The sequence below is a fragment of the Mustela putorius genome, unplaced genomic scaffold, assembly GCF_011764305.1.
Source record: "Mustela putorius furo isolate JIRA1106 unplaced genomic scaffold, ASM1176430v1.1 tig00003909_pilon_pilon_pilon, whole genome shotgun sequence".
Classification (NCBI taxonomy): Eukaryota; Metazoa; Chordata; class Mammalia; order Carnivora; family Mustelidae; genus Mustela; species Mustela putorius.
Window position 1 is genome coordinate 10,293,243 of NW_025422057.1, and position 109,258 is coordinate 10,402,500.

Here is a 109,258-nt window from a genome sequence, read left to right on the forward strand (position 1 = left end):
AAAAAATAAAAAACGCAAGTCCATGGTGCTTAGGAGGGACACTCCTTCAACATAAAACTCTCCGGGCTCGGGGGACACGAAAAGCAATGCGGTCGTACTCACCACCAGCACAGGGGACCCGTAGAGCAAGAAGCGAAGGGGCCCAGAACCGTAGGCTATGGACCCAACAGCCTGTCATGGCAGGAACCTCGCCCTCTGGTAACACATGGCCCGTGGCCGGCCCGGACCCCGACCCATCACGTGTATGGACACCTGTAGCAAATGCTAGAGATGCCGTCTGGAGGAGACCCGCCTTGCCCTCCTGGGGCCTCCAGCCCGGGAGAGGAGACCGACTGAAGAACGGGGCATTACGGAGCTGAGCGGGAGATCTTGCGGTACGCTCAGAGGCGTGAGATGGGGAGGGGGCGGCTGCGGCAGGGGGCGTGGGAGACGGCAAGAGCGACGCCGTGGTGGCAGAAATGACCAGTATGTCGGCCGGTTGGTTAAGTCACAGGGTGCAAATGGCAGGTGCTGAGTGGGAGAGGCTCACTGAGGACCTTTTGTGTCATTTGAAAGGGAACTGTTTGCAGGGAGAGACTTGGCGAAGGGTTCCCAGCTGGAAAATGGCATTGTCCACTCACTTATGGGGCAGGCTGGAGGAGCGGGGGTGGGGGGTTGTTTGTTTTTGTTTTTTTGTTTTGGTTTGGTTTTTTTGCACTTGGAAGAGAAAGCCTTGGCAGGAAGGCAGGGAGGGGGGAGGTCCGCACTGCCCAAGTGCAGAAGAGCGCGCTCAGGCAGGAGCGGGCAGAACGCGGTAAGGACTGTGATCAAATAGCTCTAGGAATCTTAAATTCCATAATCCTTGGCTTAGAGGGTACAACATGTATCTGGCATATTAAAGGCCTTGAAGGTCTACAATAAAAAAGAACTTATTTAACTGTATTTATTTTGGCATTTCCCAAACTTACTTGATTATGATGCTTTAAAAATGTTTATTAATATTTTGCAGGACATTATGGTTCCAAGGAACACAGATTGCGATATATTGGGGGAAAAAAAAAAACTCTTGGCTTCAGAAGCCTGGAAAAGTAAAACCACCAGAGTCCCACCTCTGGAATCTTCCCCAAGCCACAGTCATGGGTCTGGATGGTTTTGACGGCCACACAGGACTTTCCTGGGCTGTGGGCTTAGGAAATGTTGGAACTGTAGTTCCCTCCGATCAGCAGCAGGCAGCGGAAAGACGAGCCAGCAACGTGTGGTGAGAGCTGCTGAGACCAGGGGCAGAACACAGAAGGCAGAGAGCTTGGCTCGGTAAAGTTGCTTAAAAAGGAACTTTCTGGGTCCAGAGGTACAACTGGGAAAGCAGGCCCGAGAAAAACAAATGCAAGCCAAAGGCCCTCTCCACCAGGGGAGTGGAGTTGGAACTCCTACTATTCTGGGAGGAGAGGAGGAGTACAGGCCCTGCCACGGGGAGGACCTGAGGAATTCTGGGTCCTCGGTTTTGGTCAGTGGCAGCATGTTCGGGGCCTAGGACCACTGTAACAGATCACCTCACACCTGGGGGCCGAAAGCAGCAGAAATGTATTCTCTCAGCTCTGGAGGCTGGCTGCCTGGCTTCCGGAGGCTTCCAGCCCTCCTTGGTGTTCCGAGGCTGTCTGTTGCATCCATCTAATCTCTTCTCAGGGCCACCTTCTCTGTGTGTCTCTGTGTCCTCTCCTCTTAGGGACACCAGACGTGGCTTGATCATCTAATCATCAAGGTCTACGCACACCCTATTTCCACATAAGGACAGGTTCTGAGATTCCAGGGGGACGGACATGCCTCTCCCAGAATTCAGCCACTCACCATTCAGCCCCTACAGGAGAGCCAGCAGTCCCCTCTGCGGGCTCTGTGCGTGTCTCAGCCGTAGGCTCTCTCTCTGCCGGGATCCACTGGGTTCAATCCCGGTCCGAGGGTCCAGAGCTCAGGGGCTGGGCTGCCCACGCAGCCCCGAGACTCTCCAAGCATGGCTACTACTCTGTAAAAAGCCACCGGCTGCTCACCTCCCAAACATGGCCCTTCCACTTCCCTCCACTGCATCCGTGGTGTAAGGATCAAGTTGCCACAACCATTGACAGTTCAAGGCCAAAAGACTGAGAGGTCAGTGTCATGATCAAAGGGACAAAGCAGCAAATGCTTGGACCAGACCCAGGCTCACAGAGGGAGGTTTTCCCTGGCCCCCCATCTGGCCACTGGTTCTCCAAGGGCAGAAGTGAGCTGCTCCCGCCCTGTGTCTTCGGATGGGAACTGGGTCTTCATGGACGATCAAACTAGCCTTTGCCCTGCTCTGGGAACGGGGCAGTGAGCTCCAGTCACTCTGCCTCAGTAGGGACCTGCTTCTCTGTTCAGTGTCCTAGTGGCGTCCAGCAGCTTCCTAAGGCTCAATTCTCACCTAAAAGGGCCAGCTGCCAAGTTACTGGGACCGGGGAGGAGGGGAAGGAGGAAGGTGTGCAGGCAAATGCCAGTGAAAGGGACAATGTCTGTGGAATGGTCTCCGGGGTCTCCTCTCCCTCTGCAAATGCACACTGCGGCCCCACCACTCATCAGAAGCCCTGCCTGGTTTTAGTCTTTGTTCAGAACACATGGGCCCACAAGGTTGTTGACTTGAATCCCACCAGGACTCCCAAGCAGACCAAGCAGTGGGAGCTGGCCTGAACAGGAGAATCACCGAGACCAGGGTTCCAAGGACCAGCCATCCCAGGTCCTGCCCTGCCAGGACAAGGAGCAAACGCTGTCCCCTGCCTGCATCATACCTGGAAACAGAGCCACCTCCGAGGTGGCAGAAGGAAGCCACGTCTGTCCCAAAGCCCGTGACGGACGGAGCGGGTTTTTGCACATGGATGTTTAGATTCAGCCGACAGGTGAGGTTTCAGTTCCCCCAGAGGACCTCCTATTCCTTAAAAAAAAAAAAAAAAAAAAGGACAGAAAATAGAGCAATAGCATCCTTTGGCAGTTTCCTTACGAAAGGAGAGTGTCCCCAGCCCAAACGGTATAACCTCTTTCAAACCGATAAAGCAACTCGGAGCATCCAAACATTCAACAGGTTTTTAAAATAATGTTTTGTAAATCACATTCTTTCGAGTACCCGATGGCTAAGAAGACAGCTCTTTAAATCCTGGCCCCGCTGACGGCCGGGCCTTGCTGCACCTAGCTTGCGGACTGAGGCCGGCCTCACCCCAGATGAGGAGGGCGCTCAGGCCTGCAGCTCAGCTGCAGAGGGAAATGTCCCCGATTGCACGTTTACACGGCCGGTGGAGGCCATGCAGGCTGAGGCGTCAGGCAGGCCTGTGTCTTACCTCCCGGGTCTGTCACTTACGAGGACCCGTGTCGCCTGACACCATTCTGGCTTTCACATCCCAAATCCAGAGTCGCAGGAAATTCCTCATTTGGGGACAGTCCAAGACAGAGGGTCACCCCAGTTGTCCCCAACATCTCTGAACCTTAGTTTCCTCTTCTGTGAGCGGGGGCAAGACTGTCAGCCACGAAGCCGTAAAAATCGAGCGACACCCGGTGTGGCAGGGCGTGTGGATGCGCAAGTGGCTTCTGGGAGCCGAGACGCGTGGGCTCCCAGGACGGGGCTCACTCACCAGAGCAGCCGCACCAGGGCCGCCCAGGTATTCCCATCCCCGACTCACGCCTGCCTCCTCCGTTCCTCCCTCACTCCCAGGTCTCAGCAAGCAGCACTTTGCCAGTTTCCTCCCGAGCTCTTCCATGCGATCATACACTCAGACTCGTCCATCCTTCACTTCCGGTCTCTGTTCCACTTCCTGGGTCCTCCAGCTGGATTCCGTGCATCAGACCGAGCTCCCCGGCCCAGGATTCTCTCCCCAGTGTGGTCCTACGGATTCACATCAGCGACGGCAGGGCCCACCACTGGCTTAGGACATTAGTATTCTGAGGCTTCTACCTGCCTGAAGTAGGAGGGCTTAAAGATGCTGCTCAGAGGTCAGAAGACTGGAACACAACGAGGGTTTTATCACAGCAGAACGGGTTAGGAGGTGTCTGGAATAAAACTGACATTTGCTTTAACGTGTTAATATGAAACAGCTCTTGGATTTAAGTTTTTCTATCATCTACTAGTGCCTTTTATCTCAGAATTGTCAGGAATACAATTAAGGTCACCCCGGGTGGTTCACGTTATACGTAGTTTCCTAGACCCAGCGCCATGGGAAATTGGGCCTCCACAGGGAGCCAGGTGGCACTGAAACAACCTCTTTCTGGAAAGAGGCTGGTCCAAGTGCACCTGCTTACAGGCAAACCGCAAAGGGCTCCGTACCGATCTGCACCCAACAGGGCAGCCGGACATGTGAAATTTCATCCCAAGCAAGCACGTGGGACCTTGAGCAGGAGTGTGTAAACCTTCCTGTAAGAGCCAGACATTTAAGTATTTTAGGCTTTTCAGGCCATATGGTCTCTGCTGCATCTACTTGTCCCTGCTGAATGAAAACAGCCACAAAGAACAGATGGGCATGACTGTGTTTCAGTAAAACTTTATTTAGAAAATGGGCAGTGAGCTGGGATTCGCTCCCCAGGTCTGTCTGCAGACCCTTAACCTAGAGGGATGGTCACAGTGAAGAGGCCCCTTCCTGCGCCACTATGCGTCCCCCCTCTGCCTCCACATCAGCCCACTTCACTTCAGCTTTAAAAATACCGTTTAACTGCGGAGAAAATGGACTACATTTTAGAGGCAGTGATGAGGAATGTCTTTTTATCTGATCTTAAATTTTCAACTACCTGTTCTGGCCCAGTCTTTCTTAAGTAGTGCATCTCAGGGTCTGGAACAGCCCTCTTCCCTAACTGCGCTTGGTTGTGCTACATATAAACACGCAAGAAGGGAGGGTGCCCGGGTGGCTCAGGCCAGCCTGCTCCTCCTCCTCCTCCTCCTGTCGCTCCCCCTGTCGCTCCCCCTGCTCGTGCTCTCTCTCTCTGTCAAATAAATATGGAAGAAGGGAAAGCTAAAACCACCCAAATTGCCTATGGAACCCAGAATGTCTCTCCTTCTCTGGTATTTAGAACAGTTAGCTTGACTCTGTCTTTCTTCTCAGTGTCCCCCCAAAAGTAAAGGGTGGTAGAAGTGTTTATTTGGACTTTTTATGGAAGAGAGCCAAACGCTAGAAAATACTTGAAACTGCCTGAAGGGACTCATGTGAGAGCTTCAGAATCACGGGACATCCTGAGTGAGAGAAAAGAGGGGCTTTCCGGGGTTGTTTTCGGTGGGTCCTGCACAGCTGGAAAAGCAAACACACAGAAGGATCCTTTAAGGACAGGAAAGACAACAGGACGATCTGCTTCCCCAAGTTCCCTCCGGCCCGCCCAGCTGGTCTGATTCCCGCAGGTCTCAGACGTGAGTCCCAGAGCCCAGCTTCTTCCCTTCCTTTCTTTTAAAACAGTAACTAACACCTTCAAGTGTCATCAACTCAAAATGCTTTTTCCTTTGAATGGCAAGGGTTCTCTCTTGCACGTATTGTTTAGGACCAGTCACCTTGACTGCACGCAGAACGGGAACTGGAGGCCTGCTGGCTGCTACAATATGCTCCCGGAGCACCTAGGCCTGCCAGAGCTTCACTGCTGCACAAGCTACGAGTTTGCGCCTCCACACTCCCCTTCCATCCTGCCCCACTGCTGAGGAGAAGGTGATGCGGGGGGTAATCACCGGCACCGAACACTGTCCTCGTGCCAGGTGACGTCTCCAGGCAGCAAACAGCTGAGAGGGGAACTGCTTTGGTACCAGGGTCTGTTCCATGGACAAGCTGATCGGGAGAAGCAGCGCGGGATTGGCTTGTACAGACGCTGCTCTGATTTGCTCTATTTTAGAACAGAAGGTCCTGCTACCACTTTCAAAGCAATGAAAATACTTAAAGCGAGACCAGCGAGGAGGAGGGGGTCACCCAGCAACCCCCCTCCACACCACGTCTTCAAGATCCGCTAGACTGGCTGCCAAGGGAGGGCCCAGGACCCTGACAGCACTCCCATGGGTACGGCCACAGAGGGGGCCATGCTGCTCCAAAGTCACTGTCACTCTCATCCCAGTTTTGGCTGTGGGTTTCACCCTGGGAAGCCTTCTTTGCTCATGCACTAATAACACGAGGTTCCTAACGATCCTTCATGAAAAGACCGGCTGAGGCGCAGCCGGGAATGTGGTTCATCCTCGTTAGCCTCTGTCCCTGCACGCTCAGCTTCCGGCCCACAAGGTCACCAGGGAGAGGGGCTCCCAGGTTGTCTGGATGGGACTTCCAGTTGTACTTTGACAGACCGGGTCTCTGTCTTGTGGTGACGAGCAGTGACCACTGTCCTACCCAGCTGGGCTGTGACACACTTAAGGGCCTTGGCGTCAGGCATGGAGCAGGTTCCCACCTCCAACCCCAGCAGGCGGTGCCTCACTGCTTAGTTGTTGGCCTCGAATCCAAACATATTTAATTTTCAAAATACTCCACTCTAGAGTAAGATTTCTTTTTTCCTCTCTGCTTACTAAGGCCGACATTCTTTTTCCCTTTAGGTAGCTGATGGCTGCATAAACAAAATATACATGAGCAATCATTTAACCACAAGCAATACAGAGGGCTGTGTTTGTCCGTGGCCCTCAGAATTCCACGGTAACCCGCCCAGGCACAGAAAGGACAAGAAAAGTGAGCCAGTTACAGGACTAATGAATGCATCCTGGATTTCTTCTACAACTTCAGCCAAAGTGCCAGCCTCGGAACAGGCCTTCTAGAGTAAGCCCATCCCCTCCGTGGATCTCAGTTCTTTGTCAGAGTGGATGATTGATGCCTAAGGGCAGAGGCCATGACTCTATTCAAAAATCCTAGCTCCTGGTGGGTGTGAGGAGATGCACCACCCTGGACATCCCGGAGGGGAGACCGGAATGCCACTCCCTCACCTCCCTCCAAGAGCCCTGCTCCCTTGGGAACTGAGGCAGATCTGCCCACGGTGGGGGCGTTTGGTCCAATCCTGGGACTCCTTCTGAGGGTAAGAAGCTGGAATGACTCCTGAGAAGCCAGCATGGCTCCTGACTGACTTCCTGCACAGCAGCTTGTGGAACACAAATGCCTGGCTGGAATTTCCTTTTTATTTATCATTTTGGTAAGTTATAGACAGGAATAATTTATAATAGTCACATCTCAGATACTTCAGTTGTTGGACAAACACAAAGACAGAAAATTAAAGCACAGAGAATTCAAAAAGATGGTTACTATAATACATCAAGAGTTAAAATTCAAAATACCCAAGACCCCACATATTAGAACAAAACATAAAGTTTAAAATTTCCCTATGAGCCTACGAGCCTGAAATTACAAAATTTAGCAACTGCCTAAAACAGAGAATCATGAGTTCTATGTTCTCAAGGTAAGAAACAAGGAATGCTTTGGTAAATCATCTTTACTACTGAAATATGTCTGTGACCTTTTGAATGATTGTATATAACACAGGCACAGCACAGATTTGAGAGTAAATCTCACAAACTTCTCTCACTATTCGATTTTTCAAATATCTTTTCAGTCAGTCAATGAGAAAAAAATTCAGTCACCTGAATTTTGTTTAAAAAAATTAAAAGTATTTCCAGGGACTCTTAAAGCTGTCTCCAAAAGTATAAAATGTTCTACCCTTTCAAAATCCGAAACATTCGTGTTTTTTCCGGAGATAGACACAGGACATGGGACTTGCTCCTAACTCTGTAAATGCTCGTTTGCTGCTGTCCATAGCAGCCTCAGAAAAGTGGGGAGCAGCTCACGGGGACCCTGGCAGGGACGGCATCTTCAGCAGCCCACACCATGACCTTGACCACCGCCAGACTGGCCCCCGTCCTGCTTGCAAGGCCAGGTTCCCCAGCACATATTGACCTGTCACTCTTCGGTCCGTTTTTGCTTGGGGGACTCCAGCTCACTCAATAAATCTCTGCCGGCTGCTCCAGCTTTTGAAGCAAAAAGAACCGCTCCCTGTTTAAAACCGAGGTTCTTCAAACTTCGGGCATAATCTGCGTATATAGCAGAGATGAGTTTCTGTAAGCCACAGTTAAGGAAAAGAAGGCCAGAGAGAGATGTGATTACATGCCACCACGTTCCCACAGGCAGGAAAAAACCAGCTCTGTGGGGCTACTCTGAGGGACAAGGGGGCCCACAGGAAGGCAGCAGGAGACGAGCACAACACAGCTGAGCACGGGCACCCTTCCTGGGGGAGGGTGATTCCTGGTTGGGGGAGGCGAGGTCTCAGTCTGCAGTGTCACCCACTACACTTTGCAGAAGCTGAGTACAAAGCACCTCCTTCTAGAAAATCCAGCTAACATCCTCCTAGACTACCTCAAAGCCTAACACAACTAAAGACTACACAAAGAAAGAGGACTCACGTGCACACCGTCTGGCATGGGAAAGGCTGAGCGGTGGGTGGTCTGGGGGCAGACACTGCTCAGCGCTCAGCGAGAGGTTCTGAAGACAAAGCCTGCCTGGAGGCATGGAGTTTCGGGCAGCCCTGTTTCCCCGAGGTTCCAAGCAGCCCCTTCCAACTAGAGGCAGCTCCACCAGTGCCTACATATGGGACACTGACGAAATTCAAGTTGTTTCATTTTCTATAACAAACAAAACAACATACACACAGAAAAGCAAGTATCTGACCTGTGGAAATGAAGATGTGATGTGAACAAGCGAGACTCAGCAAACTCAAGCGACTGGGGGCTGCGTCCTCAAGCCCGACCCTTTCAAAGAGAATGTGGGACTCAAGAGGTGCTGGCAGCCAGCCACCGGGACCTGCCTGCGTGACACGTATCTTTGAAGTGCTGCGTCTGGTCCCACATTAGACTGTCACTGTGGATAACAATGGCCTTTTTATTTATTCCAGAATGTATATTCCAGATAAATATATAAATTTTTATATATTGTATTATATATATTTATATACATTTTATATATTTTATTCCATGGAGTGCATTCTCTTAAATAGTACTGTTTTGAAGTATCAGGCTCCTACACCTTTCCTAAATTATTTCCTTTATCTTTTTTGACATTCAAACAAACCTTCACAAAATTCAGAGTCCCATTCCTTTACAGCCTCTGCTGCCTCCCCATCCGTCTTAGACCTGAGGCCAGCAACGCACTCATTTTCTTCCTGATTCTCGGTCATTTCTCGCTCTTCAGTGACTTTGGCAAATCTGAGTGTGGCTCGTCCCTGATATGACACAGTTCTTGCCCAGGCAGTACGACTAAGAGGAACCCACGGTGCCATCTGTCTCCTCCTTGGCATAAACATCCCAACAAAGGATATCCGTGTCCTCAGTGACCCCGACCGCGCCGTACTTGAGACAGGCCTCCACAAACAAGGCAGCTCTATCGAAGTATCTCATGCTGCTCAAGAGAACACAGGGAGTCAGGCTTCGTGATTTACCGCGTTTGGGGGAAGACCCACCCGAGGGCGTATCTCCAAATAAAGAGTGGTACCCATTCTCCCTGGAAACCTGAGTGCCAGTAAGTTACACGAGCACCTTTCCAAGCCCTGGCTCACAGAAGAAAGCAGGGGACAATACTCATGTCCCTAACCCCAGGCTCTTTCTTCTTTTTTAAAGATTTTATTTTTTATTTATCTGAGAGAGAGCTGGGGAAGGAGCAGAGGGAGAGGGACAACCAGACTCCATGCTGAGTGCAGAGCCTGATGCGGGGCTCGATCTCACCACCCTGAGACCATGACCTGAGCTGAAATTAAGAGTCCTATGCTTAATTGACTGAGCCACCTGGTACCCCAGCCCCAGGCTCTTTCTAACTAATATTTACAAAAACTGTAACATACTTAAATATACACAAATCCAGAGATAGGACAAGTATCCACATACCCACTGTCCACATTTAACACAGAGTCTTTCGCCATATGCCTCAACATCCCTTAGTTTTAGAAAAATAAAATAAAATATCCCCTCGGTTCTAGGTATGACTTTCAGAGGGGACGTCTCCCACCGGCAGCACTCCACCATCCTTCCCACTGCTCTCTCCCCTTCCTCGCAACTGCTCCTGAAGTCTTCGTTTACATTCTTTTTAAATAGACACCTGTTAGTTTTGGTGAATATACTGGTAGGAAAACAGAGCTCCTAGGCCCAATGAAGACGACTTAACCTGGACTATGACTGTTCCATTCTCTGTAGAGGTATTTTTTTTGTTTTGTTTTGTTTTGAAATAACCCTAAAAGGTAAGTTTTCCATTCGCTCTACACAGAGTGCTCCATCCACCCAGCAGAGACTACTCAAGAGAGCACGAAGCAGTCCGTCCCCCGACCAAGGCGCGGAGCACTCTGGGTGTACCTGTGAAGTGTCTCGGCCACCGTGAAAAAGCAGCCCAGGGAGAGGAGGACCAGGAGGGCCTTTGACTTCTGGTTGACTTGTGGAGAGCAAAGGTGGTCCACCCAGCGCTTTAAAACATCGGCGCACTCTTCAGAGCTTAAACGGACCTGAGAGAGATGCCCACATCAAAAACAAAGACGTCCTGCACTACGTAAAGAAAACCGTAATGGGATCAACATGGGCTCTGCGCCTGTGCGACCAAGGCCAGAGTCTGGGCTCACATCCCAGCACCCCAGAAGGGAAAGGGGCCAGCTGCTTTCACTTACTTGTTACCAAAGACATCCGACACTCCATAAGAAGAAATGTAATTTCTTCATAAAGAACGGGAGCCTTAGAGTTGCAAGAAAGTATCTGCATAGCAGCTTTGCAGCCAAAAAACACGCTTCTCAATCACAAGTCCAAGCTCAAGACTGAACTCTACCCCACATGCTCAAGGAGCCTCAGGAAATCACCTACCTTCGCCAGCCAAGCGGCCCGGTTCCACTCGCCGTACGTCTGCAGGTAGCGGCAGGCATCCGCGGCCTTGTCTATCAGGCAGAGCAGCTGCACTCCCTCTGGAAGACAGAACGATAGCCTGTCACCACGGCCAGGTGACACCACGGCCCCGCGGAGTCAGGAGTGGAGGCGGCACCGCCTCAGCCCAACAACAAAGTGGGAGAGCGTGGGCTCAGTGCTCTCGCCGTGTCAGCCAGCCTGGCTGCGTCCCCTCGGGCCTGTGCTCTTGGACAGTGTGACAACGGGTTCATACAGAAAAAAAGGAACAACTACTATATAATCAAATGCTTTGCTGGGAACAGGCCTGATTGTCCAGAGGACGCACAAACTTACCACAAAGTGTGCCTCACCTGCCAGCTTGCCATTGGCGATCATGTTAGTGGCCACCAGCTTAATGGTGCTCTGGGAGGGGCCCGAGGAGGTGACAGTTGTGACCAAACAGGCTTTCAGGGAGTCACAATAATAATGCTGGTTATCCGCACTTGTTTCCAACAGCAACTGCACAGCTCTGTCTGTCTAATGAGAAAGAGTTTTTCTAATTATGAGACCATTTTCTTCCACCATAATCTTAGTGAATTTATGATTTGTACACTGAAATTAATAGCTTAGAGAAGACTTTCACTTTCAAAATTTGCTTGTCGATGCTTTGCTTATATATAGTGACCACAGCGTGTCTGCCTGCTTCTTTGAAATAAAGGTAAAACCACAGTCTGGTTAACACAGACACTCAAGAAACTGCTTACTCTAGCTCTGCATCAATTCAGAGACACAAAACTACAACAAACCAAACTAGTCAGGTCTCATCTGACATTACGCAAGCCAAAATTCTAATCTAGTCAACCATAGATTTTTGTTTTCTCACAAGATTTGTTGGTCTTTTGAAATAAAGCTGAAATTTACATGTATTCATTCAGGGAAATACTATGATCTACTATCTGTGCAAGCATGTGTATATGTGTGTGTGTGCGCGTGTGTGTGCATAATGTACATGATGCTCTGAAACACTCATCAGCTAGCGATTCCGGGAAACGTGAATGGAATTGTAAAGACTGGCATACTTGACCCAAGAGAAGTAGTTGGTCTGTGCATTTCCTTGTATGATCATAAGTTGACCGCTTTACTTCCTGTAGATTCACCCTTTCCAGCTGAAATTTCTAGAGTAGGAAAAGAAAAAAAGAAAAAATTGAGTCAATCTAAGACTTGAGTTAAATTTTACTATAATAAAATCCTTTTATAAATATTATTTTGCCTTCTGAAGTTATTAGCTAATCAACTTCACAACATAATAAGAGTTTGATTAGAGAAATGTTGAAACGAACTCTCATCTGTGTGCGAGTCTGCCCGCTTACAGAAGCCGGCCCTCCACATACTGAAGGACTCTCCTGCAGTGAAAACATGGTGAAAGTACCTTTTCAGAATAACAAATTCAAATTGAGTGAAAGAAATGTTTGTTATTTATAGAAAATAAAATTAGAGAATAATAGTGAATCTTCTAAGTTAACAATTTTAAGACAAAGAAAAAAATAAGGACTTAATAGTAAAATTCTAATGTGTATTAAAAAACTCAATGAGCATTTGTGAGCTTTTCAAGTCCCGAGTCAGGCCTTTTTTAATGCAGTGGCGCCAACAGACTTATTTCTATTATGTGCACCTTCATTTAGCTGGAAAGTTTCCCAAATTTAAGATACTTCTTACAAAGACGTAAGTCAACAAGATGGGAGCTTTAAAGAGTTTAATATATGCAACACAGTACCTGGAAATAGGCATTTTCACAGAGAATATCATAACATATATCCAGCGGGTTATTCACTTTGTCCCGAGGCACAGTTTCTTTAGAGGCTGGGGTGCCTGCTGGCTTTTCGTGGGACAAGCTGTGCAGGTAGTGGGCAGCAACAGTCCAGAAGTGTAGCTCTGACTCATCGCCATAAAGCCTGAGAAGGGTGACACCAGAGTCCCACTGAGCGCACACAGCAGACTTGGGCGTGGACAGGGGCTCTCCACGAAAGCCTCAGGGACCAGGAGCATAGCATCTGGGATGCTGGCCTGTGCCTGGCAGGGTGACAGAGGAAGCAGCCCATTCTCCAGCCCTAAGTGGGTTGTCTCAGACAACCCAAGAGCCTGAGGGCACAGCCCCTTCATACCCAAACCCCCCTGTGCTGTGTTAAGAGCAGCATGATGGTTCCAAGGCCTGGGCTCTGATTCACCGGCTTTGTCAGGAGCACACACACCTTTTAATCTGGACCACAGCTTCACATTAAGGAAGAAGTTCCTCTGGGAAAATTGGCTAAATAAGGTATAGAAATATCTGCAATTTATTCTTTGGGGCATAATGGATGGAAATTTCTTTTTGGTAAGTGACTTGACCATTCAAAGAGGAAGTACAGATTATTGCCTCTAAATATAATTTACTGGTATAACTAAGGACATGCTCTTTGTAACTGATATTTTGAAACACAAATTTTAAAAAGTTGTCTGTAGAAGGTAGCCTTTTCAATAGAGAAGGCCTAGATCTCACATTAAAAATGTGAATTTTTTTTCCTATTTGTATTACTAGTTTCAAAATTAACTGTAAAGCAAATATAAAGGATGAACTGATACGTTGTTCTAAAATCTAAAAGGGTTTGTTTGGTGTTAACTGAGAACCCTCAATAAGAGAAATGAGTTCATCTGAAATTCTGTCTCTTACACAGAACACTGACTGTTACCTTGAAACCAGCAGGCATCTCTGCAGGAGAGTGAATTCTGGATCAAGCAAGAGCTTCTTGATGTCACTGTAAACAGGAATCCAGACAAAGGGAAGGCAAAATTTTTAATCAAACATAAAGGAGATAAATCAGTATACTCTTGAAAGGGGAAATCCACTCAAAATTGTTAATCTACTTAAAGTTTTGCTATTCTTTTTTTTTTTTAAGGATTTTATTTCTTATTTGACAGAGACACAGACACAGACAGAAGGAACACAAGCAGGGGAGAATGGGAGAGGGAGGAGCAGGCTTCCTGCGGAGCAAGGAGGAGGGAGCCTGATGAAGGGCTCAATCCCAGGACCCTGGGATCATGACCCGAGCCGAAGGTCATGACCAAGCCGAAGGTGGCTTAATAACTGAGCCACCTAGGCGCCCAAGTTTTGCTATTCCTGAAATATTTTGTTCTTTTTGAACTAGTTAGTATGCTTAGAACTGACAAAGGAAGTTACTTTGCCGTGACCCTGAAATGACAAATGTTTTAAAAGGCTCACAGTGGGTCTAGGCCTGGAGAACTGGTACCTGTCAACCATCACAGGGGGTGAGGGCTCTGATTCTGGCTTATAGTCCTGCAAGAGTTTAACTCATGGTTTTGAAAACATGAACAGCTATCTCACTATAGGAATTACAATGTCACTGTTGGCAAAATGACTTTGCTACTCATCAGAAACACTATGTACTTTAGAAAAGAGAGAGATTCAGAAACTATTCCAAAAACTATTTAAGGAAGAAAGACACGATTTTATAAACTGGTATTCCTAAAATAGCCACATACAGAATATTCATAAATCGGGAGGGGGAAAGATGCTCTTTAAATATTTTCTCCTTAAATACAAATGTTACTTTTTGGATACAGAAAACAATAATTATTTTGAATTTGGCATCAATAAAACATGGAAAATGTATTAAATATTGTGGTTACATGTGATAGATTCTAAGATTGCAAAAATGTATTCTATTTAACCAAGAACTGATGGACCCATATGTTTCTACTTCCTTTGCAATATTATTCCCAATATATCCTTTTAAATGCTGTTGGCTCAAGGGAACATATTAATTTCTTAGAACTGTGCACACATAGCACCTGATGCGAAGAATTTATTTTAGAAAAGGCAGCTGCCACAGAAGAACCGTGCTGTGAATGGCCTCTAACCTGAGGAGCTTCGTGGGGCATCTGTGGTCGAGGCGGGCTGAGCTACGATGAAGCTCACACCACAGCTTCCATTCCTGCACTGATACGGGACCACAGCCGTCTATCACTTATTAGGATCTTGGTGAAGGTAGATGCTGTCACCGTAACTACTAAATAATTATGTTTTCTACAACAGAAAGATTCTCAAGGGAAATAAGCTTCCAAACAGAATGGTTCTGAATAGAACCTTTCTCCTTGGGCTACTAACATTTTCTGAAACAAAACCTACTCTAATTTCAAAAAGCCTAAATGACTTTATTTTCTTTTTCATAGTCATACCCTTTATTAAAACATAGCTGGGATGCTTACTTTGATAATGAATTCAGCTGCTCTTGAAGGAGATTCTTTATTTCTTCATTTTCTGGATAATCACTGTGCAGAAAAGATTTTGAATAAGCTCATTCTCTTTCACTTACAACCACATTTCTTCACCAGAAAAAAAGTTGTACCAATAGAGAAATAACCTCTCTGCAGTCCCTGGTTTAAAAAGCTGGTTATAGACCAAACAGCAATTACTCAAGAACCCACCAACCACCTTTCATGTCTGCTTTCACCTCCTTTAGGTAAAACAAAGGAATGAGTAATGAACGTCTCTCTGGCTTTCAAGAAACCAGAAAATTTATCAGCGGGCTCTAAAAACCATCATGCTTAGATTCACGTTAATAAGAAACCCAGCAATGACTGAAGGGATGTGCTCTTCTGCTCTGCAAAATGGACGTACCTTTCTCTAAGTAGATACTTCCTGAAGTATCCAGATACTCACCCCATTATTTGTTGTATTCCCCTAACCCATGCCTATCTGTGCTCTCCACATGGCCTAAGTTCAGTAACGCTTGTCGGTTTAACTAATAACTACTAATAATAGTTACTGTGAATATATTTTTGTAATGAGGCAGGCAGTAAGATTCATAAAACAGAAAATATCTCTGTAATAAGCTCATTCTTGCTGCTTTTCTCTTCTATATATTTTATTTATTTGAGAGAAAGAGAGCGTGGGAGGAAGGCACACAGGTAGAGGGACAAGCAGACTCCATGGAGCCTGAAATGGGGCTCCATCCCAGGACCCGGAGATCATAGTTTGAGCCGAAATCAAGAGCTGGTTCCTTAACCGACTGAGCCATCTGGGTACCCCTCTTACTGCTTTTAAAAAGAATCTGAAGCCTGGCCTAAACTTCCTCTTGGCCTAACTGGCTCTCTTCGCGCTCACTGTGGCATCCCCATGTTCTGACTACAACTGCTGAGAGCAGCTCACGAACCCCAGCCCCACACCTGCCCGCTCCCAAAGACCCCAGCAAGGCAGGATGAAGGATCTTTCAGTGCATCTACTATTTCTGCCTCAGCTTGTTTTTTTTTTCCAATCCTTTTAAATCCCAGAATACAGGGGCCTGCTGGTTTTCGTGGGTGCCCTTTAACCCCAAGCAAATTAAGAAAGGAAAATAAAAATGGTAAAAACTTACACCTGAGAAATGTCCAAAGAATACTGTCCATTCCACGGCTGGTGTAGTAAGAAAGCTTTCAAGGCAAGGGAGGCCCTTGGAACAAGGAGATAGGGGCACCACACAGGCTCTGGATAAAAATTAGAAAAAAAAAATTAAGTAAGTTTTTTCTTTTAATAAAATAGAATTTTATTGTTTTGCTGTGAAGCTTCAGCTATAGCAGTTTACGGAAAAGTCAACAGACAGCGAGGCATAAATCTGGTGGCAGCAGAGAGTATATTCAATGTCATCGCTGCTTAAAGACAAACGGGCTAAGAGTGCAGAGATTCTCTTCATTCAAACTGATGAATAGCTCTTTCTTCCCCTTCTTAAAATTTAAGTGTTCTGTATGGTATAAAAACACTGATCCTACGTGAAAAGGTTTAATGCAATGACTCAACAGACACTAATAAAGCTCATTATTTTAAAATACTAAAAATAATATTTACTTGTATCCTCTTATACCATTTGATGTCTTTGCTTTTCTGAGACTATTCAACTAACACAGCCCAACAACCCTGAGCTTGTCACTAGAGGTATCAGGTCACCCTGCTCAGCAAAGGCATCCTAGGTCTTACTCACAAGGGCAGCTCCTATCCCCCGAGACCATGGGCCCTAGCATCCCCTACATGCAGCAGTGGGCTTACTTAGGACATAATAAACAAGATTTGCTTCTTCTTTTTTTTTTTTTAATAACATATTCTAATTCAAGGAAGCCGAAGGCCCAAAGGTCCCAGTGCCCAGGCAACCGTGTCGTGACTACCTAACACAGCCCGACCTGGTCAAACGCTCAACCAGTAGAGTTCTTCAGGACTTCATTAATTAATTTTAACTAATTAACCTTAATTAATTTTAACTAACTCAAATTTGAAAATACTTGATTCAGTCATTGGATAACTTTTATATCTACTCAGGGATACATAACTGTTTTTTCAGTTGTCAATTTTATAAAATATAAATGCAGCTTAAGTATTTCTGTTGAAAAAAATGCATCCCCTAAATTGATCCTTTTTTTTTTTTAAAGATTTCATTTATTTATCTGACAGAGAGAGAGAGAGAGCAGAAGCAGGGGAAGCAGCAGGCAGAGGGAGAGGGGGAAGCAGGCACCCCATTGAGCAGGACGCCTGACACAGGGCTCAATCCCAGGACCCTGGGATCATGACCCCAGATGAAGGAAGCCACCTAACAACTGAGCCACCCCGGCGCCCCATGATCCATGTTCCAATGTTAAGTACACCCTGGGTTCTGAAAACTGAGCATGCAAAACTGAAATTTCTCATCAGTAATGTTTAATACTGACTACAGGTTGAAAATGATAAAACTCTGGATATACTGGGTTAAATAAAATTTCTATTAAAATTAATTTCATCCATTTTTCACTTTTTAACACTGAGTACCAGAAAATGTAAACATATGTGGCTTACATTACGTTTCTGTTAGAGACTACTGCTTTAGAAACTATCATTGTATGTAGTTAGCTAAGTATTACATCTTAGATAAAATATCTTATGTGGACTTTTCAGAGTCATAAAATGGCCAGAAATATTTCCAATATTATTTTTTTTCTGCACCCAAGAGTTTTAAGACTGATTCATTAAAATCACTTAAACTGCAGTCCACTTTCAGAGGTCCTCTGTTACTCCCTATCCTGAGGGCTATATTCTGCCTGCACTGGCTTCTCATGTCTCCTGAGTCTCCCTTAATTTAGAACAGTCCTCTCATCTTTTTATCTTTCAGTGTCGTAGGAAATGATCTCCACTGAGCATCAGACTCAGGCTAAACATTCTGGGCAAGAAGCGGACACAAGGGATGTTGCGTACTTCCTACTGCATCCGGGCAGAGGGGGCATGTTAGCTAGCCTCCGGGTAACACGAAATGTGGTCATCTGGTTAAGATGAACTCATGGGCTCTCTCAAAGTCAAGGCACCTTTCTCCCCTTCACAATTACGGCGAGATACTGTGAGGCTGAATTTCCTATTCGTCAACGCCCTTCCACCCAGTGATCTAACACCCACCAGTGATCCTGGCTTGAATAAACTCTTACATTAGGAATGGGAATTGGTGATTCTCTAATTCTATCACTCTGTCTACATTTATCAACTGGCATTCTTCTGTAAACATGAGCTTTCCCTTCCTGCCCAGGCCCCTTCCTCTTTCGCTGGGAATATTACTACGGAATAATGGATTAAAAAAAAAAAGAAGTCCAACACTGCTATCGATACAAATGTTATTCTTGACGATGCTCAGACTGCCCCAGCTTTGGCAGCAGAAGCTTCTAAATGCTCATTTCTGTATGTTTGTGACGGGCCCTCACTGGTTTTTCAACTCCTTCCTTAGTTGCCGGCACCACAAAACGCCCCAAACTCATCTTGCAGCTTTCTTGCCTCTGTCCTGGAGCAAACTGCCCAAGGAGCCCTGGTTCTTTTAGGTCAAGAAACAGAATTTATAAACCAAATCTGGGTGCTAAGAGAGTTTCCTGCCACTGAAATGTCATTGCTTCTATGCCTGAAATTAGTACACACAGCCAGGAAATAAATAACATTTAAAGTCAAATTCAGACCCACCCTGAAGAGCTCTTCCTCCCCACACCCCTCACCCCCACATCTGTGTCTCCCGCTTCCCTCAGTAGGAACTCTGGTTCCCCTAAATTGTAATTTATTTACTAGTTTGTTCCAGTCAACAATATGCACAAAACCGTTTCACAACGACTACTGCCAACTACTGAAGCTGAAAACCGCAGACAGCTTTTTTTCATCCTCAAAGTATGAACCACTAAGGGGCACTGTGGGAATCCTGCATTTCAGTTATGAGAACGCTTCTTACCAATTTGTTAATACGGTGAGGTTCAATGGTCTCTTTGTCCAATTTTAGGGTTTATTTTTTCTTTGATCCTTCTTATTTTCATTATACAGTTGACCCTTGAACAATATGGGTTTGAACTATACAGGTCCACTTACAGACAATTTTTTTTCAATAAATACAGCGCAGTACTATAAATGTATTTTGTTATAATTTCAAATTATGATGATTTTATGAAAACCCCTTATGATTTTAATAACATTTTCTTTTCTCTACCTTACTTTCTAAGAATACAGCATGTAATACATGTAACATACAAAATATGTATTCGTCAGCTATATACATCATCGGTAAGGCTTCCGGCAATGGTAGGCCATCAGGAGCAGTAGTAGCCTGATGTAACCTCATCAGCTGTAACCCCCATGTTGTTCAAGTCTGTATTTTTTTTAATATGTGCAACATTTAAATGACTAAAAGCTGAAACTATATATTAGTGTATTCATTGAAGTTTCACCTCATCTTCATTCTTTTAATCTGTCTACCTTTTATAAATAATCATTTTCCTTAGTTCTTGGATTATTCTGGGTTTTTTAAATTGTCTTGTTTTGTAAAATAAGCAAACACCTTTGCAGACTATACACACTTGAACACTTGCATTTCTCACCTATTCATACCCTAGCATTCCACGGTTCACAGAGACATTCCTCATTCTATTTAAGTGCTGCAGACTACTCCATTGTGTGGATGTTTCCAGATTTATTCTTTCCCCAATTTTGCTATGGTCACATATATGGATGCCCAAGTTAATGTAAATTCTTGGTATTGGAATCGATTAATATAAAAGGTAAATATACAGACTGCTTTGCTAAGTAATGCCAGATTCCTTCCTACAGGAACTCCTTCATGAACACTGGATGTTTTCTTAGACTTGCAAGAGCATGTTTTCAAGCTCCTGAATTTTTATTAATCTGATAGTTGAGAAGCAGTTTCCTAGTGTAGTTTTCATTTGTATTTTTCTTATTATGAATAAAGTTGAGCATCTTTTCATATGTTTAAGGGCCATTTGTATGTATTTTTTTCTTCTCTGTGGACAATCTACTAAAGACTTACAAATACCTTCTCCCAGGTTATCATATGTATTTTGCTTTGCTTATAGTTTCTGTGCTATGAAAGGTTTTTTGGTTTGTTGGTTGTTTGCTGTTTTTTTTTTTTTTCCATTTTCTATTCAGTCAAATTTATCTTTTACATTCAGGTTATAAAGGGAAGAATATACCTGGTAAGAATGAGACTCACCTACATACCTACAGAACCATTAAAACCAGCACTGGAAAGGATAAAGGCAGGTTTACTTAGCACTTTCTCTCTAGTCATCCTTACTAGATGAGAACCAAGGAGCTCTCCAGCTCTCAAGATGACAGTGGCTGCTAGCGTTAGCTTACAAAATGTTTGGAAATAGTATGAGGGGACAAAAACTTAATGGTACAAATTAAGCTTGGAAACAGAGAAAGTTTCTGTGCTATGTGTAGTTTCTTAATCAACAGACAGTGAAAAGACACAAGAATGTTCTTAGAAAGCAGCACTCCAGAGTTTTTACATAACATGAGCAAGACAGCAATGACCAAGCCAGGGTAAACTAAGGGAAACATCTGATCCTTTAAAAACAAATGTGTTATTTCTCCAAAACAAAACATTGCTGATAGCACCCCAATGAGCATGAACAAACTGAGAGTGAACCCTATTCCCTCCTACCTTCAAATGAATTTAGATCTTTCTCCTCAAAGGCAAAGATCAGCCATGAAAAAATAATAGGTGATCATCTTCCAGTTGGAGAAACTCACCTACAAACGCTCATTCACTTCTGGACATTACAATTCGAATAAAAAGGCAGTTGGCATCACTGTTACTTCTCTCCCACAGACTCTGCTTAGTCTGGGCTACAGCTCTCTGAGGTGTTAAGCAGAAACACACCCAGACTGTTGGCTGCCTATGTGATAGCCATGCAGAAAATCAGGAACCGAACAGCCAAGAAGAACAGTAGGAAAACTGCTCCTCCAGCACCTGGAGGTGGCCCACGGCACGGTAAGCAGGCAGTCTGGGAAGGAGAGGACCCTGCTTGGGTAATTTCGTCGCTGTGGTACAATGTGGGTGGCGGGAGGGAGGAGGGGAGATAAGGTACACACCTGATGTTTTGGGCAAGACCATTTCTCATTGTTCAGGTTGTTCCCTGCACTGCACTCGGCTTAGTAACCCCAGATGTCCCCCCGCCCCAACACCTGTACATCCTGACACATCTCCAGACAGCCCAGATGAAAACCAGTGGAAATGAGTGGAAAGCAGAGGCAGACGAAGAGGCAAGCTGTGCATATAAACCGGACTGTAGAAAGCTTCTTTCTGTGGGGGCGTGTTGTTAGGCAATGGCCCGAGCAGCTGCGAGGAAGCTGCACCGGACAGTGTCTAACACCCTGTGGATACGATGTAAAGTGTGTGGAAACTGCAACTTGAATGCTATTAAACAAGTCTCACCCTCTCGGATTCCTTCCAGAGGCTGCTACAAAAAAAAAGTATTATGATTTTTTTATGCTGTTTTATGACCCTGATAAATAAGGTAGCAGACAAGAAGGGTTCTCCAACTCAAAAACAGGGATCCTCATCTACATGTGTCTGACCTTCCCGGTTACTGGAGCTGGAGGAGGGTTGAGACAGATGTCAACACAGGGCAGAGGGGGAGGAACAGGACATCTAAGCTGTTCTAAGAAAACTGACAGACTTGACCCAGTATTTTAGGATATTTTCTACTTGTTATTAAGGAGAATTAAAGAAAATTTATTAAATGTATCACTGCATATGACCTAAAATGATTTTTACTCCATATGTGATAAGTTTAGTAAGTCTAAACTCTATTTCTAATTCCCCAGAATAAAAATATATTGAACATATCTTTCTAAGATCAAGTCAGCATGTAACTGAACACAGAGACATCTGTATGCTAACTCCGTAGTTACACATACCACCAGTTTTTATTCTTTCATATGTATCAAATGTTATTCTGAGTTGAAAGGTCAATATGGAACTTCCCTGTTACTATTTCAAAAATTTTCCCTTTCTGGATGAGGCTGCAGCACTACAGACTGGGTAGGAATGATTTTTTTTTAAAGGTGAAAAGAAAATGTAATCTAAAATCCATCTGCAGGTCAGATGTTCAAGTATGGTGTTAATGATGGGCTCCAATTCTGTAGTCACTTTAAGAAAAAGCTACCCTGGCCTTGGTAGATTGAAATTTTAAATTAAAAGGGGTAGAAAAACTTTCCAAACATTTTGATTACATTCACACACCTCTTTAACCCTGAACCAGTAGCTAATTTAAAAGGAAAACCACCCTTGAAGTTCCCTCCATTTCCTTAATAACTAAGTGTGCTTCAGAAGGAGGAGATGCTGCCACTTCCACAGCACCTTTGAGCATCTCGGGCACAGACACAGGAAAGCATCACACAGCTTCTGGCTTCGGCGAGTGGTGGTCAAGGTCACAGAGGGGGAAGTGGCGGTCCCAAAGCTGCCAGCAGAGCTGGGACAACGACAAAAACAAACGCGTATCTACCACAGCTTCAAGTGACTTGGGAATGCCTTGAATACAAACACAAGGGGAAACACGGGTTTCTAAAATGTTACTGCCCCTGAAGGTGCCAAAGACCAATCCAACAAAGGTACACACAGTTCCAGAGAGGAAAGCTCTATACTGAAACCCAGTAAGTGACTAAACAAGTTTCTTCTGAAAATTTTCAGCAGGCTGGTGTGTACCCCCAAAGGGATGCCTGGAGAATACTTAATAAAGGAAGTTTCTTGCTTCACTCCCATGAGGGTCAGAATGTCTGTCTCTACCCAAAAGGATCTTGCAAGGATGGACACTGCATTTCATCAGACAAAAGCTGACTTTCAAAATGACTGATGGGTGCGTTCACAATCCTATTCTTTTTTTTTTTTAAGTCACATACAAGGTTACATTTACTAAAATGTTCTTCATTCTGGTAAAAAATCTCAAAACAACCTTACAAAAAAGGTACAATAGCACAATCATCTAATTTTATTTTGATGGGGCCATTTAACAAGTCTTAAGATAGGCATCAACATTCACGATACTGAGAACACTTTCCAAAGTGACTTTTCAGTGACAGATGCTTGCCCTTTTCTTTTTTTAATTTAAGTAATCCTACTGCCAATGTGGGGCTCCAACACACAACCCTGAAAGGAAGAGTTGCACACTCTTCTGACTGAGCCAGCCGGGTGAACCCAGCGGCTTGCAAAAGATAGAAAGCACATTATTAAAATAAGAGTGGCACCTTATCACTAGATTCATGTCCTCTGATATCAGAGTTCTCCTAAATCCTGTTTTTTAAGAATTTAAAAAAAAAGAAAAGATTTTATTTATTTGAGAGACAGAGAATGTGCATGAGCTGGAGGGGGAGGGGCAGAGGAAGGCCAAGAAGCAGACTCCCTACTGTGCAAGGAGCCCAATGTGGGCCTTGATCCAGGACCCTGGGATGATGACCTGAGCTGAAGGCAGGCACTTAACCAACTGAGCCACCCAGGCAGCCCTGAGTTCTCCTTAAATTCTAAGTGAATCGTTTTTATGTAAACACCTCTGATCTTTGACAAAGCACTCCTCAAGGAGCACTTGCCAACCTGGAGACGGAGAATGACAGACATCTGCAGTTACAGAGTCCAGCATCTCAGCGGTTAAAAAACCTCAAGCTTGAAGTTAATCTATTTCCTTAAACTCAGATTGTTAGAAAGTAAGACTAAAATGAAACAGAAGAGAGCAGTCTGTGCAAAATAAAGAAGGCGTCACTGAGCCTTTCATTGGCACTCCGTACCGGTTAACTCTTGTTCATCCATTCTAAAGCAAGTGGACTTCATGGACATCTCCAGGACTCTGATACACCCATCATCTGACGCCAAGATCACTTTATCTGATGTACACCAGTCCACATCCAATATCCGAAAGGTCACATTTCTTCCGCTTCTTAAACTGCTCACCATCTGAACCTTCAAGAGTGAATTTGGTGGTCATTTTCAGAAAGAAAAGGAAGATGTTTATCACAGACAATGCCATTGGCAAAGACCCAGTGCCAGTTAAACCTGAACAGCCTTTGGCAATCTCTCTTCCACATGCAGACTGCATTCTGAAGATCCCAAAGACAGTGAGACCATTAAAAGCCAGAAAATCATTTTAAGAAGTTTGACAAGCCCATTTCATAGGCTTCATTTCTAAATCAGAAGGAAGAAAAGAATTACAGCTCCTGTGACCAGCAGCTCGGTTTGAGTGTCCCCTCAGGGAGCTGGGCCTACCTCTTTAGTATCCCACACTTCAGCGCCATCGTTGTACATGGCTATTAATTTCTGGTTTCCTTTACCGGGAGCAAAACGAATCTTCCTCACCCAGCTTCGGTGTGTAGGTATTCCTCTGAAAACAGACAAACAAAAACAAGATGCCAATATGACATAGAGTAATACCTGGTCACTGGAAACGATGTCCGATGACTTTTTCTAGGTCTGCTTTTGACAAGGTCTGGTGACGTGAGAACCATTTTGCTTTCAGGGAGAGGGGTCCAATATGACAGAAAGGGTCAGCCTTTTAATGATGAGGGAATAATGCCCCAACACTTCTGCATGAGCCACTTGCAGGGAAGTGTCTCTTATGAATGACCCAGAGCCTGGCTCAAGGCTCTTCCTCCCAAGTTGAGGGACAAGAGACCCAGGGTCTGAGCTATACTTGGTCATGTTTAATGATCCTACTTTAGCAGGGTCATGAGCCTCCAATGCAACCATATCAAGAAGTTCCTTTTTTTTTTTTAAACAAATAATATTGCATCTTTTTAAAAGATTTTATTTATTTTATTTAGAGAGTGAGAGAGAGAGAACAAGCAGGAGCACGGGTAGGGGCAGAGGGAGAGGGAGAGAAGCAGACACCTCGCTGAGCAGAAAGCCTGACAAAGAGCTTGATCTCAGGACCCTGAGATCATGACCTGAGCTAAAACCAAGAGTCAGAGGCTTAAACAACGGAGACACCCAGGTGCCCCAAATAATACTGCATTCTTCTTCTTTTTTTTTTTAAGATCTTATTTATTTATTTGACAGAGAGAGATCACAAGTAGGCAGAGAAGCCTGCAGAGAGAGAGGGGGAAGCAGGCTCCTTGCTGAGAGCAGAGAGCCCGATGTGAGGTTCTATCCCAGGACCCTGCGATCATGACCTGAGCCGAAGGCAGAGGTTTAACTCGCTGAGCCACCCAGGTGCCCCCAAATAATACTGAATTCTTAATTCATACCTGGATACTCTGCCTTTCAAATCCCAAAAATTTAAATTTCCATCCATATCTCCAAGAACTAATGTGTCACCCTTCCAAGCGATGCAGGTAATACTACCCATACTTCCCTAGAAAACAAAAGCAATAGATACACATAGTTTTCACCACTTATAAGTCATCATAGCAGAGTAATGTTTTTACTTAATAAATGTGATAAAATAATAAAGATATTTTAATAAAACTTAATTATAAATGGTTTTTCTTTGGTATGTATGCCATAAAATACTAACAGACTTGGGACACTAAAAGAGCTACCTAGCTTATCAATTTCAACCATAAAGAAACCGGAGATTTCAGTTTGATGGCCATTAAGTTATCTGAACTAAATTTGTAGAGAAGAGGTGCTTTTTGAGGAAGAAATACCTTAAAGAAAGCAAATTAAAAGCAATAAAGAGAAGAAAAGAAAACCCTTTCTAAAGGGCCCTTGTCTCTAACTTCTCACTCACTGCAAAAGGATAAATCAGTCTGTTCCAGAAGAAACTCAGAGCTGTTCCATAATTAACTGTGCAGCAGTTTTTCTACTGAAAAGAGGATCCAAAGCTTCCCTGATACCTTCTGGAATAATGACAGTAAAAAGATACTGTAGATTAAAGGCATCTGCACAATCTGAATGCACAGAAGACGCTGCAAAGACATACGGAAACCGGAGTATAAGAATGAAACAGTACTGAGGTAAGTCCAAGGGGAGGAGGGGGGGTAAGGAGGGGAGAAAGGAGCTTGCAGCTCTATCTAACAAATGCACAGAGATAGCGTGACGAAGACCTTAAGAGCCTGGGCTCTATAGTCAGCTACTGGGGCTCAGATCTGGACTTCATCCTGTATATTTGTTGTGTGGCTTGGGGCACATTTACTTAATCTTTCTGAGTCTTAGACTTGTTATCAATAAAGAAAGTTAAGCTCATGAAACTTGGGGAGTTCCTATTAGTATTAATACATTTATACAGGAAAGGGCTCAAAACAATGCGTGCTACACAGCAGTCAATAAATTGCTCATTATTAAATAATATTGCTCAATTACTTTTTTACTTATTAACAGAAATCTTGTTTGTTGCATTTATAAAACAAAATAAAAATAAAAATCCACATGCTCAGTTCATAGTGGGAAAGCTCCAGGATGGCCAAACAGACTGTTCATAGACCGGTCCATGCATCAAATATTACACAAATCCTCGTGGTAGTCAAGAAATTAAAGAAAAAAACTGGATTAAAAATGAGTATTTTAAAGAACTCAATAATAAAAAACTTAGAAAATTATGTTAAATAGAGTTCTATATAATATGAAGCCACACTTCAAGATGTTATTTCCATTTTCCTGACCACATTAACAGAATGTTTAATTCAGAATTGGCCTTTCAGTTTACTTTTTTTAGCCTTGAAAACTTCCACATTTTATAATCTTACTTCCTAACCTCTAAAACTAAAAACTAAAGCTTAAATAAGCTCAGAAGTCAGCTTGTAAGTGACATATTAATAAGACTTATATAATTAAACAATCCAGACCTTTCTACCTGAGGGTTTGTTGATAGGATACAAACCATATGCAGACACCAAGGAGCTTTCAGAGGATGTGGCATAAAGTCGCTTTGTGGCTCCAAATAATCCCAAGAGAATCAATTTAAGATTAAAACTCAGCAGAGTATTATTAGCTGACACTGTTATGTTTCTGTATATAAAATGTGATGTTCAAAAGATCAGAAGGCTGACAGCAACATCGAGATACTCATTCCCTCCTACTGTTTCAGTTTTCTGAATAAAGACAGTCAACTACAGATGCTCCAAAATTTAAAATATGCCAAGTTTTCCTTTTCTTTTTATCATTTTTATATACTCTATAGCTCTGGGGCCATAATGCAGAGGGAGTCAAGTCAAAGCAAATGTTTAATACTTTATGTTTGGGAGGAGAGTAAGATAAATACTGGATTAAAATGATCAAACAAAACCTCTGCCCAAATTCTATATGACAGTCCCTAGGAAATATTTAAATTACAGAAAATAAAAATAATGAACCAAAGCCAATTTCTCGTGTATTATTCAGTAGCTGTTCAAACACCTTTCCCTAAAAGCAACCTAGCTGGTTTTAGGGGAAGGAATTTTCCCTATGCACTACTTTCACTGGAGACTGCATCTATATTAGGCTGCTCATTCCCTGAGAAAGGAAAGCTGTTTCCAGCTGTGGAATAAAAGGCTCTGGCAGGCAGCTAGAGACCTGCTATACCCTGACTTTGGACCTCCACAAAAAGAGACAGAATCTTAAAGGCTGTGAGGCACAATTACCATCCCGAAAGAAACTTCTATAAAAAGGAAAAGTAGGATCTACGGTCTAAAAGCTTTAAACTTTTTCTGGGATAAGGAGGAATTGGCATCTCAAAAAATTACTAGATTTGTTTCTACATCCTAATCGCAAGTGTAAAGTGATCAGAAACAGACAGAGCTGCCTGTGCGAGGTGCTGGAAGACTTCAGGTAAGGCCTTCTCCGCTGTTCTAGAGCAGGAACTCTCTATATTCCCAAGACAGCAAATCGTATTTCAAAGGACAGCTACACTAACACTGCAACTCACAGGTCTGCTCTCCTTAGCAGTTTTTCTTCCGATACACTTAAAGTAAGTTCCTTTTCCTATTATGACCAAATACCAACCTTTCATATTTGCATTACTACTTTCACCTTTCAAACTAATGACATTAGAGAAAGTTCAAAACAGACATTACTAAGTCTCAGGTATGAGTTGTTCTATATAATGGTAAAAAAAAAAAATAGTAAAAATGAAACTTTCACATGTTAATTTCCATTTTTAGTAGAGAAGGTGGTTTGGATGGCCTCAACTCTTCTCATGTTGTTTTTAAGGACGATGTGGCAGCAGCCTCTAACAGACCCCCCACTGATCCTGCCTTGTGATATTCATGTCCCTTGGCATCACCTCCCAAATGAACAGGACTGACCCGTGAACCAGCAGCACTGAGGGAACGACAAAGTGTGATTTCTCAGACTGGGTTCTAAAAGACACTGCAGCTTTCTCTGTGTTCTCCTGGATGACTCACTGTGGGGGAAGCCAGCTGCCATGTGGTGACGACACTCAGACAGCCCTATGGAGACTGTCCCTGCGAGGAAGAACTGAGGCCACCCACCAAGAGCCAGCATTACTTATGGCCAGGTGAGTCAGCCGCCCTGGAAGTGGACCCTCCCACCCCAGCCACCGTCCTGAGCCACCTGCAAGATTCAGGGGTTAGCATTCAACTAAAACTGTCTATTTTTAGATGACATTTTAAATAAATACATTTATGAGATCATCTCATGCCTCCACTTAACCATTATAACAGTACTAGTTAACAAAAACATCTTCTCTATCCATTAGAAACAACCTATAAGATACATGTGTACACAAATTACGAACTAGAGAACCTCAATCAGAGGACTTCACAAGGTCCTAGAAGGACTTGTGCTACGGCACCTACAACCCGATTACTATTACCCCAAAATGATGCTAGACTGTAAGTCAAATCCTCCAAGGTAATGCCTGAAGTGGAAAGAGGAGAGACCATGGAATCCAACAGCCAGACCTCAGTTTAAAACTGTCGTGTCACTAAGCTGGGTAACACCGAGAGAGTTACTGATTCTCCCTTGATTCTCTCATGGTTGAAACGGAAAGAATTCCTCATGGATTATTAAGGGGATAAAAAATAAGTAGCACATGGTAAGTATTTAATCTAAGTAGTCACAATGTTATTCTCTAACAGTTTAATCAATGATAATATCTCCTTAAATAATCAAGTTTATTATTTACATTAAACCTTCCTGGAATCGCTTCACAACTTAACTATGGCTTCACTGGAAATGGAATCAACAAAATCTTGGATAAGAACCCTTCATGAAGATGTAATCAAGAGTTGGACTCACATCTGGTGGAATCCGAGCACTATCTTTCACCGAGTTTCCTTCCACTGTGAGATGATAGACTTGGCCGTCATTATCAGTAAACACAAAATGCTCCCGGGCAGAGATGTTCTGACTGAGTTCAGATTTACTTTCTGCTTCCTGCAACAAGCTTCGGAATAGAGAGGAATAAGATAAAGATATTTCTTTTCCCTAGAGCGACACACACATTAATTAACTTGCCCAAAATACAGATGAATTAACAAAAGGTCCAAAACTATTTGCCTAAAAAGAGAAAAAAAAAAAGCACTGACACTAATCTTTGCCCAACTAATAATAGGAAAGCACAAACTACACCCAACAGGTCATATACCCCAGACAGAGAGATGTAGTCATCTAGACTTCACACAAGAAACTTGTTCACTGTTTCTGCTGCAGAAAGAGAGGCCTTACCTTTACCCATCATTCTCGCTGAGGTTTATTTATAACACTGGTGGGGATAGAAATGAGGACAGTCCATGTAAATCTAGCTTTTGCTACACATTTGCTTTTGTGTCTAAATGACAATATGATCTACCTGGATGTTCACGCAACATTCATTTGAATTCCAGAAGCTGAAGTTTAGGGAACAGAAGGGTAGTAAGAATAGTCATGCTTGTTAATGGACGCTGACATGAGGTTATTACTGTACACATTACTGACTGCGCTAAGCAGTGAAATAATAAAATTAGCTCTTCAGTTGTCCAGGTATGGACTGAAATACAAGGTACTACTGATGCCTTTGGATGGCACTTGGCAAGTTCCCCACAAGGACACTGGTATCACGAATGAGAGAGGCAGGAACCAGCACACCGCACCTGATTACGGAGGACTCCACGATGCTCAGCTCTGTGTCTGACACCACAGTCTGGCGGGCCATGGCCTCTCGGGTGGCCAATTGTTTCTTTCTCAGGCTCTTCAAGTTGTGAGATGGGGACCACTCCTGAGAAGCAAAGATAGGCACACCTACAAGTGCTCAGTTTACTCCTGTCCAACAGTCTTTCCAGAACAGCTGGGCATTCTCGCCACTGCTTGGCATCACTTATTACTGCACAAGAATTTATAATTTGTTCTTAGGTTTTATCTATTTATAGAAAGGCTGCACAAATGCATTTTAATTAGTGCTTAAGGCAGATTTTAATACTCTACCCTCCACCTCCTTCTACTTCTAATCTTTAATGAGAGCTTAAGGTAGAAGAGTTTAATGACAAACTTCCAAAAGCTCTAACTTTTTGATGCCTTGTTTTTTGGTTTCTTTTTTACAAAACAAAAATAATAAATGCAATTATGGTATCTTCTCTTCCCTATCTCTAGCCGTCCCCCATAGGTGCACAGGGTGAGATGATCACATTCCTCCAACCACGGCTCACTGTCCTCCAGAGGCATCTCATATCTCTCACTTGATTGATTTATTCTTTTATCTTCCCTCCCATTCTAATGCATTCAATCTAACATCCTCTCATATGCATCAACTCTTCCCAGTAGTTATTTTACATGCCTGTATTCGTAACTTACATAAATAAGGCTTCCTCATATCCCACCGTCTCTAACTCTTTTCATTCAGCACAGGGGCAGGCCCATCTCTGTTGCTTGTGTCTGCTACCGAACACTGCAAGAGCATCCACCAGCCTGTAGTCTACCTGTTCTCCCAGCAGAGAACACCTTGATCGCCTCCAAACTCTTGGACAAACAACACTGCAGTCAATAGCCCCTTGGAAGCTCCTTTGGGACCAGGGGCTAAAGAGCTGGCGCCCAGGGGATGTCTGTTTGCCCAGGCGCTGTCAGTCTGCTCTGCAGAGCACCTCACCAGTCTGTATTCCTCCCCGCAGTGCATAACGATTCCTGCAGCCTGCACTACACCCTCTACTACCTCATCTACCTGCACTAAACCCTCATCTGATGCTATCTGGCTTCCCAGTTTCTGTTAGTTTCAAAGTTACATCCTAGTTATTTTATGGTTATTTTATTTTGCCCATCTCTAAAAACTGCTGAGTTTGACTATTTCTTCATATCCTTGTTGGCCTTTTAGGTTTCTCCACCATTCGCGAACTGTTCGTGTACTTGGGCCCTCTTTCTACTGGGGTTGGTCTTTTCACTGTGTATGTGCAGGAGTTCCCATAATCCTAACTCCCTATAGGGATTAGTCCTTTGCTGGTTTCAGATATTGGCAAATTTCTTTTTCCAACTTGTCTTCTCTCTCTTTTTTAAAAGAGACTGAATTAATTAATTAATTAATTTGATAGCGTGCACAAGTAGGCAGAACAGCAGGCAGTGGGAGAAGGAGAAGCAGGTTCCCCGCTGAGCAGGGACTGTGATGTGGGACTTGATCCCATGACTGTGGCATCATGACCTGAGCCAAAGGCAGGCGCTTAACTGACTGAATCATCCAGGTGTCCTCAACTTGTCTTCTCTATTTAACTTTGACATTGGGGTCCTTCATTGAATAGAAAGCATCAATATTGATTAATCAAATATATATTTTCTTTTTTTGCCATTTGGTTTGAGCTTCTAATGTCCTTTCCTGCTCCAGAACAGAAAAATATCTCCTATTTTTTACTATATTAATTATATAGCTTTATATTTTTACATTTAGGTCTTTAATCCCATGGAGCCCACTTCTGAATATGGTATTAGGTAGAGATCCAGTATTTTTCTCCATAAAGTGAGACCATTTTCTCAGTATTGTCCTCTCCTTTTTTTTAAGGTTGAGGTAGCTCTTATGACCTTTATTCTTTCACAAATCTTTTTATGATTATCATGTTTAAACATGCATATGTTTATCATGTTCCTTAAAATATCGAAGTAAAAGCTTAACTGGAATCGCACTAATGCAATATTTGCTTAACCCATCCAAGAAAATAAGGGTTATCACCAGGTACTTAGATCATCTTCTTTCTCTCAACACACATTTTTAGCAAGGAAATAAATGATAATAATGATTTCAACTCAAGCTAAAGAAAAATATTCACCACATACCGAACATGCCTAGATACACTAGTTGTTCAGTTGTAACTTACCAAAGCAGTTACTGCAGGGAAGTTTTTGGACATTTCTCTAAGAATGGTACAAGTCCTCACATCCCATAACTCCAGGGGTTTATCTTTGAATACAACTGCCAAATACTGCCTAAAATAAACAACATTATTAAATACACCCCCTTTTGCAAAATTTTTGCCATAAGTAATATAAATAAACAGTTAAGTAAATCAGAAAAGTCACATGATTTATTCTAAACACAGACCATATAAATTAATATTTAGTTCTCATTATTAATAGTCATTAAGAAGGTAAAACCCTAAGACGACCTTTGAGAGCCATAGAGCCACAATTAAGCAAGGAGCCAGGTAAGAAAAATGAGAAAAGGCACAAGTCCACATTTCACTGTAAATTTATCAATTTACAGTAACTGTCCCAGGGCTTCATTTTCTCATACATGACATGAGAACACCACTATCTATCCCAATGGATTGGTGTGCAGGTTCTGGTAAAAATTAAATGAGAAGATAAAGGTTTTCACAAAGTTCCTATCATGCTGACACCAAGGAAATGTGACTGAGCAGGAAGATCCCTATATCCTCAGTGTACCAAAAGCCTTAGGTTCTCTCACTCAGGACAAAGTCTGCCACTTGATAATTATGTGGCCTCAGATAAACCACGTAATCTTTTTGAGTTTTATTCTACTTATTTTTATAATGGTGTTCATAACATCTGTCTTACTCCCTCACTAAATGCTCTAAGAATAAAAAAAGGGAGGGAATAGCACACATGAAAGAATTTTATTCTATCATTATGGATTATACAAAGGCAGTATGTTACATTTTTTATTAAAGCTAACATAAAGGAATCTAATGGCTTATACGTAAATAACTAATGTAAGACAGAATCCGGTAAATGCTACAAAGATTCACTACGAAAGAGGAGATTTATTTTGACAACTGGGCAATGGCATTCTAGGCAGAGTTACAAATGTGACAAATGGCCAAGACAAGAAAGGACACAGAGTGGGGGAACCTGCTACCTGAAAATGTAGAGCATGTAAGAGCATTCACCATGAGAAAGAAGATCGAAGTGTGAATTTGGGATCGCATTATGAATATGCCATGCTAGGTTGTGCAGAGATTCACTCTGCAGAGAACAGTGGATCACTGAAGGTTGTAAAGTAGGCGGGATAAAGTGCTCAGTTGCTTTCGAGGTATTAACATAGCAGGTGTGTGTAAAGTCAAGACTGACTGGAAACAGAAGAGACTGGAATCCAAATGATTTGAGCAACTCTCAAACCCTGTAATCTCAAGACTCTTTCACATTTTTAAAAATTACTGAGGACCTCCCCCAAAGAACTTTTGTTTATGTGGTTTATAACAACTGACATTTTGCATATTAGAAATTAAGTCTAATAAATTAAAAACTATGCTTATTAATTCATTTTAAATTAAAGAAAATAACTAGCAAGATGGTAGATTTAAATATAAGCCACACTGATAATTATACTCACCATGAATAGTTTAAACACTACAATTTGAAACACAGATGACCAAATAGGAAAACAAGCCCCAACTACATGCCTTCTAGAAGATACCAACTTTAAATGTGAAGACATAGATCAGACACAAGTAAAAGGTAAGAAAAAGATGTACTATGCAAACACTAATCCAAAGAAAGCTGAATGGCTATACAAATTAGACAAATCCAACTTACTCCTGAATAAAGAACAGTACCAAAAATAAAGAGGATATTTCACAATGATAAAGAAGTCAATCTAAAGGACATAACAATACCAGATATGTACATACCTAATAAAAGAGCTTTAAAATACCCAAAGCAAGAACATGAGCTCTTCAAATGAAGCCCAGAATAAAGTTAATTTCAACACTCATCATTCAGTAATAGACAGGAAAGCAGGCAGAAAATCAGTATGAATATGAGATCTGAATAACTACCAACCGATCTGAACTGACAATTATGAAATATTCTAATCACTAACAGCAGAATACACAATCTTTACCAGTGCATATGGAACATTCACTAAGACTACAGTCTGGGCCATATAACAATCACTTTAAATTTAAAAGGACAAAAATAACATAAAATATGCTCTCTGACTCTAATGGAAACCATAAATTAACAGAAAGGTATCTGGAAAACCCCTAAACATTTTGAAATTAAACAAAGTATCTATAAATATTTCATGAAAATTTAAAATTATTATAAAGTGAATTAAAATGAAAACTCACCATATCAAAACATGTAGGTACAAAGAGTAGTGCTTATGTGACATTAAGTGCTTATATTAAATTTTAAAGAAAAGCCTAATTCAATCATCTAAAGTTCTATCTTAAGAAACTAGAAAAAGAAAAACATATTAAACCAGAAGTAAGCAAGAAAAAGAAAAAAAGACACCTATGGCATTCAATGAAAAGAAAATAGAAAACCATAAAGAAAAATGAGAGAAACTAAAAGAGTTTCTTTGAAAAAATCAACAAAACTGACCAATATAATTTACTGATATGAGAAATAAAAAATATAATAAGGTCAGATGAAACTGACCTTAAAAGATTAAGAGAATACCATGAACAAGTTTTTAATCAATAAATTCAACAATTCTGATGAAATGGACAGATTACTTGAAAGACACTAACGAAACTCAGTGAAACCAACCAACCAAACCTTAATAGTCCTGCAGCTATGAAAGAACTGAGTACGCACTTAAAAACTGTTCCACAAAGCAAGTTCTAGGCCCAGGTAGGTTCACTGGTGAATTCTTCCTATTTCAATAAGGTATAATACCAATTCTACACAAACTCCTCCATAAAAAAAAAGAAGAGGAGGGAATATTTCACAACTCATTTTACAAAGTCAACATTACTCTGATTCCAAAGCCAGACAAGGATATTACATGAAAACTGGATCAATATGCTTAATGAGCACAGATCTAATAAAATATCAGCAAATCATATCTAGTAATATATCATCACCAAGAAGAACTTATGCAAGGGATGGAAAGCTGGTTTAACATACAAAAAATCGGTCAATGTAATTCACCCCATTAGGCAACCTTAAACAAAAATCCATCATTATGAGGATGTCCCTAAATGCAGAAAAAGCATCTGACAAAATCTATCAGCTATTCAACGATACAAAGTTTCAGTGAACTAGGTATAGAAAACTTCCTCAACGTAATAAAAAGTCACCTACAAAAAAATCTACGGACATATTTAATGTTCAAAGACTCAACACTTTTGCAGTAAGATCCAGGAATAGAACAAAGATGTCAGTTCTCATCAGCTCTATTCAACATTGTACTGGTGATCCTACTCAGTATAGCACAGCAAGGGGAAAAAGGCCTACTGTCTAGAAAACAGAGATGTAGAAGAGTCTTTACTGGCAGACAACATGGTATGTCTATAGAGAAGATACTAAAAAATCAAGAAAAATGCAATTAGAAATAATAATTAAGTTAGCATGGTCATGAGGTCAATACCGAAAAATTAACTATTTCAGTATACCAGTAATGAGTAATTGGTAATTGAAATTTTAAAAAGGAAAAAATACATGTATAATAGCACTGAAGAAAAAAAAAACAAAAAATAATTACCAAATGACAATGAAGAAATAATTACTGAAAGGCATTAAATCCCTAAATAGGTGGAACAATACACCATGTTCACAAATCACAACACTTGTTAAGGCATCAATTCTTTCCCACATTGGTCTATGGATTCAAAACCCCAGGAAGCTTTTTTGGTAAAACTGATAAACTAATTCTAAAATTTATATGGAAATGCAAAGATCCTAGAAAAGCTAAAGCAATTGTGAAAACTCTTTTAGAGCTTACTCCTTCCTTCTTTGTTCTTCCAATTGGTTTTCATCCAGTCTCTGTTTAATAATCGTGCTTTACATGTATTTTCCCTTGGAATGAAAAACTCAGAAACTTACTGAAATTAAAATAGGTCTAAATTATAAACAAAGAAAATCAGTTCCTTGATTCAACAAACCCATGTTGAGATAGAAATGCATATGAATTTCACTAGATAACAAATCTTCTTGGTGACAGGCATTTATATTCCTACTGCTATAGCAGAATGAAACAGCATTACTGGTTTTACCAATATAATGAAATTTTTTTTTTTCATTTTATTTTGTTTCTTTTCAGGGTTCCAAAATTCACTGTTTATGCACCACACCCAGTATAATATTAAGATTCATACTAAAGTTATCTCATCTTTCTAAAAAGTAGTAATTAAAAGCAATAGCAGTTTAATTTTGTGATCAAAGTATTTTCTTGGGAATGGCTGCAAAGCACCATTTACTGTCACTAAGAAATTCTATATGCATTCTAGCACAGTCTTACTTTCTTAAAGATTAAAAAATATCCTTAAGGTTCTATTGTGGTAACACCACAGATTTCTTTTTGGTTCACACTTACTTCAAATGAGATACTTTAATCATTTCGATGGGTGATTCATCATTGCCTCGTTCACCGCGAAAAGCAATGCTCCTACCTTTAATTGCAAATATTAAAGAAAATGTAAAATATCAGATGAAACATCTAAGACACAAAAAGCTATACACACCAAAGGAATCTGACCAGTGCTGCCTCTACTCTCCCATTCATTCTTCTACTTGCTTCTAAGCTCTTTCAAGTTATCTAAATTCAAAACGTATTCTCAAAAGCATCATCCTTGAAGACCAATAATATACTACTTGTATTCAAATATCTCTTATAAAATGCTATCTTCCTTTGTTACAGAGTTTCTTGAATATTTTCAGTGGTTTCTTTCAAATAGTTATATTTTAGAAATTCAAAAACACCAATTTCCAGAGTTTCAATACATCTATGGTAAAGAAATGGTCTACTGGGAAATGACTGCTATATTTAAAGTGACAGAAACACTCTCATGCTCATAAATACTAACCAGCAGGGAAAACACTCTTTAAACAGATATTTTTTTTTTAAATATTTATTTATTTATTTGACAGACAGAGATTACAAGTAGGCAGAGAGAGAGAGGAGGAAGCAGGCTCCCTGCTGAGCAGAGAGCCGATGCGGGGCTCGATCCCAGGACCCTGGGATCATGACCCAAGCCAAAGGCAGAGGCTTTAACCCACTGAGCCACCCAGGTGCCCCACTTTAAACAGATATTTAAGATTTTCTCTCCCAGGTACAAATTGCTCAACTGAAATACTTTTGACCTGTTCCTATCAAAAGGTCTCCACAGACTGAAACTAGGGAATGATAAGAATTAGCTAACTACCAAAGAAGCTAAACGGTCTTCTCTAATTAAAAAAGGCAAATTCTACTTTACGTCTGAACAAATACATTTTTGTAACTTTTCCCGCATTTTTATTTACATGATGCAAAAGAAAGCACGTTCAGTTCAGTGGGGTTGAGTCACGCCTCCCCACTCCACAGTGCTGTCGAATGGGGCCTTGCCAAACACCCGCATCCTTTCCTGAACATCCTTGTAAGACAGGCTAGAAAAGTCTATAACCTATGAACTCAAATATTAAGCAAGTTAATTTAACTTAAGTTAAGCAAGTTAATAACTATGGTTTACAAATTTGTTGCTCAAAAATAAATCTGTTAAAGAAAGATTTTAAGTTATCTAACAGGTCTGAGCTGATTGGAAAAAATAAAAAGGATTTTTTTTTTTTTTTTAAATTTTGAAGTGAATGATACTAGAAAACAGCAGTTTGCCCCTGGGCTACCATGTCATCAGAGAGACCCCAATACAGGGCAGGTCACTTCCAATGAGACCAGAACAACACTGGACTGATTTCAGTGGGGTTAATTCTTGAGGTTTAGTGACATACTCAGTAAATAAGAACAACCATATATTGGAAATACATATTGAGAAAATAATTTGATTTACTACACACACGTGCACACACACATATATCCTAGGATTCAAACTATCTACATATATTCTTATTGCTACACCATTTTAAAGAAACTCACTACAATTTTGTTACAAATTCTATTTGAAGTCATGTAGGTGTCATAAAATAATTTGAAACTCTCACCTTATTCTATCTCAAAGTTCGTTTTGAAATTCATTGAGTTGTAGGTTTTTAAACAATTCTGAACAAGTTACTTTACTGGAATGCCTCCTCCTGGAAAGTCTCTAAGCTCTTTCCCTCTTTAGACAGAGACTATCAAAAGTTTTAAGAGCTCTTAAAGACAGTCCTTACTTAAAAATTTATAAAGGTTTTCCTAACAAAGGCCAAAAGTTTTAGAAGAGAAATCTAACAAAGCCTACCACAAAGATTTGTGTAAAAACCATGCTTCTGGTTATCTGTAACAATGTACTTAGAAGTGATACCCTACGTACTTATGAATCTGTCTGTTGAGGCTTATGGTACTCGACTTGCCACGCACTCGGGTTTACATAATGTGCATACAAACCACCACCAGGATCCTTTTCAGGGCAAATATTTCAGAAAAACAACAACAAAATGAATATACAAAGAAGATCTAAAAAAAACCTTCCAAGTTGAAAGAAAGTTTTCTGGAATACATTCTATACATAGCAACATCTTTGACCAATATGGCAAACCCTTTCCAATCTTTTAGTAGCCTAAATACACAAACCTGTGGGAAGATCCACCAGCTGAAGTTCATTTCTCACTAATCCCATATTGTTCGGTGTTGAAGTAGCAAAGGAAAGAAAACCAGTCAAACTTGTCCATTCGATACCCCTAAAGTGAGAAATTAAGTAGAGTTCAGTCAAATACCCTTTTTTTCTGAGCAACTTATTTGAAAAATAAGTTTTCCCTACGATCTAAATTCTATTATACAAGTTAATTAAGAATATCAATATGACCTTTCATTTGAGACTAAATTACCATATGTTTCCAATATATACATGAAATTATTTCTAATTCAAACCACTTTATCTCCACATGTAATGGGGGGCGAGAGAGTTTAGTTGCCAGGCTTCACAGCAGCATTAACATGACGATCAAAATCTGGCAGAGAAGAGAGTCACATGTTGCAGTAGTGTTCAAGAATTCCATTCCTTAAGAAAAAGTGGTATTAAAATATTCTGAGCCCGACTGCTTAAAGATGGGTACACTGAGGAATTTATCAAATTTCCTATTTGGTTAGGAGGGAGAAATTCCTGAAGTAAACAATTCAAACTGAGCAATGAGATTTGGAAGTGGCTGACCATTCAAAATGGTGTCTTAATTAGAGAAAAGCACAAAAGAAAAATCTCAAAGAAATGATGACAAGACAGCAAGCAACCTATCAGCCGGATGCGAGTCTCCTTCATGAGGACTGATAGCAAGTCAGTCTGCAGTTTCTCCCGCTGACGTTAACTACGTGCTACCACCATGGCTTGTGGAGAACGGAGGCCGGGGGCGGTGGGTGGGGGCAGAGAAAGAGACACAGGATAAACCGACCATCAGTTTGATCAGAGTCAAAACAAAAAGGAGAACACTGTACAAAATCATTCTGCACTGTGCTCTCTATGTAAGTCTGGCAGCGTCAGTCAGATCTGTGTACCCACAGAAACCCAAGACATACTCTCCAAGACTTATAGCTGCTGATCTGCACACCTATGCTCTACACAGTGACGCCAGGATCTCTGGACACTAAGAATCCCCGCCACCCATTCTTCATTATTTTTAAAAATCTATCTGGGGGGGCGCCTGGGTGGCTCAGTGGGTTAAGCCTCTGCCTTCGGCTCAGGTCATGGTCTCGGAGTCCTGGGATCGAGTCCCGCATCCGGCTCTCTGCTCGGCAAGGAGCCTGCTTCCCTCTCTCTGCCTGCCTCTCTGCCTACTTGTGATCTCAGTCAAATAGATGAATAAAATCTTTAAAAAAAAAAAAATCTGTCTGGGAAGTACCTACTGTATACCCATGACTGCGCAAGGCTCCAGGACTACCACTGTGAACAATTTGACTGCTATCCTTCTGCAGCTTATGATCTAGCAGAAAAAAGGCATTACACCAGTGCGTCCTGGACTCCCTATTACAAAAGCACTGGTACAGAGTTCAATCAGGACTTGTAAGAGTAGCACAAAATCTGGCCTCTGAGGCCCACTGAGACCCAAAGGGCAAGCAGGGTGTTGCCTAAAAAGCATGCGGAAATAGTGTGGCTGAGAAACACTACACTGGGCTGCATTCTCTTTGAAGGAAGGTACCACATCATGCTTCTCCAGCACGTGAAAGGCACTTAATAAACTCGGTTGGATTTAATGAATGATGTCCGAGCAAAGCCTTGCACTCCTCCTTATGATTTCTAGTGTCGCACATACTCAGCCTGCTTTCCCCCTGCCTGTAAGACAAAGGCATCCCCGTTGCTAAGGTCAGAGCACAGAACAGAACGTGGAGTGGCTTTTATGTGTAGTGCGGCACTATTAGCATGCCGTCTTCGAGCAGATTCCAGCAGCGGTTTCCCTATCTGAGTCCTACTGATCGACTTGAAGAAAATAAAAGTCAAGTCGGACTTCAAAGAAGATTAAATAAGGGTGGGATTATCCCTCTATAGAAAAGAATGAAAACTCTCATCAAACACAGCACTCACCCAGGGCTCTCAGAATTAGAAAGCTATTGTCTGGGTTTACCTACACACTGAGATCTATCAAAAAACTTGTGATCACAGCAGCTCATTTTAGGACTCGATATAGGATCGCTCTGCTGGATTCTTAACTAGTGAACAACCATAAGCGTAGACTGTCAGCAGGCATTTGTGGTTCTGACTCCTACAGGTTCCCAGGCTGGCCCTGCTGATTTCTCCTGGGGCTGCTGTAGATGCTACTTCTCCACCCTGGGGGGCTGCAGGAAGCACCCACCTCTGGAAGGCCTTGAAGTTCTATAATTCTATGAAAATAACCTCGGCAAATTTATAGACAAAACCGAGATTATTATACTTTGCACAAATCAATTTACTAAAAGCAATACTGAGTCAGTCAATGTTCTGATAGCCCTGAAAACTGCTATTTTAGTAAGTTTGACACTGAAAAGAACATTGTGCTTTATTATTGTAAATTTAGCCTACTGAACAAGACATAAACTAATAATCTAAAAAAGTCTAATAATCTAAGAAAACCTCCACATACCATTTATTTATTCCTTGGTATCTTCCACTGGATTATAAGCATCAAAGGTTTTGTTTACAGGAATACAGAAGCTGCTCAGTATGTATTTGTAACATCAAACTGGCTAAAGCACCATGATTCTGAAAACAACCCACAGCAAAACCAGCTGCAGTTAGGCAGTCCCTGCCCATGTATACGCATAAGATTCAAGTATGTAAGTGATCTTTAAAAAACATGTTTAGTACAAAGTAAAAGCAACTTTTTAAAAAGTTGACCTTAAATTTGTGTATGAAAATCTAGAATATGTTGGGTTTATTGCTAATAAGTTCAGCAATTTTTATGACACATCTGTGAAATTTTCGTAATGGCTTTTAATTGTAATATTATAATCACATTAATTGAAACACAAAGACGGCAGGATTTTAACATCCTCTTGGGCATCATCTCTGAATATAAAATGTGAATTATCTTCAAAATGGTAATTAAGAAGGGAAAATTCACATAAAAAAATGGAGCACATTTGTGTGATCATTCACAACATCAGCCTTTGTAGTATATCCATTATTTCGTATCCCAAGTAACACTATAATTTCAAGTATTACTCAATAACAAATATTATCACAGCATGTGTAAGTCATGTATTTAGTGACATCTACCATCTGAATGTTCCAGGAAAACAAATCTTATTTAAAACTAATAGCTTGCTGATAAACTCGCTATTGAGTCTTTATTAAAGACTTCAGTGTTCAGAAAAAAATGAAAATGTACTTGATTTTCCAGAAGCAGGTATAAATTTCTAGCATGAATCCTGGCTCAATCAACATTTTCATTTTATTGCCAAAATGTGCCTGAGGTGCATTTTTTTAGCTGGAGATAGAGCACATGCACTTTAAGTAGAAAGGTCAGTTCTGATGCCTGAAAGGCCCAGATTAAATTTCACAGATTACAATACTGAGTTTCTTCTATAAATTGGGAATAAAAATAGTGCCTACCACATAGAGAAGTGGGGAGTCAAAGAAATGGTCATGTAAAGTATTAACACTTAACACGTCCCTGGAATAAGTACTGACTAAATGAAGAATTTGACTGGTGGGTGTTGGCCACAAAAGCAAACACTATACACTAAGCCAAGGGTGAGAGGAAATGTTAAGAAAAGCAATGTAGAGGACCTGGGTGGCTCAGTGGGTTAAGCCTCTGTCTTCGGCTCAAGATCCCAGAATCCTGGAATGAGCCCTATATCAGGCTCTCTGCTCAGCAGGGAGCCTGCTTCCCCTCTCTCTGCCTGCCTCTCTGCCTAATCATGACCTCTCTCTCTCTCTGCATCAAATAAATAAATAAATCTTAAAAAAAAAAAAAAAAAAGAAAAGAAAAGCAATGTAGACAGGAAAGAAAGGGAGACAGCAGGTAGCAGCAGTGGCAGAAGGGTCTCATGGAGGAAGAGAAAGATGAACAGTCTGAGATGGCCCAAACAGACCTCTGTCACTGCACCCAGGGGACTAGTGACTAGTGACTCTGAAGACATTAGGACATTAGGACGCCACGCAGAAGTACTCAGAGAGCTACTGGAGGGCTCAGCAGGAGGTGGAGACCAACAGCTACCTGGGCTGCACCACAAACAATGTAGACTCTTCTGGAAATTCCATCACAATCAGTTGTCATACTTAAAGGGTTAACCTTTCCCCATCCAGAAAATACAATTACTCAGAATAAAGTATGTAGGAAGGATTAACTACGAATTTTAACATGTGCATAGACCTGTGATTATATAACGTTCAGAGGAGAGAAAATGGCCTTTCTTGTACATTTGTTAAAAGATCATCCAAAAATATGGGAGATGTAATAAATTTGTGTTATCACATGTAACTTCACAATCAACCATGACTAGAACAAAGGAAGGGGGGGGGCAGCCCCGCCATGAACAAAATAATGCTGTGGAGACGCATGTGCTTCAAAACCAAGCAACTTTTTCCCTCAGCTCCCTCTGATCGCACAGCACTCATCAAACACAACACCTCAAAATGAAACTAGAAATGCTATCCAGTTGGGTTCTTTTCTCATGGTGCTTAAACAAAAAACAAATGAGATTAGTTAATAATTAACATGACTTCATTCAAATTTGTCAGGAATAGTCCTACCAATGGATCTTTATAGAAATGAAAAACAAGCTACATCCATCTGAACAAAGGAACGCAGGGACAGCCAGTGAGAAAATATCCTCCACAATCAGATGCCGCAACAGAAGTCAGACAAAATTTTCCACTGCACGATATCCTTTTACAAAGCAAACAATTAGTGTTCAGCCTTCAATAACATAACCATTACTTAAATGTGAATATTTATTATTCAAAACTTTGAGGCAAATAATCACCACTGCATAATATTCAATGTAGAAAAGTGTCCCGAACTTCTTTTCAGTATGCTTTGTTTGTGATCTCAACGTCACAATGCATACTCACTTGACTTCACAGGAGTGGACACTTAACTCCTTATGCAGCAGCCCACTGGTGAGGTGGTACACCAGGACAGAACCGTTACTTGTACCTATCGAAACGATGTGAGAGAATAGAATTACTCAAGCCGTAGTTCCAGATCTTTCCAAAAAGTCTTTTCTCAGGATTTTAATAATTTTATAAATGTATCTTTTACAAAAGGGACTCAAGCTATGTGTTAAGAGTCAATTTCTCTGGTCTACTCTCTTTTCAAAAATGGGCCTAATCTCATGTGCTCTGAGATCTTCCTAAATCCAGGGATAGATTTTTATGAAAGACTTCAACATCTAACTCAATACACATAAAATCTGAAGAAGCACTTTGCTAATAAGCTTTTTCACACATGGGAACTTCTACTTTTTCAGATTTTGAATGTTTACAACAGCAAGTCCTCAGTCCTCAGCAGAACTCAGAAACCAGATCTTTTCTGTTTTTCTTTCCAAAGATTTTTGTTTTGTCTTCATATTCTAGAAATCATAGAGATGGACAAGTGTGGTGGTTAGCTATGGATTTTGCAGTTAAACTAGCCTGAGTTTAAGCTCTAGCTCTGTCTTACACTCGTACAAATTACTTGCCAACACTAAATCTGTGTTTTTAATTCCTTTAACATGGGAATAATAGAAAATCTACTTGCTGAAGAGTAAATGAGAAGACACAGTTCAAACATTTACTATAGTACCTGGCACAAACTAAGCACATTTTTATCACTATTTCTATTATTGTTGTAATTCAGTTTGTAGTTATTTTATGTCTAAAGCTTTTCATGGCCTCAGGTAGAGTGTGTGTCTATAATTTAATCTGGAGGAACACGGCCATTCTTGGAAAAGTAATGTTTTAGTCTTCAAAATGTTTTTATAAGTTAAGCAAGAAAGGGAACGATATAATTGCTTGGACAATCACTTTCTCACTGCACATGACTTTAAAAAAATGAATGGATTCACGCAGAATGACAGAATGTAGAAATGATAGAATAGTAATAGAAATAAAAACACTAGGCAAGTTTCAATTTTAGCGTACCTGCTGCTAAATGCTTTATTAAATATTTTACAGAACTATTCTAGAAAAATACAGTATTAGACTTGTTTACATTTATCATCTATTCCACAGTAATACCTTCTATTACTGAGACAATATCTAAAGAATTACTAAAACTTTTCAATTAACAGATCATCATAATAAAATGATTTTTGCATTCTGCAAGCTTTTTGCTTTTTGAGGGGGTTGGTTTTTGGGAGTTTTTTTTGAAAGACAGCATGCGTGCATGTTCGCACACTTGCACAACTGGGGGGGGGCTGGAAGGAAGGGGTAGAGGGAGAAGGAGAGAGAAGTTTTTTCAGTATTTTATTATTTGACAGAGAGAGTGAGAGAGCACAAGCAGAGGTAGAGGGAGAAGCAGGCTCCCCGCTGAGCAGGGATTCCCAATGCAGTCTCGATCTCAGGAACCATGACCCCAGCTGAAGGAAGATGCTTAACCAACTGAGCCATCCAGGTGCCCCAAGTAAAGAGAATCTTAAGCAGGTTTTATGAACAGCACAGAGCTCTATGCAGGGCTCGATTCCATGACAGTGAGATCATGACTTAACCTAAAATCAAGAGTCAGATGCTTAAACAACTGAGCCACCCAAGTGCCCCTACATTCTGTAGGTTTTAATGATGCTGAACCTATGATCTAATATTCTAGGGGCTCTAAAAGGAGCAGTAATTCCATAGTGGAACTCTGACTCTTTGCCCTAGTGAGTGCAAAAATTTAGGAACTAATTTTATATTTTTTCTTTTTACTTTGTGATTATACTAAATTCAATAAATGACTTGATCATCATACAAGTAAAATACAGCTTATTCTACAACAGAAATCTCTGACCCTGACTTAGCTCTCAATTATCTAGCTATGGCAAGAAGTACTTTTCTCCAAGAAACTGACAAAATCCTAACTGACAATTTATGTATACGGACACTGTATATACATGTACTATAATGTACATTAGCAAATTTCAATTAAAATTTCTCTAAGAGGTTTAATATAAGTCAATAGTTTCTAAAGCAAAAACTAAATATTTATCTGCTTTTATATAAATCTGGACACATGTACACACAGACTACCAAACTTTAAAATGCAAACTACATTCAGAAGACAGTAATGGAAAAACTGGGAAAATCAGAATATTGCCAAAACCGATTAGTCAAATGAGCCTTTAGTACTCATGAGTAGGCCGTTAGCTAACTAAGACCTACTAGCAACAAAATAAATGTGGATGAGGCTTTCATTTTAGGAAAAAAAAAACAAAACAAAACAAAACAAAAACCATGTTATAGACCTAGAGAGAAAGCCAGAAGCCAACGAACAGCATCTTAAGAAAAAATGTTGACAATTTCAAATGAATATACTACTTTTTGAAATTTTTGAGAAATCCATTTTAACCTTCTGTACATAATAGCAAATAAAATTTGTTTTTTTATCTATGAAGGAGATAAGATTACTCACATTATTATGAAATTAATGTGACAGGAGGTTGAAACCAAGACCAATTTTCTATCAAAAATATAAAACTATGTAATTTCAACCCAAAAGGCAAATCTTAAAGAGACCATAGCCATTTTAAACAACGTTCAATATACAATTCTTGGCAAATGAAGAACATTGCTCTTACTAAACTACTAACTAGGACTAAAAAACACAAGGAATCTGGATTTAGCATCACACAGAGATTATTGTCCTAACATTTCAGAAAGGTACCCATTGTGTGGTGTCTCTATCACCCAGTGTCAGGTGGATGAGTTAATACTGTGATGAGTGAAGTCAGTCAAGCAGAGAGAGTCAATTATCCTATGGTTTCACTTACTTGTGGAGCATAAGGAATAACACGGAGGACATGGGGAGATGGAGAGGAGAAGTGAGTTGGGGGAAATCGGAGGGGGAGACGAACCATGAGAGACTGTGGACTCTGAGAAACAAACTGAGGGTTTTGGAGGGGAGGGAGGTGGGGGGTTGGGTGAGCCTGGTGGTGGGAATTAAGGAGAGCACATATTGCATGGAGCACTGGGTGTGATGCATAAACAATGAATTTTGGAACACACACGAAAAGATTAAATTAAATTAAATTTTAAAAATTTTAAAAAATAAATAAAAAGATGGATGGATTAAAAGGACAGAAAAACAAAAGAAGAAAAATATTTTCAGATGAGTATATATATATGATTTCATGGGGCCTCTTCCTCCTTCTCCTCAAATAAAGGATTTTCTAATCACTACCACACTTAAATGTCTTCTAAAACATAAAACAGGCACGAAGGATTAAGAATAGATCCAATGCTTACCAACGGCGAGCAGTGGCTGATACACCTTGATGTTTTTGGTGGTCAGTGGCGGGCACATACGGATGGCAAACTGCGGGGAGGGCAGTCCTGAAAGCAGCCCCGTCAGCAGGAAGCGGAGGTGTACCTCCTGCAGAATGGGGCCTTTGGGATGCTCCTCCCCAGCAATGGCACTTTGTCCTGAGGGGTAAGCAAAAGTACAAATACACTCATTACAATGTATTCTGAAATGTAAAGAAAATTGCAGCGGCAACCCTTTTCAGGTCTACAAGGTATCCGGTGGCACTCCATGGGCCGCAGCTGAAGAATGGCTCTGTACTTGGCTCTCGGACGGAAACTGCACTGTCTGCCACCTCAAACCACAGATTACTCTGGAGGACTGCTGTCCAGAACTCAGGGACTTTTGTCAGCCGAAGTTCCCAGTATGAGGCACCAAACAAGGCGCATCAGGGGACCCAGGTCAGAGACCAGCTTCTGGGGAGTGGGACGCTGCAGCTCATTCCCAACTTAACACCCACCTTTCTAAAGGGTCGCTTTTCAATCTAATGCACTTTCTAAACCATACATAACACTGGTGATCACCAACTGTAGGTTCAAGGAACTCATTTAGGTTTCTAATCAGAAATCTTTTCAATGTGTCAATGTAATTACAAAATCTAAGCTTTATAATTAAATACTTCATAGATAAATAATATAACAACATACAAAATGATATAACATACAAAATAATGTATGTAACATAAATTACACATAAAAAAGAATATACAAATACATAATATAAAGAATATATAAGTTCACTGCTGATAGTTAAATCTTAAATGGGCATTATTTTCAGATACAGCGATTATACTCAGGTTATTAAGTTTCAAACTAAAAGGCTTCAGTAAAACCATTCTAACAAAATGTGAACATGTGGGTACAACAAAACCCAGACCGTTCACTAAAAAGGGTACACAAATTTCCTGCCTATAAACCATTTTTGAATACTGGGATATAGTCGTCAAAAATACATAATAAAGGATACCTGAGTGTGTACGTACCCACAACACACACACACCCGTGAAAGGGAAAAATGTCAGTAATTACCATAAGCAAGTGATGGGGTTGTGAATACTGTAACCTTCTGAGGCTATAAAGTTGTTTTAATACTGCGGCAAACTGCGGGTATTTTGAAATTCGTAAGATGTACAGAAAAAAATGGCCATCAATTTAATCCAAATAAAAAGATCCCATGATATCATACGATTGCTGTCAATCTTTGATAACAGAAGATGGGAGTCTAAAGGAACATGGAGTTCAACAGAGAAGTACCACATTTACAAACCCTCCACAGCTTGGAATGGACTCCCGGGAATGGCCATCATTTTTCTTCAAACTTCTTCCATAACAGGCAATTCACAAGGTAGGGCAGATTAGGCCTTAAAAAGCAGTAGGCTGTACCCAATGAATATAAATCAGGCCTCTATATTTAGCTGAATTGCTTTCAACTATCACTAAGGACATCGTGAATATCAAATTAGAAGTTTAATTAAAAGTTTTAATTAAAATGTTTTTGAGTAACAGAGCTTTATTTATTTAATGCTTTCAAATCAACTACATTGTCAGGAACTGTATACAATCTGTATCCTCTTGTCTTTTAAAAAAATGTAATTTATATCACTTAGACACTTAAACAGCATGAAATTTCAAACTCCCATGGGCTCTGTATTACTGATTAGTTCTGTGCATGACTGTTTATAATTCTTTTCACTTTAATATTTTATATTAAGTGGAGATAAGGTCAATTAACTCAGAAAACTGTATTACTGATAAAATGAATTTTGCAAAACAAGTATGTGTCTAAACTTCCTCATATAGATTTATGTCTGGAAGGTGAAGAGAAAGAACTTTAAATAAACAAGTTAATATCACTGAACAGAAGGATTTTACAAATGGCAAGAACCACAAGAAAACCAAGGCCTGGAAGAGGTGAGGTCTTGTCTAAGATCAAAGTGGAGTAGCCAGGACTAGAGGCCATGGCCAAGGAGGGTCAAGATTAGGGCGACCTTTTCTTGGCTCTCTGGTATAGGGCAAGTTTTTTTAAATCTCTCTGGATCTCGGTTTCTACTTTATAAAACAAATAATAATATTACCTACTTCGCAGGGTTATTAAGGTAATACATAGGGCATTTAGTGCAGTATTTAACACAGTACTAAGTACGCAATAAATGCCATTTATGATTAAGATTAATAAGGTAATGCCTTTCCTAGTATTATCATGAATCTAGCATTTAAACAAAATAATACTGATCTTCAATTACATTATGAAAGAACAAATAATGACAAAGAAAATCCTTTATAAGCCACGGCCACAATTTTAAAAGAATTAAGACTTCAAAATTGCTTGGCATATTTACAACTTCTAGTTGTACAATATCTGAAATCACAAATCTTCATTCTTCCTTTAATATATATATTTTTTATATATGAATTTAATATGAAATTTTAAAAAAAGATTTTACTTATTTATTTGACAGACAGAGATCACAAGTAGGCAGAGAGGCAGGCAGAGAGAGAAGGAGGGAAGCAGGCTCCCTGCCGAGCAGAGAGCCCCATGTGGGGCTCGATCCCAGCACCCCGGGATCATGACCCGAGCCGAAGGCAGAGGCTTTAACCCACTGAGCCACTCAGGTGCCCCTCTGAAACAATATTTTATCTGTAAATAAATTTGCTGAATCCCCAACACGAAAGTTTAAAAATGCACGTCATGATGTTAAAATTACTTTTTCTAATACTGCTCAGTCACTTTATTCCTTCCATAAATGTTCATTGCACATCTTGAATATACAAGGCTCTTTGCTGGGTGCTAGGGATACAAAGTGCAATCAAACACTGTCCCACACTTATAGAGTTTATAATTCACTGGAGGAAACAAACAGAATCACCATTCCAACAACAGATAACCATCAGGGACTGCAAATGAAGAACATTTAAGTCAGGCTACAAGACTAAAGAAAGCAACGCTTGAGTTGAATTTTAAATTAGGAGTAGCAGAAAGGGAGAAAGAGGAGTACATATTCAGTTCTGAGACCGGGGACCAGACTGCAGGAAGGCCCTGAGGAGTGGGATATAGCTGGACACAGCACAGATCTAGTATTCACATGCCTAATGTCATCTCCTTCATTTAAATCAAGAGTCTCTCATGAATGAACATTTTCTAATACCAGTAACTGTAATGCCAATATATGTTTTTTGGCTTAAATATTTCATATCCTCTGATTTATTGAGGAAAAAAATGATCCCACAATCCAGTTTTCTCAGATATTAACTTTGACTTTATAATAATTGCAAATCAGTAACTATTAATTTTGCCCTTCAAGAGAAATACCTAACATAAATGTTAGAGGAAAAAAATAGCTTACCAATCATATTATCTAAGGAGAGGTCTGGGAGCTTATTCTGTAGCACTCCTACAGGAATTCCACAGAAAGACACGGGTGAATATAAAGGTGATACACCAGAACTACTGCAAAGACATAATAATTACATGTTTTTACATATTTAAAACCTCTGTCACAGTTTAGTAACTCAAATTACTAGTTTCAGATCATAGCATTCTATCCATTTTTATAGTATTTATTAATCTTATAGTATTTATTAATCTTGCCCACAGTGAAATATTTCCAGGAGGTTTACATAATTCCCTAATAATCTAAATTCTCACTTAAAAAAAATTTAAGTCCCTGCTATTTTCATGATTCTGCTAATTTTTTTAAAGATTTATTTATTTATTTATTTGAGAGAGCAAGCGAGCAAGCATGCACCATCAGGGGAGAGGAGCAGAAGGAGAGGTAGAAGCAGGCTCCCCACTGAGCAGAGTGCCTGACATGGGGCTTGATCCCAGGACCCTGAGATCATGACCTGAGCAGAAGGCGAATGAATCCCCCAGGCGCCCCTGATTCTAGTTAATTTTCTAAAAAGAGGTAATAAAGCAAACCAGAGAACAATCCTATTCACTCACTTACCTGCTCCGTGAATTCCGATTACAAATGGCGGACTTGAGTTCCCATATCATGACCCTGCCGTCACTCACTATGAGGGCGGCTGCATTCTCATTGACAGGACAACACACCATACTGAAGGGACGGACAGTTTTTGTCACCCTGATTGCATCGCACTGGCTTCGTAAATCATAGGTAAGCTCCTGGACAGGATCTGGATCTTAACATAGTATTGTTTTCTTTTAAATATCAGAAAGCAACACAGCAATATCACTACTATTTGCTTTAATTTAAATAAAACCTCAACTAAAAAGAATATCATTCCTTCACTAGCACACAGTTTGTCAAAAATGCCTTCTCCTTTTACAAGTATTACTAATTTCTTCAGAATATAAATATGATTCATTTAGTGGCTGTCCACACCAACTTTAGTTTCCAAAATAAAAACTACAATCAATATTTTTTTAATATTATTAAAACAAAGAAAACAGCTTTGATAAAGGATCAACAGTGATATGACCAAATAATGTACAGTACACTAGAGGTCATCAGAATTTATAGTGGCCTCAGTAAGCCTGAAAATAATGGTACTCTACAAAAGTCATGAAAGTCGCTTTTGCTTTTAGAAGTACATCATTTTAACACAGTGCTTTCATTCTCCAGGATAAGACGGAAACTGACAATACCCTGGAGACTTACTAACCTATGTAATTTTACAATGGACGTTCCTAAAGCAGAAAAGTCAGGGGTGTAATAATAAAGGTATTTTAAAAGGCTCCACTTGTGCTGAAGAAAAAGACGCAAAGATAATATCTACTTGGCTCATGGATACAATTAAGTAATTACAAAATATTACTTTCTTTGCTGCATATAGGAGGGGCACTATTATAAAACCATGAAATTAACCATGGCTTTATGCTTTTTTACAATCATATTCTACTTTCCCAAGGCCAGGATTACCATTAACTCTATGCTTTGGCTGGTATCCGCCACATGACGGCTTATGAAATTCTGGAGAAAAATATTCTAGTATTATTCTAAGATATAAACTCACCTGGTTCCTCATTTGAAGTGGTAAAAACACTATTATAAGATCTTCGAACACGTAAAGTTATACAACCATTTTCATGTAGGCAAAATAACCCATCACGCTGAAAGCAGGGTATTACCTTTAAACAGATAATGTATTCATTTTAAAAAACACAATAGATTAAAAAGTATATGCCGGGAAGCATATTTAGAGAATATGGACAGAAAAAAAAACAAAAACAAAAACAAAAATACACACATAATCCCCAAGCTTGAAAATTAAATGAATTATTCAAAAATTCCATTTATGGCACACCTGGGAGGTGCTCAGTCCCTTGAGCAGCCAACTCTTGATTTCAGCTCAGATCACGATCTCAGGGTCCTGGGATCAAGCCCTGCCATCAGGCTCCACACTCAGCAGGGAGTCTGCTTCAGGGTTCTCTCTGCCTCTGTACCCTCCAACCCCCACCCCTTGGCTTGCTCGTACTCACACGCATGTGCGTGTGCACGCTCACTCTCTCTGTAATAAATAAATCTCTAAAAAACAAAGAAAAACCATCCATTCATAATCATAAAAATTTGCCTTTATCCAGGAAACTTAAATAGTTCAATAAATATCTCCAGATCAGTCAGAAGAATTTCTAAGGTAAATCATATGAATCAAAAGTGCAGAAAAATAGGAATACAGTAACACTGTTAATTTATTTTTTTTATTTAGATTTTATTTATTTGAGAGTGTGAGCATGAGCGGGGAAAGGGGAGAGACAGAAGCAGACTCCCCGCTGGGCAGGAAGCTCAATGCGGGGCCTGATCCCAGGACGCTGGGATCATGACCTGAGCCAAAGGCAGGCACTTAACCAACAGAGCCACCCAGGCAACATTGTTAATTTTTAAATAAATAGAAAAGAGAAAGTGGAACTAAGGATTTCTGCAAGATTATGTTTTTACTGTCTATAATATTCATGACCAACTTGGAGGGATAGAACTTTTAGATCAAACATACCTGCAGAAATGGAACTCCTGTTCGTTCTATTGCAATCACACCTACTGTTTGATTCACCTCAAGATCAAGGATTAAAATCTCCCGAGGATAGAGTAACAACATGTGATTTCTCTTGGAAGGCAGATATGCCAACTGAAGGCAATCATTTAGAGTTATAAATTCAGCACTGAAAAAAGTAAACATACTTTAGGCATCAAGAAATAAGTCAAAGACTTTATTCATATCAGAAAAAGCTAATAAAGGACTGAATTTTGTCCTTTCCACATAACTGTCAATGAGAAGATACAATTGTTTCCTGAAATGACCAACAGGGACTAGCATCTAAAACTAAGATCTCTACTATGTGCCAAAACCCAAATTATGACAAATGGTAATGCACAGACTATTGGATAGAGATACATTTAAATTTTTTTTAAAAATTTAAGTAGTAAGGCTATAAAGTGACAAAACCAGTAGTTTTATTTTTATTTTGCAATTAGAAGTACCAAACAGATTGCTGAAATCAATACTCAGCATCAGAACAAAGCAATCTGGGCAATTAGGGCCCTTGGACCAGGAGTCAATGGATTACCTGTTTGACCTTGGGCATGTCACTTCCTCCCCTCTGCCTTCATTCACTTCTAAGCCACCTTAAATCTTTTTTGAAACAAAGTGGGGTATTTTATTCACTTATCACAGTATTTTCTTCTATGTAAATAAAATTGATAAAACTTTATAAAGATTGTAGATAGTTCAAGAGTCTCAAGAATCATTTCAGCCATTTGTGACTTGCATATATTCAGTCATAACCTTCTTAAACCTATTTCAATAGGAATAAAGTTAGGCAGCTCTTTTCTGCCCATGGGTTCTGTCCCCAGGCTTTAATAAAACCACCTCTTTGTGCCAAAAATAAAATAAAATAAAGTTAGATTAGAGGACTAAAAACAGGAACATGGATTGCATTAAAATCTTGGCTCTGCCACTTCCTAGTTGGGTAAGCTTGAGGAACATATTTAAAACAATGTGCAGCTCAATTTCCTCACTTATAAAACAGACACAGTATTACTGCCCAGAACTACAGCAGGATCCCATGTAATAATGAATGTAAAAGCACCTGGAGCAGTTCTATTTGAAGGGATTAATAATTCATTTCCCCAAAACTCAAAATGAACATATGACTCATATGAGAAGATATAATACACACAAATCATAAAATAAAACAATTCAAACAATTCAGACTTTAAAAGATTTATCTATAACATAGAACCAATGAAAAATAAATAGAATATTCTCTTAAAATACGTAAGGAGCAATCCAAATATTATGGCACAGGGTGGGGGATAATTTGGTGAAATTAATGAGCCTATGGTTTAATACATAAAGATGATATTTATATATAAATTCAGAATATACTTGCAGAACAATTTGTATTTGACCATAGATTTTTCAGATAATTACCCACAAAATCTAGACAGAATAATCTTAGCATATTTAAAGTAAGAGTCTTTTTAAAATGAATGCCAAAAAACTGCCAAAGCAATAAAAATATAAGATCATAGCTCTCTAGGAAAGAAAACTGAAGTCTATTTCCAATGCATAAGATTAGTTACTTAAAATAAAATTTTATTCAGTTGCCATTTCTGAAATAAACAATAATAGGTAGCATTTACCAAATAAATGGTTACTAAAATTATTAGCCACTACATTAAGTACCTAAGCTACTGTATGTTAAGCCTTACAACAACCATATAAAATCCTATAAAATGCTGTTTTAGAGATTGGGGAAGTGAAATTTATGCAAGATTAAAGAATTCTGGGATGCCTGGGTGGCTCAGTGGGTTAAGCCTCTGCCTTTAGTTCAGGTCATGATCCCAGGGTCCTGGGATCGAGCCCCACATCAGGCTCTCTGCTTAGCAGGGAGCCTGCTTCCTCCTCTCTCTCTGCCTGCCTCTCTGCCTACTTGTGATCTCTGCCTGTCAAATAAATAATAAATAAGATATTAAAAAAAAAAAAAGAATTCTGAGTCACACGGCTATAATTTCCCCTAGAATCTTGGCTCTTAACCAGTATGAGAAACATCTTTACATGCATAAGAAAAACACCCATATTTTACTAGCTAATGAGACGGAGCACTTAAGTCAGGAAAACATATTTAAAATGAAAATCCAGCTTTTGTCCCCAATTTTTTAAATGTATTCAATTGCCAACTGTGGAATCTTCATTTTCTGTTTTCAGATTTAAAAATCAGAAGTCAGAAACTGTCATCTGCAAAAATCAGTAAGGGAGAGGTTAGCATAATAACTGAAAACAAAGGAGCCACATCAAAGTGGTACCTCCTCCTTGGGGAAGAGACAGAGAGAATATTCTCCTCCTCCATATAAATTCAAAACTGGAAAGGAGAAAGGGTGAGGTAAAGAATAAAATCCGTATTCGTACATCTTCAACAATGACGTTTCTTGAATGGATGATAAATAGATGAACTAAATGGTTAGTTTTATACTTGTAACTTACCTAGGTTTCTCCTGCGTGATTAAGATTTTTACTTTATTAAGAGCCTTCTTGGCCCCTGTGGCTGCGGCCAGCTTATTATGAGCTGGGCTGGAATGTGGGCTGGATATGTAAACTTTTTTCCCGGGGCCCGAAGGAGGCTTGGATGGAGAGAAGTCTGAGATGAATACAATACCCTCGCTGGTGAGTACTGTATTGAGAGAAGCAAAACTCTGATTAAAGTTTAATCAAGTTGAGCACAGAGTTTTATTCCAATACAATTTTGAAAGCAAGGTAATGATAATTTTAATAATATAGAACTGGCAGTATAATGTAGTCGTAACTGAAATGTTCTCCAAGTTGAAGTGAAACAGGTGGTTCATTACAATTCATCAGAGGCCTCTACACTCAGCTTTCTAAATTAATGTTTTATATTAAAAAGATATCAGAAGGTTACTAGCAGAAAGAACAAATGTTTGTTCTTCCAAATAAATTCAGTGCACAGACTTTCATTAAAAACCTTTCCTCATTATATCCTGTAACTTCAAATCCAAGACTTTTCAGAATATAAAATTCACAGAAGAAAAAAAAAAAATCCCATACTAAGAGGCTTTGCATATCACATTTAGTTCTGAGTTCAAATATTTGATGTGGTACTAATTTTTTACAAGTATCATGAACTGCTCAGTCTAAATATACATTTCCTTTTTTCTTTTGGAGCATCAGACTGAACCTTAGGAAGTACGAGTGTGTTCTTTTTCTCTTTATATCCAGAGTAAAAATAGAGAGCCAACAATGGCTTACTATGTGTACAGGAAACAGAAGTATTCAACAAGGCAGCACCACATTTAGCAAAACAAATTTTGCCTTTTTATGACTGAAAATAATCTCCCTCAAAACTGGGGCTAATACACGGATAACGGAAATCTCATCTCTCCTGGCTCCCTGCAGTTAGGTTTAAGCACAGGGAGCAAAGAAGTATTCAAGAGTTATGACAGCCCTAGCATATTCAGTATGAGTAAATCAAAGATGTTAGGTGAACGGACGCTTTAAAATATACTGTGCTTTCATCAACCAAATTAGAGATGCAGTAAAGTTAGCCTGAGGCCTTATCTCCTTTTCAGATGACAGGACTCCCTTCCAAGGTCTCACTCATTCCTCTTCTTTTGGGATGCCCTCCCTCAGTCAGTGGATCAGCTAAAGCAGCCCTCCTCTGTGATCCCACAGCACTGCACTTCACAGCACACTAAGGAGTAAGTGCACGTACGCACACGTGCACATACACACCATATACGTGTATATAGACACAACACCTAACCACACACCACTGAAACTCCACAGTTGGGTTTCCCATTTTAGTTTCTGCAGGTACGCATTTCTCTTCCTTCTTCAGCACACAAATATACACTCAGTAATAACAAATGCTGGTAGATAAAAGTTAGAATTCTGAGTCATTCAAATTCAGGAGAAACATTCTCTCCCGCAACTAATTCCCTTACCTCTTTCCAATTTTTGATCCAATATCAAAATCAAGCCTACTCTGACCACTTCATCTACTACAACAACCTGCCCATTCCCGTCCCTCCCATTCCCCTTCATTCTCTGTATACCTGGGATATAGTAATAGCTCAAGGAATGCCCGTTGGATAATTGAATGAAGAATATTTCCCAAATCATTTAATCACAAAAACATGTGTCTATTTGTTATGCTCCACCAATAAGTGAAACCATATGATAATTGACTCTCTCTGCTTGACTTATTTCACTCAGCATAATCTCTCCCAGGCCCATCCATGTTGCTACAAAAGTTGGGTATTCGTCCTTTCTGATGCAGGCATAATACTCCAAAGAATGGCATGGAGGACATGGGGAGATGGAGAGGAGAAGGGAGTTGGGGGAAATTGGAAGGGGCGGTGAACCATGAGAGACTATGGACTCTGAAAAACAATCTGAGGGTTTGAAGGGGTGGGGGGGTGGGAGGTCGGGTACCAGGTGGTGGGTATTATAGAGGGCATGGATTGCATGGAGCACTGGGTGTGGTGCAAAAATAGTGAATACCGTTATGCTGAAAATAAATAAAAAATAAATTAAAAAACAAAACAAAACAAAACATGTGTCTAAAAACAAATCACATTTTTAGATCAGCGGCTCAGTGAAAACACTAAGAGCACACGGGCAAAAATAACCTCTGCAAGAAAAAATTCCCTTGGGCTTATTCTGTGCCTCACATGCATCTGTTTATGGCACTCAAAACACAAGCATGAATTTAAATGATTTTTTAGAGGGAAGAACTGAATTTGGCCACATACTAAACGAAACCTTTGACTCAAGTTCTTTATGTGTTCCTAGAAAAACAAATTTCATTAAGCCAGAATTAGAACAGCACAGCAACTCTCTCCCCAGCTAATCGAAGTCTATTTAGAAATTCAACACAGTGAAGGTACAGCTTGTGCATTTAAAGTTCTAGCCATCAAAATACTTGCAAATGATATGGGATTATGATTTAGTATCTGTATTAGATGTATTATTACTCACAAGTTAAATGGGAGGGATCAAAAGGGTCAAAAGAAAAAGAAAGGATGTTATCTGCATAGCTCTTCTTCCACAGTTTGGTGCCAGTATCCGCATTCCAGAGCACAATATAATTTGGTGGGTGGATAGCAAGTAGTAAATCTCGGGAAGCATCTTGATTCCATAACCACTGAACATCTGTAAAGACCAGATGAAGGCAAAATTCAGAAATCACTTCAGAACACTTGGTTAATGAATACTTGACATTTAGGGTTTGTTTTGTTTTTTCCCCCCAAAGTTCTTAAAATCCTAACTTCTCTCCCCATGTTCCATATATGTGTATATATGTCAAGACTGCACAGGAAAAGTATAGTTTTATGTTAAGATGAGCTGTCTGGACATTAGAATCTCAAGAGAAACATTTTCAAATTACTTTAAAGAAAATACAAGACAATTTTCACTAATCCTTACTTAAAACTTTGCATCAAAGACTGTGCTGGCCATGATCAACGTCAGACTCTCCTAACATCTTTGTGAAATTACTTAATGGAACTTTGCAGAGTTTCATGTTTTTTACATGATAATAAACACCATAAATATCTTGTTCAGTACCTAGTACAAAGTACTCAACAAATATTTTTTAAACAGTCATTTAAAAAATTCACTCAGTCAAGATAGCCACTTAGTCAAAGCTCTGAGTCGAAAGATACTGTATTGGTTTTAGGTCAGTAACATAAGCAAATGATCTATACGAAAATGAAAATAAAATCTGGATCATCTCTACTAATGGAAAGTAAGCATCGAGGGTTAATTTAAAATAGCAATTCAGCCAAGTATACTTTATCACAGCTTAGATTATAAGACTTTTACAGCAGCTTAATTTTTCTCATCATGCTTGATTGAGGCCAACGCTAAAATTAATGCAATTTACTAAAGCAAAAATCAGCTGAGATTTGAGGAAATAAGCATGGAAATATATTGATAAGAAAGCTAGACAGATCAATAAAACACACTAACCAAAATCAAGAGTTAACTGGGAAGTGATGAAATTAAAAGGGAAAAAAACCATTCTAAGAGCAAGTGTGATAATATGAACACTTAGCAGAGCACAGTCTTTTCTCACCCTGAATAGGTTTGGCATGCTCTTGGATCTCACACTGAGCTACTCCCGCTGCTACATCCCAAACGATGATCTTTCCATTGACATCAGCAGAAGCTAAGCGCAAGGAATATGGCGAGCCAATGTTATGGTGATAGTTTTCCCTGGCCCATTTAACCTAGTATCAAGAACAAATCATATCAAGTAAATACTTGTATTCAATGAAACTAAACACAATTTTCATAAAACATCAACCAGAACCCATACTACATTTTACACTTATGTCATAAAAATATTTAGAAAGAATTAAGAGGAAACTGTTTTCCATCTCAAAAGTCAGACTTTCATTATTTGTGATTTTTTTTAAGTTGCAATACAATCATAAAATCTAATCATGACAAAACATCTAAAAGCCTGAATTATTAAGCAGAACGGTTTTCTGTATTCTGCTCTCCTAATTAAAAGGAGACAACTTCGAACTACCAAAGCCTTGCAGAGGAAAAAAATGGAAAAAACAAAGCAAGCAAAAAGCCCTTTAGCTGTCCTTCTCATGAAACTGGAAAAAAGATGTTAATTTTTTCCTTAAAAAAAAAAAAAAAAATGCGGGATGCCTGGGTGGCTCAGTTGGTTAAGCGGATCCCTTTGGCTCAGGTCATGATCCCAGCGTCCTGGGATCGAGTCCCACATCAGGCTCCTTGCTCGGCAGGGAGCCTGCTTCTCCCTCTGCTTCTAGCCTGCCACTCTGCCTGTGCTTACGCTCTGTCTCTCTCTCTCTAACAAATAAATAAAATCTTAAAAAAAAAAAAAATGCTTCATACCTCTAGCAATATCATAAGAATAGAGTTTTTACAACAAAACCCACAAGATTCCAGCACCAATCAGGTTAATCCTGAGCATTAAATATTGACAGAGTCATGAATAAAACACATGTCTTCATTTCACCCTAAGCCATCGCCTTCCATGGCCACAACCTTCCCTCTGTTCTAGATCAGCAACCAGTTTGTCTTCTTCAAAGCATTTAACAAACAACAATTTGTAATGGCTTTGTTTACCCCATTTAGACCCATCACCAACCATGAACTATAAGCTCCACTGGGAAGGGTCACGCAGGCCTTGTTCACATTTCTATCCCCAGATCTATCCACCACCAAAGCTAGTGCTCAACGAGCACATATTTAATAAATGAACCCAAACACCACAGAATCTTCAAATATATACATATATAAATGTATGTATACAGACGTGTGTGTACATATATGTAAACGCACACTCATACGTAATGCCAAGGTAGGAAGCATGTGCCTTTCTTATAGTATTTCTAAAGAATTCATTAAAAAGATGGAAATAAAAAGTTTTCTGAACATCAGTGTTGATAAGCCTTAAGATTCTGTTATAATACATCTTTTCCTCAGGCCAGAATTTTTTTTAAATAAAATGTGTAAGAGTGTGTACATGCACACATGCACATGTTTGAATGTGTGTTTGTGTGTTCATTTATATTTAGTGTATGTATATTCAATCTGCATTCTTTGCTGATGTGTTTGACCACTCACTGAAATTTGTGATTTCATTTAAAAAAGTAATACTTGCAGTACTTCCACAATCAGACACATGCAGAGTGGTGAATAATTTCAGTAACCCAACATACATGTGTATTCCCAGGTGAAACAAAATGTTCTTATTTCAGCTCTCATAATGCAAACGAGTATCTTTTTTGTGGTCTATACAGCACCACTTTTTTGGGGGGTGGTGCATTTCTGTGCTCTTTACTGATGATTTCACTGTTCAAATTCAAAATGGTCCCCAAGCACATGGTGAAGTGCTGCCTAGTGGTCCCAAGCACAAGAAGTTCTGATGTGTGTTATGGAACAAATATGGGGGATAAGCTCTGTTCAGACAGGAGTTGTAGTGCTGCTGCCTCTGAGTTCAATGTTAATGAATTAACAAAACAAACACAAAACAAAGTTAAATATTGCTCAGTTGATGAAAATTTTGTGACAAGAGGCTAACAGGAACCTAACCTGTATTTCCCCTATGAGCAATCAACATTTCAGTGTTTGCAGCAACTTTACAGAATAAAACTATCAAGGATAAGAACTGATTGCATCTATGTATATAAGTGCTTGAATTCCATTCAGGTAAACCCCAAGCAGTGTGTGTGTGTGTGTGTGTGTGTGTGTGTGGTATTTTTTTAATCACCTAGATATATCATAATCAAACTGCTGAAAACTAAGGATAAAGAGAAAGTCTTGAAGGCAGTCAGACAAGAAAACATACATTGCAGGTAGAGAAATAAAGATAAGAATTTCTCACAGAAATTATGCAAGCTGAAAGACAGTGGAATATCTTTCAAGTATCACAAGATCAAAAATGGGTGAAACATCTTCATAGGCGAATAAAAACCAAGAGACTCAACCTATATTAGATAAACACCTCAAGAACTTTAAGGAAATTCTTCAGGCAAAGGGAATATAATACCAGACTGAAACTTGGATCCACATAAAGAAAAAAAAAAATGCCAGAAATGCCAAAAAGATCAGGGAAATGGAGGGGAGGGAGAATATATTTTTTCAAAATAAATCCCTATGTCTACTTAATGGCAGGAGACTGAATGCCTTCACCCCAGGCTCAGTAATAAGACAAGAGTATCATCTCACTACTCCTGTATGTTATAGTACCAACCCTAGCCAATGCAATATGACAAGAAAAAAAAAAATAGAAGGCACACAGATTATGAAAAAAACTAAACTGTCATTATCTGCAGATAACATAATTGTCTATGTAAAAAATCCCCTCAAAAGTTACTAGATCTAATGGGTTTAGCAAGACGACAGGACATAGGTCAATATGTAAAAATCAGCTGCATTTCTCCCTACTTCACATTACATATAAAAATTAACTCAAAATGATCAAGAACCTGAATGCAAGAGCTAAAATGATAAAATTCTTAGAAGAAAACAAAGGTGTAAATCTTAACAATGGAAGAAAAAGAAGAAAAATAGATAAATTGGACATCAAAATTAAAAACTTTACTGTTTCACTGGACATCATCAAGAAAGTATAAGACAGCTTACAGAATGAGAGAAAATATTTACCAAGCATGCATCTCATACAGGACTTCTATGTAAAAGACATAAAGAATTCTAATAGCTCAATAATTAAAAGACGATTTAAAATGTGCCAAGGACTGAACATACACTTTTCAAAGAAGATATACAAATGTCCAATTAACACATGAAAAGATGCCCAACATCATTAGCCACCAGGAAAATGGAAACCAAAACCACAGTGAGAACCTCTTCACATCCAACAGGATGGCTAGTATCAAAAGAACAGATAATAACAAATGTTGGTGAGTATGTGGAGAAACTAGAATCCTCATATACAGCTAGTAGGAACGTAAAATGGTATAGCCTCTTTGGAAAATCTGGAAGTTTCTCAAAAAGTTAAACACAAAGTTACCATATGAATCAGAAATTTCACTCCTCTTTACATACTCAAGAGAAATGAAAACACATGTTCACACAAAAACTTGTAATTAATGTTCACAGCAACATTATTCATAATGCCTAAAAAGTGAGAAATATCTAAATGTCCATTAATACATGAATGTGGTATACTGGTAGAGTAGAATATTATTCACCAATAAAAAGGTACAGAGTACTGACACATGCTAATGCACAAATGAACCTTGAATGAAGGGGGAAGGAAGCTAGGCACAAAAGGACACATATTGTGTCATTTCATTTATATGAAGTCTCTAGAATAGACAAATCTAGAGACAGAAAGTATTTTACTGGATACCTAAGGATGACGGGAATGAGGGGATGGGGAGCAGCTACTAACAGATGCAGGGTTTCTTCTCAGTGTGATGTAACTGCAGTGCTGGCTACATAATTCTGACTATATTAAGAACCATGGAATTGTACACTATAAGCTGGTAAATTTTATGCTGTATCTCAATAAAGCTGTTATCAAAAAGAAATAAACCAAAACCCCCAGATCTTGATCTCTAATCTTCCCTAAGATTTCAGATCACTGTAATTCAATTGCACCAGGCGTCTCAGACTTTGCATGTTGAAAACTTAAACTCACTGATTTCACACCTATTCCCCTTGTCATAGCCACGCTATCATTTGGTTATTCAAAGAGAACTTGGAATCATTCTAGTCCCTGACTCTCCTTAAGCTGATGACTATAAAAGCTATCCAGTTTATTTCTTCAGCAGCTCCTGAATATGACTCCTTCCTGCCTCAGCTTTATTTTAGGCCCTTAGAATTTCCTGCCAAAATTTCTGCAGAAGTCTCCTAAATGATCCCACTGCCTCATCTTGCCTTTCTGCAAGAAATCCTCCACTGCTGCCAGAGTAAATTTTTCTAGAATACAAACACAGCCTTATCAATTGCCTAGTTAAAAATCCAAATTCCTTTAGAACCTTCTAACACTTTTAGGACAGATCAATTTCCCTGGATGCTTCCCCTTCTATCATCCTTTGGCCATATCCCAACTTCTAGCCATCTTTATACCCCACTACTTACCACTGTGTACAGTCTTCTTTTTACCTGTGGTACTCCTCCCATTCTTCACTTGGTTAACTACTGTTTACCAGTCCCTAAACTGGAAAGACTCCTGTGATCCTCCCCTGATCCTTACAACTAGGTGTTATGTAGCCTCCTTTGTCCCTATGCATTCACTTAGCATACTGTATGTCTGTGTCTTCATTGTTCCTCACTAGACAACGGATTGCTTGATGACTTTCATCTCTATATCCTTAGCATATGCTAAGTGCTCAAAACTAATGAATGAATAAGTGTTCTGGTAAATGGCGGAACAGGTGTTATCCATCATCTTTAAAATCACCTAAGACCTAGTATTTAATAGCTCATCCTGGACTGTCATTAAATCATTTATATGGAACTGTGAGGCTACCCCAAATGAATTATTATGTTTAAAAGCTATTTAACATTTACATATATTACTTAATAAGCATCTAGTGATATTTAAAACTTCAGAATAGGCAACATGTTATAGGATGAAAGTGGGATTTGACTTACCTTGACCACATCAGCTTTATGTTTTTCTAAAACTTGAAGAGTTTGGGCAGTATTGGAATCGATCACTACCACAAGTGAGTGACATCCATAAGCAATTAAGCCTTGCCAGCCCCTAACAAAACAGTGATATTAAAATTTAAGCACAAAACAAAGACTTCTCTCTTGCCAAGAGGCATGCCAGAATCAATCACAAATCTAACACGTACTACCATGAACAAAATCATTATCGAAGCATACAGGCCAGTTTTTTGCCTTATCCCATTTAAATAAAATGTCCGGCTAACCTAGAAATGCTGACATTCGTTTTTCATGTGGAGAAAAAAAAAAAAAAAGACTCTAAGTGACATGCACATGCACATACACCCCTGAAGACGTATAGACAAACCCCTGCCGTCTATTTGTCTTTAAGGACGCGCACCTTGTCTTATTCAACTTGGACCCCTGAGCACCCACCACCAAAGTCCCCGAGATCATGTTCCGTAAGCATCTGGGACTAGTCCTGGCCCTTCCAACCAGATACAAGGACACACACTGGACAGAAGGTTTCCTCCCTCTGGCCAACATTCCCAGCAGCCCCCCCCCCCCCCCCGCAGAATTCCGCTTTCGATCCAAGCACTAACGTCCAGAGGTGCAGTGCTAGCTTACAGTGAGAAGGTCAAGGGGAGGGGACAGGTGCGGGGACAGGCGCCTGGCACGGGGCCGGGCAAGCTGTGGAATGACGAAAGGTAAGCAGCGGGGATATGAAGGAGAGAAAAGGGAAAGATAAACTGGGGAGGAGACGGGGACAGGGGAGCTGGCGGTGGAGGGAGAGGAGCCTGGAGGGGGGAGCGCAGGTGAAGACGGGCGGACGGGATGGGGAAAGAGAAACACGCCCGGGAGAAACAGGGCCACTCCATTCGCACAGGGAAGGTTCACACCTGGGGCATTTCCTGTTTTCACAGTAACAACAAAAACCCAGCACTGGAAGAAAACCTCTAGCGCGAGGGCAGCACCCAGGCTTGGCGAGGCCAAAGGCGCCAGGGGCTGAAACCTCTTGTTCCCCTTCCCCTACACACTCATGGCCCAGCCCGGCGGCCTCCAAGCCCGGCGCCCTCACCAGTCCACCGCCGCCTTGTTGTGAGCATTGAGGGCCCCCGTGAGGGTGCGCGCCGACACCTTGAAGTTCACAGTGAAGGGCAACATCGCCTCAGCTCAGCCGGGCCCTCGGCGCCCACCGGCAACCAGGAAGCGGCGGCCCCTGCGCTTCCGTTCCTAACAGAGTCCGGGTGGCTCCGTGAGCGCCGCCGTTTGGTTCCGTCGGGTGCAAGTGTCCACCACCTTGGATTCCGCCTTCTTCAGGTTCCGGGCTCAGCCTGTTCAGGCTCCTTCCAAGTCCGCCCGCCGCCCACTTGGTGCTGCCAGCCCGAGCAGGGAGGGGCTGTGCTGCTTTCCACTCTTTTCTTCACGTTGGGACTGCGTAGGCCTCTGTACCCTGCAGGAAATCCTGAAAAGCAAGAGCTGAAAGCCCCAGTTAGCCTTTCTGACTTTGGTCTGTTAGCTCAGGACAGCGACCGAATGCCAGGCACTGTCGTAGGCATCGGGTGTGAGGCGAAGAGGAGAAGCGGAGAACCCCGGCTCTCAAGAAGTTATAGAACAAATAGAGGAACATGACGGGGTGAAATGGATAGAAGGAATGAGATGAATGGCTCTAAAATAAACAATTTCTAAATCTGGAGATCACTCCACTTCTGGTCTTGAAAATACTTGAAAAAATACATGACTCCTGCGGCCAGCTGCTGGGGGGCGGGGGGGGGCAGCTTTCATTTTGCACGTTCTGCTCTGTCTCTCTCCTCTGTGCTCAGGGCATCATCTACACTGTTGATCCATAAGAAGAGTGTGTAAAGCAACTAAAGCATTTATTTGGGATTTTACGGGTTGTAATCCATGGAGCACAGAGTTCGCTGAAATCAAATGTATTCTCTGAATTGCCAGGGAGTGGGAGCTCAGTCTGAAAAAGGCAAAAACCGCAAGGTTACATACTTGTTGGGAAAGATTTAAGATTGGTGCTGGCAGAGTTTGCAGTCACCATCTGATACACGTGTAGCTATCTAGCTAACAGGTGTTATATTCTCCTTATTTTGGTTCAAAATAGAATGATGCATCCCAGGAAGTGATGGAGTTGGAACTGACAAAAGTCAGAAGTTCCTGGTGTTGGGAGGATTGAAGCAGGAGAGGGGCAGAGGTCGTACTACTTCTGCATGGGCATCCATCCCACTCTGTTTAGGGACACTCTTACAATCCTTACCTCATTTGAATCTTTCACAATACCCTTTACTGTTAACACTTGCCATGATATTTTCCCAGCAATAATTTTTGGCAGATGTCTGTTTCTTCTCCAATGTATTTGACACAAAGGACAAAATAATTGGTGATGTTGTCACTTCAGGGTTGTTTGTTTGTGTGTGTGTGTGTGTGTGTGTGTGTGCACCTTTCACTCTGAGAAAACAGCTTTTTCAAAGATCATCTCCAAAAGTGTCTTAGTAGTTAAAGTCAGTGAGTGCGTTTTGTCTCTTAATTGTTCTCTGACTACTGCTGCTGCTTCCCTTTTCCGTCCTGCTCCACATCCTTCCCTACTGCTTTTGGGGCAATCAGAGATGCCAATAACCATAGGTTTAAATTTATCACTCCCTTATTAAAACTCTTTGATGCTTCCTGTGACAGAGCTTATGAATTGGCTCCCCAAATTCATTTTCCCCTTCTTTCATAGGGACAGAAGCACCAATTGTATCTGAGCACATTGTCATTCTATGAAATGAACACATATCCCAGCTTCCCTTACAACTAGATCAAGCCATAGGACTAAATTCTGGCCAATGTGATATGAGTGGAAATATTTTATAGTGACCTCTGTGAAATCACTCTCCTGTGCTATACTGTGTTATTTCAATATACATACCCTACTTGACTGTTATCTGCATATATGTATGTCTAGAAAGGGAGACTAATGTATTTTTAGGTAACTGCAATAACAGAGAAAAAGTACACCCTTCTAGACTTTGAACTCCTTTCATAAAGAAACCAAATCCCAATCTTCTTTGTCCACAATGCCAACCATTCATCCTGATATGCAGTTGGTCCTCAATAAATGATTAAAGGAGCAGGAGTTTTATTTTTTTTTAAGATTTTATTTATTTATTTGACAGGCAGAGAGGCAAGCAGAGAGAGAGGAGGGGAAGAAGACTCCCTACTCAGCAGAGAGCCTGATACAGGGCTTGAACTCAGGATCCTGGGATCATGACCTGAGCTGAAGGCAGAGGCTTTAACCCACTGAGCCACCCAGGCACCCCAGGAGTGGGAGTTTTAAATGACCACAAGCATAAGGTCAATCAAGGTTTGAGGTGACAACGAGGAGTCAGTGATGGCGCTCACAGATGGAGAAGAACAGCAAGTAACCTTCTTAGAGGAAGAGGGATTAATTAGTTTAAATCTGCAAGCTACCTCGAGGACATGAATGTTGAGTACTCAGGGCAAGGATGGATAACCAGCTGGGACTGGGACAAGGGTATGTTTCCCATGGTACAAGAGTATGAATTAAATATGGTAATGGATATTTATGGCCTTCTCTGAAGCATCTGTCTTGGCCGGTGTGGAGACAGATTATTGAACAGGCTGAAATATTGATCTCTTTAATAGGACAGAACCTACACTCCTCTTCCATTCTTGAAAAACTACTATATTGCCTCATGCCTATGCAGACATCAACTCCAAATCATGGTAATGGGGACCCAGAGCATCTATCCAGTGCTATATAACTTGCATCCATAAATTAGAGTGACTTTTTTTCCTCTCTTTCTTTTAAAATTGGTGGAGATAAGAGTATGAGTGACCCTTGAACAACACGAGTTTGGACTCGACTTATATGCAGATGTTTTTCAGTAAATATAGGACTGTAAATGTATTTTCTCTTCCTCATGGTTTTCTTTTTTTTCCCCTAGCTTACTTTATTGTAAGAATACAGTATATAACATATAACATATAAAATATGTGTTAACCAACTATTTATGTTAGGGGTTCCTGGGTGGCTCAGTGGGTTAAAGCCTCTGCCTTCAGCTCAGGTCATGATCCTGGGGTCCTGGGATAGAGCCCCGAATCGGGCTCTCTGCTCAGCAGGGAGTCTGCTTCCACCTCTCTCTCTCTCTGCCTGCTTCTATGCTTACTTGTGATCTCTGCCTGTCAAATAAATAAATAAAATCTTTAAAAATAAAACAAAAAAACTACTTATGTTATCGGTAAGGCATCCAGTCAACAGTGGGCTATCAGTAGTGAGGTTTTGGAGGATCCAAAATTTATATGCAGAATTTCAACTGCATGGGGGTTGGCACTCCAAACCCCTCATTGTTCAAGTGTAGAGTGTATAATGGTGATAGTTCTTTAAAAAAATTTTTTTATTTATTTATTTGAGAGAGAGAGAGTAAGAGAGAGCATGAGTAAGAGAGAGTATGAACACGGGTGAGGGGTGGAGAGGCAGAGGGAGAGGGATAAGCAGACTCCCTGCTGAGTGGGGAGCCCAATGTGGGGGGTTAGATCCTAGGACCTGAGCTACCCCAATGGTGATATTTCTGATTGCTAGTCTGCTTAGGGATAAAGATGGAAATAATAGATAACTGAACAAAGCACTTACTTCATTTACTTTCCAAGGTTGTGTCAGAAAAAATGATGGTAAATAGAACATGATGGAGATTTGAACATGATGGAGATGTTGAGGATGAAGATGATGAAGTCGATACCTTACTGCTGAAGACTCCTGAAATGTCAGGTGCTATGATCTACCCTTTACCTGTATCAGCTCCCTTAATTGACTCAAATTCACAAGACCATGATCACAAGTGTCCTATAGATGACAAAAATGAAGATTCATAGAGTTGTCTAAAGTTATGCGGCCAACAGGAGGCAGAGCCAGTGTTGGAACTCGGGTGAGTCTGATTCCAAAACTCAAGCTGTTAACTACCGGCCACAGCCTGCTGCCCTCCATAACACAACCCACTCCACAGCCCACATGCAGTGAACTCCAGCTGCCTGGAAGCACAGGATTAATCAAGAACACAGATTTATAGAGATAGGATTCATAAACCCTATAATTCATCTACTGAACATGCACAATTTGGCGATGTTCACAGAGTTTTGCAGCCATCACCTCCATCAGTTTTAGGATGTTTTTAATCACTTCATAAAGAAACCTTGCCCCCATTAACAGTCACTCCCCATTTCTTCCCGACCTCCCTGGCCCCTTCCCCATCCTTAGGCAGCCACTGCTCTCCTGTCTCTATAAACATGTCTCTTCTAGATGTTTCATATGAATGGAATCATATCCCACATAGCCCTTTATGCCTGGCTTCTTTCTTTTAGCGTAATGTTTTCAAGATTTGTTCGTGTTGAAGCATGCATCCGTACCCTATTCCTTTTCATTACTGCATAACATTTCATCGTTTGGATATACCACCTTTTATTTATCCACTCCCCCATTTATGAGCATTTGTGTTGTCTCTACTTTCCAGTTATAACAAACGCCACTGCTAGGAACATTCCTGTACACTTTTTTTGTGTGAACATGTCTTTTCATTTCTCTTGGGTTTATATTAAGGAGTGGAATTGCTGACTCATATGGTAACTCTATATTGAACTTCTTGAGGAACTGCAGGACTGTTTTCCAAAGAGGAAACATTCTCATCAGCATATAAAAATTCCAGTTTCTCCACACCACAACATTATTTATCTCTGTCTTTTTTAAATTATTATTATAGTCATTCTAGTGGGTGTGAAGTGGTTTTGATTTGTATTTCCCAGATGGCTAATGATACTGAGCATCTTTTTATGTGCTCAATCCCTGTTTATATATCTTCTTTGAAGAAATGTCTATTCAGATCCTTTGCTCATTTTCAAGTTTGATTGTCCTTTTACTATTGAGTTATAAAAGTTCTTTGTATGCTCTAGATACATTGTCTCTAATTAGACTTGAAAAACTTTCTCCCATTCTGTAGGTGACAACATAGATTTGAGCCACTTGGCTGAGCAAATATTGCCAATAAGTTTAAGCAGTGCAGTCAAGATCTTATTCCCCAAACTAAGAAAGATAGCAGTGACCTGGTTCTGGACTAATTGTGGAAAGGTAAGGGAACATAATTCTGTGTATGAGAACAGGGCACACACACACCCCCGCCAGGAATAATGAAATTGATCGAAGAGAAAAAATCTGTGGATCACTTATTACTTCCTTCATTTTATTTTTCTTATTTTACTATTTGTACAGCTTTAATTTGTGTTTTTCTTTTAATTTATTTCACTTGAAATGGCAGGCTAATGAACAGCTTCAGGCACACTGTTGGTAATCATGCTCAATTTCTGACCTTCACACTTGTCCAAATGTCTTCTAGCTCTCCTGTGTGCATGAGTCTGTGGAAACCAAGCATGGTATGTAATCCTTTACAGGTCTTTTTAATGCCCTTCTATTACTAATACAAAGTTTCATTTTTTGAGGATTTAATCATGTGTTAGGCAGTGAGATAAGGACTTTCCAAGTTAGCTAAGCTTTTTAATCCTTGCTCTGGATTTTCTTCTCCTGACCCTCCTCTCCTGGGGGAGTCATGGACAGTTATCATCAGTAAAAGAAAAGCATTTGTTGTGACCTTGGACAGACAGAATACTTGACCTCCATAAACCTCTTCTTTTTCTTCTATTATTTAGAGGCAGGGGAATAATTATCCGTGGATGATTAAGAGCATTACAATAGACAATATATTTTAAAAGGCTAATGTAGCACTTAGATTCCTAAGCACCTTCCTGTTTACTGACAGAACTGGGAATGAATCTAGACCTCCTGGACAGCACTGGCCTATCTAAGCTATAACACCTTGAATGCAAAGAAAGGTCTTCCCTCTTTAAAGGACAGCCTGCAAGAGAAGTACTAATTGTAGTACCTGGGTAGTTCAGTGGGTTAAGTGTCTGCCTTTAGCTCAGGTCATGATCTCAGAGTCCTGGGATTGAGCCCCACATCGGGCTCTCTGCTCAGCAGGGAGCCTGCTCCCCTCTCCCACTGCCCCCGCCTGCCTCTCTGCCTGCTTGTGATCTGTGTCTGTCAAATAAATAAATAAAATCTTTTTTTAAAAAAGAGAGAGAAGTACTAAAAAGGATTTGGGTAAAAGTGGCATTGAATTTGTTATCAGTCATAAGGATACCAAAACCATGGCAACCAGCGATTTAAAAAAAAAGGCTTAAGGGTCACCAACAGGGAACACAACAGGCAGTGTTTGGAAATCACAGTTCTGGACAGACCATGCTGAGGTGGGCCTGGGGTGGGAGTAACAAATCAGCACTTTCTAAAAGATGAAGCTGTCCTCCCACAGCCAAAGACATGGGCTGTTAGAGCTGCCAGGCAAGCTCCGTGTGGTGCTCTGCCAGGAGCCACCGGCAGGGATGGCTGTCCTGAGAACCACACACTACTATTATAGTAGATGCTGCTTGGGGCTCACCTTGGGTGGCTGTGGGGACTGGCTTGAGTGCCTTTAGGATGATGCTACCGCATGTCTCTTCCAGACCTGGGTCCTCCGAGCCTCTCTTCTCAGGCTGTATCCTCCCTCAAAATCTCTGGATGTTGGTTGCTCAGTTCCCCACCAACCATGGCATCAATATGTGCCAAGACATCAACCGCATTTGTTATTTTCTTAACACATTAGTATTTTCAATCAGGCAGTCCTCTATTATTTAAACAAAAGCTCTTGAATTCCAAACCCAACCTGCTTTCTTAGTGGTAGGTATCACCAACTCCATGTTCTCATGAAGGAACTTAACCTCAGACAGGTTAAGTGACTGACCCAAGATCACACTTCTAGCCAGAGGCAGAGGCGAAACTCCATCCCCCAGGTTTTCTCACTCCAAAGCCAAGGTTCTGTCCAGGACACAGAGTCACTCCTCATGAGACACAGAAATAGCTGTGAAATTCTCCCAGGGGATGATATGGGGACCAGGAGAGCACGCTTAGCACAGTCAAAACATTTTAAAGGAAATTCCCCCAGTTACATGGGTGCCACATTAAAGGGAGCACTGGACTGACAGCCTCGACTTGGCATCTTTTTTGTCTTTCCTCGGATTTTTCCTTCTGCCCACCCCTTCCTTCCTTAGGAATGACCATCAGGCTGACTTGTTATTTGGTCGCTGTCATTGCTGATGGCCTTTAATATGTACAAACTGCAAGTACTTATATCAATGCAATGGATTAGTTGCTGCACTTTGTGACATGGTAATAGAGGTTTATTAGACTAAAGGATGTTTTTGGAGGAAAGCAGTCATGGCAAAATGCATTTCTCCCAAGTAGGTCACGTGAGGGATGTGCTTCTCTTAGACCCTTAGCACAGGAGGGGAAGAAGGGTGTTGCTAGAAATGGGGAGGGCTTTGCAGTTGGACAGACACGAGATCTGTGACTCCGGGTGATTTTAGGGGATAAAAATGCATGTGAGATTCTCCAGTGTAATGGCTGTCCTGGCTACTAAGGGTGAGGACCCAGGTCTCCCTTTGCCTCTCAGTATCCCATTCTGGCCCTTTCTCTCTTTCCAGCCAGTCTACAAAATTGACCTGCCAGCCTATCTCATTTTTGGGGCCACGTGGGTTCTGTCAGTGCACGTTTATCTAGCTATTGGCTGTTTTTAAAGGAAGAATAAACTAGAGGACTTTCTTTTTTGATTTCTTCATCAGATTTTATTAGTCCAAGTAAACAGTGCTTTAACAATGTGTTCACAGAATAGCATTTCATAAATTAGATTAACCTAACAAGATTGTATCTGGTACATGATCATGATTTCTGGGAGGGAAAATGATCCCATTGATTTCTTGCTCTTCACAAGCTTGGACTTGGGTGGAGATAGATTGTGAGCCGCTCTAACAGGTTTACAGACTCTATAACGCTGTCTGGTCTTTCGCAGGCTCCACTAATTGTTGTAATTAAAAATAAATGCCGGGTTGTCTCTGTTAACTTTGAATCTCTAAGGTTGCACTTGTCTTTCTGCCCAGGGTAGGTGACTGACTGACTTGTAAGTCAGATCTGCCCTGTGATGAGGCTTGAATGCAGATGGACTGAATCAGGAGACTCAAATACCAACATAAAACCAAGGGGGCTCCTACCACCCTGACCTATACCGAAAGCATTTATTCAGAATGCTTGTTTCACTCTTTTGAAATATGAAGAACAATATAATTTTTAGAAATGTGTCTGTAATCTTCACTTGCTGGTGTATCCATTATCACCTTGACACATTTACTCCCAGTTGTTCAAATGAAGATGTATTTTACATAGTTGCATAATATTCCACATCTTGTCAATCTTTTTCTTTGATCAGTCTATCAAAATTATTTTTGAAATATGTAGGTAGTCATCATAATTATCATTTGAATGACTCCACAGTAGTTGGTAGAGTGGACTTAGTTAGCTACTCTGCTGTTGCCTGATATAGAAGTCATTTCCAGTTTCTTAAATAATGAAGATAAAGCTGCTGTAAATATCTTTATGCCTATAGTTGGTTTCCATCCTATTAGGTTACTTCCCTAAAATAATTCATAGGAGGGAGTATAACGATCTCTGTTTTGCTAAAAATTACTAAATCACAAAATAAGTAAATGTGGGAATGCATTACACAGAAAGTGTGGAAGCTTTAGAAAAGCATAAATACAAAAAAATCAATTATATGATCACTGGTCAGATGGGCTTCTTTTAAGTGACTGTGTCTTCCTTTCAAAATGCATATACATGTTTTACTTTTTATAAAATTGAGGTCATACCATAAGCACTATTTTTACTCCCTTCTTTCCCACTCAGTAATCCGATGTAATTATTTGTAAATATACTCCACTAGGGAACAAGATACTGTCATTTGCAAGTATTTTACTAACTTAATCTGCCCTTTTCTGGTGAATTTTTTTGAAATACAGGAATTTAATGTTTTTAATGGAAAAAACAGTCATTGCTCGACTGTCCCACTGCCATTTGACGATGCAGTGTTCTGTAGTGGTCACAGTGAGTCTGACTCTAGGCCAGGAGTCAGTCACAGAAACTAATGCAAAGGAGCCATTTTGGAAGCCCTCAGGGGATGACCCAGGTGGCAGCTGCAGGAGGTACCAGCCCTCCTCCCCTCTCAGCCGGCTCCTCTCAGTGGCCTGTTCCAGTTCCCATGGGAGCACTGGTGTAGCAGGAGCTACGTCCCAGAATCTTTAGTCACTGCCTATGTGGATCCTGCAGGGAACCCACCTCCCCTGCGAGTCATTTAGCCCCACACCTGGGAGGCTAGTTCAGACAGTGGGAGACTGCTGCCAGACCCATGCATCTGCCTCAAGACACACCTAGCCGGTGGCTGCCAAACAAGCTGATTAATGACAAGTGGGCTTCTACCTCTGAAAGATGCTCTCTTGAAGGTGAAGTTAATACCCGGGGGTTTCCAGCCAGATTAACTAGGAAAGCCACGCCTGACTTTACTATGTGTCAAGTTCCCTACATTTTATCTCATTTGCAAGAGTTTCAACAGAAAGTGGAAAAGGAAAATGGCCATTAATCTTCTCGTGGCAGAATGTAGCGGTTATAAAAGCTAATTCTCTATTGGATCAGGCTTAAATTTCACTTAAGATATTTTAAAAGGGAAAGCCACTAGGATTCTTGCATAATTGTGGAAAGAGCATTTTATAAAACTTGATGAGCTACATACTGCTATTTATTGAGAAGCAGTATAGTAAATGGAAATACATGCTTCTGATTCTATATATGTATATGTATGTATAAAATATATATATATACATACATATATATATGCATATATATATATGTATGTATAAAATCACAGATATAAAAAAACGTTGGTAATGTTTTAGTTCCTACCATAACTTGCCATCTGGAAAATGGCAGCAATATTAAAATGTTCTCGTTTTGAGTCTTGCCTTTCCTAGCTGAGCGCTCTCTGGGGGCCCTGGAAGTGGGGGATGTGAGTTACTGCTGAGAGCCCAAACAGAAAGGGTATTTGGAGCGGCCATTATGGAAGACGTTTATGGTGTTTATGATTGAGGAATCCACTGCTTCTCTGCTTTAGTTAGCCCATAAGAACAGTCTTTATGCGGTAATATGTTCATGTCGGCATTATATTGGTATTACAGAATTTGCCTTAGGGCTCATTAATCTACAATAGGAGATAGTAGGTCCCTTCATAGGTACTGTAATGATTCGAGGAAGTGATAATAACACAACATCAATTTTTAAACTGGGGAACTTCTCCATCCCTGAACAGTTCTTACTCTTCTAAAACAGTGTTTCAGGTACAGTAAAAATTTCCTTTATGCTCTGAAACCTGCATTCCCAATGCCCTCCTGGATCAAATCTGTCCCCCTGGGCAATGGTGCCCTCCCCTGCCTACTGCCCTTCTCCTCCCAACCTACCTAACCCATCCTCATTTGAGGTCACACATGTTCACAGAGCACTTGTTAGGGCTGGTGCTCTGGGTCCAGCTGGAGACCATCCACCCATCCGTGAGCACTGGGGATAGGGCAGTGAGGCAGGCTTTGTGGATCTCACTGTAAGCCAGGATAATGCCCCCCTTTTCCCCCCACTGCTGGGAATTCACTTATGCTGTTTCTTCTGTCTGGGACACCCTGTTGTCTTTCTTTGACTAGCTCTTCCACCTCCCTTAAAAATCAGATCTGGTATCTACTCTGGGAGGTCTTTCTAGAATCTCCAGATTCAAGGCTTAGTGCCAAAAGTGTCTGTTGCTAGACAGTGAAAAACACCAAGCATCTACCATGGCCTGTTCTTCTGGGTGCCCATGTGCACTTCTTCCTCCACGGACACTTACAAATAATGGCTCCTGGAAAGCAGGTTCACTCCCTCTTATACCTCAAAATGCCGCAGTGCACACTCAGAAGAAGGATTCATCCAAACGAATCAGTTCACCCGTTTCTGGACTGAATCATGTGAAATTGCCATTTTCCCACATCAAAAAATGATTGAATATGTTCATTTTCATAGGGTTCAAACTGACATTACGTTCAACTATCTTTCTCCAAACTAGCAGAATTCTGGATTGTAAAGAGGACAATGGACCCTAAGACTCATATCTCCCAAAAACACTTCTCTCATTGAGAAGGAAGTCCCTTGAACAGGAGTGACATTGTGTGGGCTACCATGATACATCTGGTGAGTCATGGAGGTCGGCTCCAGCAGAAGGCTGGTTGGTGGGCAGGAAAAGCAAACTGAAATTCAGAAAGAGGCCTCTTCCAGTGAGGGAGAAGCTCTGCTCTTTCACGATGGCATGAGTCTGGTGTAATTTACTGCCAGCTTACTTTACCCTATTGGGTCTTTAGAATTGGTTGCTGAATAGCAGTGTTAGGGTCACCTCCAGAGAGAGAAGTTCATGTTGAGCTCATCAGAGCCTCTGCTTCATGAGCAGGCTCTGGGCTTCCTGAAGAAGGAAGTCAGCTGACATCCTCAGGGCCTTTTCCCCCACGATCTCTTCCTACCATCGAGAGACTCTATCATAGACGGTAATTTTGATAACTCTCATGAGGCACAAATACTCTCATATTCTGGGTCCGATCACAGGGTGTACCCATATATCTCTCCCCAGTCCTCCTGTGACACCATCTCAATATTCATTATCTGGGTGAAGGAACTACATCATTTCCCATATGCTAGCAAGACAGCTTTAGACTCAGAGCAAGAGAAGCCCCAGGTGACACCAGAAGTGAACTCTATCCATCCCCCCATACTTACCTGAAAAGACATTTCTCCAGGGAGCCTCTGCTGATGTTGGTTGCTGGTTGGGTTTTCCTAAAGCAGCTGCTGAGAAGGAGTTTTAAACAGATGTTTAAGGGGGGCACCTGGGTGGCTCAGTGGGTTAAAGCCTCTGCCTTCGGCTCAGGTCATGATCCCAGGGTCCTGGGATTGAGCCCGGCATCGGGCTCTCTGCTTGGCAGGGAGCCTGTTTCCTCCTCTCTCTCTGCCTGCCTTTCTGCCTACTTGTGATCTCTGTCAAATAAATAAATAAAATATTTTTTTAAAAACCCAGATGGTTAAGGAGTAGCCGGACTCCAAGAAAGGACAGTGTCTTCCCAGAGGGATGAGAGTTGGGTTGTCCCCAGGTGCAGAGTTTCCTTAAAACAAAACACAAAAGCAAATTGCAGAACCCAGGGCTCAGGAAGAAGAGGAAGCACACAGAATTTTTAGTTGAATTTTGCAGTCACAGGTGGGGCCCTATGCTAGGGTTTTTTTTGTTTTTTTTTTTTTAAAGATTTTTATGTATTTATTTGAGAGAAAAAAACACGAGCAGGGTGGGGAGGAGCAGAGGGAACGGGAGAAGCAGACTCCCCTCTGAGCAAGAAAACCAACTCGGGGCTTGATCCCAGGACCTTGAGAACATGATCTGAGGAGAAGGAAGACATTTCACCTAATGAGCCACCCAGGTACCCCCGTGCTAGGGTTTTATAAGCATGATCCCTAGTTCTAGAACAGAGCCTTCCTTCTCAAAGAAATGCCAATGATCTCTACCCTAAAAACGTAACCAAAACTTGCAAGCAGCACACACACACTGTTGCTCAAATATTTAGAATTCCGTTATTTCTTTAGCAATCTTCACATAACCCAGAACAACGGGGAATATGAGACACTCGACAGAGGTGAGGTGGAGTGTGTCTGCCAAGTTTGTTCTTGATTCAAGTCTTCCAAGCATGATGTAGCACACTTTCGATCTAAAATAGAATTGTTTCCACCAGTCTGGTTTGGGGAGAAGGCTGACTTCATGGCGTTCATTTACAGCGCACAGGAAGCAAAGCCCATAAAATCCAAGTCAGCTTTCAGAAGATTCAGTGTGATTAAACCCCCTCTCTACCCGCATTTACATCAACTCTCTGTTCCCTAGAGATAACTTCTGACTATCTTTTAGGTAAAGACTGTGCCTGGTAAAAAAACTCTGGCCCCTCATAATGCTGACCAACAAGGTCTGGACATACGGCATATCTAAACACATCCACGGTTAGGTAGGAGAAGGAGTGGAAAGGGGGTGGACGGGGGGAGGGGGGTGCCAAGGCAGGGAGGGAGGGAGAATATGTAATGTGTAAGGTTTAATGCAATCTGCTTTACACTTTGCTGTTAGCAGGATTAGGGTGGAGTGGTTAAGAATGTGGGTTTTGGAGCCTGGCAGACATAGACTTAACCACCCTGCTCGACTAAATCACATCATCTTTTTGAACCTCAACTTATTAATTCGTAATGTGAGAAAAATACCTACTAAACACTGTTGTTGTAGGGATTGAATGTGTTTCTGACAGCGCCTGGCATACAGTGAGCCTTAAGAAAGTGAAAATTAGCCCCTCTGATCATCAGGATGTGAACAGTGTTTTCTGTGGGCAGGAAAAGCCACGCGGACAATGCTTCTACGTGAGGCCATCCTAGGCAGCAGAAGTGATTAGGGATCCCTTCAGGGGATCGCTGCTCTTTGTCAGTGCCATCCACCTGCTCCTGCCGCCTTCATTCTTCAGCCTCCTGAGCAGAGTGAGACACGGATCTATGAACTGATCCACTTCTTGACAACACGCAATCCGGAACTAGGCCCTGCTTCCCTGAGTCCTCCTTAGAATGATCCAGCACAAACATATCCTACAAGAGGTCCTGTGCAACTCCCTCCTACCAGGACTCCAAGTGGTTCCTCTGGTGAACGTTCCCCTTGATGCAGGGAGGGAAACCTATTTGGGGTTCCTGGTGTGCTCTTCTCCACAGAGTTCGACAACATTAAAGACACACTTGCTATGAAGTTCTCCGCCCCAGAGGGTCCTCCCAGCACCTAGAAGATGAGCCCTTCGTGATCCTCCCCCTTACCTGCCACTTTCCCACCTCGGTTCTTATCACTCCTGACACCATAGTCCATGTTTATCTCTTTATTGTTCATTTCTTTATTGAGTGCCTTCCCCACCCAGTTGTAAGGGAATCTGTCTCTTATTTTCTTCACTAGATCAGTGATAGGCACAATATGTAGGTGCTCAATGCATTGTCTGGAATTGTCTGGAATGAAGAATGAATGAATGAATGATTGAATAAAATTGTAAGCTCCTTTAGAACAGAAACCTGCCATAGGCATCTTTGTATAATTCAGTCTTCAGTGGGCACGCATGATTTGTTGAGTTCTTTATATGAGTACCTATAAAAACATTTCTTTCTTTCTTTTTTTTTTTTTAGATTTTATTTATCTATTTATTAGATAGAGAGAGGGAGGGCACAGTGAGTGAGTTGGGGGAGGGGCAGAGGGAAGGAGACAAGCAGACTCCATGCTGAGCCTGGAGCCCAACACAGGGCTCCATCTCAGGACCCTGAGATCATGACCTGAGCCAAAGCCAAGAGCTGGACGCATAGCCAACTGAGCCATCCAGGTGCCCCGATATAAACATCTATTTCTCCATTGCTCTGTCCTTCAGTTTTCTCATCTGTAATATGGGGGTCAGCTTTCTCATAAGATCGTTGTAAAGACTGATTGAATGAATACATGCTTAGAAAATCTGGCACATGGTAAGTTCTATAAAAGTGTTAGCTGTTGGGGCACCTGTGTAGCTCCATCGTTATGTGTCTGCCTTCAGCTCAGGTCATGATCCCAGGGTCCTGGGTTCAAGCCCCACATCAGCGGGGAGCCTGCTTCTCCCACTCCCCCTGCTTGTGTTCCTTCTCTTGTTGTGTCTCTCTCTGTCAAGTAAAAAAATAAAAATTTTAACAAAAATTAAAAAATAAGTGTTAACTGTTACAATTACTATAGCCATGTATATTGTGGATATTAATTATAATATTATTTCAGTATTATTAAAATGACATGTTAATGTATGTTACTGTTATGGGATGTACCTAAAATTGATTTATTTTCTGCCAAAATGGTTTTTGACACAGAGATACAAGCACACAGCTACGACAGCCTGGTGTGGGGCCAGAAGTCAGGAGGGCCTGCATTGTTCCCAGTACCCCTCACCTCAAGGCCTAGCATGGGATCCCCTCTGTGTGGTCCTTGTTAATGAGAAAGATTCCAGAAAGGATGCTATGGAGTAACCAACATCCTCTTCAGATTTTCTTTTCTAGTTCATTCCTTCTGGGGATAAAAGAGTCAAGCTAGTGTGTCAGACCTCTGAGGCCCAGAGGATGAGCAGGATAATATCACAGCCTGAGGTTAGTGTGACGGTTGTCAGTAGAAGGGCTCAAGGTGAGGGGCAGTGCTATGATCTGTTTGTGTGTGTGACCTGCCCCACCCCCAGTCATATGTTGAAAACCTAACCCCCAATATGATGGTATTAGTAGATGGGTTCTTTGGGAGGTGATTTGATCACAAAGGTGGAGCCGTTATCACTGGGATGGTGCTCTTATAAAAAGGACCTCAGAGAGGGGCGCCTGCGTGGCTCAGTGGGTTAAAAGCCTCTGCCTTCAGCTCAGGTCATGATCCCAGGGTCCTGGGACTGAGCCCCGCATCCGGCTTTCTGCTTGGCAGGGAGCCTGCTTCCTCCTCTCTCTCTGCCTGCCTCTCTGCCTGCTTGTGATCTCTGTCTGTCAAATAAATAAAAATCTTTAAAAAAAAACAAAAAAGAAAACTTCAGAGAGATAGTCATTCCTTCCACCATGTTGAACACACAACAAGATGGCGCCCTGACCTGAGAGTTCCCACCTCCAGAACTGGAGGAATACATTCCGTTGTTTATAAGCCCCCTGGTCTCTGGCCTTTTGTGATAGCTGTGTGAACAGTCAGAAGAACAAAGGGAAGGAGGGCAGCCCACACGGTGAGCATAAGCATAGGCTTCCTCAGCTACTGACTGGCTGCTTGACCTTGGGCCTGTTTGTGCCTCTATTTCCTCATCCATAAAACTAAAATCATGGTAGTGCCCAAATAATAAAGCGATTATGAGGATTAGAGGGGATAGTGTATGTAAAGTGTTTAGGATGGTATCTGGCACATAGTAAACTTTCTGTAAGTGTGGTTTTCCCACTGCTCAAAGACCTTGAAGCCTGGCTGAGGAAACAAGATACAAACTTCAGTGGGCTTCAAAAAGTGGTTAAAACAAACAAATGAACAATGTACATGCATCCCAAGCAATGGACTGGAATTATACTCACCAAATTCACAGTAGTCCTTGGTCTGGGAAGAAGGGATGGGAAAGAACCCTCCACGTTAACCGTCATCATTTATTTTTTTGAAAAAGGAAAAGATTTGAACTAACATTTAGAAAGTTCTGGGTGCTGGAATCTGAAAGCTTGTATTATTCTCCATACTTTCTGATACCTGTATAAAAATATCTTTAGAAATAATTAGAGAGAGAAAGGACAAACTTCCCCATGTGCCTTCTACGGGCACGATTTCATTCATGACCTAATCATTTCATTCATGACCTAATCAGCTCTTCTCATGACCTAATCACCTCCCAAATGTCCCCTCTCTTAACACCACCACCCTGGGGGTTAGGATTTCAACATGTGAGTTTTAGGAGGGAGACACAAACATTCCATCCATAACAAGTCCAGAGGTAGGACTTGAAGAATTGAACAAGAAATGGTATTTGAATTGAAACTGCAACCTAGAAAGGAAAGTGGGCTATTCAAACTTTTAGCTGGTCAACAGTAGCTAAATACATGACTGCCTAGCCACATATTTGCCCTGTGTCTTTTCTAATAGTGCTCAGATTTGACTCAGCTATCTACCCCCTTCCCAAATAATCTCTATAACTCAGGAGAAGCTGACTTTACCACCTATAGCTCTAGGCATGTGCCTGATTTGTTCAAGGGAACTCCCTTCCTCTTTACCAAGAAGTAGTTTGGAATGGGTATTGTGATATGCTTCAGGTTAATGAAATATGCTAAGGTTTTTCTGGAAATTTCCCATAACTTTCTTCCCTGCTCCTCTGAAAGGCTTCCAGAAGCAGGCCTCCCTTTGTTCTGTTGGATATGAGCAAGGGAGAACACACAGTCTGGTTGCTACCAGAAGCCACCCTCGGATGAGAAGGAGAACCAGCTTTAGGATGCCGTTGACCTTGAACCGCAGAGCAGAATCACAGAGACAGCCTGGGTCTCAATTATATCTTGAGCCTAGTTACACCAACCCACCCAAAGCACACCCTGTCTTTGGACTTCTTCAGTAAACAATGGATTTCTAGTTTAATCCAGCTTGAGTTGACTTTCTATCACCGCAACCCCAAACACTCAAGTTGACATGTTTTGACATTGGAAAGAATACACACTTCAAAAGTGAAACCCTAGTTGAAACTACTGGTATGAGCAGCGTCTGAAGGTACGCTTCAAGAGTGCATGAGCAGTCCACGTTCCCTGCTAGATGGCATCAAATGCAGAAAGAACACCTCCTATCAAGAAGCACCCACTCCTGTGAAGGCAGGAAATGCTTCTGTAGTATGTGCTTCTGAGTTTGGCGGACCCTATTTTGACCAGCATTAAAGCCACTCAGCTATACTCTGGACACTTAGCTTTGAGTTGCACCATTGATTTTGTTAAGACCTCATTCTGTTTCTTTTTTCCTTTCTTTTTCCCCTGCTGTCACAACAGGCAGAGCAGGGCACCAGTGACTTACCTTGAGAAGCATTTCATTTATATTCATGATTAATTTGTGGGAGCCAGCTGAGGGACAGCAATAGAAAAGCTGTTGCCTGGGAAACAAGATTCTCCCTGGCACTTTTTGAGAAATGTTGGGTCTTTGATGCTTCACAAAACACTCAGTTTAATCTAAGAGCTGAGCCCCCAGGGTAACCCTGCAGGGCCTTGCTAGAATGCAGAACTCCAGAGCCCATAGCCATTGTTGACTTTTAAGTCTGCCTTAAATGTTTTCAAACTGACTAAAGGAGAAATTCATGCTCTCTTCTCAGAAAGTTAGGTCTACTCTGTAATGAATTCCACACTAACAGACAGTAGCTGATAGGCTGCGTAATCTGAGGAATTCCAGACAGTTCGATCTCTCCACCTGCTGGGCTAGTGGTAACTTGCTCCCTGATTTTTTCTTTTTCTTTTTCAGACCTTCAGACAGAGGATGTCTTTGTGCCCAGAGACGTAAGGATTACGTACTCCGGAGGGACTCACAGTTTTCCCCTGCGGTAACAGCATGTTGCAACAGAAGCTGAATTCCAAGGCTAATGTAACGGTAGGCTTAATAAAATACTGAAAACCATGCCATCCCACCAGTAGCGTACAAGGGTTGCAATTACTCTACATCCTGACCAACATTTGCAGTCTTTTGTGTTTTGGATAACAGCCAACCTAACAGGTGTGAGAATGATAGCTCATTGTGGTTTTGATTTGCAATTCCCTGACACCAGTGACGTTGAGCATCTTTCCATGTACTTGTTGACCATTTGTAAGACCAGTTTGGAGAAGTGTCTAGTCAAGCTGTTAGCCCACTTTGAATATTTGGTTATTAGGTTTCCTGTTACTGAGTTGTGGGAGTTCCTCATATATTTTGAGAATTAACCTCTTATCAGATATATGGCTTACAAATATTTCCTTCCACCCCATAAATGGTCTTCCCACTCTGTTGGTTGCTTCCTTTGCTGTGCAAAAAGTTTTTAGTCTGATGTAGCCTCAAATGAGACTATTTTTGTTTCGTGGCTCATGATTCTGTTGTCATATCCATGAAATCATTGCCAAGACCAATGTCACAAAGATTTTACCTTGTTTTCTTCTAGGAATTTTATAGTTTCAGGCCTTCTCTTTAAGTCTTTAATAAATTTTGAACTGATTTTTATATATGGTGTAAAACAAGTGTCCAATTTCATTCTTTGCAAGAGAATATCCCGTTTTTCCCATCACCATTTATTAAAGAGACTCCTTTCCCCATTGTGTATTCTTAGCACCCCTGTCAGAGATCTGTTGATCATATATGCATGGATTTATATCTGGCTTCTCTGTTCTGTGCCACTGGTATATATGTCTGTGTTTATGCCAATATCATACTGTTTTATTTACCATAGGTTTTTAATATACTTTGAAATCAGGAAGTGTGATAACTTCAGCTTTGTTCCTCTCTCTTAAGATAGACTTGGCTATTTAAAGAAATTTGTGGTTCCATATGAATTTTAGAATTTCTTTCCATTTCTGAAAAAAAAATGAAGACATGGATTTTTTAAAATTTATTTTTTATTTATTTTCAGCGTAACAGTATTCATTATTTTTGCACCACACCTAGTGCTCCATGCAATCTATGCCCTCTATAATACCCACCACCTGGTGCCCCGACCTCCTATCCCCTGCCCCTTCAAAACCCTCAGATTGTTTTTCAGAGTCCATAGTCTCTCATGGTTCACCTCCCCTTCCAATTTTCCCCAACTTCCTTCTCCTCTCTATCTCCCCATGTCCTCCATGCTATTTGTTATGCTCCACAAATAAGTGAAACTATATGATAATTGACTTTCTCTGCTTGACTTATTTCACTCAGCATAATCTCTTCCAGTCTTGTCCATGTTGCTACAGAAGTTGGGTATTCATCCTTTCTGATGGAGGCATAATACTCCATAGTGTATATGGACCACATCTTCCTTATCCATTCGTCCGTTGAAGGGCATCTTGGTTCTTTCCACAGTTTGGCGACCGTGGCCATTGCTGCTATAAACATTGGGGTACAGATGGCCCTTCTTTTCACGACATCTGTATCTTTGGGGTAAATACCCCAAAGTGCAATGGCAGGGTCATAAGGAAGTTCTATTTTTAATTTCTTGAGGAATCTCCACCCTGTTCTCCAAAGAGGCTGCACCAACTTGCATTCCCACTAACAGTGGAAGAGGGTTCCCCTTTCTCCACATCCCCTCCAAAACATGTTGCTTCCTGTCTTGCTAATTTTGGCCATTCTAACTGGTGTAAGGTGATATCTCAATGTGGTTTTAATTTGAATCTCCCTGATGGCTAGGGATGATGAACATTTTTTCATGTGTCTAATAGCCATTTGTATGTCTTCATTGGAGAAGTGTCTGTTAATATCTTCTGCCCATTTTTTGATATGATTGTTTGTTTTGTGTGTGTGTTGAGTTTGAGGAGTTCTTTATAGATCCTGGATATCAACCTTTTGTCTGTACTGTCATTTGCAAATATCTTCTCCCATTCCGTGGGTTGCCTCTTTATTTTCTTGACTGTTTCCTTTGCTGTGCAGAAGCTTTTGATTTTGATGAAGTCCCAAAAGTTCATTTTCGCTTTTGTTTCCTTTGCCTTTGGAGACATATCTTGAAAGAAGTTGCTGTGGCTGATAGCGAAGAGATTACTGCCTATGTTTTCCTCTAAGATTCTAATGGATTCCTGTCTCACATTGAGGTCTTTTATCCATTTTGAGTTTATCTTTGTGTATGGTGTAAGAGAATGGTCGAGTTTCATTCTTCTACATATAGCTGCCCAGTTTTCCCAGCACCTTTTATTGAAGAGACTGTCTTTTTTCCACTGTATATTTTTTCCTGTTTTGTCGAAGATTATTTGACCATAGAGTTGAGGGTCCATATCTGGGCTCTCTACTCTGTTCCACTGGTCTATGTGTCTGTTTTTATGCCAGTACCAGGCTGTCTTGGTTATCACAGCTTTGTAGTAAAGCTTGAAATCAGGTAACATGATGCCCCCCATTTTATTTTTGTTTTTCAACATTTCCTTAGCAATTCGGGGTCTCTTCTGATTCCATACCAATTTTTGGATTATTTGCTCCAGCTCTTTGAAGAATACCGGTGGAATTTTGATCAGAATGACATTAAAAGTATAGATTGCTCTAGGCAGTATAGACATTTTAACAATGTTTATTCTTCCGATCCAAGAGCATGGAATGGTCTTCCATCTTCTTGTGTCTTCTTCAATTTCTTTCATGAGTGTTCTGTAGTTCCTTGAGTACAGATCCCTTACCTCTAATAGAGATTGCACTGAATCTGTGTATCATTTTGAGTGGTATAGACATTTTAACAATATTCTTCTTCTAACCCATGAACAGAAGATGTCACTCCATTTGTTTGTGTCTTTAATTTCTTTCAGCAATGTTTTGTAGCTTGCGATATACACATCTTTCATCTCCTCGACTAAATTTATTCCTGAGTGTTATATTCTTTTTTGTGCCATTTTAAAGGGAAATGTTTTCCTAATGTCCTTTTCAGGTGGCTCCTTGCTATGGTTTAGAAACAGAACTGATTTTTATGTGTTGTGTTTGTATCCTGCAACTTCATGGAATTCACAGAAAGACAAAGAGAACACGGTTTCACTTTCATGAGGCACCTAAAATAGTCAAACTCATGGGTGGTCTTTGTCAGCTTCCACTGGGTGCACTGTGGCCTGGGCCAAAGAGTGCAGAAGGATGGTTCAGCCCATCAACCTCATCTTCAGATACTTGCAAAGTAAATCACAGATTCAGGGGAGGCCTTATGAGCAAGTGACCATGCAGGTAGAGGGGTGTATCACTGGTTTTGATGAGTACATGAACCTTATATTAGGTGATGCCAAAGAGATTCATTCTGAAACAAAATCAGGAAAACAACTAGGTTGGATCGTGCTAAAAGGAGATAATATTACCCTCCTCTAAAGTATCAACAAAGTGAGAAATTCTTGAGACGGTCATGTTGTTTGTTTTTTTTAGATGTCTTTTGTTGGAAATGTAGTTCTAAAACTTTTGCTTGTATTGTTTTGACTACCTCTATGTTATTACCAGAGGACAATAAACGCTGTGGGATTGTTTTTGTTTAAAAAAATAATCAAACTCATAGAATCAATGAATAAGATGGTAGTTGCCAGGGACTGGGAATGGGGGAAACAGGGAGTTGCCAATCAGTGGGCATAAACTTTGGTTGTACAACATGAATAATTCAAAAGATCTGCTGTATATCACTGTGCCTATCATTAGCAATACTGTATTGTATGCTCAAAGTGATTTTTTTGAGAAGGTGGATCTCATGTTCAGTGTTCTTACCATAATAAAACAAAACAAGATAAAGACAACTGTGCCATCCCAAATAAACATGAGAAGTGTTTAGGTCAAATAAAAAGGGACTCCAAGTTAGGATTTTTGGTTGCAAGTGACAAAAAGAGAGCTTTCTGACTAAAAGAATCCAAAGAAGGAAATATCCAAGCTGTAGAGAGGAGAGGAATGCAGTAAGCATCTAGAATATTGGGATTAGAAAGTCAAGGGCTTGATTGAACTCTCGCTGGGTCTTTGCTCTCTACTTCTCTGTGTGCATTGGCTTTTTCCTCTCTCATTGCAGCCTGTTTTCTAGCAAATGGCTGGCAAGATGCCTATCAGCAGATTTTGAGCTATATTTCATTGTTCTAGTCCCTCTTCCCCAATTCTAGAACAGCTCATGGGGAAGAACCCTGATTCACCCACTTCGGTCACATTCCTGTAAGAGTCATCTCAGGCCCAGGGAAGACAGGCTGTGTAGTAACAAAAAAACCCCCCACCTAGCTGTGTCGATGGGGACACATTTCTGGAAAAACAAAGCATTCAATCAAAAATCCCTGAAAGGTTTACCACGCTCCAGGGCCTCAGCCCCCTCAGAATATCAGAGTCAGTGAACAACAGAGCGGCAAGTCCCTGTGAAGACTAAGTTGTCCAGGTCACCAGAGGTCAGAATGACCAGGAGTCTTCTCAGTATCACAGAGAAATTTAGAGGAAAGAAAAACTGGATGTGGTTTTCTTCAAAAGAATCATAATTCTCAGCTTCTCATAAATCCATAGCAACCCAGGTAGCCTATGGTAGTTAGCACTGTTTAAAGAAAAATTGAGAGCTCCCTCCTTCATCTATGTTAGAAAGGACAAGAGAGCTGGGGGACAACTCTCAGGAGCACCGTGTTTGTGGGTCATGTCACTGAGTCCCGGAGCACACTATGCCCAAACACCCCTGTTTTACAGGTGAGGAAGCTGAGGGTCAGTAAACTAAGGCAACTTGCCCAAGACCTCCTAGTGAGTAAGGGATGGCACTTGCTGGCAGAACGCAGGTGAGAGACCCTCTTCGTGGGCCCCATGTGTGTGACCTGTGGGAATGGAGGTAGCTGACTGAGAATCTGCCCAGCTCTGATGTGGTGAAAACATACTCCCTTCTGCCATCCATGGGGTAGATTCCCACTTTGTCTCTGGAGGATATGTACAGATTAGGAGTATGGCCTCCTGTCCTTCTGACCTGCCCCACCAGGAAGGACAGCAGGCCCACCAGAGGATAGATACTGCTGTTCCTCTTTCCCTGCCCAGATATATGGAAGCAACCTTCTACCCCCAAAATTGGCTTGAGAAAGCTCTACCCAAGCCCACCACATTGTTGGTCCTTGAGGCCAACAGCCCCTATACAAATCACAGTCTGGGAAATTATATGTATTTTTGCTCTTTTTATAATAACCAGGAATACTTTTTTTTTTTTAATGTTTAGATATTTGACTTCCAACCGTAAGCACATCATAACAACAGTTGTAGATTATCCATGCTGGGCCTTATTACACTGTCTCACAAATTATATCAAAATATTTATTTATTCCCTTAAGAGTCCCCAGGGATGCTAATTCCTTTCTTATCATCACCTCATGCCCAAACTGACAAAGCTAATGAAATCATCCTCCCAATTTTTCCCCTCCTCCAAAGTCGTATCTTCTCATTGAATCTCTGCAACTAGTCCTACAAAGTCATTTGAAGTTCTTTGGGGGACTGTATTATAAAGACAGATTTGTGCTATGAGTGTGGAATTCAATTTCTATGTTTTCAGCTGGTTGTCTGGGTACCAGAAGGCTTTCCTAGTGTTTAATGGAGCCGTTTGTCTCCAGAAAGAAGCGCTAATATAATGTGACATATACCGAAAGTTCTGCCTTTTCTCTCTTGCATGAGCACCCAGGGGGAAAAGAGGCTCTGGTATCAATGAGAATCACAAGTGGCCACTTTTCTAATAGAGATTGTGTGACTCTCCAGGGAACTGCAGGGATGACCAGATGGTGCAGTGTTTTTCAAAGCACTTACAATCCTGATTTATAACATTCTCTCCCATGTGCTTCTGGATTCCGATTGTAGGGACACTTTAGAACTAAGAATGTCTGGAATTGAGACTTAGGAGAAAGGCTGGCCAGGATTAGAGCTCTTTCCTACTAATCTCATCATAATTACTGGGGGCTGTTACCATTCTTCCTCAAGTTTCTGTAAGAAATTTACAAATGGCTTTATAGCTATCGGAGGCAGAAAAACAAGAGCTTACTGAGTATTGCTAAAGCGTGTGCAAAAATTGCTGATAACTAGAGAAAGACTCTGTTTTGAGGAAGTAAATAACCGAGACTAATTATAGAAGTCGAGGAACAGATGATGTGACACATAATGGCGGTGCTAGTTAAGCAGGACACTGTGCTCGCCACGTTCTGTCTGGATAGTTTCTATCCTTTGTCTCATCTAGCCCTTACCAGCACCTGGGAAAGGAGGCGTTCCCATTACTCTCAGTTTCCAGATGAGGAGACTACAGCACAGAGAATTCCTCAAGGTCCCTGGGTTAGTAAATCAACCTCTGTTGCTTTTGCCAGGTTAATACCCATTCCTGCTTCTGGTAAGCACACTCCCTTTATCCTCCAGCAAACCCCTGCACCCATCCCCCACTCTCAAGCCCTCAGTTTGCCTAAGATTTGCCAACTTCCTCTGCCCCCAAACCCTCCTCCCCTCCCCCACCAGGGACTCTGGCCTGGGTCCATCAGCATATCCCATGCCCCTGGCCGTGATGTCTGGTTCAGGGATGACCTCGGATAGGATAGTCAAGCTGAAAACTTCAGTGCAGTATTAAGGAAAGAGAACTTGGCTTTGAGCGCCTCACAGCTGGGGGCCTATAGACCTGGAACTGCAGGAGCTCCCAGAGGGAGAAGGTGGTCTGGAGGGAGAGGCCACCCAGGAAAGCCCAGAGGCAGGGGGAGGGAGATGGGCCTGGCGGTCTGTGAGGCTCCACACCCAGCCCTTCCCAAGGTCTGCGCTGGACTTGTCTCAGTGTTTTTTTGGTTTTGTTTTTGTTTTTTTGAAATCCAGTGTTTTGTTTTTAAAAATCTTGGCAAAGCTTGCACAACTATCACCACCAATACCAGAAAATGTTTGTCTTCCCCCAAAGAAACTCATTAGCAGTCAGTCACTCCAAACCCCTGCTCCCACCAGCCCTTTGCAGCCTGGATTAAAACAGAATCACGCGCCTTCATCTTCATGCTTCAGGGGTTACTAGTTTCCTTCCCTTATCTCCCCTCACCCAGCTTCTCAGTAAAGGTGAGTCTACCAGTGAATTTTGTGCAAATGGAGTTTCGGTGGAAACACAAATCAAATCGGAGCCACGTTCTGCGTTGACACGGGTGGCTTGGAACCAGCATGGCCAGAAGGAGGAGCTTCATAATAGGGGCCAGCAGTCTGGGGACTCTGAGCCCATCAGTGGTTTCCCTTTTTGTGGGAAAAGCTTTGAATTTGGGGATTTGATGACAATCTTATGGAGACCACAGGAGGCAGCAATGTCCTGGTCACTGTCGGAGTCCCATGACACAGCCACCCCGTCACCCTACATCTCTTGATGTCACTTTCATAGTTGACTCTCTGATTCCTAATTTGTTTCTCTGTAACAGAGTGGACCCCCGGGTGTGAGTGGGGTCCTCAATGGCTGTCTTTTGTCTTCATCGAGCTTCCTGAAAAACACCCTCTCCCAGAGCAGGGATAAAAGCAGGGAGATGAAGACCTGAAGGGTGAAGACGGAGTATGATTCTGCTGCTCTTGAAGAAAAGCTGACCTACCATTTTGTTGCTCAAGCACCTGACCTCAGGGTCCTATGTTCTCCCGGAGCAGCAGATCACTATTGACCCCGTTCTTTCCGAGGACCAGCACAACATTTAGCCCTAGAGCAGGGTCACGTGATAATTTTGGTGGGCCCAACACACTTTACCTTCATGGCCCACTTTCTCCATAAAAATTTTTAAAAGTTATATTTATGACTGTGTTGGTATAAGAAAAATGGAATTCCAGCTGGATTATATTTATTTGCTTAAATTCTGATTTTAAGAGACATTAAAACTTGTTTATGGGTCCCTACAAGGATCATGGGCCCTGAGTGCCAGTGCTGTGGTTCTTACTGCCTAAGTTGGCCCAGTGGTTGATACAAGTTTTTCAAACTTGTTCGAGTGAGGTGAGATCTCCCATCAGTGAAGAGAGGGTCTTGATACTAAGACCTCCCTTGAGAGCTGACTTCTCAGTGCCAGAATATGTCCAGGCTGGGGGCATGGTGGGTCTCCTTCTGCCACCCCTTTTCTATTTGCTGCAAGAAAACAGCGAAGGGGTTGACTCCCCTGCACTCATGATGAGGACGTCTAGAAGGTTCAGTCCAGGCACCCTGGCCTCCCCGGCAAACTCCTCACCCTGAGGTGACTAGAGGAAGAAGGACCCAGTTATGGCAGAAGAGGGAAGAGGTGGAAGGGGACAGATAAACTTATTGGGACCTGGGGGGCGCTCTGCCAAGCATCGTGTCATTTAATATTCTTTGAGTCTCTGAGAAGTGGCCAGACATAAATGTGTGTAGGGCCTTTACTGTGTCCAGGCATGATGTTGGACACTCTAATTAGCTTCTTTAATATTTATAGTCACCTGCGAAGTAGGTATTACTTTTGTTTCTGTCTTACAGGTGTGGATGTTGATGTTCAGAGAGAGATAAGTAAAGACTCAGAAGTGCAGTCAGGGACAGAGGTAAAGCCCAGGACTGAGTTTTAGGGAATATGCTGGGACCAGGAATGGCTCATGGTGAGTCACAGTGTACAGAAGACTTTGACACAAAGAGGACACCAACTGGAGTACGGGCCATCATGTCTGACCAAGGGCTGACACATTTTAGTCCTGGGCTTGTGGGCAATGCAGCGATCACGTCCTCTGTTGGGGGCTTAGGTTAGATTTTGGGAGAGATGGGGTTATGCCACAGAGGTCAGACTACATGATATTTTGAAAACCTATGGGTCTCAATCTTTTAATATGATAAGTATGAACCCACTAGATTACCAAATCAGGTACCAAGGACACAGTCTTCCAGTAGAACTACATGAGAGCTCCAAATATTTACAGGCAATGTATATTTATTTTTCTTTTAAAGGGTCCATTCCTAAGACACTTGACTGGTCCTCTGTACCTTCCAAACATAGCAGCCTATTCAACCTCACATGACTCTGCCCTAGGCCCAATAACAGTAACATCTAGCATTGTCATTGTTACACTATTACAGGTGTTTATTGTATGCCTCCAATGCATTAAATGCTTTCTGTATCATGTCTCTTTTAATCTTCGTAACTGCCTTGGAACATAGGGTTTTTTTTTTATCCATTTACAGGCGAGAAAACAGGCTCAAGTAGGCTGAGTAACTTACAAGGCTACATAGTTAGAATATGACAAAGCCACCTTCAAATCAGTCTGGCCATAAACCTGGAGCTTCGGACAACCAGTATATCTACCAAACCCTGAAGGTAAGTGTTTCTCATTTCCTGATTCAGAAGGTATTTCAGGGACCACTGTTCCACACTGAATCTACTCAGATTTTACACTAAATTTTACTATAAGAAGTATACATTGGTGTTTATCAGAGAGGAGTAGTCTTACCTCCCAGAAGATCTTTGACAGTGTCCGGAGATATTTTTGGCCATCACAAATGGGGGTGGGGAAGAGGAGGGGGCTCCCAGCATCTATTGAGTGGAGGCCAGGGGTGCTGCTGAACATCTTACAACACACAAAATGGCCCCACAACAAAGAATTACCCAGTGCCCATATCGGTAGTGCTGAGGCAGAGAACCCCTGTGTTACCTAAAGCACCATTGGATTCTAAGTCAAAGTAGAAAAATCATACCCAGTGCAGTTGGGTGGCTCAAATGGTTTAGCATCTGCCTTCAGCTCAGGTCATGGTCTCAGGGTCCTAGGATTGAGTCCCACATCTGGCTCCCTGGTCAGTAGTCTGCTTCTCCCTCTCCCTCTGCCTCTCCCCTGCTTGAGCACTCTCTCTCTTTCTCTCTCTCTCTCTCAAATTTAAAATTCTAAAAATTAAAATTTTTTTAAATAAAAAAAAAAAAAAAAAATCACACCATTTGCTCCTTCCCAACACAGTGTGTTATTTGCCAAAGATGCAAAGTATAGTCTTAGTACCAGACACTAGACGCTGAGTCTGAAATGAATGGTTTTCCAAGGGTCCCACTGGGTAGGGTGACCAGATATTTTATCTTACAAACTAGACACTGACTCCAGAAGGAGTCAATTATTCCATGACCACAGGCATAAACCTGGATGAACGAGCCCTCCACTATGGAGTTTGCTGGCAAGCACAGACGCATGGCAGAGACCAGTGTAGCGGTAAAGATGAGAGGCTGCCACATAAACCTTGGCAATGACTCCAAGCCCTTCCAACTTCAAGGTGCATGTTTCCTTCAAGAGCTTATGGACACATTGGATTCCCAAAGGCTGTTCTTGGGTCCCCCTCTCCTCCACACGAGTGACACCTTGCTCCATCTGTTGGTATCAGGTAGAGCTGAAAAGCCTTGCCTCTACAGCCAGTTTTCTTGCTATTTCTGAGAGGTCATCATTTGAACTTTGGCAAGTCGAGGATCTCCTGTAGTTCTTCTTACGTCGGCAAGCACCCTGTGAGGGAGGTCATGTGTCATGGTAATTTTTAAGAGGTATATATTGAGACAAGGAAAGCCTGGTGCCTCCAAGGAGCAAAGCAAGTTGGGAGATCTGGAGTCCATGTTTCTAGGTCATTTCAGTCCAGGGACTACTTCTGTCATGAGATAGCAGTCAGACGGTATCACATTCTAAATACACAACCAATCGGCAGCGGGGGGGGGGGGGCACTTGCATGGCTCCATTGTTTGAGTAACTGACTCTTGGTTTTAGCGCCCTCATGATCTCACAGTCCTGGGACCAAGTCCTTCGACGTGCTCTGCGCTCAATGCAGTGTCTTCTTCAGTTCTCTCTCCCCCTCCCTCCAGCTCATGCTCTCTCTCTCTCTTTCTCTCTCTCAAATATGTAAGTAAAATAAATATATCCCCCTGGATATGACTAGACTTCGAGGAAAAATAAACCTTAAAAACATTTTTACTACGACCTTATCTAACTAACCACCATAATTATCAGCAGGGTATCAGTAAAGGTATGTCCTGAACTGAGGAAGAGCCAAGGTGGTCCAAAAATGCTGGGTGTGTTTTCTGGTACTAAGTCTGCACCTCTCCCCACTCCTTTTCTTACACTCAAGAGACTGTATCAGAATGAGAGTGCAAGTCATTTCATTATAAGGATAACCTTGGAGCCAGTGTATTTTATTAGAAAAGAGATTTGTCTAGAGACTTTTGTTAGTAGGGGTAGCTGCCTGTGACCCCTCTCACAGTCTGTCCATGACTCACTAGAGTGTTAGCACCCTGCTTGTGAGGGGAGCTCCCCTCTGCCGTGCCCCATCTCTGGGGAAATGAACCCAAACAGCAAGCAAGACAAGAAGACATTGTCACTAGTATTTTTCCTCAGATTGTTTTCTTCACTTCTCTTTTGAACTCAAAATCTAATCTCTGGCTAAAGCTCATGGGGTTTTGGAAGACAACAGGAGGTAGTTTGGTAGTAGAGAGGTCTGTGGTGTCTGGCTGTGGTCCGGCAGATAGAACATCCTCATGAAAGGTAAAGAGGCTACAACTAGGGGTGAGGCCTTATGAAAAGAAATGGGCTCTCCCCCAAAATGAAAAATAAATAAAAATAAATTAAAAAATAAAAAAGAGGTGGGCTCTCCCTCCCTCAAGTCTAGGGGATGTGATGTTGATTAAGTTAAAAAAAATGAGATATTGAAGTTGATGTGGGGCTTTGTCACTCATCCCTTTGATTCTACAATAAAAGGAAAATCAGCGTGCGGGGTTTCTTTTTCCTTCAGAGAGATGGTTGAAGCTGTAGGTTGAGTTACTCACTGACAACAGAAGAGGAAGATGGATGATCCTGGCTCCTTGGAGAGTTAGTAATAGAGCTTTCTCCTTCGCCGCGTTCCATTTTTCCTTGCCACAAACCCTGAGTTCTCCCTCTCCACAGCTGAAATATACACTGCCTTCTGTTTGCAGATGGCAAATGTGACAGTGCAGTGAGCTGTGGGCTATAATCCAGTCTGATGGGCACCCTGCTCTGTGAGTGGAGGCCAGAAATAGCTGGGGTAGAAATGCAAGCCTTGGAGTTGAGGTGGCCTCCTGGCGTGCTAGAGAGGCTCAGGAAGACTCTGGAGGGCTGGCTTGCCCATCAGTTTTCTTCTTCTTGTTTGCCATTCTTCAGGCTCCTCAGCCTCTTCCTCCCCCCACCACCTCTACTCTCCCTCCCCCCAACCCTAGGCTCCCCTCTCCTTGGACTTCAGAGCACAGCTGTAGCATTGCGGGAGTCCTCTACACTGACTTCTATTTGGGGTTAGTGGGAAGAAGTATCTCTCTCCATAGGACCTGCTGGGCAGCTGAGAGAAGGAAAGGGCCCTGGGACACCTGCCAGCCAGACCACAGCTTGTGGAAATTGAAAGCATGTCCTATCACAAGTACAATGAATGTGTTGTGGATATGAATATTACCTTACATCTGTGCTCGTAAGAAATGTCACAGTGTTTTAATTTTTCTAAATAAACTTCAATTAGCTCTGAGCTCCCACCAAGCAGACTGGCAGGAAATTCCATCCTGGCTATGGAATAGGAGCCCTCCTTCCCCTCCTGAGTTGCACCCAGGCCTTGAAGATATGGCAGAGTCCAGGTCATTCATCACATGCTCTGCTGGCCTTTGGCTCATAGTTCTTATTCAAGGAGTGCACTGGGGTGTCCTTGACCTTGGTAGCTTCCTTGTACTGGGTTTGCATGGAGATCTTTGCTGGGGTGGGGAGGTTCATCCCTGACTCATCCTCATGGGAAGTCCTGCCAAAGCCCCACCCACAGCCCCAGTTCCAGTGTGCAGCCTGGGAACAGGACTTGGGTTCCTCTTACCCATGCAATCCTCAAAAGTCTGCAGCTCTTCTTGGAGCCCGGGGAAGCTCTAAATGAGCTTTCCTTTCCCTGTGGCTTCACTATCCCCCAACTGCTTAAAGTCCACCCATTTTTTCCCTTGTCTGCAGCCATCCAGCATGATTGCTCTTTGAGCCCAGACTTTTATCAAAGAGTAATGTGTTGGCAGGTTGGTTCCTTCTGAGGACTATGAGGGAGAATCTTACAGGACTCTCTCCTAGCAACCCTCTGATGAGTTGCTGGTGGTCTTATCTTGACTTCTGCTGTATCACCCCAATCTCTGCCTTCATCTTCACATGGTGCTCTCTCAGTGTGCATTTCTGTCTCCAAACTTCCCCCTCTTATAAGAACCCCAGTCATATTAGATTAGGGGCTCAACCTACTCCAGGATGATATCACCTAATTACTAACTAGTTAATTACAACTGAATGACCCTATTTCCAAATAAAGTCATCTCTCTGAGGTACTAGGAGTTAGAGCTTTACCATTTTGGGAGGATACAACTGAATCCATCACAATGACAAATTTGCTTCAGTTTATCTAAGAATGTCCTGGTTTTAAAGCTGAAAGTTCCATGTCCCAGAAACTTCCTCAATCCATGGCAAACCAGAACACAGGGTCACCCTAGCAACCATGCAGAAATGAGCATTCTGACAGTGCTGAAATGGTAACAACAAGTGTCCAATACTTGTATTGTCTGCTGTATACATTTATCAGGAATCTCAAAGGAAAGGGTGGCTGGAGGTGGCTCATTTTGGTGGCTCCTAGGGTCCTTGGATGAATGGCACTTAACTCTTGACACAAAGCAGATAGTGATCAAGTGTTGATGGAAATGGAAAAGAGAAGGGAGGGATGTGCTTGGACTGGTGTGGGCACAGGAAGGAGGAGACCAAGCTGGAGTAAGGTGGGAGGAGTCACTCTTAGAAAGGAAGAGTCTGAGGGCGGGCGAAGGCGAAGCAGCTGTCCCAGATGCTGGGTGCAGACAAGATGGCCTGTGGGAGCACTTACACCTCAGGTCCCCCTTCTCCATGGGTAGGAAATCCTTACCTGTTGAGAATGAGCCATCACACCTGGGAATCTCAGCATCCAGTGGTTCTAATGGCTGCCATGTTTTCAGGTTCCTACCAAGTCGGAAAAGTGAAAACAACGTCAATTCTTTCCTGAATTGAAGATAATGACCACAGTGTATTTAGGAAGTTATATTTAAATCTAAATTATATTTAGAACACCTCTGTTTAGCAGCGTGGCTGGGGGCGACTCTCCACCAGGACAGATCTCAGTGGAAACAAGAAGGACTGAACTTCCAGGAGACCCCTCATTTGAGTGGGTAAGAGAAGGCTCTCCCTGCCCCCCGCTGTGACCACCGGCTGCTGCTGTTCACAAATTAGGTTTCAGGAAGCTCATACAAATGCCTCCCACAGGATCCCTCTGTTATTTGACATGATCTTGAAATAATCCCTTCAAAGCCAGCTATCTGATAATTGATCCAGCTAACAGAGAAATAAAAATAAACTCATTTCATAAATGCTGCGACCATGGCTGTGTAAAAATGTGAGCAGAGAAATAATTTCAGAAAAAAAAGATGTGATTTTGACAAATGACAGCAACTGCTCTTGTTAAATAAACATTCTCCTTCTGTAAGACTGGAGATAAATCATAGTTTAGTTGATGAAAGAAGCATATTTTCTTGTTTGCAGTCTATTGATAGTATTATTCTCAAGCAACGATTAGGTAGAGAGCAAGATTTTGAAGGAATCCAAATACTTTGCCCAACATAGATTTTTTTCCTCTGTTACCCAGAAATTTATGTCACTGTCCGCAGTACTAATAACCTAGTCCTAAAAGACAATCTCCCTGGTTTTCATTAAAACATCTTCAAGATTGGTCTGTGGTAACCAATAAACCTATTTTATAGATAGAAAAACTGGGGCACTCAGTGCCCTATAGACATGTGATAAGAGAACCAGAAGACACAAAGTCCTTTCTGAACTCAGCCTCAGAGACTAGGAGGTGCTGTATGTAAGTTTCTACAGAACAGGTGAGTAGTTGAATAATACTTGAAGATACCCTGGGATAAGCTTAGTAAGTATAGTAGATATACACACTCCACTTGGTTTTGTTTTGGAGGTATGGATATCGTTAAAAAATTGTATCTTTCCGTGGATTGGGCTTATTACTGTTTTAAAATGAATCGATAATTTTTTAAAAATTTCTCAGTTTTCATTTCTAACATGATAAATATTGAAAGATACATAACCCACAAAAACAAAAGCTCTTCGTGGCCTTTAATCTTTTTTAAGAGTGTAAAAAGTGCTGAAACCAACTACTTGGAGAACAATGTGCCCTTCAAAAGAACATGTCCTCCAACATTCATGCTGTTCCAGGAACTGACTCCAGAGTCCATTCTCCAAGTACACCACTGCACTGCTTCTTAAATCTCAAACAAAGAAAAGGGGCATCTGGGTGGCTCAGTTAGTTAAGCATCAACCTTCGGCTCAGGTCCTGATCCCAGGGTCCTGGGATGGAGCCCTGCAGTGGGCTCCCTGCTCAGTGGAGAGTCCCTCTCCTTTTACCCACTCCCCACTCATGCTCTCTTTCTCTTTCAAATAAATAAATAAAATCTTTTTTTTAAAAAAAGAGACAAACAAATTTGAAGTTCAACATTCTTTTATTTAAAAGAAGTAGAAATCTAGGAATAAGAGAAAACATTATTACTTGACAGAGAGTCTGTCGAATAGAGGCATAAATATACCGAAAGAGTGGGACCTTACACATACTCTCTTTGAAGTCAGAAATAGTACCTGCATTGCTTCAAGCACTTCTTCTATTCAAAATTGCATAAAAGGTTTTAGCTCCATGCAATAAAATAAGAAAAAGAAATAAGATATATAAGAGCTACAAAGACAGAAGCAAAATTACCATTCTTTGCAGACAAAATTTCTGTTGACATAAATTCTAAGTGAATCTACAGAAAAGCACTAGAACAAATAAGGTAGTTCTATGTTGTTGTTGGACAGAAGTTTGATATGAAAAATCCATAGCATTTTTATGTCCCAGGGACAATGAAGTAGAAAATGTAATTTCAAAAAATCTGAAACTGTATATTCATAACAGACATTTGCAGGAAAAAAAAAAACCAAATTGAACAAAAAACTTTACTGTAAGATGTAGGAGATCTAAATACTAGTTCACAGTTAGGAAGATTTGATATCATAAAGAAGACACATCACTTTATTATTTTAATGATTGTATAATGAAAGTCCTAATGAAGTTTTTCCACACAATCTGACAAGGGTGAAGAAATGCTAAGACAAATCTGAAGAAGGTGGCCATATACATGGGAAGGGAGAAACTTGGAAGAGTGAACAAAACCTGTTTTGTTACATAACAAAGCTTACCATACAGGTTTGGTAGATAAAATAGTGCAGCGTTGGACTGGGGATATATACAAAGGCCAGTGGAAGACCTCTGGCAGCCTGAGACCATAATCACATATGTGCATGAGCTTGGTACATGAGAGCTGGCCTTAAAATCAGTATGGAAAAGAATGGACCAAACAGCTAGTGATTCTAGGATAATGAGATATCTTCATTTTGGAAGAAGATAGCATTAGGTCATTATCTCTGACCACACAAAAAAATAATTCCATTGTGTAAAAGATACAACTGTCAAAAACAAAACCATAAAACTTCTCAAAAAAAAAAAAAAAAAAAAGAAAAGCATAGGCAAATATCGTTATGGTAGTAGAGAAGGGACAGATTCTTTTTAGTGATAGGAGAAGTGTAGTCCAGAAATAACAAGTTTGATAAAACAGTCTAAATAAAATTATAAATTCTCATGCCAAGAATCAAGAAAGAACATGAAAAGGACAGATTTCACAAAGCATATAATCGACAAAACATCGGTAACGAGAATATCCATAGAATTCCTACTTAAAAAGATAAACCTAGCAGAAAGATAGGGAAAATAATATGAATAATTTCCAGAGGATGGAACCTATACATAGATTAAAATATTCTCAACCTTTCACATAAATATGCAAATTTTAAAATGAAACAGCAATGAGATACCATCCCACACATCAGTTTAAGACAAATAATAAGCCTGTTCATACCAAGTGTTGATGAAGATTTAAAGAAATAGGTTCTCTGTACCATGGATCTACATGGTACCAAAGTGGGTGCATTTCAAATGTAAAACAAAATCACAATGAGATACCACTTCATACCCCTTAAAATGGCTATTACTAAAAAACAAAAACAAAAACAAAACAAAAAACACACACACAAAAACAGAAAATAAGTGTTGACTAAGATATAGAGAAGTTAGAACACTTGTTGCTGGGGAAAACAATATGGTGGTACTTCAAAAATTAAATATAGAATTGCCATCCAATCCATCAATTCTACTTCTAGGGATATATTCATGATAATTGAAAGAGTTGAATACATAGTTGTACATCCATGTTCATAGCAGCAGTGTTTACAAGAGCCAAAAAGCAAAAACAATCCAAATATCCATCAACAGATGAATGGATAAACCAATTGTGGTACATACATGCAATAGGACATTATTCAGTCTTGGAAAGGGATAGAATTCTCATATATGTGACAACAGGGATGCATTCTGAATGCATTATGCTAAGTGTAATAAGTCACATAAAAAAGTATTGTATTCTTCCACCTGTCAGAGTTACACCAAAGGATGAAATTCCTAGAGACAGAAAGTAGAGGTTATGAGGGGCTGAGAGGAGGGGAGAACAGGGAATTGTTTAATAGGAACAGGGTTTCAGTATGGATGATGAAAGCATTCTGAAGATGAATGGTGGTGGGGATGCTTACACAATGGTGTGAATGTCCTTTCTGCCACTGAACACCTGAAGACAATTAAAGTGGTAAATTTTATATCTATTTTACCATAATAGAAAAGCTAATGAAGGGATTTTAGGATTATGAGTGCTGCACTGAGTATTAGTGTGGGCTTTCTTGAACTAGTGGGGAATTTGCATGTACCTAGCACCCACTCAGGTGGATGGAGAACCCCAGGTCACGGGGCTCAAAGCTCTTCCCGAAAGCCAGCAGAGCGGGAGGACGGAGACCCAGGATGGGTGGAGAGCTGAGGAGGGCTCAGGTACTCTGCCTGCTGTAAAGCCTGAAAAGGCAGAAATTACTGGTTGAGGGGGAACCCCTAGGCTGACCCAAAACCAGGCGCTAGCTATCAATGAGCCATTTGGATCTGAAACCTAGGCTCCCAGGAAGAGTCCCTCCTTCTGGTTCATGGATTTGGGGCAAGGTTAGGATGGAGGAAGTGGGGAAAGAGAAGGCGGAAGAAAGGGCCAAGAGAGAGGTGTTGAGGCCCCTGGGTTCTCATTCAGCACCCAGGGGAGGGAGGAGAGAGGGTGAACTGTAAGAGAGGGCCCTGTGTAAGCAGGAGGGTAGGAAGGGGAGAAGTGAAGTTGGGAGACTGTCTTATGTAGCCTCAAGATACGGCGTTTCCAGAGCAAGGGTTTTGGAGCCATGAGGACCTCTGAATTTTCATTCCACCATTCACAGTCAGTGTGACCTTCCTGAGCCTCAGTTTCCATATTTATATGTCTGGGAATTTTTTTTTTTCTCTTAGTTTTACAAAAAGTTGAAGTTCTAGCTGATCTTGCTTCCATGTTAACTCAGAAAAATAAATCCAATTATTCAATCAAAGATCTTCTTTGGAACATCGTGCTTGCCTTTTATTTATTAATTTTTTAATTGTTTATCTTGGGACACCCAGGTGGTGCAATCAGTTAAGCATCTGACTCTTGATTTTAGACTCCAGTCATGATCTCAGGGTCATGGGATTGAGCCCCTTGTGCAGCTCCCTGCAGGGCATGGATTCCGCTTAAGATTCTCTCTCCAGGGCGCCTGGGTAGGTTAAACCTCTGCTTTCAGCTCAGGTCATGATCCCAGAGTCCTGGGATTGAGCCCCCCGCATCAGGCTCTCCGCTCAGCAGGGAGCCTGCTCCCCCAGCCCCCTGCCTGCCTCTCTGCCTACTTGTGATCTCTGTCTATCAAATAAATAAATAGAATCTTTAGATTCTCTCTTTGGCTGTCACTCTGTCCCCTCCAAACCCTCTCTAAAAAAAAAAAAAAGAAGAAGAAAAGGAAAAAAGTTTGCCTTTCTGTATCTACTCTAATTATTCTATAGAGGTTTCTTTTTAGTAGAGTCATGTTGATGTCTCTTTAAAACATGAAAAGTTGTCCAATGTCAGAAAACCACAAGGGGAGAGTGTTCTCTACCCAGATTTTGATCTATATGTCACTTTCCTTCTATCTGGTTTTAGTTAATTGAAAGATGGCTTCACACATGTTTCTTCTCCTCATATCTATTCTGGTTCTTTCGAGCCTCATTTCAAAACTCACTCAACCATTTCTGCTTCCTAAAGAAATGCTATTCCATTGGTAATTGAGAAAGCTCCAGGTGCAATGCCATAATCTAATTTCAGGATATTATTAAGAGCATTTAATTCCTATAATTGTGTTTGATTAGAAAAGAATGACTAAATCATGGATGGAATCAGCTGGAGCACAGCAGTTTTAGGGCTTCCTGTTATGAATTTAAATATTACTGGGCAATTTCTTGTGGCTGTTGGAAGTAGCTGTTTTTACCTACAATGGCTTTCCCTATAAAACCTTCTGTAGGTGGGAGACTGGGCCATCAGACAGGGGGCAAGGCTTCTTTTGGGCGGGGCTTCTCATGGGCGGGGCCCGTCCTGGTGCTCCCTCTCTGGCTCCGAGGCCCCAGCCACTCAGGCCTAGCCCAGGTTGGAGCATGGTTAGTTTCGAGGCGCTCCAGATGGGGACCCTACCAGAACAAAGGATATTCCACCATGGGTGAAAGCTCCTGAAGATTTGAAAGATCCCGAGGTGTTGCAGGTCCAGATGCAGCTCTTGGAGGCTCTGTTTGGCCCAGCAGGGTCTCGAATCCCATACGTTGAGCCAGTGAGCAAAGTCATGCTCGAGCTAAAGGTTCTGGAATCTTTGGACCTCAGAGAGGTTGTGGTTTATGGCTCTTACTTGCACGAGCTCGGGGCCAGGTGGATGCTCCAGTCCATGGCCGAATGGCACCGCCAGCGACAGGAACGAGGGATGCTCAAACTTGAGGGTGCCATGAAAGCCCTAGAGTTGGGTCCTTGGAGGAAGTGAAGCTAGTTTGCAAACCACGAACCTGGAATCAGGATTTAAAGAGTAAACTGTGTCTGCAGAGGTGGAATGCATGTGGTCTGGTTGAAATTCTGCTCCAGTCTGACAGGGAAAAACCAGCTGATTTTTGGGTCCCTGCCTTTGTCTCAGTCCTAATGTGGCTTTCCCCCCAGGTTTGCTAATTAAAAGATAAAATTTTAAATAAGTTAAAAAAAAAAACCTTTCTGTAGAATATCATTTTATACTTAAAAGAGGACTGGTATATTTTATTTGATATAATCACCTTAATGTTTTAAATGTTTGGTTTTTTTTTTAAGATTTTGTTTATTTATTTGAGAGAGAGAGAAAAAGCGTAAGCACGAGTGGAGGGAGGGGCAGAGGGAGAAGCAGACTCCCCACGGGCAGGGAACCAGACATGGGGCTCCATTCTAGGACCTCAGGATCATGACCTGAGCTGAACACTTAACTGACTAAGCTACCTAGGCACACCCCCTTTATTTTCATCTTAAAGTTGAAGACGTCAAAGATGAGGCTTAAATGACCTGCCCTAAACTCATTAGTAGTAGGTGGCTTCTTCATGTGTCCTCAGGTTTTAATTGATCCTTCTGGCATCATTGTTACATGAAAGCCAACACCGCATGCTCCATGTTATCCCTAAATTTATTTGTCCACTTGTCTTCAAGAAATCTGAGATTACGCTAGGTTGCGTGCCAGACACATGCTATGATTGGCCATTGTTCAGCAACTTCCACAGAAAGGAGGGTGAAGGATGCTTCTACTGGATACTCTTGAAGTTGTGGTCTTTAAATTATGGCCCATTATACTTCATTCCAAATGATTCTTGATATCATGGAGGACACTGATGTTATTATTATAAATAATTATCTGTATTGTGCAATCAATAACCCCTGGTATTTGTATTCTTTTGGTATTATTGTAAGTTGAGGTTTTTCAACCATGGCAGTACTGACACATGGAGACATATCTTTCTCTGGAAGAAGCACTGGAGGATATTTTGCAATCCCTGTCTCTACGAACTAAATGCTAACAGCACCCCATCTCCCCAGCTGTGACAACCAACGATATCTCCAGGCATGGTCAAATACTCCCAGGGCAAAGTCATTCTTAATTGAGAACACATGCTGTCAATGTTATAAGCAACAAAAATATTTTGTTCTCTTAAATTATCAAGTCCTCTAAACCAAGGAAAAATTATTACTTACTTAGAAGCGTATTTACTTATTGATTCTTGTACAAGTCATCAGTAGAAATCAATTGAGAATGTATCCCAGAAGAGAGAGAAACCAAAATCTAGTTAATTCAAACGTTACCCCTGGGACCAGGTAATCAAAGATGTTCTTAACTGGCTATCTTACCAAAGTCAATACAGACTAGAGTTTCATCCATCTTAACCACAGAACATGTTTTCTCCTAGAAAAATTCCTTTTAGAGGTCTTAGAACTGGGAACTAAGAAAACAAACCAAGGTCAACATCTTTGGTTATATAACATGTGTGTTTGATACACATTATCAAGGCTCTGGGTAAAAAGGCATGAAGAGGAAAGGGAGGACAAAAGAGTCCACCACAAAATGGTTGTTACTTGTCATCTCTGTCCAGCACTTGGCTGTGTGGCCCGGGAGGCAGTGTCTTCCCTATCGTGGGAGGTTTGCAAACAGGGTTGAAGTGTGGGAAACAGGACGAGAACAGGTCTGGCAGATCTGGATCTGAAAGCTTACTGGCTTGAACTGTAACTCCACTGAGCCTCATCCAATCTGTAAATGAGAATGCTTCCCATTCAAGTTGTTTTGAACATCGACGATACCATTTACAGAGACCCTGGCCTCTGCTCAACATTCAGTCCCCAGCAGCTTTGTTTCCAACTTCTGCATAGTCCCATGTTTCTGCTGGAGATGGGGCTGCCTCACTTGTAGATTCTAGGCATGGCTGTATCCTGATAGATACCCAGGAACTGTGGCGATTTAAAGTCTGCTTCAAAATGGCTTTATTCATTATCATAAAGCAAACATTTCGCAGTACCCATCAGAATTGCCTAGAATTGCCATGCCTATTCTTATCAACTTTCCCTTGAAACCAGCCTTTACTGTTTCATGGATTAAGAAAAAGAGTGAACCAGAATAATGGTCAGGGGCTCCCTTTGCTGAATCCTGGTTTATGGCAGCAATAAAAGTCGCGTGTTACCCAACTATAGGCATAACTATTTTTAAATAAGCTAAGCTTCTCTGCTTACATTATGCAGACCTGCATGGAAGGGTGGACTGGAGGGTCTGAAACTATCTCAGGGCTCTGTTATGCGCGTTCAGCTTCCCTGGCACAGGAGGCTAGGTGGGATAGAGCGAGAAACCCCAGGCAAGGACAAAATGCCCTTCTCCTCTTGCTGGAGTGCTTTCCCTCTGCAGGACTGAGAAGGGCGCCAGACACCAGAACAAACCAACACGACAGTGTTGATCACAAGCCAGCTCTGACTTAGCCATTCATCAAAATATTTGCTCCTTGAAACTATTTTCATTCCACAGACAATGCTTCATGAGTAAGGCTCTCTAGCATGCTGCAGTGGGATGCAGGTTAGTGGGTTTCAATGACTTTCACAGTGATAGAGCCCTTTCTGTACATAGAACTTCCCAGGGGGCACTGATCTGGAAGTCCAGGGAGAGGGAAACCCCCATGGTGGAAGGTGAGGTGAAGAAAGGAGTTATGAAGTCTGTCCATCCCTTGGACCCCCTGCACAGCTCTTTCTAGATGCCTGATGGCATCCCTTGAATTTCTATGACTCCTGGAATCCAGATGGACAACGAGCGGGACACTGGCCTTTCCGATCCCTTTCTTGTTTAATAACCTTCTTGGCACTCGTTTGCACACATGCCCTTGCAAGCCCTTCTAGCATCAGTAGATGATAAGAGATCGAGGCACTTCCCTGCCAACTAGGTCTTTAGAACCGCCTGAATGTAACAGAGTCCCTGTTCTTAACTCAAAGATTCTTTTAATGACATTTAATAAGAGAACACTTTTACTTTATTATCTCCTGATGCTTTTCCATGACTTACCTTTTTTCTTTCAAAATAGAAGGTTGTGGAAGAGATGGTAATACAGTAGCTACCAGCATTTGTTGAAAGAACACCTGGAGATAATTGTTCACTTGATGCTACCATGGTTTTAGATGTCTGGGAAAGAGCCACGGGAAGTAGAGTTCTGAGTGTGAATAATGGTTCTGCCATTGCGGGGAAGCTGGGGGCTGCTCTCGTGGATACTCTGCTGATCCTGCCTGGATTTTGAAGTGTCTGAGACAGAGTCTGGCACATGGTAGGGGCTCAACATACACTGGCTGCCAAAGAAGAAACCCAGGGCCCCAGAAGCAGGGGGGCTTGATCACACTCTCCAGAACACTGCTGAAATGTCATTCCAACGTGGCATCGCTGGAGTTTGCTAATTCTTTCTCCCTTCCTTCTGGCATCCAACTCCCCCAGGAAATAAGAAAGCAATATGAGAGAGGATACATTTGTGTTTTTCATTCTCTTCTAGTAGCACAACTTCTTCTTCTTCTTCTTCTTCTTCTTCTTCTTCTTCTTCTTCTTCTTCTTCTTCTTTTTAACACAGTGTAGGGATAGCGCCTGGCACAAGTAGATGCTGGAGGCTATTAGTGAGAGGACATGAAGCAGGAACCCCAGAAATGCAGATTTGATTGAAGGAAGTTGCAATATGAAATTAAGCTGGCAGGCTTTAAGTTGTCATGAGGTCTAGGAAGAAGAGAAGTCTCGTTCCGTCCCTCTTGAGGCACCCTTGGTGGCGTGTGCACAACTACCTGTCTCCTGCAACCCTCTCTCCTTTCAAGGTGCTCTTGGACATCTTCCGATCTGTGACAAAGTGTCTTCTCTGGTTGACAGCTTTAGGCACTCGTTTGCATTAGGCGCTCATTAGCTTTAGGACTTTGTGGCTACAGAGACGTTTTTCCCTTTGGAGGCATTTTTAGCACCCTCCGTTTGAACAATGCCACATCATACATTCTGCCAAAAGACATGAAATGCAACAGAGCAGAGGATGGGGCTGGTGACTGGCATCTCAGGTCTGTGTGGGGTCAGAAACTTTGGCTTTTCGGAAATGCTCGAAGAACAAACTGCCAACCGGGGAGCCAATGATATCACCACAATGATATCAAGCTTCCAGTCAGGCAAGCATGAACCTACCTGCCGATGGGGCACTCAGCGTTCAACAGACTCAATAAATGGTGAAGAAAATCTGAACAGGAGGGTAAGGATTTGAGCAAGAGCCTGAAAATTCTCTGTACAGTCCCCAAATCTCTCCCAACCCAGTCTCCTTGGTGCCTGAAATCTCTTCTTTACACATTCGTACGACAGCGAATTTCTCCAGGTATCTTTTTAAAAAGGTACAGACTTCGAGAAGGCACCCCCAGATCCCAGTGTGAATTAATCAGATGCCTCTCCTCACCGGCAGCAGACATAGAGGCAAATGGAGGTTCTGAGTGGTAAGACCATGATCGAGCCTTTGTCCTTCCCATTAGGCCTTCCAGCAAGTGCTAGTTGTGTGATAATGTTTCAGTGGGACCATGCTGTACTTCTGGGAAAGCCCTTCTCTGCAGACTCTGTCCTCTGCACAGGCAGAGAAAGCAGAAACCGAATTTGTGAGTTCCTTTCCCACGATTGCTATTCTCCAAAAGCTCTGCATAGTGAAGAATGTCGTGTCATATAATCCTGACTATAAAAGCAAAGAACCTGTGTTAGAGGGAAGGAAAGGAGCTGGAGCGTGTACGAAGATGCCCACTTTGGGTAGTAAATGGGTCTTAAGATCATGCGCAATTCCGCTTGGACGTATTATGGGCATATTAATTTTCATTTCAGAAATGTTATTCCCATTTCTCACTCATCTTTAATGTGCAGGGGCTAATGATTTTAACTTTCATTGTTCTTGTCCTTGAGCCTGTCAATGAGATAACGATCTTCCACGATCCATGTTCTGCTGCCTGTAGAATTCTTCTACAAAGTAAATCCTGATGCTCTAACTGATCGAGTGTTGTAAGGTTTTGCTTTAATACACTGAAATATTTTACTGAGTGGGGAAATGAAGAGGATGTATAATTTGTTGTCATTTTCTTTCTTTCTTTTTTTTTTTTTTTAGGTTTTGTTTATTTATTTAGAGCACACAAGAACAGGGACAGGGACAGAGGGAGAGAATCCTCAGGCAGATTCCTCATTGAGCTCAGAGCCTGACGCAGGGCTCGATCCCAGGACCCCAAGATCATGATCTGAGCCGAAACCAAGAGTCGGACGCTAAACCACCTGAGCTGCCCAGGCATCCCAAGTTGTCGTCTGTTTATGGTCTCACTTTATGGGTGGGGGCAGCAGCTGTCCTGGAGGTCCTCCAGCTCCTGCCGGAACTCCTTCAGCTTCTTAGAATCCTGGGCCAGGTGCCTATGTAGCTTCATGGCAGGTGTACGAGCCAGTCAGTCAAGACATTGATGTCGGGTGCTTGCCAATGGTGAAAGACAAATGCAGGTTCCTGTTTGCAGTCCTGCACTCCAGCAGGTCCTTCTTGTTGGCCTTGGTTTCTCCTGCTTCGGTCCCCTTTTCATTCCCCACTGAAAGCCCCACAGGCTTTGGTTACTGAAATAATTGCTGTACATAGACGTTAACGGGCTGCCCTAGTCACATCAAGTCAGATTCCTGTATCCCAAATTCTATGTTCCTCATTGATTTCGATTCTCTGATTAACCCTCAACTAATGAATTCAGTCTTGTTAAGGGATTCACAATGTTACCAATTCCTTCAAAGAATCGACTACTGTCCTGGTTAATT

The 109,258-nt window shown here is 41.5% G+C and overlaps 1 protein-coding gene and 1 pseudogene across 5 annotated transcripts; one reads left to right on the top strand and one right to left on the bottom strand.

The window, feature by feature from the left end:
- Positions 1-951: 951 nt before the first annotated feature.
- Positions 952-65,546, bottom strand: WDR11 (WD repeat domain 11). Of its 5 annotated transcripts, none has more exons than XM_045069052.1 (29): positions 65,383-65,546; positions 64,287-64,398; positions 59,257-59,410; positions 58,158-58,331; positions 55,647-55,833; positions 53,157-53,322; positions 52,179-52,293; positions 51,149-51,344; positions 50,546-50,649; positions 47,148-47,324; positions 43,800-43,884; positions 38,891-38,997; positions 36,725-36,800; positions 32,319-32,427; positions 30,120-30,244; positions 29,287-29,434; positions 25,356-25,462; positions 24,379-24,493; positions 23,904-24,075; positions 16,219-16,327; positions 15,071-15,133; positions 13,534-13,599; positions 12,582-12,759; positions 11,887-11,982; positions 11,179-11,344; positions 10,790-10,887; positions 10,295-10,440; positions 9,271-9,350; positions 4,493-8,017 (listed from the first exon to the last, which is right to left on the bottom strand). In XM_045069052.1, the coding sequence occupies exons 1-29, from the start codon at positions 65,466-65,468 to the stop codon at positions 7,860-7,862; spliced, it is 3,675 nt and encodes a 1,224-aa protein (XP_044924987.1). In that variant the 5' UTR covers positions 65,469-65,546; the 3' UTR covers positions 4,493-7,859. The 5 variants fall into 5 exon arrangements, 3 of the variants coding, with proteins under 3 accessions (XP_044924988.1, XP_044924987.1, XP_044924989.1); XM_045069054.1 differs by lacking the exon at positions 65,383-65,546 and adding an exon at positions 65,204-65,336; XR_006603289.1 differs by lacking the exons at positions 4,493-8,017; positions 9,271-9,350; positions 10,295-10,440 and adding exons at positions 952-1,244; positions 2,772-2,914.
- Positions 65,547-103,085: 37,539 nt separating this feature from the next.
- LOC101686166 lies at positions 103,086-103,435 on the top strand (annotated as a pseudogene).
- Positions 103,436-109,258: the final 5,823 nt, after the last annotated feature.

What these genes read in the sequence shown, in the direction of transcription:
- WDR11 (XM_045069052.1), bottom strand. Translation starts at nt 65,468, where the DNA reads ATGTTGCCCTTCACTGTGAACTTCAAGGTGTCGGCGCGCACCCTCACG. An exon ending in TCCCTGCAGTAACTGCTTTG is followed by an intron (nt 30,245 to 32,318) that starts GTAAGTTACAAC and finishes TTTGCTTCTCAG; the next exon opens with GAGTGGTCCCCATCTCACAA. An exon ending in AACTACTTCTCTTGGGTCAA is followed by an intron (nt 11,345 to 11,886) that starts GTATGCCAGTCT and finishes CTTTCTCATTAG; the next exon opens with ACAGACAGAGCTGTGCAGTT.